Source organism: Rana temporaria, chromosome 2, assembly GCF_905171775.1.
Source record: "Rana temporaria chromosome 2, aRanTem1.1, whole genome shotgun sequence".
Lineage (NCBI taxonomy): Eukaryota > Metazoa > Chordata > Amphibia > Anura > Ranidae > Rana > Rana temporaria.
This window is the reverse complement of record NC_053490.1, coordinates 333,136,475-333,280,653: the sequence shown is the minus strand read 5'-3', so window position 1 is coordinate 333,280,653 and position 144,179 is coordinate 333,136,475. Positions and strand designations below refer to the sequence as shown.

The 144,179-nt window shown below is 44.2% G+C and overlaps 2 protein-coding genes and 1 long non-coding RNA gene across 3 annotated transcripts in view; 1 reads left to right on the top strand and 2 right to left on the bottom strand.

Moving 5' to 3' along the window:
• Nucleotides 1-42,318: 42,318 nt before the first annotated feature.
• On the bottom strand, nt 42,319-110,318 carry LOC120927071 (transmembrane protein C1orf162 homolog). Its single transcript, XM_040337499.1, has 6 exons — nt 109,377-110,318; nt 96,771-96,814; nt 76,333-76,426; nt 60,807-60,901; nt 50,085-50,152; nt 42,319-42,832 (listed from the first exon to the last, which is right to left on the bottom strand). The coding sequence occupies exons 2-6, from the start codon at nt 96,796-96,798 to the stop codon at nt 42,725-42,727; spliced, it is 393 nt and encodes a 130-aa protein (XP_040193433.1). The 5' UTR covers nt 96,799-96,814; nt 109,377-110,318; the 3' UTR covers nt 42,319-42,724.
• On the top strand, nt 50,070-95,136 carry LOC120927072. Its single transcript, XR_005747027.1, has 3 exons — nt 50,070-50,136; nt 83,053-83,115; nt 95,018-95,136. It is a non-coding gene; the product is annotated as an uncharacterized LOC120927072 (long non-coding RNA).
• Nucleotides 110,319-135,664: 25,346 nt separating the features above from the next.
• The window catches only part of ATP5PB (ATP synthase peripheral stalk-membrane subunit b), a 24,382-nt gene continuing 15,867 nt past the window's right edge, over nt 135,665-144,179 (bottom strand). The window contains exons 6-7 of the mRNA XM_040337498.1: nt 137,829-138,008; nt 135,665-135,833 (exon numbers count right to left, since the gene is read on the bottom strand). Coding sequence (XP_040193432.1) covers nt 135,762-135,833; nt 137,829-138,008 — 252 coding nt within the window. The 3' untranslated portion in view covers nt 135,665-135,761. The remainder of the gene's footprint in view (nt 135,834-137,828; nt 138,009-144,179) is intronic.

The window sequence follows — 144,179 nt, the reverse complement described above, 5'->3', positions numbered from 1 at the left end:
GATGAGTGGTCATGGCTTTTTTTTTTTTTTTTTTTCAATGCTGGGACTTGTAGTAGTGTTGTAAGAAGAAGAGGCTGTCGTCTGGAGGAGCGTGTCTGTCTGCCACCCTGTGCTGGTCTGAGGGGGGGGGGGGTGAGTGCTGTGTCCACCACCCCCCTGCCATGTGTATAGTGTAGCACTGTAGATGACCTGATTGGGGGGGTTGCAGAATGCAGATTTGTGCGATTTACAGGGTGCAGAATGCAGATATGTGCTATATACAAGTTGCAGATAAGTGTGATTTACAGGTTGCAGAATGCAGATATGTGCGATTTACAGGTTGCAGAATGCAGATATGTGCTATATACAGGTTGCAGATAAGTGTGATTTACAGGTTGCAGAATGCAGATATGTGCGATTTACAGGTTGCAGAATGCAGATATGTGCTATATACAGGTTGCAGATAAGTGTGATTTACAGGTTGCAGAATGCAGATATGTGCGATTTACAGGTTGCAGAATGCAGATATGTGCTATATACAGGTTGCAGATAAGTGTGATTTACAGGTTGCAGAATGCAGATATGTGCGATTTACAGGTTGCAGAATGCAGATATGTGCTATATACAGGTTGCAGATAAGTGTGATTTACAGGTTGCAGATTGCAGATATGTGCTATTTACAGGTTGTAGATATGTGCTATTTACAGGTTGCAGATATGTGAGATTTACAGGTTGCAGATATGTGCGATTTACATGGTGCAGATATAAGCGATTTATAGGTTGCAGATAAGTGCGATTTACAGGGTGTAGAATGCAGATATGTGCTATATACAGGTTGAAGAATACAGATATGTGCGATTTACAGGTTGAAGAATGCAGATATGTGCTATTTACAGGTTGCAGATATGTGCGATTTACAGGTTGTAGAATGCAGATATATGCGATTTACTAACAGTGTAATTTTTTTCTTTTTTTTGCGCCGATCTGTAAGGCTGCGATATATACCATGATCTGTGATGCTGGGGCTATATACTCTGTCTTGTGATGCTGGGGCTGTATACTCTGTCCTGTGATGCTGGGGCTTTATACGCCTGACACTGAGTGGAATAAGGGCAGGGCCGGCGCTAGGCATAGGCAAGTCAAGCGGCTGCCTAGAGCGCCAGGGTAGGGGGAGCGGCAAAATTCGGATCATTAAAATACTGTCACTGTTCCTGAACAAAAGTTATGCTGCCAGACAGTGCAGCCGCCCTCCGCTCTTATCTAACTCAGCAGCAGTACAGGCACAGAGCGCACCATGACAGGCAGCACAGCCCCCCCACACACACACACACACAATATGAATTCAGCCGCTGTTTCCACTCCCCCCTGTACCGCTGGCATCTCTTACTATACAGGGGAGGGGGGGGGGGCGATCAGCAGCTCTGTGATGTCCTCTACCCAGCAGTTCCGAGTGTCAGTGTGTGTAGAATGGACAGGGGAGGAGAGGCTTCTGACCCGAGCAGAGACCAGATTCAGTGCACAAGTTTGTCCCTCTGCTTGTACACTCTGCAAACTTGTCAATACATGCTGGGGTCAGAGGCTCCTCCCCTCTCCATTGTATACATGACACTCAGGAAGTGACCTGTGCTGGCTGGAGGGACATGCTGCAGACATCGCAAGGGAACACGTTCAAGGGCTGTTGCATTTATACTTCTCATGTAAGGTAAGCCTGACACTGACTGCCCCCCCCTACCTGTGACACTGCCCCCTCCACCTATGACACTGCCTGTGACACTGGACCCCCCCACCTGTGACACTGACTGCCCCCCCCACATGTGACACTGACTGCCCCCCCACCTGTGACACTGACTGCCCCCCCCCCCACCTGTGACACTGACTGCCCCCCCACCTGTGACACTGACTGCCCCCCCCACCTGTGACACTGACTGCCCCCCCCCCACCTGTGACACTGACTGCCCCCCCCACCTGTGACACTGCCCCCTCCACTTATGACACTGCCTGTGACACTGGACCCCCCCCACCTGTGACACTGACTGCCCCCCCACCTGTGACACTGACTGCCCCCCCCCCACCTGTGACACTGACTGCCCCCCCACCTGTGACACTGACTGCCCCCCCACCTGTGACACTGACTGCCCCCCCACCTGTGACACTGGACCCCCCCACCTGTGACACTGGACCCCCCCCCCACCTGTGACACTGGACCTCCCCCACCTGTGACACTGGACCCCCCCACCTGTGACACTGCCCATATTAGCGGCATGCTAGCAGTCTCCATGCCGGCTCTCAGCGGCCCCGATCCCGGCTCTCAGGGTCCCTGATCCAGTGTGCCAGCAGCCTCCATGCCGGCTCTCAGCGGCCCCGATCCCGGCTCTCAGCGGCCCTGATCCTGTGTGTCAGCAGCCTCCATGCCGGCTCTCAGCGTCCCCGATCCAGTGTGCCAGCAGCCTCCATGCCGGCTCTCAGCGTCCCCGATCCCGGCTCTCAGCGGCCCTGATCCTGTGTTCCAGCAGCCTCCATGCCGGCTCTCAACTGACCTGATCCTGCCTCTCAGCGTCTTGTGCAAGGTAAACGGAATCATGGTGTTGCTATGGGGCAGGGGGGTGCAGGTCACACCGGGTGACGCCAATCCGAGGTCCCGGAGGCAGGGCTTTTTTTTTCATCCAGCGCTAGCCCTGTGTCTTCCTCTCACTTGTAATACAGAAGCTCAGCTTTTGTATTTAGAAGTGACCGCGCAGTTCTCCGGGTAGTAAACATGCACTGAATTATCCTGGGTTTAGCAGCGCTCCTGTTATGTGAGGGGGGAAGGCCAGGGAGAGAAGGAGATCTGTGCTAGGAGAGGGGATTGGGGAGGATTTATGCAAGGAGGGGGGATTTGTGTGAGGAGGGGGGAATTTTGGGGATTTGTGCTAGGAGGGGGGATTTATGCAAGGAGGGGGGATTTATGCAAGGAGGGGGGATTTAGGCAAGGAGGGGGGATTTAGGCAAGGAGGGGAGATTGGGGGATTAATGTAAAGAGGGGGGATTTGTGCAAGAAGGGGGATTGTGCTAGAAGAGGGGATTGGGGGATTTGTGTGAGGAGGGGGATTTGGAGGGGAATTTGTGCTAGGAGCAGCGACAGGACAACATGGTGTCACCCCCATGGACGGTAGACACCATATTTTACCACACTGAGCGGAACTTCACACAGAAGCACTCCACCTGCTTCTGTGTGTTTGCACCAGGCACCCAGGGGGGACATGCCCACATTTGCTGGTGGGAATGCCGGAGGTGTCTTTCCCCACCTGTCAGGACTGTAGCATGGAGCTACAAGTTCTGTGAAACTCCTCCTAGGCTCCATGCTACAGTTCTGACACTCAAAGGTGTCAGCAGCACTGTGTTTAAAAAAAAAAAAAAAAAAGCACAGGGAGACATATCAGTCTGCGCATTGGTAAGAGAGGAGGAGGGAATTGGTGAGAGAGCTGGGGGGAAATTAGTAACAGAGGAGGGGGGACATGGTGAGAGAGACGGGGGCATTAGTAAGAGAGGAGGGTGGAATTGGTGGGAGAGCTGGGGGGCATTAGTAATAGAGGAGGGTGGAATTGGGGGGCATTAGTAAGAGAGGAGGGGTGGTTGGTGGGAAAGCTGGGGGGCATTAGTAAGAGAGGAGGGTGGAATTTGTGGGAGAACTGGGGGGGGATTAGTAACAGAGAGAGATTGGTGAGAGAGCTGGGGGGACATTAGTAATAGAGGAGGGTGGAATTGGGGGGCATTAGTAAGAGAGGAGGGAGGAATTGGGGGCATTAGTAAGAGAGGAGGGGGGGATTGGTGGGAGAGCTGTGGGGGGGCATTAGGGATTTGAGGTGTGAAGGTTCAAATCCAGTTTTGTAAAAAAAATAAAAATAAATGCAGATCCCTTTGCAGGTCAAAAAATTTGCATTTTTTATTGTTTTTACTAGGAGCGTAGCATTGTCAGTGTATCTGTCGCTCGTACAGACAGGCAGTTACACAGTTGGCCTCTCTGTATACTGCTTTAGCCTAGAAATAGGTGAAGAGGCACCACAAAAATCTCAGTGAGGGGCGGAGCGAATGGTGCGGGGGGGGGGGGGGGCGTCAAAATGAGGCTTCGCCTAGGGTGTCAAAAATCCTTGCACCAGCCCTGAATAAGGGGATGGGTGGATTTTAAAGGGGTGTGGCTTATGAGAAGTGGGAGGGACCAAATGTGGAGGGACGGGGTCTTGCGCCCCCTCATCATAAAACTTCACCACCTGCCACTGGTGCTAAATACAGGGATATTCTTGAGCAAAACCTGTACCACTCTGTGTGTGATTTGAGGCTAGGACAGAGGTTCACCTTCCAGCAGGACAATGACCCCAAACACACTGCTAAAGCAACATTTGAGTGGTTTAAGGGGAAACATAAATGTGATGGAATGGCCTAGTCAAAGCCCAGGCCTCAATCCAATAGAAAATCTTTGGTCAAACTTAAATATTGCTGTTCACAAGCGCAAACCATCCAACTTGAAGGAGCTGGAGCAGTTTTGTAAGGATGAATGGGCAAAAATCCCAGTGGTAAGATGTGGCAAGCTCATAGAGACTTATCCAAAGCGACTTGGAGCTGTGATAGCCACAAAAGGTGGCTCTACAAAGTATGGACTTTAGGCGGGTGGATAGTTATGCACATTTACTTTTTCTGTTATTTTGTCCTAGTTGTTGTTTGCTTCACAATAAAAAATAAAATAAAAAACATCTTCAAAGTTGTGGTCATGTTCTGTAAATTAAATTATGCAAATCCTCAAACAATCCATGTTAATTTTGTTTGGTTGTGAGGCAACAAAACACGAAAAATGCCAAGGGGGTGAATACTTTTGCAAGGCACTGTAGGTGACATTGAAGAAGTTCTTGTATTTTAAAAGTCATCGGTAATCACACCGGCTCAGTGTCAATCTTTAAAGTTGGCTATTAATTTTTTTAAAATAAATCCCATACCGTGTTTCTGATGATTCCTGGGAGCACAGCATTGTGTATGTCGTCACAATGGGGCATGACCTTTTCAGTACGCCGGCCGTTGTGATGGCAACTGTGCAGTGTTGACGGCGCCGCTCGCCGTCAACACTGCACATGCGCGGGATAGAGCGGTGAATGCTGGGACATCAGCATTCACCGTATGCCGGAAGGATTTGCTTGAGTGCCCACAAGCAAGATGGAACCGTTCAGCAAAGAATTTTATAACATTTTTACGGCAGAATGACAATGCGGAGGGCTATGAAAATAGGACACGTGAGTACACTATTAATGATATAAAGAGCGGCAGATGCACATAAAAAAACCCCGCTTTAAGCAGTATGGCACTCTTTTGATGGTCTTGCACAACTCCAGGCTGCATTGCACAGGATCGCAAATGAAACATCCCCCTACAGTCACTTCTCCACTGTGCAGCAGGATCAGGTACTCACTCAGTCTAAGAATAGTGGAGCTTCGTCACACCTGTTCTCCTGGCTTTATCCAGATGCTGACCCAGGCTCTTTGGTAGGCCCCCAGCTAAGCCTAGCTGGGACCTCAATGCCCTCATAGGACTACTCGGCTTTCTCTCTGTCTCTGCCCCAAGTGCAGAGCCCCCAGTACAGGGGTTTACTCTGCACTGGGGTGCCAAGCCTCAGAATATTTCAGAATATATCCCTCCACCTTCTGGGCACACCACCCCAGGGATTGGCTGTAGACCCATAAATATTTAGGCTGCCTGTCCTGCTCTCACTCCCACTATACTTCTAGAAATCTCTAGAAGACGGGGCGAAGTAGCAGAACATCAGCCTTTGAGACACTGAACAGCCCAAAGCAAACAAGCCTTGCTCCACTGTTTAGAGGAGCGAACTAAATTGACCTAGAATCCTACACTGAACTCGGAGAACCAGGAAAGAACAGAGTCATGTAGGCCAAGGGAGTGACATTTTTTGAGGAGGAGACTACTGTATAAAAGGCAGGAGAGAGGTCCAGTAGTATGTGCTGTTGTAGCTTAATGTAATGTGTTATAGTATCATGATATAATAAACCGTGGCGATACTGTAGCTTGGGTAGGCCTTTCACCATCAAACCATATCCTTAAAAACTGAAATATTTTCAATTTGCCCTTACAGTAATTCACACTCACTATTCTCTGTAAGGAGGTCATTTCCTTTGAAGGGCCCAGATACCCAATCCCTGACCAAGATTGTATACTAGAAAGCTTTCAAATCTCAGCGTTACCAGATTAACTAAACACCGCAAAGATAAAAATAAAACAATCGCAGACTGCTCTTTCTTGCAAACCCCTCTACAGTGGTCCCAGACACATAGAGGAGCCAGGTAATTGTCTGGACCAGATAGTGGGTTGATAATGAATTGGTAGTTTGCCAGCATATAGACATGATCTGGTGTTTTTACGACTGACTGAATCACTTCCACTACATAGTAAAAAAAACTGTCACAAACACCCATGCACTTCACAAATGAGCTTGTTTTCTGTTTGAGTGCCCCATTGTAATAGCTATGGTGGTGGCAGTAATACATTAGAAATGGTTGAATGTGTTTCCAAAAGCACAATTTCTTTCTATCACCTTATTTTCAATATTTTTTGTGAATATGTGATTGTGTGTTAGTCTGAAAAAAACAATCTAGTAAAGTGAGAAAGTACATGATTGCTATGAATGCAAACATTTTATTTACTTATTTAAAGTGATAGTAAACCCTTTTGTGCAACTTTTACCTACAGGTAAGCTTATAATAAAGGTAAAATTAATATATCCTAAGCGTGCACCATTTTGGGGATATTCCAGCGAGCAGCAGCCAGTGACCTCAGGAATGGCATACCCGTACCCTTTTTTTTTTTTTTTTAACTTTACTACATCTTTAACTCTACTGCTACATTCATAGGTAATTGGATACTTTGCAAACTGATTTTAAAAAAAATTGGTTAGTAAAAAGATTGATAAAATAAACTTTTTCCTGTAATTACATACTTATAAAATTGTGGTAAGCATAGGTGTTAGAAGACATAGAGATCAAATCGCTGATAAGGTTGTTGTCCTTCAGGAAACACAAACTTGAGAAATGTAAAAATTTTGTAATATTCTGGAGAACAAAGCAAGTTGAGAAAGAGTATAACATTTAAGCAAAAACTGTTTAATAAAAAAAAGAAAACATTTAGAACCGACTATCTACAAGAACTACCTTACGATCTTAGTTTATTGATAGTAAATTAATGTGTGTGTGTGTGTGTGTATATATGTATATGTGTGTGTGTGTGTGTGTGTGTGTGTATGTATGTGTATATATATATATATATATATATATATATATATACAGTATATTCCAATACATCAAAACATAAACATATCCACACATAACCTCACAGGAAATTACTACAAGCCCAGCATCCAATTTTACCCCAGGCTATCCCCCGGGGTTCGAGATGCCGTTTTCATCCTTAGGTCTTTATTACCAAAACTCGCTGGCCACCCTGTATTGGACAGTCTACACTGGTAGGCTTTGGCTACTTTTTATGGATATATCTCCTATTGTGGCTGTGGCCCTTTCCCTCTGCCCTGGATTTTTATGGTGCTCTGGTTACTAATTAGAATCATTCCCGATAAAGGACATGATGCAACCGTGATCTCACATAGATTAAATCTTTTTCTTCTGTTTGGCATTCCAACCCCTTTCTAAACTACGTATATAACCACTCAACGACTGATGTTGTATCTGGTATTCTAAGCAATCTGTGGTGCATTGGAAGGCTGACGACCATCTTGATAAATTAAATATTTAATGTTCTACTGCTAAAAAATTCTAACTCGTCCTAAGGAAGCCCAAAGGTGAAACGCGTAGACGAGAGGATAATTTCAACATTATTGCATATTCTATATGTTTTTTATATATCTTTTGTACTTTTTGTAATAAATACATATTTTTTTCTAATTCTGCGGTTCCCGCCTTGCCTTCAAAGTCCGCCCAATCACTGCCCTTTAGCAGTAATTTTTTTCTGTTCCTATATTTACGGATGTTGGCATATGTGAGTGCTTTTTTGTTCCCCTTTTCCCTTAGTTTGATTCGGGTTATCACCCATGTAAAATTTGTTTTGCTGTCTGTGCGCATCTGTTCAGAAGATTGCACCTCACTTTTTGTCCCAATGACAAATGTTTTTTTGAAAATTTGGGTTTTTTAGTGAAACAAGGATTGGTGATAAAGCATCAGTAGACAGGAGACACATCTTGCAGAAGAGAATTTCCCTTCCTAGGAGTAGATCTCCTCTCACTTCCTGTTGTCTCCTTTCGTTTGTAAGTTGGAAGTTTGAAAGTAGGGGCCTGCCATATGTACTCTGCAGAAATTAGGACAGGCCAGTAGCTCAATTGCATACTGTGCAAGATCTGGCCAGTGATCCATCCTGAAGACCCAGTAACCCAGAGGATTTTCAGTGGGAAAGGTGTCCAAGTCTGATCTTGCCCCTAGGTATTCCCGCACCATGTAAAACAGATGCTGGCGATGGTTGCTGGAACCGGTCATACCTTGGGGCTGCGGACTAAAAAATTGTCTGAACGCATCAGTCAGACGGCCACCTTCTCCACCGCTCCTTCTTTGACTGACCGAAGCCTCAGCAACACGTTGTCCAGGTCCAGGATTTTGCAACCTCTTAGTCTCTGGTAACGCGTTGCACAGACCTTTCTGCAAGGTCTCCCGAAGATGTTTTATCCTCTGCTCCCTCTGTGCTGGCAAGATAAGGTCCGCAACCTTACCCTTGTAACGTGGATCAAGGAGGGTTGCCAGCCAGTAATGATCCCTCTCCTTGATAGTACGAAAACGAGGATCCTTCCGCAGGCTTTGCAGGATCAGGTAGGCCATGCAGCGTAGGTTTGCTGAGGCATTCGGTCCAGAGTCCTCTGGGTCACTGAGGACGACATGATCCACAGCCACCTCCTCCCAGCCATGTACAAGTCCATGGGTTTCTTTGGACTGTAATTGATCCCTTGAAGACTGCTGCTGATGCTGGGTGCTAGGCTCCACCTCCATGCTGACACAATCCTCCTCCTCCTCTTCATCTTCTTCCTGTGTGATAGGCGGGCAAGCAGGAACACTGTCTGGATAAAGGGGGCCTTGAGAGATAAGGAAGTCCTCCTCTTCCTCCCTCTGTTCTGCCTCAAGTGCCCTGTCCATTATTCCACGCAGCGTGTACTGCAACAGGTGGATAAGAGAGACAGTGTCACTGATGCATGCACTGTCACTGCTTACCATCCTCGTGGCCTCCTCAAATGGTGACAGGATAGTGCATGCATCCCTGATCATGGCCCACTGGCGTGGAAAAAAAAAAGCGCCACTGACCCTGTCCTGGTGCCATATTGGCACAGATACTCATTGATGGCCCTCTGCTGCATCTGCAGCCACAGCAGCTTGGTCAACTTAGAGTTCCACCTGGTGGGCATGTCACAGATTAGGCAGTTCTTTGGCAGGCTGTATTCCCTTTGGAGGTCAGCCAGCCAAGCACTGGCATTATATGACCGTCGGAAATGCACACAGAGTCTCCTGGCCTGCTTCAGGACATCCTGTAAGCCCGGGCACCTGCCCAAGAACCGCTGCACCACCAAGTTAAAGACGTGAGCAAAACAGGGCACGTGGGTCAGTTGTCCCTGTCAGAGGGCGGAGAGGAGGTAGGTGCCATTGTCGCAAACCACCATTCCTGGCTTAAGCTGGGGTGGCGTCAACCACCTCTGAGCCTGCCCTTGCAGAGCTGACAGAACCTCTGCCCCAGTGTGGCTCCTGTCCCCCAAGCACACCAGCTCAAGCACCGCATGGCATCTAATTGCCTGCGAACCTGCGTAGCCCCTTGAACGCCTACGGAGCACCGCTGGTTCAGAGGAGAAATCAGCACAGGAAGAGGCCACAGAGGAAGAAAAGGGGGTGGAGGAGAGAGGTGTGTCACAATCACCAGTAGTAGCTGTGACGGTATTAGAATGATATCCCCGTCAAATATTCCCTTCTTCCATAAAGAGCATCACCCAATATTCCACGAGGAGGAACATTCCTGGAATCGCCCCAATAAGCCACACATGGGTCAGCGCTTACTGCTGGAACAAGACAAGACTTTAATGGTTTCTTCTCAGCTTTATATACAGTACCAGGCATTAAAGCAACAATGAGATCTCCACCCCCCCTAATCACACACTAAGGCTAATTACTACAACATTCTAGACAGGTCGGCACCGGCCTATAATTATCATGTCTAATCACTGCACATTCCTTAATTAATGGCATCAAACAAACCAGCTTCACACACTGAGTTTCCTAGGCAGACGTTTCGTCTCCGCATGCCGCTTGACACCTATTCACACCTCTGAGCATCAATAGGTTTTAGACAGTGTTATCACACAATTAAAGGCCTTTCAAAAGCTAGCCTTATTTAACATATTAACAGTCTTCACAGAGAGATGAGTCACACATGAAATCACATTTTCATCTAACACACAGCATTAAACTAGCAGGGAGAGAATTAGACTGAAGCATATTTGATATTTGCATAAAAGTCCGTCACAATGGCCCCCCTTTTTCTCCCTGCTCCGGCAACTCGGTTGGACCTTTCCTGGTCCAGTAGGGTTGACGGGTTCAGAGCTTTTAGTCCGAGGTTAACTCCGTTTGGCGTGACAATCCATCGGCATTCCTGTTTTGCTTGCCTGGGCGATAATGAATCGTAAAGTCATAGGGCTGTAAGGCCAAGCTCCAGCATAGCAACCGGGCGTTGTCCCCTGAAACCCGGTTAAGCCACACCAAGGGGTTGTGATCGGTGATGAGTGAAAGCCCGGCCATAAAGGTAAGGTGTGAGTTTTTTGAGTGCTCATACCAAGGCCAAACACTCTTTTTCAATGGTGGCGTAACTGACCTCCCTTGGCAACTGCTTCAGACTCAGGTATGCCACTGAGTCGTCAGATCACACGCCGGTTAGTCCCCAAGTCTTTGTGCGATCTGCAGAGTCACCAGCAGTCAGTGTGAAGACAGCGATTGGGTCTGTGCGCCGCCGTCTAGGTGTCCCGCTATGGGAGGGGGCAGGTTATGGCTCTGAAGTGACAATCCCAGGAGATTCATAAAAAAAAAAAAAGTTATATTTGTTGAAATGCTGTAGCACTGGTGCTCAGAGTTCGGGGGGGAGGGGATCAGTGCCCCATAGGGTCAGCCACCCTCTGCTCCCTCCGCAGCCGCCGGTTCTCCTCTTTGAGCTTCTCCAGGTCCATCTCCAGTTCATGGAGCCTGGGGGGTTCAGCCTGCTGTGACCTCAGGTGGTTGTTCTCCTCCTCCATGCGGCTTATGCACTCCTCCAGCTCCATGTACTCACGGATCAGCTACTGCTTGCTCATGTCCTGCAGGCTCTCCACGTGGTCCTTCATCATCAGGAACTGGGTGGTGGTGTAAGGGGCCACTGGTGGGCCCTTGGTGAACCTCTTGGCCCGCATCTGGGACGCCCGCTGTGACTCCCTCTCCTCCAGTCGCTTCTTCTCCTCCCAGGTCAGCTTGTTATACGGCTTTCAGGACCTCTTCTTCTTGGAGGGTGGCCGGCGGTGCCTCTTTCTGCCCAGCTCCCTCCAGGGCCCCTCCGGCTCATGGCTGTCGCCCATGACCAGCTGACAATGGTGTTCCCTGTTGTCCTTAATAACAGATTGTACCATGAGGGCTTCGTAAGGGGTGCCCAATGGTTCTTACCGCCCCAGCTCCTGGGGATCCCAAGCCGAGTCTACACAATGGGCTGCTGCTGGTGGGCGGTACCCAGGTTGAGACCAATTTGACCTGGTGTTGTCATTCAGGGGGCAATTCTGCTTAAAGTGACCCAGCTGTTTGCACCGGAAGCAGCGTTGTTCGTTGTCCTCCTGGCGTGGATAGCAAGGGCTAGATGTCACCGGTCTGTTAGGAGGTTGGTATCTAGCGGCTGGTGGGTGTGAGGGCACCGTTGGTCGTGGAGGTTGTACCTGTGGTGTGACCTGGTTCGTCTTGCGAGTATCCGCATATTCATCCGCCAATTTAGCAGCCTCTGGTAGAGTCATGGGCCTGCGATCTCTCACCCAGTCTTTGACGTCCGTCTGGATGTGATTGTAAAATTGCTCAAGGAGCATTAGTTGCAAAATGTCCTCTGCGGTGGTGGCCTGGCTGTTGTTAACCCAGTTAGAGGCCGACAGGGATAACTGGCATGCCCATTCCGCGTAAGAGTCTTTCGTGGTTTTGCGTGAGTCCCTGAACTTCTGTCGGTGGGACTCTGGGGTTACTGCATAACGAGCCAGGAGCACTTCTTCAACCCTGGCGTAGCTATGGATATCTTGATCTGGCACGGTCCGGAAAGCATCAGAAGCTTTGCCTGACAGTTTGCCTGACAATATTGCAACCCACTCTCCTCTAGCTATTCGGTGCAGGTTACATTGTCGCTCAAAGTCTGCCAGGTAGTTATCAATTTCACAGTCTTTTTCATCAAAAGCTTTAAAAGCGCTAAACGGAATCTTCCTTGTGTCCGCTGTGCTGTACTCACTGTTTGGAGAATGTGCCAGTTTTAACTGTAGTTCTGCGTCTCTTATTTGTTTATCCTTCTGTAGTTCTGCGTCTCTTATTTGTTTAGCCTCCTTCGCTAACAGGTCCATCACTTTCAGCACGACATCCACCGTTGGGTTTGGACCAAACCATGCTAGCTTCTCTCTCATTACTTTGTTGGCTGGCGATTCCTCCTCCTGAATCACTGGTGTCTCCATCTCTTGTACTGCTGGCGTTGCTGCAATCCCGTCCTCCTGGTATATCTCCATTAATTCTGCTATGATGACACGCTTGGTTTTGTTGCTAGCAATCCTTCCACGAACTTCCAGTAGTTCTTCCAGTGTCTGCTTGGAATCCGGGTGTAAAGGGGAATAGAAGGGAAAATCCCGCTGCTGCCAACCAGTTGTGACGGTATTAGAATGATATCCCCGTCAAATATTCCCTTCTTCCATAAAGAGCATCACCCAATATTCCACGAGGAGGAACATTCCTGGAATCGCCCCAATAAGCCACACATGGGTCAGCGCTTACTGCTGGAACAAGACAAGACTTTAATGGTTTCTTCTCAGCTTTATATACAGTACCAGGCATTAAAGCAACAATGAGATCTCCACCCCCCCTAATCACACACTAAGGCTAATTACTACAACATTCTAGACAGGTCGGCACCGGCCTATAATTATCATGTCTAATCACTGCACATTCCTTAATTAATGGCATCAAACAAACCAGCTTCACACACTGAGTTTCCTAGGCAGACGTTTCGTCTCCGCATGCCGCTTGACACCTATTCACACCTCTGAGCATCAATAGGTTTTAGACAGTGTTATCACACAATTAAAGGCCTTTCAAAAGCTAGCCTTATTTAACATATTAACAGTCTTCACAGAGAGATGAGTCACACATGAAATCACCTTTTCATCTAACACACAGCATTAAACTAGCAGGGAGAGAATTAGACTGAAGCATATTTGATATTTGCATAAAAGTCCGTCACAGTAGCATTTTGGAGGCGTGGTGGCGGAACAACCTCCAACACTACTGTACCTTTTCCTGCATCCTTCCCAGCTGCCAGCAGAGTCACTCAATGCACCGTGAAAGATAGGTTACGTCCCTGTCCATGCCTGCTGGACCATGAGTCAGCGGTAATATGCACCTTACCACTGACCACCCTGTCCAACGAGGCATGTACATTGCCTTCCACATGTCGGTAGAGAGCCGGAATCGCCTTCCGTGAGAAAAGTGGTGTTTGGGAACCTGCCACTGAGGTACCGCACATTCCACAAATTCACGGAAGGGGGCAGAGTCTACCAACTGAAAAGGCAGCAGTTGAAGTGCTAGCAATTTAGCTAAGCTAGCATTCAACCGCCGGGCATGTGGATGGCTGGGAGCGAACTTCTTTTGGCGATGCAGCAGCTGGTGCAGGGAAATTTGCCTGGTACAATCTGACGTCTGTGTACCGATAATAGATTGCCTGCAATTACTTGGCTGTGACACACCTAATTCTACACCTTCAGTCCTATCAGTGCAGGCTTCAGAGAGGACTGAAGGTATAGTGGGGTTAGAGATCCCAGCTGATGAGGAGTAAGGAGAGGTCCGCTTTGTTCTTTGGTGTGAGTCTTTGAGGTACGCTTGCCAACAAACTGCATGGCAGGTCGACATATGTCTGGTCAAGTATGTGGTGCCCAAGCGGGTGATGTTTTGGCCACACGCCATACGCTTCAGACATATGTTGCAAATGGCAGCTTTGCGATCTGATGCACTCATCTCAAAAAAGACCCGCACCAAAGAACGCGGAGAGACATCAGCGCCCTGCACATGCGAAGCTCTGCGGTGTGATGCAGTCACAAAACAAACAAAAACAAATTTCATTTAGTAACCCTTTGGTCACTAAAGGACTTTTTTTTTTTTTAAGTAACAAACATGTTATACTTACCTCCACTGTGCAGTTCGTTTTGCACAGAGTGCCCCCGATCCATTTCTTCTGGGGTCCCTCTGCGGCTGTCTCTGGTCCTCCCTGCAATTAGTCACCACAGTCATACGAGAGCTCGCATGGTGGTCACTAATTGCGGGCGCGCTACCATGATAGACTCGGCCCCGCCCCTCGGTGCGCCACATCAATGGATGTGACTGACAGCAGCGGCAGCCAATGGCTGCGCTGCTCTCAATCCATCTGCTCTAGCCAATCAGCGGCCAGGCTGAGCAGCGAAGAGGATATCGGGACCGCGCAGGACTTTCGAGGGGTCAGGTAAGTATAACGGGGGCTGGGGGGGGGTGGCAGCATCAGATGTTTTTTCACCTTAATGCATATATTGCATTAAGGTGAAAAAACATTTTCCTTTACAACTCCTTTAAGCTGGCCCCTGTAGGGCATCCTGCCTTGTTGGAGATGTGCCTCCTCCTCCTCTCTATCAGGCACCCATGTGGAGTCAGTGACCTCATCATCCCCTCCCTCCTCATTACTGTAGAAAACCTGGCAGTATACTGCAGCTGGTTTGAACATGACTGCCAGATTGCTGTCCTTCTTGGGCACCCCCTCTCTCTGGGCTCACGTTACTGCCTTCCTCTAGCTGAGTACCATCATTGGAGCATTCAAAACGCTGCGCATCCTCCTGCAGCATGTACCCAACACTGTGGTCAAACAGTTCGGGGGACTCCTCACGAGGACATGGTGGGGCTAGGGAAGGAGTGACTGATGCCATTGAGCAGAGGGAAGAGGTCGTGTTGGCAGCCGCTTTGCCAGACAAATTACCCTGAGCCTGGGTGAGAGGATGAGGAGGATGAGGACGGCTTGGTCATCCACTCTACCAAGTGTTCGGCATGTTGCGGCTCAACACGGCCAGCTGCTGAAAAAAAGGACGAGCGTGTCCCACGGCCATGTGCTGATGAGGATGCACTGAGGAGTCCCCCTCACTGTTTGACCACAGTGTTGAGTACATGCTGCAGGAGGATGCGCAGCGTTTTGAAGGCTCCGATGATGGTAGTAGTTTCAGACCCTACACGCCATTTACCCCTGTAGGGGTGTTGACATCTGGTGAGTGGGGACTCGGGGGGGGGGGGGAGCACGCAAGTCACTTGATTACCTGCTTCTACTACACCAAGTCACTTTTTCATGGAGAATGAACTTGTCATGAGGATTTTTTTATTCAACTAATTTAGCATTTTTGGGGTTTTCTCTGTTATATAATAACTTTGCTGGACAGTACTTTATACAATATTTATATACACTATTATTGGACTATTCACACAACTATATTTTTCTTATATGTATTTTTTCACTTTTTAACTTTTTCCACGGTAAACTGCATGGTCTATTGCTTATTGTAATCAACTTGTGTTCATACACTTTTTTTCCTTTTTGGCTTCTGGTCATTGCATATAGAGGCTTCACCGCACAGATTATTTATGCACAGCTTTATGGTATATTACTTACTATTCACTTATTGCTCTTAGAAGTTTTATATTGGAAGATCCCCTCAGGGACGGGTTTTATAATTTACAAGTATTTGTCACATTAATGGGTCTCCCCCACCCCAGGTAGCACCAACACCCCACCTGTGCTTTTCAAATTTTTTAAGTGTAGCTTCAGACAAAATCAATTTTTAAGCTTTTTGGAAAACATAGGGAAGGGTTATCACCCCTGTAACATTTGTTTTGCTGTCTGTGCACCTGTTCAGAAGATTTCACTCACTTTCTGTCCCAATGACAATTGGATTAAGAAAATTTGGGGTTTTTAGGGAAACGAGGATTGGTGATACAGCATCAGTGGAGAGGAGACACCTTTTTCCCATATTGACTCTTACAGGAGAGAATTTCCCTTCATATGGCTAGATTTCCTCTGACTTGCTGGTGTCTCCCTCCGTTTGTAAGTAGGAGTCATTTGTAAGTCGGATGTTTGAAAGTAGGGGCCTGCCCTATATGCTCTGCAGAAATTTGGGCCTTAGGTGTTGGTGTTGCCACAACACTGTAAGCCCTCAGTTACTCTTGGTGGGCGCAGGAATGGGCCCTGCTGTGCAATATTAGATCAAGAATAGGGTTGAGTGAACCCGAACTGTAAAGTTCGGGTTCGGTACGGACTTTGGTTTTTTCCCGAACCCGAATAATTGGAAAAAGTTCGGGTCCAGGATCGGAGTTCGGGGGGAAAAAAATGCGCGGAGGTCCCCGCAAATTCAATAACCAGACCCTTTAGGTCTGGTATGGATATTAAGGGGAACCCCGCCGTCAATTTAAAAAAAAAATTACGTGCGGTTCCCCCTAAATATCCAGAACCAGACCCGTTATCCGAGCACGTTGACCTGGCCGGCCGCAGAAAAGGGGGGGGGACATAGTGCGGCCCCCCTCTCCTGAACCGCACCAGGCCACATGCCCTCAACATGGGGAGGATGTCCCCATGTTGATGGGGACAAGGGTCTCATCCCCACAACCCTTGCCCGGTGGTTGTGGGGGTCTGCGGGCGGGAGGCTTATCAGAATCTGGAAGACCCCTTTAACAAAGGGGACCCCCAGATCCTGACCCCCCCCCCCCTGTGTGAAATGGTAATGGGGTACACTGTACCCCTGCCATTTCACGAAGGAGGTGTAAAGTCTTGTAAAAAAAAACACACACACACACACACACACCATAGAATAAAGTCCTTTATTAATAAAAAAGAAAAAAACTCCAGCGGTGATAATCCACTCGTTCCCGGCTTCCTGCTTCAACGTTGTCCTGATCCAGCGACGGCTGCGGGTGATCTCCAGCGATGAGAAGATCCAGCGATGGGTGATCTCCAGCGATTAGAAGATCCATTCATCCGGAGCGCAGCATCGCCGACCTCCTCTCACCGCTGGACACAGCCCAGCGAATGACGCGCTGAAGCTGTGACAAAACTTATATAGAGGAGGCAGGGCCACCCGTCACGTGACCCCGCACCCTCTGACGTACCCTCTGCTACGTCACTGGGTAAGCCCCGGCTTCCCTCTTCCTGGGCTTCCCCAGTGACGTAGCAGAGGGTACGTCAGAGGGTGCAGGGTCACGTGACGGGTGGCCCTGCCTCCTCTATATAAGTAATGTCACAGCTTCAGCGCATCATTCGCTGGCCTGTGTCCAGCGGTGAGAGGAGGTCGGCGATGCTGCGCTCCGGTTGAATGGATTTTCTCATCGCTGGAGCAGAGATCACCCGTCGCTGGATCTTCTCATCGCTGGAGATCACCCGCATCCGTCGCTGGATCAGGACAACGTTGAAGCAGGAAGCCGGGAACGAGTGGATTATCACCGCTGGAGTTTTATTTTTTTATTTTTTTATTAATAAAGGACTTTATTCTACGGTGTGTGTGTGTGTGTGTGTTTTTTTTACAAGACTTTACACTTCCTTCGTGAAATGGTAGGGGTACAGTGTACCCCATTACCATTTCACACGGGGGGGGTCAGGATCTGGGGGTCCCCTTTGTTAAAGGGGCCTTCCAGATTCTGATAAGCCTCCCGCCCGCATACCCCCACAACCACCGGGCAAGGGTTGTGGGGATGAGACCCTTGTCCCCATCAACATGGGGACATCCACCCCATGTTGAGGGCATGTGGCCTGGTGCGGTTCAGGAGTAGTGTTGAGCAGAATATGCCATATTCGATTTCGCGATATATCTCGAATATATATTTGAATATTCGAGATATATTCGCTAAATTCGAATATTCGTGATATTTTTTCGAAATTAAATGATTGCGATTTTTCGCTATTGCGAATGCGAAAATAATTGCAAATTTTTAATAACTGCGGTAGGAACACTCTGATTGGCTCATAATATTCTTGATATTTTGTTGAAATTTCGCAAAATGCGAATGCGATATTGATGGCGAAATTTCGACAACAGCGCTAGGAGCACTCTGATTGGCTCAGAATATTCTTGATATTTTATCGAAATTTCGCAAAATGCGAATGCGATATTTATTGCGCAATTTCGACAAATGCTGGAGGAGCGCTCTGATTGGCTCAGAATATTCGTGATATTTTATCGAAATTTCGCAAAATGCGAATGCGATATTTATTGCGCAATTTCGACAAATGCTGGAGGAGCGCTCTGATTGGCTCAGAATATTCGTGATATTTTATCGAAATTTCGCAATATTGCGAATGCGATGATTATTGCGGAATTTCCCCAAATGCTGTAGGAGCGCTCTGATTGGCTCATTCTGAAATCGAATATTCGAGATATTTTAGCGCAATTTCACAAAATGCGAATGCGAAATTGTTTGCAGATATTTCGAAAACTGCTGTAGGAGCACTCTGAAATCGAATATTTGTGATATTTTAGCAAAAAAATATTGCGATTGCGATTTTTCGATCGCGCATGCGCAATCGCGCGAACAACACGCGCCCAACACGCGACCATTTCCGGGACCCTTGCCAGTTTCCAACTTTATGATCGCATCGCAATCGCAGAGCAGAATGGTTGGAAGTAATTTCACTGTATCTGAGGAAAAGAGGCTGATTTGTGTAAGTATTTTGACCACTGTTATTTCATTATCTTCAACTGCATTTTAGTCTAGTTTAAAAGTTAGTATATATGATCAGATATTAGTATTTCACAAACAATGTGTCTCCTGTTGTTACAAAACTACAACTCCCAGCATGCCTGGACAGCTGCAGACACCCTGGTTGGTAAATGTGTATTTAGGCACTTTTCCTTGTTATTTAGCATAATGAATTTAATTTTTTTTTGGACATAGGACGTATGCGAACGTCCTGACTTCAGGGTCCTCAAGGCCCAAGGATGTTCGAATACATATTGCCCTTTAGATGTTGCAGAACTACAACTTCCAGCATGCCTGGGAATGCTGGCACTTCTAGTATTGTAAGTTCTGCAGGCCCACATTTTTCAGGCCTTTATGCACGGGTCTCTAAACTGTGGCACCCTAGATGCAGCAAAAGTAAAATTCTTAGCATGCACTGACAGACCGTGGCTGATGGGAGTAGTAGTTTTGCAACAGCTGGAGGTGGACTGGTCTTGAAACCCTGAGTTAGGTAACAAACCCGTAGTGTTTTGCAACCATTCTGCCTCCAGCTGTTTTTCTTCTGTTGAAAAGCCTGTGGCGTGCAAAACACAACCCAAAAACTCCACCCGGTGCAGGGAAAAATGTGCACACACCTAAAGAGTGACATCACAAAAAGACGGGTGCATACGTCAGTGGTCCTCCGAAAAGGTCCCGTCTCTGATCCCCCGGGGCGTTAGGCTCCTGACAGGGAAAAGAGTTACTGTGGTCCATACAGCCGAAGCCATATGGAACCATCTCGGTCCAAGCAGCCGAAGCCACAAGGACCCAACATCCTCGGAGGGACTGCCGAAACAGAACCCTCCTCGGTGAGGCTCCCCCGAAGGGAGACCCCATGAGAGCCGGTGAACCTAACCAGAAGGCCGAGTCTACCAACTCCCAAGACTTTCAGAGACCGGCCCGAGGACCAGCACCCTACTCGCCACACATAAAGTGCAAGCACCAAAACAAAAAGAGTGACAAACAAAACAGAACACGGGGAAAAATAATAAAAGAAAGTGGGGAAAAGGAAGATGGGAGAGTGAGGAAAGTGACCAATGTGAAATAATTCTGCCTCCAGCTGTTGCAAAACTAAAACTCCCTGCATGCAACTGGCTGCAATTACCCCCCCCCCCCCCTCTCACCCAATGTGAATGTACAGGGTACATTCACATGGGCTGTGGCTTACAGTGTGCTTCTAGCTGAAGCAAATTCGGCGCTGCAGCTCAAACCCTCAGCGGGAAACTACTGTGAACCCCATGCCCCTCTGACTGTACCTTAAAAACACTACACCACACTAAATATAAATGAAAAAACAAAACATATACACATACCCCTACATAACCACCCTCACCTCCACATTAAAGAAAACATCTTGTACGGCACTGTTTCCTAAACGGAGCCTACAGCTGTTGCAAAACAACTCCCCGTTATTACCGGACAGCCATTAACTGTCCAGGCATGCTGGGAGTTAAAGTATAATTGTTGTACAAAGTGACAAGTGCTTTTGCGCTAAAATGGATCCTAAATGAGTGAATCCACCAAAAATATATAGTGCAGCAAAACCTATTTATGTTTACATGACATAAAACAGGAATATAAATAAATGGTGATTCTGCGCAACATATCACACTAATGGAATAGTGATATCACATAAGCAAGATAAATGTAAGAGCTGACAAATAATCAGCATATAGTATTAAATGCAAAGAGAATAGTGAGTCCAAATATAAATATATATATACTCAAATAGTGAATAGTGAGTCCAAAATATATAATACTCATAAGGGGAATGTGCAAAAATATATAAAGAATATTGTGCAAAAAAAACGGAATGGAAGTTCAATCCCAATAGTAAACACAAATCAGCTGTCAGGGCAGATATTCTGAATGCACTGGATGAAGGTGAGCACCAGCTCTATGGTGTGAGTGCACGGCCGTGCGATAGAAGATAAACCAGATCCCTGGCTGAGCTCCCGGGACTCTTACCTCTCAGCCCTCCTAAATGGGCATTGATGTACAGGTCACTCGCAGCCTTCTATGGGTGGTCCCTGATGTTTCCTCTCTTGATCTGATGGATCCTTCCTTAATTGGGACAGATGCTCCTCGAAACCAGATGGATGATGTGGGTTATAAGAGAGAGAGAGAGGGGACTCCCATAGTGAGGTAACGTTTGGTGCAGGTAAAATATGTTTATTGAGGAAAAACCTGCACTTACATTAAAAGAAAAATAAAAGTGCAACGAGGAAACAAACAAGCGGCGTTTGAATCGCCAGCTTACGTCACTCCGGGTGTACGTCCTCCAATTCCTACGCGTTACGACACCACGTGTCTTCGTCTGGGGCACCATAGAGCTGGTGCTCACCTTCATCCAGTGCATTCAGAATATCTGCCCTGACAGCTGATTTGTGTTTACTATTGGGATTGAACTTCCATTCCGTTTTTTTTGCACAATATTCTTTATATATTTTTGCACATTCGTCTTATGAGTATTATATATTTTGGACTCACTATTCACTATTTGAGTATATATATATTTATATTTGGACTCACTATTCTCTTTGCATTTAATACTATATGCTGATTATTTGTCAGCTCTTACATTTATCTTGCTTATGTGATATCACTATTCCATTAGTGTGATATGTTGCGCAGAATCACCATTTATTTATATAATTGTTGTACAGCTGGTGACGGTGAGCTACATGGTGTATCAGAGCATGCTGGTAGTTGTAGTTGTTAAATAACATCAACTCCATTATTTATTCAAAATTAATTCATCAAAAAGTCAAAAGAAACAAACATATTATTGTTCCTATATAAAGATAGGGATGAAAAAAAATAATCTATTGTACAGGCCCATTATCAGTGTCCAAAAATAATTATAGCGGTCAGATGAATAGCAACGCATATCTCCCCTATACGTGTATCCTGTGTTGTTAATCATATATACATAATTATGCAAATGATAATGGCTGCTATATTTATGCAAAAAAGGTGGCGACCGAAATGGCAGGATATAAAATCTGTCATGTTACCCCTGTCATTGATTAATAAGGCGAGAATGCTTCCAATTGTTGAATACCATACATTTACATCATATATCCATAAGACTTTAAACAAAAGTATTACAATATACTTTGTTCTTCATCTTGCAGAAGTTCCTGGAAAAGGGGCATGATCAGCTCCACAGGCAGGCTGAGAAAAAGGCCGTTGTCAGCGCCCTAATGGAGGAATTAGGCAGCCAACATGATCGCCTGGCGATCGTGAAAAAATGGTCCGATATGAAGAGGCGCAACATGGACCGTGTTAGGCATATCCGTAATAAATATCATCCAGGTAAGTTATTGGTGACAGTTATGTGTTTTTTTTCCAAAGTGTATTTTGTGCGTGAACTCGAGAGAGGACCTGGACTGCAGGAGTTGGGAGTAGGCAGGCCTCCCCCAGAGGCAATCTGCCACCTTTCTCCATGCCCCGGGTGGCAATGGCGGGTGTGAGGGGGTCCTCCCACACAGACCGTCCTACCTGCTCCGCTTCGAAGCCCAACGGGGCAGAGGCACTCCCTATAAGGGAGTGAGAGGATTTGCCCGCTCAACCAGCCCCATTAGTCCTTCGCCTCTCTTTTTAGAGACCGCATGGTCAGAGTGCATGCATGTTAACCCAATTTCGAGTGCGTGTGTAAGTGTGGTGGTTTTTGTGGGAGGGAGGTGGGCGTACTAAGCGCAGGCTTACCTCGCATAGCACACCCACCGGGGGCCGGGCTGAGACCACCAAACTCAATTCACATGTAGCCGAGAGCGGGATCCGAACCCCTAGCTGCAGAGGTGAATCGCTTGTCAGCGCAGTGGCAATCGCGTTGAGCCACCGCAGCTCCTTTGGTGACAGTTATGTAAGGTCATATGTAATTCATGTAAGGTCAGATGTTGTTAACCAAGACGCCATGTTGTGGTAACATATATCACCACCAGCCAAGGTATTCATAGTACTGTTGAAAAAAGACATGGGACAGCAGACAGGAACACAGAAGTTATGTGGGAACATACTTTTCCCATTGCTTTGCATGGGACTTTAAACAAAAACCCAGACCCTCACCAATGGGGGTAGTTAAGGGATAAATTAACGATCCTATACTTTAAGTGGACGTATAGGTAACATGTGACCAAATGTTATCGAAATATCTACAGCTGTTATGAAGTAACATGTATTTCCCATAGAGTTGAATGGGACTTTAAAGAAAAACCCCGACCATGGCAAATGGGGGTGGGTAAGGGTTAAACCACCTATCCTATGTTTGTGGCTGTGTGCCAAGTTTCATGTAAATATCTTTAGCCGTTTGGACGTGATGCTGGAACATACATACATACATGCACACACACGTTGAGTTTTATATATATAGATTCCCACTAAATTCCTGTGTTAGGCGTGGGGTTGTTATAGTAATCCCGTGTACTCCATCAGGCCCTTTTTTTAACATGAGATCGTCTGAACAAAACAAAGTCGACAAAAACAGCTCATTTTACCATGGTGGCAGCCCAGCTCACGCTCAGTCCCCTGTAGTGCCCACAAGACCCTTTAATATAACATTGTCCCATTGGTTAACTGTCTATATAAATTAATTTGTATTCATATACAATACAGCAGAGTACACATAATTTGCATACGTCATTAGAAAACATTTTTATAATATATGAACATTGTGTTATTATAGGAGCTCCGCTACCAGTTGTGCGCGCCAAGCGCAGAAGGCGCCAGGCCGATGAGGAGGAGGAGGATGCGGCAGAGGAGGATGCGGCAGAGGAGGAGAGGGATGAGGAGGAGCAGCCAGGGCCCTCCAACTCGCCACCCAGAGCTCCTGTTGAGGAGCATCCCCCCCTCCAAGAAACTACTGGTGAGGAAGAGGATATCACGGGTCATGGAGAGGTCGAGGTCCAAGAAGAGCCCGTTGCGACGAGCCTCGCTCAGGAAGGTAAATATGTGCACAATGATTAATAACATTTCAACAATAAAATGTAGATATAAAAATGGACAACATATAAAGCGCACCCGTCAGATTGCAGAACCATAATATGGTATTTATGATAGAAGTATACAGGTAGTGCAGAATTATTAGGCAAGTTGTATTTTTGAGGATTCATTTTATTATTGAACAACAACCATGTTCTCAATGAACCCCAAAAACTCATTAATATCAAAGCTGAATATTTTTGGAAGTAGTTTTTAGTTTGTTTTTAGTGTTAGCTATTTTAGGGGGATATCTGTGTGTGCAGGTGACTACTATTACTGTGCAGAATTATTAGGCAACTTAACAAAAAAATAAATATATATACATTTCAATTATTTATTTTTAACAGTGAAACCAATATAACATCTCAACATTCACAAATATACATTTCTGACATTCAAAAACAAAACAAAAACAAATCAGTGACCAATATAGCCACCTTTCTTTGCAAGGACACTCAAAAGCCTGACATCCATGGATTCTGTCAGTGTTTTGATCTGTTCACCATCAACATTGCGTGCAGCAGCAACCACAGCCTCCCAGACACTGTTCAGAGAGGTGTACTGTTTTCCCTCCTTGTAAATCTCACATTTGATGATGGACCACAGGTTCTCAATGGGGTTCAGATCAGGTGAACAAGGAGGCCATGTCATTAGTTTTTTTTATTTAATACCCTTTCTTGCCAGCCACGCTGTGGAGTACTTTGACACGTGTGATGGAGCATTGTCCTGCATGAAAATCATGTTTTTCTTGAAGGATGCAGACTTCTTCCTGTACCACTGCTTGAAGAAGGTCTCCTCCATAATCTGGCAGTAGGACTGGGAGTTGAGCTTGACTCCATCCTCAATCCGAAAAGGCCCCACAAGCTCATCTTTGATGATACCAGCCCAAACCACTCCACCACCACCTTGCTGGCGTCTGATTCGGACTGGAGCTCTCTGCCCTTTACCAATCCAGCCACGGGCTCTTCCATCTGGCCCATCAAGACTCACTCTCATTTCAGCAGTCCATAAAACCTTAGAAAAATCTTTCTTGAGATATTTATTGGCACAGTCTTGACGTTGCAGCTTGTGTGTCTTGTTCAGTGGTCGTCGTCTTTCAGCCTTTCTTACCTTGGCCATGTCTCTGGGTATTGCACACCTTGTGCTTTTGGGCACCCCAGTGATGTTGCAGCTCTGAAATATGGCCAATCTGGTGGCAAGTGGCATCTTGGCAGCTGCACGCTTAACTTTTCTCAGTTCATGTGCAGTTATTTTGCGCCTTTGTTTTTCCACACGCTTCTTTTGTTCGATGATCACGCTTCAGAAGCTTTGCAATTTTAAGAGTGCTGCATCCCTCTGCTAGATATCTCTCTATTTTGGACTTTTCAGAGTCTGTCAAGTCCTTCTTTTGGCCCATTTTGCCAAAGGAAAGGAAATTGACTAATAATTTTGCACACCTGATATAGAGTGTTGATGTCATTAGACCACACACCTTCTCATTACAGAGATGTACATTACCTAATATGCCTAATCGTTAGTAGGCTTTCGAGCCTATACAGCTTGGAGTAAGACAACATGCATAAAGAGGATGATGTGGTCCAAATACTCATTTGCCTAATAATTCTGCACTCCCGGGATGTGTTAGACACATAACATGATAATGATTGATTAATAAGCAAAAAAAAATATTTTATTTATTTGGTAACGTTCTTTGAAATCCAAATGTTTTTTTATTATATCCTAACAGTATCAAGAAAGATGATGAGGCAGAACGCGCTCATAAAGAAAACCCACCAGAGGATCCTGGGAAATCAACGCCAAATCCGCTACCTGACTCAACAAAATGCGCTGCTAGAGCAGCAGCAATCAAAAAATATTGCTGAGATGGAACGGCTTCATAAGCTCAATCAGAGTTATATCTGAATTTATTTTTTTATTAAAAAATCTTATTTTTTGGAAATGTTTCATTTCTTTTTGAGATAGATTTGTAGGTTTTTCAACACATCTAACTTCACATCAAACAAATCAACATCAACACATCTAACTTCATAATAAGCAAAAACATTTTATACTATTATTTTATTTAACAGAAACCTAGGACAAACTAAAGCACACGACACAGACACGACGAACACAAAATAAACTGTTGAAAAATGAACATAACAAAAGCAACAATATATATATATATATACAGAGAGAGAGAGGGAGAGCAAGAAAGAGAGAGAGAATGCAGATTAGCTCTTGCAGACAGCCCAATGGTTGCAGTATAAAGGCTGCAAACCAGGGTTTAACATAAGGTTCATTGTTTTAGTTACACTTGCTGTTTAGATCTGGTCTGGTAGCTTGTAGCGGAGGCTGTTGGTGGATCCGCTGTGCCAGAGAGGTCATGAAGCTTTACTCAGCATGGAGGCAGCAGCAGTAGTATTAAAATATAATGTAACTAGACAATGCATTTCCTGAGGAAAATGTGAGTGGGAATGCTGATTAGCTTAATTGCTGAGCCCCTTGCCAAAGACATTCACCATAACCACTACACTATCTTTAGGACACACAGCTTCTTTCTCTATCTGCAAAGTATAGAGTATGCTGACTTCATGGTCGCCACTCCCCCCTCAAGAGGTTTCCCCTCCCCCCCAGGTCAGTGAGGAGGAATATTGCACTGAGGTAAGGAAAGATATTTATGGCAAGAAATAACATTACAAACGCTTTTAATTCACAGATCAAATACATGATTTAAGCCTCCAAACAAAGCTTAATAAATCCTCAACCGTACATGCGATCGATACAACGACTACACCGTTTGAAATACACGGCCCTTGTGAACGCATCGATATGAAATTTATGTTGATAAACTTAAAAATGTGGCCATGTCTGCGATTTAGAAAAGAGCGTCTTTGTGTGTTTTGCAGCAACATTTTTTAGATAATTTAACATGAGAGTCTATGAGACATAATTTCAGGCTGTTGTCCTTTAGAAGCTCCAAGAACTAAAACTAAAATACGTATCGCAGAACTGATCACATTGCCTGAAACCAGACAAGCATAGCTACGTTTTGATATATAAATTGTGTATGAAAAGTAGATCTTGTGGGCGTGAGAGCAATTTGTTTCCCCTTTTTTTAAAGATATTTTTAATTACAAAGATCTCCAATGTTAAGGTCGCATGACACACTCTAAATCCCCTCCATAGGATTACATTATAACCGATTGCATTTTCGTAAAAAATTCGCCAATCGTAAATTGCGTTTTCACCAAAAATTGTAAACGATAACGATCTGAAAAGTCATAGCCGGATAGCTAAATATTGTGTGACCGCTTTAAAGTTTGTTTAGTGTCTGTAAGTGAAAGTATGAAGTAGCTGAAACTTTTGGCAGGGCATGTGATTTCAAAGGGGAAAAGGATGTTCTCATTGACTTCAATGTTAAAAAAAGGGTCTAAAAGCTTAAAATTTATAAAAGTGTAAATAGTCCAAAAAAATTCGAAGAAGTCCCATCATTAGCTGAACGAGACGAACATTTTTACAGTTGAAGGGTCTCAATAGCTGAAAGTATGCCGAAGTTACGCAGAACCAAAAAACGTAAGGAATAATAAGAATAATACATTTACGGATATCAATACTGGAAATGTTTATTAAAGCATTCACACTAATTAAGATTAATACATTTACGGGTATCCATACTGGGAATGCTTATTAAAGCATTCCCACTAAGTATCACACAGGCAGGATTTACAAGCAGTAGTGGTAATAGTACTAGATAGCATCAAAACACTAGGGGAAGACTTTACAGCATCAGTAGTGGCCATAGTAGTCAATAGTGTACCAAAAAATCGGGACACAGGTGTCTTGACTGAGCAGCAATAGTAGTAGTAGACATTGACAATACAGTGTCAAATCACTCGGGCAAGAGGTGCCATGATGAACAGCAGCAGCAGCATCAGTAGTGGTAATAGTAGTATAGAGTGGCAAATAACTAGTGACATAGGTGTCTTGATTGAGCAGTAGTAGTAGTAGTAGACATTGACAATACAGAGTCATATCACTTGGGCAGGAGGTGCCATGATGAACAGCAGTGGTAATAGGAGTATATAGAGTGTGAAATAACTGCTGACATAGGTGTCTTGACTGAGCAGGAGCAGCAGCAGCAGTAGTAGTATTAGCAGTAGTAGTTGATACAGAGTCATATCACTTGGGCAGGAGGTGCCATGATGAACAGCAGTGGTAATAGGAGTATATAGAGTGTGAAATAACTGCTGACATAGGTGTCTTGACTGAGCAGCAGCAGCAGCAGCAGTAGTAGTATTAGCAGTAGTAGTTGATACAGAGTCATATCACTTGGGCAGGAGGTGCCATGATGAACAGCAGTGGTAATAGGAGTATATAGAGTGTGAAATAACTGCTGACATAGGTGTCTTGACTGAGCAGCAGCAGCAGTAGTAGTATTAGCAGTAGTAGTTGATACAGAGTCATATCACTTGGGCAGGAGGTGCCATGATGAACAGCAGTGGTAATAAGAGTATATAGAGTGTGAAATAACTGCTGACATAGGTGTCTTGACTGAGCAGCAGCAGTAGTAGTATTAGCAGTAGTAGTTGATACAGAGTCATATCACTTGGACAGGAGGTGCCATGATGAACAGCAGTGGTAATAGGAGTATATAGAGTGTGAAATAACTGCTGACATAGGTGTCTTGACTGAGCAGCAGCAGTAGTAGTATTAGCAGTAGTAGTTGATACAGAGTCATATCACTTGGGCAGGAGGTGCCATGATGAACAGCAGTGGTAATAGGAGTATATAGAGTGTGAAATAACTGCTGACATAGGTGTCTTGACTGAGCAGCAGCAGCAGCAGCAGTAGTAGTATTAGCAGTAGTAGTTGATACAGAGTCATATCACTTGGGCAGGAGGTGCCATGATGAACAGCAGTGGTAATAAGAGTATATAGAGTGTGAAATAACTGCTGACATAGGTGTCTTGACTGATCAGCAGCAGTATGTCAGGACCATTAAGGTAAGTACTCACCGAGGCCGAGATGCTGAGGGCGGCTCACCTTTGTGACCCTGTGCAGACCACTCCCTGGAGTTAGTTCCCGGCACTGGTGCCTCCTTGTGCCGCCCCTCCTCTGTTCTGGTAGGCAGACTTGGTGCAGCTGACGAAAACAGGGCAGGTGCAGAGGACTGGAGACAGTCGTTGATCAGGCAGGAACAGGCAGGTAAGTCCAGAAGGGACCAACAGGAAACAAAGGCAAATCCGGGTCACAGGCCGTGGGTCAGGAGTTGGAGAGATCAGAGGAAGTCCGTGAGAGCAAGCCAAGGTCAAGGGGCAGGAGACAACAGCAAATCCGATAAGCAGGCAGGGGTCAAGTGTAGGAGATGGCAGAGAATCGTCAAGGTCCAATCCGGGTCAAGCAGGTCTGGGTATACAGGTTTCCAAGGTTCTCTCACAGGGTAAAGCTGACAACGAACCAGCAATTAGCAGAGGGGAAGGGGCTGGCTTAAATAGGCCGCACTGGCCACTGATTGGTCCACAGAAAGTACAGGTTCAGCACCAGGCTCAAATGGATAGCAAGCAAAGTAATACTTGAGCAGTGGCTCAGAGGCAAAGAGCTGGACTCACAATGGACAGGTCCCAGGTTCAATTCCACCCAGAGCCAACTGGGGAAATGTGACCGTAAAGGGCAGTGCCCTGACAGTGCCCCCCCCCTAGGGGCGGACTCCGGACGCCCAAACTGTCCACTAGTTCCGGATGCTCCTGATGGATCAAACAGGGAGCATGTAGATCTTTACTTTTTCTTTTTTGGCTTTTTTGATCCTGAAGTTCTGGTAGGGGGCGCCCTCCTTGCTTGTAAGGCCTGTTCAAATATTACCAGATCCTGTCTACGGACCATAGTACCATCCGAGGCATACGTGCAGTCTGGAGGGAGAACTTCAACTGGGGACATAGGAACTGAAGACACCGGAACTGGAACTGGGGACACAGAAACTGAGGACATAAGAACTGGGACTGGGGACACTGGAACTGAAGACACTGGAACTGAAGACACTGGGACTGAAGACACTGGAACTGAAGACACTGGGACTGAAGACACTGGGACTGAAGACACTGGAACTGAAGACACTGGGACTGAAGACACTGGGACTGAAGACACTGGGACTGAAGACACTGGAACTGAAGACACAGGAACTGAAGACACAGGAACTGAAGACACTGGAACTGAAGACACAGGAACTGGGGACACTGGAAAGGTAGGTACAGATTCTGAGGCATAGAAAAAACTTCCAATAGTACCCACTTGAAGAAGCTTTGGCCGAGGTGGGCGAGTTGGGCAAAGCGATATAAGGTGCCCGCTAGCACCACAATAAAAGCAAAGTCCATGGGCTCTTCTCCGCTCTCTTTCTGCCATAGATAGGCTGGACCGGATGACCCCGATCTGCATAGGTTCTTCCTCCTCCAAGGTAGGCGTGTGAGCATCCACAGAGATATCAAGACCTTGTGATGGGGAAGCTTCCTGGCTGGGCACATACAGGGTTTCATAATCTGGCACACACTGGGCTGGCTGGGTGTCATAACCGCACTGGGGCTTCCTATCCCTGGGTACCCGTAGGCCCCGTGAATTAAGAGCAGACCTGGGAGCGCTGGTCTTCTTGGAAACAGAAACATATGAGTCCAGCGCAGACATGAACGTCTCCCAGCTGTCCAAGACTGGACTCTTTTCCTGCAACAGCAGATGAGCCCACGATTTGATCTGCCCTGTTAGCAAATTGATGGAGGCTCGAACCTTAATATAATCCGTGGCATAGGTCCTAGGTCTGAGGGTGAACAACAGCTCACAATCGGTTTGAAAGCACAGGAAGGATGCACGGTTCCCATCGAATTTTTCTGGCATAAGAACAAATGGCTCATAATATACAGGTTCCGGGGCTGGGCGTGTTGTCTCTTTAAATTTTTGGACCTCCTGTTGTAATTCCTGAATAGTATGGTTCAGGCTGGAGACTTGCAGAGCCAGTAGTAGTATTAGCAGTAGTAGTTGATACAGAGTCATATCACTTGGGCAGGAGGTGCCATGATGAACAGCAGTGGTAATAGGAGTATATAGAGTGGGAAATTACTTTTGACATAGTTGTCTTGACTGATCCAGAGGAGTCATGGGAGAAAGTCATGTGGTCAGATGAGACCATAATATAACTTTTTGGTCATAATTTCACTAACCGTGTTCGGAGGAAGAATAATGATGAGTACCATGCCAAGAACGCCATCCCTACTGTGAAGCATGGGGGTGGTAGCATCATGCTTTGGGGGTGTTTTTCTGCACATGGGACAGGGTGACTGCACTGTATTAAGGAGAGGATGACCGGGGCCATGTATTGCGAGATTTTGGGCAACAACCTCCTTCCCTGAGTTAGAGCTTTGAAGATGGGTCGAGGCTGGTTCTTGCAACATGACAATGACCCAAAGCACACAGCCAGGATAACCAAGGAGTGGCTCTGTAAGGAGCATATCAAGGTTCTGGCGTGGCCTAGCCAGTCTCCAGACCTAAACCCAATAGAGAATCTTTGGAGGGAGCTCAAACTCTGTGTTTCTCAGCGAGAGCCCAGAAACCTGACTGATGTAGAGAAGATCTGTGTGGAGGAGTGGGCCAAAATCCCTCCTCCAGTGTGTGCAAAGCTGGTGTAAAACTACAAGAAAGGTTTGACCGCTGTAATTGCAAAGAAAGCCTACTGTACCAAATATTAACATTGATTTTCTCAGGTGTTAAAATAGTTATATTCAGCACTGTAAATACATCAGGTCCGGGGCTCCATCAGGGAATGCATGACAAGGGACCCTTCAGCGCCCTGAACCGACGACGGGTGCCAGAAAGTCACCGCCGATCCAGGACTCATTCATCTTTATGAATGTGAGTCTGTCCACGGAGTCTGTGGACAGACGGGTCCTCTTGTCCGTGACCACCCCACCTGCCGCGCTGAATGTCCGCTCAGATAGTACGCTGGAGGGGGGGCAAGACAATAACTCCAGCGCATACTGAGCGAGCTCGTGGCAGGTGTCCAATCTGGCAACCCAGTACTCCATGGGGTCGTCGGTGCTCATACTGTCAGAAGCACCGACGGACGTCATGTAGTCTGCCACCATGTGGGCCAGACGCTGGTGGTGACTGCTGCTGCTGCTGGTGCTGGCACTGGGTCGCTCGGTTTGGAAGAACATCCTCATCTCATCCATTAGGTCCCCTGCTCGGCTGCTGCTGGGTGCAGCCACCTGCTGGGTGAGATGAGGGGGGACAACTGGAGGCCGGGGAGTTGCCTGCTCCAATCGGCTGACAATGCCTGCCTGCAGTTCCTCCACCCGGCACTGCCTCTGGCTGGCTGGGATGAACTGCTCCAGTTTCCCCTTGCACCTGGGATCCAAAAGGGTGGCCATCCAGAAATCATCCCTCGCCTTGATGGTCTTAACCCGGGGGTCCCTCCTGAGGCATCTCAGCATGTGGGCAGCCATGGGGAAGAGCACAGCCCGCTGTGACTCCTCACTGCTGCCCAGGTCAATGAGGTCCGACTCTTCATCCCTGAGGCGCTGCTGGTCACGCTCAGAGATGCCCAACCCCCGGACTATCGGTGCCCCCAACACCGGCTCTCCCTCCTGACCAGGCCCTGACTCCGGGATGACACCAGCAACCACCTCCTCCTCATCATCATCATCCTCCTCCTCCTCCTCCTCGTCCTGGCCCTGGTCTCGGTGGAGCATTGCTGACTCCTCCTGCTCCACCAAGGCACTCTCCCCAGCTTCAAGCAGGCGATCTAGTGTCCTCTCCAGCATGAACACTATTGGCAGCACGTTATTGAGGCCGACATGCTCACTGCTGACCATCTTGGTCGCCTGCTCGAAGGAGGACAACACTTGGCAGACCTGGTGTATCTGCCCCCACTCCGCACAGGCGATGAAAGGGAGTTGTGCTGAAGCCCTCTCAGTGCGTAGGTCCATCAGGTACTCCCTCACCGCCCTTCGCTGCTCCCACAACCTCTTCAGCATGTGGAGGGTGGAGTTCCACCGCGTCACACTGTCCACAATCAGCCTGTGAAGGGGTAGACTGTAGTTCCGCTGCAACTCGGACAGGGACGCGGTAGCGGTTGGGGAGCGCCTGAAGTGGCTGGCAATCCTACGCGCCTTTGCCACAATGTCACTCAACCCGGGATAAGTGCGCAGGAACTTCTGCACCACCAGGTTGAGGACATGTGCCAGACAGGGCACGTGGGTCAGACTGCCAGCACTGAGGGCGGCGAGTAGGTTGCTGCCGTTATCGCAGACAACCATACCTGCCTGGAGCCTTCGGGGTGTCAGCCACTTCTGGACCTGAGCCTGAAGTGCTTTCAGCACTTCTTCTCCAGTGTGTCTCCGGTCCCCTAAACTAACAAGCTGGAGCACGGCCTGACAGCGCACGTGCCCCACACTTGAGTAGCTACGGGGGCGCTTGCTGGGAGGCTCAGCAGCTGCGGAGACAGTGGCTTGAGGGAGACCAGCAGTTCTCCCCTGGACACCCCGGGGCGGCACCACAAGATCGGTTGCAGCCGATCCCTCACCGACGCCTCGGAGGGAAACCCAATGGGCCGTGAAGCTGATGTAGCGCCCCTGCCCATGCCTGCTGGTCCAGCCATTCATTGTCAGATGAACCCTGTCGCTGACGTGATCCAGCGACAGGGTTACATTCTGCACAATGTGCTGGTGTAGGGCAGGGACACCAGTCCGGGCAAAGAAATGGCGGCTGGGGACACGCCATCGGGGTTGGGCCTGCTCCAACATCTGCCTGAAGGGGTTGCTGTCAACTATGTTGAAGGGCAGCAGATGTTGGGCAATAACCCTTGCCAGGAGCCCATTGAGGGAACGCACACGTCGGTCTCCAGGGGGGAAGGGAGTGGTGCGGTCAAAGGCGTCTGAAATCGACGCCTGGCGCCGGACGGCAGTGCGGGACACAGACGCGGAGGGTGCTGTGGAAGTAGAGGTCTGGCTGCCGGTACCAGTACCTGTACTAGAGGGAGCGGGGGGGCATGACCTGCTGGAAAGAGATGAAGCTGTGGCAGGGGCTGCTGTACCCTGCTCACTTGTGGTGGTGGCGCTGCTACCACCACCACGCTTCATCTCGTCAAACACCCCCCAGTGGTTTATCCTCAGGTGCTGGTTCAGGGCTGTGGTACCTACCCGAGCCAAACACTTCCCTCTCTTCACCCTCACTTTACAGATCCGGCAGACGGCCACGGTAGGGTTGTCTGCCACCAGGGTGAAGTAGTTCCAGACAGGTGACTTCAGCACCGCCCTCCTGTCAGATGGGGTGACGCTTACTTGCACCTGCTGGGACTCGGTACGCACAGGTGGAGCTGCCTGCTGCTGCTGCTGCTGCTGCTGCTGCTGCTCCTCCTGACACCTCCTGCTGCCATCACCAGTGGAGACCCTGACGATGGTCTCCCTGGTGGTGACCTGGCGCACCGTTTCACCAGGGTGCCTACCTTCCCCGTCGTCACTGACGCAGTGAGCCGACGCGTCAGATGGCAACCATGATGGGTCACCCTCTTCGCCCCCAGAGATGTCAGACCAAGGGCTGAGATGTGTTGGTCTGAGGGAACCAACTGACATGGAGCCTCTAGCCTGGCTCCGCTGTCCCCTCACCCACGCCTGGGTCTGACTAGGTGCTGCTGTTTCCTGCACCAAAACAGCAGCACCAGTTTGAAGGGATGTCTCTGGGATACTGCCAGCAGGTATCCCATCCTCCTCATCCATCCCTTCAAAAAGGTCCTGACCATCAGGACAGAGCTGGAGGTCTGCCTGATGCATGGCCTCCCCCAAGAGATCCCTCTCACTGTCACTGTCGAACAGTAAGATGCTGGACTCTTGGGGGCTGGGGGGGGGTACTACAGGCACCGGTGTAATGGTGGTACTACTGTGAGTCGGGACCGACGACTCAGTGGCACTGCTGTGCCCCATGTAGTCCACCACTACTTCAGCCTGAGATGGCAATATCGGGCGGCTGCCCGATGGGAAGAACTCCCGGATCAGGCGGACTCCCCTTGCACCCGATCCTCTACCACTAGTAGGGGCACGAGAGGTACCCCGTGTTGGCAGCAACCCAGCACTGGGAGTAACTCCCCTACCCCTGCTGCCACGGCCACGGATGCCGCTCATGATTGCTGATGTGTGTGGGGGGGTAAACTTTATTGGGGGGGGGGAAATGTGAGGAAAATGTGTTTTTATGTGTTTTTTTTACAAGACAGGCACGCAGACAAAGACGTACACAGACAGCTACTAAACTATAATAAAAGTAGTACACCAAAGACAAGGACTACAAAATTTAAAAAAAAAAATGCACTGAACAAACACTAACTAAATTTTTTTTTTTTTTTTAACACAAAACACAGACACTAAACACACTAAGCTAAGCTAGATGAAATAAATGTACACTAACAGTGTGTACACTTACTACACAGAAATCTAACTAAACTGAACAACACAAAACTTAGCTTTTAGAAAAGCTCTTTAAGAAAAACTAAGCAAAATGTGCACTGAAATCACTAGCAAATATCACTGAACAGCGAAGCTGCAAGATCAAACAGTAACACAAGATGAACAAAACAGCACAAAACTTAGCTTTGAAAAAAGCTCTTTTAGAAAGCTCAGCAAAATGTGCACTGAAATCACTAGCAAATATCACTGAACAGCGAAGCTGCAAGATCAAACAGTAACACAAGATGAACAAAACAGCACAAAACTTAGCTTTAAAAAAAGCTCTTGGGTCTATTGCTTTGAAAAAAGCAGTTGATAAACTGGAAAAGATGCACTGGAATCACTAAATAACAATGCAGCACTATGCTGATGATGATAGATCAATCAATCAGGAACAAAGACACAAAGACACAGGAACACAGAAACAGCCTCCACACTCTCTAGCCAGCTTCTGAAACTGCAATGAAATGGTGCTGGGAGTGACCTTATATAATGTCCGTGCAGGCAGGTTCCTATTGGTTGCTAACCTCTGACGAGTGTGGAAGGAGAACTCTGATTGGCTCTGATGCAAAAGGGCGGAGAAAATAATCGCGCAATATTCCTATTGCCGAATATTCGCATTGCGAATATTCGGCAATATAAAATGATCGCTTCAGCTACTCGGCCCAAGGTCTCTAATCATACCAGCAATGCTTTTAGACGTCTATGGAGATCACTAGGATGTAATCTGTTTTAAAAATGAAACTGTAAAAATCGCTCTGATGCGGAAGATAGGGGCGAAGAAAATAATCGCGCGATATTGCGATTGCCGCATAATCGCATTGTGATTTTTCGGCAAAATTCAATGAACGCTTCAGCTACTCGGCCCAGGGTCTCTAATCATACCAGCAATGCTTTTAGACGTCGATGGAGATATCTAGGATGTGATCTGTTCTAAAAAAAAAATTGTAAAAAATCGAATATTCGGAATTGCGAATATTCACCGCGAAATTCGAAATATAGCGCGATTTCTCGAATATGCTATATTCGAGTCGAATATTCGCAATGCGAATATTCGTGAGCAACACTATTCAGGAGAGGGAGGGGCCGCACTCTGTCCCCCCCTCTTTTCTGCGGCCGGCCAGGTCAACGTGCTCGGATAACGGGTCTGGTTATGGATATTTAGGGGGAACCGCACGTAATATTTTTTTTAAATTGACGGCGGGGTTCCCCTTAATATCCATACCAGACCTGAAGGGTCTGGTTATGGATATTTAGGGGGAACCGCACGTAATATTTTTTTTAAATTGACGGCGGGGTTCCCCTTAATATCCATACCAGACCTAAAGGGTCTGGTTATTGAATTTGCAGGGACCTCCGTGCATTTTTTTTTATAAAAGTCCGTGTCCCATTGACTACAATGGGGTTCGGAGTTCGGGTTCCCGAACCCGAACTTTTTTTTTAAAGTTCGGGTTCGAACCCGAACATCCACCGCTCAACTCTAATCAAGAATTGTAATTACACGCCCCTGTTGAACAGGGGCAGAAAAATTGGGCCTTAGGCACTGGTGCTGGTGCCACAACACTGCAACCCCTCACAGATACTCTAGTTGGAGCGCAGGAATGAGCCCTGCTGCAAAGTTTTGCAGCAAAAATTTTAACTACACGCCCCTGTTAAACAGGGGCAGACAAATTGGGCCTTAGCCACTGGTGGCGGTGCCCAGAACAAAAAATGTTCTTATAAGCTATCAACATGAACATTGAGGAGGAAGAGGATAGTCACTCTGGGATGCTGGACAGCTCCCTGTCTGATCTGCTGGACAAACCTACCTGATCCATTGGAATACTCTGCCTTGTGTCTTGATTGTTGTTGAACCTTGAACCCCTTGCTCCTCCCATGAACTTCCTATAAAAGCCTTGTCTCAGCACTTCCCCATTGCCAGGTTATTGTGCCTTCCCAGCCAGTGCCTTGCTATCTGTCTGCTCTGCTGCCATTTGTACCTGCAACCACCCGTGTTTGACCCTTAGCCTGTTCCTGGACTACTCAACTGCCTGATCCCAATCTGCAACCACCCGTGTTTGACCATCAGCCTGTTCTTTGACTACTCTTCTGTTTGATCCCAACCTGCAGCCACTCGTGATTGATCCCTTGGCTTGTTTACTGACCACGCTGCTGTTTCATTCTTGTCTGCCTATCCGCTACTGGACTCCGACTTGCTCACCTCCTGATGATGACCTCAAGCCGATGGAATAGGCCGCTTTGGCACCTGCATTGGCAGCCAAGGTAGCCTGGTGACAGAAGATGAGGATGGCTTGGTCATCCACTCTACCAACTCTTCTCCATGTTGTGGCTCAACATGGCCAGCTGCCGAAACAAAAGGATAAGCATGCCCCACAGCCACGTGCTGATGAGGATGCACCATGTCCACGACCAGCACTTTTGCCTCTAGACACAGTGCCTGCTTGCCCTCTTTTATTGGCTTGTGAGTGTCTGCCCCTCCTTGTTGGCCTTCCAGACATACTGTATTTGATGTATTGGAATAGGTACACAATATATATATATATATATATATATATATATATATATATATATATATATATTTGTATTGATTATACTGCAGCTAGCTGAATCAACTGCCTGCCTGTAGTATATTAAGAAGAGAACAACATGAATTGTCTACAGTGAGGTATAGCTGCACACTGTGCCCAGTATAAAGTAAACTGACTTAATATACTGCAGCTAGCTGAATCAACTGCCTGCCTGTAGTATTATTAGGAAGAGAATAACAGGAACACTCTGCAGTGAGATCTAGCTAAAATAGATAGATAGATAGATAGATAGATAGATAGATAGATAGATAGATAGATAGATAGATAGATAGATAGATAGACAGTGTGTGTGTATATGTGTATATATACATATATTACACATTACACTAAATATACTGGATCTAAATAGCTGAAACACCTGCCTGCTTAATCTAGCTTACTGAAATAAAACGACAATCTCTCTCTCTCTCTCTCTCTCTCAATGCTGCCGGAACACACTACACAAGGCCAACGCGCAGGTGGCCTTATATAGTGTGGGGCGTGTACCTAACCCCGAGCCATGATTGGCCAATTATGGCTCTCTGTGCTGACGGCGCTGTGATTGGCCAAAGAATGTGGGTCATAGTGCATACTTGGCCAATCATCAGCCAGCAATGCACTGCGATGACGCAGTGCATTATGGGCCGTGACGCGCAACTCGAATTTAGCGCGAATGGCCCATAAAGTTCGATCTTCGTTGAACGATCAAACAGCCGAAGCTCATCCATAATATCTAGTAAGGGATTTCAAAAGATTGTATATCCACTGCATATCCACTGCATATAACAGAATAAAAAGCACCAATCTAAGCCAACTTAAGTTGCAAAAGCAAACAAAATCAACAAATAAGGGAGAAGAAAACATGATGCTAGTGTACATTTTTAACTGTTTATTCACATTAAAGCAGAATACGAGGATAAATTTCCCTGGTGAATTCATGAGCAGCAATAGAAGCCTCTGAGAAGTTTTTGCCCTTAATTTTTCTAATACACTTTTTAGTTAAAATTCTATTCTAATAAATAACGGATATGGTAGTCAAATTTCTTACTATACATATACTGTAAGATGGGAATAACCAGACAATCATTTGAAAGACATTTCAAAATCTACTTTCTAGTAATCATTTTGCAGAATAAATAGGCTACAATGAAAATGTATTTAATATACAGTTATGTGAATAAGTAAACTCTGTGACAGTGGTTGATATTTGAGCAGTCTAATATTCATCAAACAGTGCCTACAGATAAAAGGGGATATACTTGAACAAATAACACATGCAGTTGACATTAATTCTCGTAATCTAAAGCCCCATAAACACTATTAGATTTTCTGCAGATTTTTGTCCTTAGATTTACCAAAACCATATACTGTAATATGAGGTCAAACCTTGTGGCTGGGTTCACACCATTGCAAACTGAATGCAACTTTCCCCGCATCCATTTTGCATAGCAGGAGAATGTGACCGGCTCTCTATTAACATATCTCCGGGGTGGCAGCAGAGCACACTGCACAGAAATGCTGTGCGTCTTTGGCTCCCTTTCAGGGCCGATTTCAGGCAAAGATTTGTCCCTGAAATGGAGAACAGGGACGCACAGCGTTTCTGTGCGATTTGCGGCCGGTTTAGGTGTGAACCAAGCCTAAAGCCCCATACACACTATTAGATTATCTGCAGATTTTTGTCTTTATATTTACCAAAACCATATAATTTGAGGTCAAACCTTAAGAGTTTCAATTTGTATGCACTACATGGTTTGGTAAATCTGAAGACAAATATCTGCAGAAACTCTAAAGCCCTGTACACACGATCGGATATCTGATGGAATATAATCCGATGAAGCTGACTTTCATCAGTCTTGCCTACACACCATCGGTCAAAAATCCGACCGTGTCCAAATGCGGTGACGTAAAACACTACGACGTTCTGAGAAAAATTAAGTTCAATGCTTCCGAGCATACGTCGACTTGATTCTGAGCATGCGTGGATTTTTGACCTATGGACTTCCACACAGACGATCGTTTTTTTTTCCATCGGTTTTTTATCCATAGGAAAATTTTACAACATGTTCTATTTTTTTTTTTTTTACAGATGGAAAACAAACCGATGGGGCCCACACATGATCGGTTTGTCCGATGAAATCTGTCTGTTTTTATCAGACAAACCGATCGTGTGTACATGACTTTATAGTGTGTATGAGTCTAAATGACGAAAAAAGCACATTTGTCTAATGGAAAAGGTAGAGTACATGTCTAAATTCCCCCCTGAATCCTTGAAATTTAAATCAAATGTTCCAGATAAGGTGCCAATGATATAACCACTTTAGGGAGTATGCAGGTGGAACATGTCTTATTTAACATTTTTATTGCCAGGCCCTGATCTCCAACTTTTAGGCCTCGTGCACACTGAGCGTTAAAAATTCTGTCTGGCTCTTTTTTTTTTCTGCCTCTAAACGCCCCTTCATGTTGGCCTATGTGTCCATTCACACATTGCCAGCATGTCCAGGAACAGCAGCATTTTGGCAGAAAAAACTCTTAACGAATTTAAACATGCTAGGTGTGTCAGTCGCTTGACCAGAATAAACTATTGCATGCGCTTATATGCATAAAGCATTTTTATTTTTCTGCCAAAACGCTGCTGCCAGGAGGTGTTTAGGATAGCTGTGCATGAGGACTTAATCTCAGGTGGCCAGACCATTTGTGCTATTTTTCACCTACCGATTTGACATAAACACAAGCACACTCATGCACCACATGATGAACTAGATGGACTGGTGTCTTTTATACCAACTATGTAAGATTTGAAAGTCTGTAAAAAGCCCACCCAAATCATACATTTTCAAAAGCATAGCACCTGTAGAATAAAGATGTTGCGCAAGTGTTCATCAAAAAATATTATCTATAAAATTACTCTAAAGTATTAAAGAGTACAGAAACACATCATAACTTACAAAATGTTTACTAAATCTAAAACAATATTGAGTTAATAACAAATATTTGCCAATCTTAAATTGTGCCTTTCTACAAGATGATAAAAAATAAATAAGTATGCACAAACGTAAATGAGCAACTTGTGCTTGGAGGTCTGGTACACTCAAACATCTTGCAGCTGAAGGAATTCTTCATAGAGAAATGGTCAAAAAATTTGAATAAATGTCAGAGGCTGGTGGGCAGTTACACTAAATACCCACAAGAAGTTGTTTGTGATAATAGTTAGGCCTGGTACAGGCCGAGAATTCAGCCTGTGTGTATGGCACATGGTGGGATGAGAGGATGAGAAATGCATTTATGCACCCATATATGCGATTCTGGGGTCATTTACTCCCTATTTATTTATGTTTTCTTTTATTGTGTTTGGTTGGTTCCCTTGATCACCATGAAGGGGAGGTGCTCCAGGTTCTTAGGAAGTGCAATTAATGGCATTTGTACAAGTATTTATTGAGCTGAAGAAGCTTCTGTTAGGCTCTGAGGAAGAAGGTAAACCGTATTTATATCTACATGCTTGTGAGTAGTTTTTATCTTTTTTATACAAAATATATTCACTTAGGATAATGCACTAGGCTGGTGCGCCCTCTTTTCTTCTGTCTGTGTGTACGCCAGCCTCTTCAACAGAAGTCAGCTGAATGGTATCCGATCAGTGCTGGCAGCCAATGACAGTGAGCGCTGACCAGTATGTTCTGGTGGCGGGGACAGTCCTCCCGCCCCCCCTGTCAAAACACAATAGGTCCGTGGGGAGATCGCTGTACTAACCTCAAATAGTTGGCATACTGAGCTCCTCAAGAGCCAACGGGCTGAATGAAAAAAAACTGATAGTGCGTACTAGGCTTTATTTGAAAAAAAGCCATGTTCAACCAATAGAAGGAAAAAACCCAAAATGAATACAAACCTATATACACAATCCTATACCCACAGCTGATCTAGAGAAAGGCAAAAAAACCATAACACATGACCCAATTTGCTCCAGCAGGGGGAGAAAAATTCCTTCCTGATCCCCCAAGAGGAAATGGGATATTCCCTGGATCAACTTTACCTAAAATATTAGTATCCAGTTATATTATGTGTATCTAGGAAAGTATCCAGGTCTTTTTTAAAACCATCTACTAAGCTGGCCAGAACTAGCTCTTGAGGGAGTCTATTCCACATTTTCACAGCTCTTACTGAGAAGAAGCCTTTCCGTATTTGGAGGTTAAATCTCTTTTCATCCAGATATATAGTGTGCCCCCTTGTCCCCTGTGATGACCTTAAAGTGAATAACTAAACACCAAGTTTACTATATGGACCATTTATATATTTATACATGTTGATCATAACCCCCCCCAATTAATCTCCTCTTCTCAAGAGAGAATAAATTCAGTTCAGATCATCTTTCCTCATAGCTGAACTCCCCCACGCTTCTTACCAGTTTGGCTGCCCATCTTGGCGCATGATAATGGGGTTAATACCAGCTTCTGATGCCAAGGGTGTACTTACCTTTTCCACAGCACACCATTGCATCTATTTTTTATTTTTTTCCTTTAATACAGTAATCATTTTCCTTGCATTTTTATTCAAGTATATCCCCTATGTATCTGCTGGAATGTTTTGAATGGAGATCTAATACTTGTCTGTTCAAATATGTTAAATAAACGTTAACAAATTATCATTGTGGGCACATTTCTTATACATTGGTGTAGAATGGGATTAAAAATCATGCAGGAGATTGAGAAAATATTCATATGAAGGAAGACGTGGGTCTTGCTTGATTGTTGCCATGTACCATGGATTTTCTTTCATCAAAACTTAAGGTAGCATATGTGATGCCTTCATCTAATGCCTGGTGCTAAAGTGATAAAGGTATACTGGATTAATTGCATATACAAGCTTAACAAAAGTAATGATGCCTTGCAAAGTACTTTAATATAATACAGAATTAGACAAATCTTACCAAAATCTCAGAATTATCTACAAAATTTAAGACCCAGTGTTACATTAGGAAAAAGGGTATGATATTACAGATACAGTATATTCCTAATTAATCCGAATTGATAAATGCTCATAGTTTAGGAACTCAATAGGCTTGCAGACTTGAATTGACAACTAGCTGCCAATTAGTTTCTGACAGGTTTTGTGGGATAGGCAGATAATTAATCTACACAGACTATGCAACTACAATTGTCAGGGAACCACCTTTCATTTTCTCAATATCATATCTTCATCTCAAATAAAATCCAAAATATTAGGCACAGAGAGATGGAAATTATCCCTATTGATAGAATGCATTGTGGGCTTCATGTGAATTCAAAATGGTATGCCCTGGCCTTATAGAACACCCTAGGGACTGACAAGCAAGTCCCTAGGGGCCTGCATGGGGCCTGTAGATGATGGTCATGTGACATTTTGATTCATTGCGATTGGGATGATGGACTAAAGTTACAAATCTTAACCCTGATTAGGCTATCAGAGTTGGCTGGTCCATAACCCAGTGTTTCTCAACTCCAGTCCTCGGGGCGCACCAACAGGTCTTGTTTTCAGGCTTTCCATTATTGTGCACAGGTGATTTTATCAGTTTCACTGCCTTAGTAATTACCACAGCAGTTTGATCTGAGGGAAATCCTGAAAACATGACCTGTTGGTGCGCCCCGAGGACTGGAGTTGAGAAACACTGCCATAACCTATGACCACTTTAGGATTTGAGACCTCTCCTCACAGCTGGTGAGACAACACCTTCAAAGGTGATTCATCAAGGTTAGCAGCTGGTTAACTGTCACACTATATATGTAATACATGTGGTTACTTGTACCACATGCAACATACAATACGTAGGAAGGATGACCAGATGACTAAGTGACAGAATGATAGACCATTTTTCTGACATCAGAACTATCAAAAACACAAACTTGGTAAGGCATTTACAACTGATTTCACCATCAAAATGTACAATCCTTTACAGTTCAAATAGTTGAAAGGGTTAATTGCCCGGATCACGTGGTGATCGCTTCTCCCTTCTGTGCAAAAAGGAGGTCTATTGGATCTTTAGACTGGATACTCATATCCCAAAAGGCCTAAACCATGAGTGGGATATTATCCTGAATAATATATACTTATCTCTGTCTTCATTCCTACATCGACTCTCATTATATATATACCGTATTTATCGGCGTATATCGCGCACTTTTTTCCCCTTAAAATAAGGGGGAAATTGTGGGTGCGCGATATACGCCGATAGCCGCTTCCCGCGCTCAGTTTTAAATGCGCCGACATATACCGAGTGCAGTACATTCGGCTAGGCTCGGCTTCGCTCGTGCTCACGCATAAACGTCACAGAGCGTGAGCGAAGCCGAGCCTTGCCGAATGTACCCGAGTGTACTGCACTCGGTATATGTCGGCGGAGGCGTTCGAACTGAGAGCGGGAAGCGGGGACTCGACTTGAGGCGCGCGCTGGAGAAGCCGGGAGGACACCACCGAGGCCGCAGACGGACGCCGGACCGGACGATGGACGCTGGGAAGACACCAAAACTGTAAGTAATAAAATCATATAACATTTTTTTTTACAGGAATTTCGGGGGCAACTTTAGGGGTGCGCGGTATATGCGGGAGCGCGCTATACCGCGATAAATACGGTATACATATATATATATATATATATATATATAATTTCAGACCTGCTCTGCTCCTGATCATCTAATTCCATATTTGAGTGTTTTGTTCCTCTTTGGAGATTCCACATAATTTCCATTATTGTAACATTAATTTTATTTTTTCTTCATTAGTGGTTTAATATGATAAAATAATAAAATATACATTTTTATTGGGTTCAGGGAGGGAGAACTGTTTTTTTGCATCTTTGTATTTTTGTTTTATTTTCAGCTCAGGATCAGTATTTTTTACTTGATCATTATCATTTTTTGCATTTTCATTCTTTGAAATTCACAGTCTCAGGGGGTTTGATTATTCCACATCTTTTAATTACAATACAAAATTGTTGCCAGTATTTTTATATACTCTCTCACCATACACACCTGCTAAGCCTTTGCACATTTGAATGATGGCCAATGATGCATAAACACTCCCCCACATGCCTGGGATCTTCATCCCCATGAGTAAGCTCAGAGGGGTGGAGCGAAAAATGTTGGGTGTGGCCTGGCCAGTGTCCAGGCTGAGGTTGCCATGCATACACCCAGTATAGGAACAACACGGATGTGTAGCTTTAGGGAGTCTTTTCTTTACTGCCAGTGATTCATCAAGGGTTAGGTTCCATTCCACATCTATACCCCTAAAAATTATGTAACATTTTGAGTAGTTTATTCTGAATAAGGCAGCTCCTGGAACTTCTGGTGTACTCTCACCAGCAAGATAAAGCATACTGCCCCAAATGGTATAAGTTTATTTCAGATTTTCTTTTTTTTTATTCAATAGCATCTAGCCAAATTTATGTGTGCCATTTTCCTCACATAGGAGCATTGAAGTATAAAAATGAATAAATGGCCTCTATGTACTAAGATAAGAATTTACACTCCTAGAGAAATTGTTGCAATATTTTATTAATGCCAATATGCTTGGTTGTAAGTTTAGCTTCTGAATGCATATAGATTATTTTCAATGTGTGAAAGCCATTGGATCTTTCAAACAAGGATATGTTTATGTGTGTGTGTTTATGGTTGCCTACCTGAGAAACTGCTGGTGGTGGCAAGTTACCCTAAGTTGAATGTCTGGTGTGTATGGGCAGTGGGAACAATTATACACCAACACGTAGATCTGCGTAAAAATGGGTAATACCAAATGGTACCAAAAGCAGTCATAAAAACATGTAGCCAAGTATGATACTGGTATAAAAATGTGTACAACGATACCACTGCTGAATCCAGATGAGGAGAGGTTAATATCAGTCCGTCGGCATGTAGATGTCCCATGAAGGGAACTATCACAACTCCCAGTGGATGGTTGTAGAATCCCAGGTTGATAGAGGGAAGTGATAGAGGGAAGTGTAACAGCCCTTGCGTGTGGCAGATAGTAAGGTCCTGCCGGCATGCAGATATAAAGGCACAGCAAAGGAGCCCTTCAGATGGACACGGCAAGCCCCGCCGGTGTCCGTGACGTTACTGGATCTTCGACAGAACTCCCTGAAGGCCCAGAAGCCGGCGGAGAGGTGAGTACCAATCAAAAGAATTTTAATCGATCAAAAAGATTTTGATCGATCAAACAAATTAAAGATTAATCGATTAATTAAAACTTAATTTGCACAGCCCTAATATATATATATATATATATATATATATATATACACACACATGTACACATTATATATATATATATATATATGTATGTGTATATATATGTATACACATTAATATTACAGGGGGACATGGTTACAGTGTTGGGGGGTCAGAACGAGGTAGACGGAAGTTAAAAATCTTCCTCCTTCCTCCTCAGAAACCCCGGGATTCCCTCTTCACTCCCTGCTTCACCACCTCTGAGATGGTGAATCGGGGAGTGTGAATTCTGACACAGATCGCCAGTGAAGCTCTCAGATCACAGCTTCATAAACTGTCCGTTACTGTGTCAGTCTATGAGACTTCTCTGTGTGTAGAGATAATCGCCGGGAGAAAAAGTTCAAACATTTCTCCCCCCGATTATCTCTGTTTCATAAACTGTTTATGGGCTGTGATCAGTGGTGATCCTTGGAATCACCGCTCTTCACTGCTTCATAAACGGACACCTTAATGTGATGTCTTCTCTCCCCCTCTCCTTGCCTGCAGTCAGGAATCCCCAGTGTGAACATAGCAAAAGTGCTTTTAAAATCCTAGAATCCTTTCTATTACAGTAGTATATAATGTACAATGTATGTGTTTCTGTAATCTAATTATGCCAAATACCCTGTTATAGTGTCGCTCGGCGCTTCCATGACCCGCCGGAACTCTCTTTCCCGCTCTGAGCACTGTAGAGGAGGGGGGGTGAGATCCCCCGCTGACAGCTGGAAGAGGAGGAGAGCAGCGGGAGATCAGCTGAGCGTGGAGCAGTGCTGTACCGTACTTTGTATTTGGCACAATTAGATTACAGAAACACACACATTGTACATTATATACTACTGTAGTAGAGAGGATTCTAGGATTTTTCAAGCACTTTAAACTAGGGCTAATTTTCAGGGCAGGGCTTAAATTGCAATATATATAACACACTGTGCAGCACTAATATTCAACCCTTAAGTGTGTGTGTGTATATATATATATATATATATATATATATATATATATATATTAAATAAAGTGCTCGTGCTCCGTGATTCACACTCCGTCCTTAACTGCTTGCCGACCACCGCACGCACTTATACGTTGACAGAATGGGGAAAGGGACCTACCTGTACGTCCCCTTTAAGGAAGCGGAAGCGAGACTCATCTGCAGGGCTCCATGGTTCTCTCCCTAAAACGGGCACATATTGCGGGAGCTTACCATGCCAGCTATTCTTCCTACGCTAGGGGGGTCTCCACATTAGTCACCAATGCTATGCCCACTTCCATACATGCAGTTAAGACTGATGCTAAAGGGAGATATGTCATACTGGTGGTGCAGTTGATGAACAGGTTCATGACGTTTGTGAATTTATACATGCCTCCTCCCTTTTCACCATCTCATCTGGATGACATGATATGGGCCACATACGAGGTAGCGGAGGGGAGCATCTTCATTCTAGGTGATTTTAATACAGTGGCAGACCTGGCCTTGGATAGGTTGGGTGCGTCATCTGGAACTCCAGCAACCTTGATGGGATGGCTGTCTACACCTGGTTTAGGAATGTCTGGCGCTTTCACCATCTTGACACTAAGGAGTACTCCTGTTTTTCAGAAATGCATAAGACGCTCTCCAGAATAGATACTGTCTTGGCTGGGGGGGGGGGGGTATGGAGCTGGAGCCCATACCCTATCTGGAGCCCTATCTGACTGTTTGTCTAGTTGTCTCCAAGAGGAATATGTGAAGATTAAATGTACAGAGGCTATCAAGCATTTCTGGGCCGAAAACGGAGATGCTGGATCGCCTCTTCTCCAATGGGAGGCCTTTAAAGCCACTTTGAGAGGGGTGTTTATAGCGGAGGTGCATGGGTTTAAAAAACAGTTGGCCTCCACAGTACAGGATAAGGAAGCAGGAGTATCGCTAGGGGAGGCAGAATATGTTAGGGACCCCCACTAGTTAGAGACTGTTGACACTGCAGGCAAGAACCCGGGACTACCAGATTGTTCTGACTGACTGAACCACAAAGCTTAGTCTTGCACAGCGCAGACGCGTCTTTGAATTGGGTAACAAGAATGGCAGACTCTTGGCGTACTTGGCATGACCAGAATTTGTCCCGATGTATATTAAGACCGTATATGACAGGCAGAGAACTGAGGTTTGTGATTCAGCTGAAGTTTTAAGAATGTTTGTTAAATTTTATGAGGAACATTATGGGTCCTGTGCTGCTGCAGGGGGAGAGGCATTGGAGACTTGCTTGCCAGACATTGACCTACCTAGGCTCACAGATGACAGTATTGCTCTGGATGCAGATATTACTGTCGAGGAAGTGGAGGGGGCGATTGTCTCCTTTGCTCCTTGGAAGTCTCAGGCTCTGGATGGCCTCCCCTTGGAGTGGTACCGCACCGCTGGGTATGGTTTGGCATCTCACCTGTTAAGAGGGTTCAATGCAGCTAGGTTGAAGGGTAGATTGTCTCCCTCCATGGGGGAAGCGTTGGTCGTTCTGCTCCCTAAGGGGGGGGGGACCATCGGGAGTGAGACTTCTATCGTCCGATTTCGCTGATGAATGTTGATACCAAAATTTGAGCCAAAATACTCGCAGGGAGATTACAGACAGTTATCCTGAATTTGGTAGATGCGGATCAGACGGGATTCATACAGGGACGATGTGTATAGATGAACATTAGGAGACTTTTTGTGAACCTACAGACTATACATGACAACTCTTGGACTAGAATAGTGGCCCCCTTAGATACAAAAAAGGTGGAGTGGGCATACTTGTTTCGCCTCTTAGAATCCTATGGTTTTGGACCCATATTCATTTCCTGGAAAAAAGAAATGTTGCGCTAAAATGCTTTTTCCTTACTTGTTTTGTGTTTGTATGACACTGTCGTGTTGCAGCTAAGTTAGGTATTTTTTAGTGCCTTAGCGCGGTATTTCTTCTCTTTGTCATATTCATTTCCTGGGTGCAACTACTGTACACGGACCCACTGGTCAGGCTCATTGACTCCATTATTGTGGGATTTTTGTGGGGATCACGGGCCCCAGGGTCTCTCTAGTTCTAAAGTTGCCGGTTACAATGGGGGGCATGGCCGTTCTGTTTGGGCTCCAATTTTTTGGCTTCACAATTGTCCTTTTTACACTGGCAACTTTTTCCCCAGACACCCAATTACACTACTTTGCTCGAAGCAGCGGTTGCTACCTCGCAAGAAACCCTTCAAAATATGGTGTACTGGAAGGGGATCCTGGGGAAGGACGGTGGGATCAGTCATGGCTCTTCTGGGAAAAATATTCCATCTTTGTTCCCAACGGAGAGGGGATGGGCCCTTATGGCTACCCCCAAATAACCCTTATGGTGTAATAAATCGTTAGAGGAGTTTTTGAAATTACCACACGGATTGCTGACATGAGCAAAATATGGCATAAAATGTGTACATAACATTTGCCAGGATAAAGCTTTTACAATAGCAAATACTGTATATATAACCATCCCTCTATTATTCTTACCTCTTTTAGGCATAATTGGTGTTTCAAGATTACCGATTTGCCTTTCAACAGTTGTGTATAGCAGTAATCAATAAGCACAAGCATCCCCACACAAACCTATTAGCCATATAAACAACCTTCCTTTATATACTGTATAGTTCTTTGGTAAGACTTTTGTTGAAAGTAATGGTCTGGCAACACTTTAAATCAGAAAAGTAACATGCAGAAGAGCTTTTAAAAATAAAAGTAGAACCTAAACAGGCATGTACTTGGGAAATGAGGCATTTGATACTAGATAGATTATTAGTTATGCAGTGGCATTATTTATTCTTACAAAGACTAATTGTGATTTTTGGTTTATTAGATATCAAATGATTATTTACCATGTGGAGACCAGTGGGAGAGGAAACTTCTTTACTTCTGTCTGGTGACACGGTAGGATCATGTTTCACTTAAAAAAATAAAAATAAATTATTACTAGGTTATAAGATATATATAATCATTAATAATATATTTAACCCATTCACGACTAAGCCTATTTCTGACATTTGGTGTTTACAAGTTAAAATCCGTATTTTTTTGCTAGAAAATTACTTAGAACCCTTTATTGCTTTATTTCTAATTATTGAGTTGTTTACATTAGGATTTGTTGAGTCTTACATTAGGATCCCTACATTTTTATTTGAGTCTATCTAGCCTTTATTTGATTTTATTACAGCATACTGCTTAATTGAATTTTTAAAGTCCACTCCTCATTCTCTTTTTTACCTATTTAGGCAATTTACTGTCCTTGGATAATTGTTTGCTTATTATCAGTCATCATATCACTTTTAACCACTAGATGTCGCACTAGTTTGGATGTATTATTGATTTTATTCTTGCTCCATGTCTTGCAATTCCTGGTTTGTTCCACCAGATGGAGCCAGTTTTTATGTCTCATTTAAATAGTTCTATATTCAGTCCGTTTTTTTTTAAATATATATTACTCAATTTTAATACGGATGCAATTTTATTTAAGAATCCAGATGTGCTTATACATTATGAATGGTCATTAATTTTTTGGGCACGTCGCGCTGCTGGTCAACATAGCAACGCTGTGCTATTTAAGTCACCAGCACCTCCACGGCCTTCCATCCTTTTGAGAAAGTGACGTAGTCTTTCACAATATGCAATGGCGACCCTAGGGTGGGCCAGAGGGGGCCCTGACCCACCAACATTATGCTGTGCCCCACCATGTTCCCCCCCCCCCCCCACATTTTTTTGCATTTTTTGTATTTTGCTCGGGCCGCCGCTGGAGTAACAGTCTCTCCTGAGAGGGAGAGCGTCCCCAGTCAGCTCTGCGGGCATTTCTCCCCCTCCCTCTGCTCGCTGACACTGCATAATGCGAGCGCTCACACAACCACAGTCGCCCGATCTGCTCCTTCCCCTGCATCCTCATTGGCACGGAGAAGAGCGAGTTGTGGGGGGGGGGACAAGCCGTCATCTCAGTTACTGAAAAAACAGACTGATTTCTCCAGTCCTTAGGACAGGAGAACCAGCCTGTAAATTCTGAGAGTGGTGACTGGAAGCTGAGCCGAGTGTCAGTCTAGTCTTTTACAGCCCAGCGAGTCCAGCCACCTCCCCCCCCCTCTCTCCTCACATACGATCAGGGAGGAATACAGCTGCTCCTCCTCCTCCTTCCAGTCCCACCCACACTATCCCTGTGTGCTGTATCTGAAGATAGGGGATGTGTGTGTGGGGATTATGAAAATCAGCAGCATTCCTGGCAGTGTGTGAATGATGCCTGAGATTTTAGCCTGGACCGTGGGTAAGTGTGTGCACTGCAGACTGCAGTACACTGTAATCACTGAACTGCATTATCTCCATCCCTTCTCTCCCTCATCTGTCTCCCTCCCCCTCTCCTGTTCTTTCAAGACATTCACAATGTACTTCCACTTTCAGTTAGGCAGGTAATATACGGTGCAAATTTCTTTCCTGCAGCCACAGATTGCAGGAAAGAAACTTGCATGATTCCCCCATCAACACAGACAGTGCTGACAGGGGAATATCCCTTCTGCCCAGCAATTGTATTCTCCCGACAAACAGTGATTATCACTAGTGACTACAGCAACCACTAGTGATAATCATAAGAGAATCTTCTCAATAATGGTTCAAATCTCAGCCAGTTCCTGCTGAACCAGCTGAAATTTAAACTGTCTATGTCTTAGCTCTTAGGCAGCCCATACATTGATCACTTTTTTCATTCAACTATTAGGTTGAATGGAAATAAAATAAACTACCCAATTCCCCCATCTACACATTATAGGGGGATGGGGGAATCCTCCCAGTGTGGACCAGTGCTGGAACAACCAGAGTTGCTGTCCTGTCCCGGCTATTCACAGTGCTGGTTTCTGTCTCCATGGCAGCAGCGGCAGCACATTGGAACCCAGTGCTGGTTACTTTATGGGGCTGATGTACAGGAGGGCCAGCACAATTTGTTGTTAGAGATGGGCTGGGGGGCATGTTCAAAATTCCACATTCCAGAGCCTGCCAGGAAGCCCACACTGCACAGCACCAATCACAGGCAGCGAGACATTTCCCGGTCCGCAGCTGCACAGATCAGGAAATGTCTCACTGGCTGTGATTAGCACTGGGGAGTGTCGGCTTCCTGGCGGGAGATCGGGCATGTGGGATTTCAAACACACCCGAGCACATCTCTGTTGGTTGTAGACAGTCGAGGTGATGCTCCTAGTCAAATCCTAGTGTTAAATATCAGTGATTTTATTGATCAAAGCCCACACTTTACAGGCATAGAGCCCACATGGCTGCTGAGCATATGGGTGATTATATATATGTGGTTGTACTCTTGATGATAATAATAAATACTGTGTTCATTAGATCTGACTGGGAGCATCACCTGGATCACATCCCGATCAGCATGTCAACAGAGAAGGTTTTACAGCATTACTGCTGCTAGGTGACCAGCTGGGGGCTCGACTCTCTATAACCAATAGTGCCAGCCTTCCCCTGCATGCACCCATAATGTCACCAGCACTAGGTCCTAATAGACTGCCGCTGCCAAGGAGACAGACACCAGACCAGCGCTGTCAATAGCAGGGACATGACAGCTGGGGAACCCCACAGTGGCAGAACAACAGGGCCCGGTGGCAAGACAACCTTTGCAACCCTGATAGTTCTCCCACTGCTTTGGACCCTTATATTTTCTTGGTGTGTTGGTGACATATATCTCTTGTTTTCTGCCACCCTGGGGGGGAGGGGGGCAGTATAGTAGGAAGGGAGCTCACTGCAGAACATGTGAAAGGGTCCGTTGTGGGATTGTAGTAAAGGGCCCCAGTATATATATATATATATATATATATATATATATATATACACAGTACAGACCAAAAGTTTGGACACACCTTCTCATTCAAAGAGTTCTCTTTATTTTCATGACTATGAAAATTGTAGATTCACACTGAAGGAATCAAGACTATGAATCAACACATGTGGAATTATACATAACAAAAAAGTGTGAAACAACTGAAAATATATTTCATATTCTAGATTCCTCAATAATTTGGATCAAACTGTGGCCACTGTGTCTTACTCTAGGCGCTGTTCCTCGTTCTCGGGGGCTCCCCATCTCAACCCCAGGGGAGACATCGTGCCCGGACCCCCCTTTCTTCCTTGGGAAACTTACTATACCACCACAAGACCTGGTCCGGTATCTGCCAACTGTTTCCATCCTGTTGGACAGTCCCTGTACTTCCCCATTTTCAATGCATTATCATTTATTTTTGTTTATTTTCATTTCCAGTATACTGCTCTAAAAACACTTCTGATGATTGGCTGAAATGCCAGGAAACACGTAGAGTGCCCCTAGATGCCAACAATCACCTGTTCCATATATTCTCCAATTTATCTATTTTATTATATATATCTGCCATGTCTGTGTTTTTATTTCTGTATTGCATGCTATGTAGCAGCATATCTAGAGTAAGCCTTGTGACTACCTACCTATTTGATACGAAATATTTGCATGTATATAAGATTGTAAAAATAAATCATGTACTGTAACTTAGGGCCAGATTCACGTAGACTAGCGGCGGCGTAAGTTTTCATCGCAAGTGCCTGATTCACAAAGCACTTGCGATGAAAACTACGCCGGCGGCCTCCGGCGTAAGCCCGCGCAATTTAAATGGGCGTGTGCCATTTAAATTAGGCACGCTCCCGCGCCAGACCTACTGCTCATGCTCCGTTTCGTAACTCCCGCCGTGCTTTGCACGAAGTGACGTAATTTTTTCGAACGGCGACGCGCGTAGCGTACTTCCGTATTCCCGGACATGGTACGCAATCGACGTTATTTTTTACATTTCGACGCGGGAACGACGGCCATACTTTATACAGCAATACGATTGCTGTGTAAAGTTAGGGCAGGTCAAACGACGACTAAAATTGCGACGGGAAACTAGAGTAGCGGCGACGTAGCAAACGCGAAAAACCGTTGTGGATCGCCGTAACTGCTAATTTGCATACCCAACGCTGGTTTACGACGCAAACTCCCCCCATTGGCGGCCGCGGTATTGCATCCTAAGATCCGACAGTGTAAAACAATTACACCTGTCGGATCTTAGGGATATCTATGCGTAACTGATTCTATGAATCAGTCGCATAGATACTCTGAGAGATACGACGGAGTATCTGAGATACTCCGTCGTATCTCAGCTGTGAATCTGGCCCTTAATTTTTATGGTATTATTCCTTTTGACATGGCGCTCCCTCATTTAAAGTCCCACAAACTCCTCTCTTCTATAGCACATGATCGGTCTGTGGAACAGGAATTAAATGCACTCACTGGCCAAAGATTGTTATCTGATCTGTTGAAGTGCTCCTCAGGCCTGGTACACACGATAGGATTGATCCGCGGATATGGTCCGCCGGACCGTATCCGCAGATAAATCCTCTGAGGCCCCATACACACCATAGAATCTATCCGCAGATAAATCCCATCAAATGGGTTTCTGCGGATAGATCCTATGGTGTGTACACGCCAGCGGATCTTTATCCGCGGATAAATCTCCCCTGGGATGGATTTCCAGCAGATGGATATTTGCTGACATGCTCAACAAATCCATCTGCTGGAATCCATTCCAACGGATGGATCCGCTCGTCTGTACAGACTTACCGGATCCATCCGTCTAAAGGGATTCCCCGCACGCGTCGTAATGATTTGACGCATGCGTGGAATTCCTTATATGACAGCGTCGCGCCCGTCGCCGCGTCATAATAGCGGCGACGGCGCGACACGTCATCGGCAGAGGATTTCAGCGCGGATTTCAATGCGATGGTGTGTACACGCCATCGCATAGAAATCCTCTGAAATCCTCGAGAGGATTTATCCGCGGATACGGTCCGCTGGACCGTATCTGCGGATAAATCCTCTCGTGTGTATGGGGCCTGAGGATTTTGATCCGATGGAGTGTATACACCATCGGATCAAAATCCGCGCCAAATTCCCATCGCGGTGACGTGTCGCACTGTCGCCGCGATGATGACGCGGCGACCTGTGCGACGCTGTCATATAAGGATATCCACGCATGCGTCGAATCATTACGACGCATGCGAGGGATGTGTTCGGACGGATTGATCCGGTGAGTCTGTACGGCCTAGCGGACATTTCCCAGCGGATAAAAATCCAGCCGACGGATTCCCAGCGGATAAAAATTTCTTAGCATGCTAAGAAATCTATCCGCTGGAATCCAGTCCAGCGGACTGATCTGGTCATCTGTACAGACTCAACGGATCAGTCCGTCCGCTCCCATCCATCGCATGCGTCGTAATGATTCGACGCATGCGTGGAAGTATTTACCTTCCAGGGTCGCGCACGTCGCCGCGTCATCATCGCGGCCACGTCACCGCGGATGTATTCCGCTGGGATTTCGATCTGATGGTGTGTACAGCCATCAGATCCAAATCCGCCAGAGGATTTATCCGCTGGAAACGGTCCGCCGGACCGTTTCCAGCGGATATCCTCTCGTCGGTACGAGGCCTTAGAGAAATGCTCATCTGAGTTAGAAAAAGTCAAAGATCACTTGACCTCTGGTTGTTCTTGACACACTATGTAAAATATGTCACTTTAGTCCATGTATGTTTTTTTTGTTTTGTTTCGTTGATGTGTTAATTGTTTGCAGAAGTTTGCACAAAAGTTCAGCTATTTCTACTGTTGAGGACAAGCACTTTATTATTGTTTGTGACTCGTGCACATTTAAAAGTCAGGCCTGTCATGGAAAAACATTGTTGGAGCAAAGCTGTCCTTGAGGTTTGAGCAGTCAGTCACTTCTACTATACTTGTATTCTGACACAAGTCAATTATAGTTTTTTCTTGCACAGTCAATTTTCCAGATGATGACATGCACTTATAGTAGGGGTGACTGATATCACAAACCTCAAGGACAATCTCAAACCATGTTTATTCTTTAGGCCAAAAACAAAAGAATACTGATATTGTTTGACAAAAAATTAAGCTTTGAAAACCATGAGAGATAATTAAAAACCATTGTTTGATAGATGAATAATGTTTATTAGTAAAATGTAAAAATATAATTTTTTTCACAGTATTTTAAAAAACATAATGATGCTCTTGTGTAAAAAATATAAATAAAATTATGCTCTCTTTGTTAATTTAAAAAATATGCTCTCTTGTATAAAAAAAAAAGAAAAGAATTGGCAAAACAAAGATTGAACACTTTCTTTACTTTTAATATTGCATATTTTGTCTATTGTATTTTTTTAGAGATATAGGTATATCACGATTGAAGAGGTTGCAGGTTATATAGTTGGTGATGTGTATCATGACCTTTTGACATGAACGTTCTTTGATACAAATATTTACCTTCCGGGTTATATTTTTTCAACCATGCGCAGTAGCAAGCATTGTTTTTTTCTCGGACGAATAACGCATTAACCTTGCGATTTATCGTTCGGTCTGCAACATTTTTCCAAACTTGCCGTTCGTTTTTTTCCCCACAAAAACGTCACAAACTATTAATGATTTGTGCCCTTTAACTTGGCGAAAACTAACAAAGTGTCTACATGAGCGAATTTCACCCGATTTTTCGTCTAGTGTATGGCCAGCATTAGTCATGGGATGGGAATCCCATGACTAAGTCTTTTATGACGAAACATGTCGGGCGTGGCATATTTTGTTTACAGCGCTGCTTATAAAGAAAATAATGAATTGAAGCTGTACAGAAGAATCAACATGTCGGGGCGTGGCTGTGCGACAACCATCTGAAGTGAACATGTGACGTATCAAGGCCGATCAAGGAAGCAGAGATCCAGAAAGGAACAGCGGGGAGGTGGTGAGCAATCAGTGGACACCTTCATCTCTGAAAGAGTGTTTGCTGTGCAGTGTATTGCTCTATTTTTTAAGATTCATGTGAGTGCTATATTTGAAGATTTAAGTGTGTTATTAAACTGATTTTACGGTATCACGCTATTTTAAGCACTTCTTTTATTTACATGCGGAGCTTTCTGGCAGTGAATTGGTTGGAACTGGGATTATCTGCTATACCTACCAGTGAGGTCTTTTTGTACATGTTTACAAACTGAACACGAGAGTGTAAGGCAATTTGAGTTGGTGAGTTTTGCATCTGACGGGAGAGGATTCACTGGCACCGGGTGTGGTGGAAGATTGGAAGCTATTATCATTATTTTTTCACAAACCTACTTGATGTGATATATGGACTTATATTTAATATTTAAACACATTTATATATTTTTTGGAATTTGTGCACATATTCACTTGGTTGAATGGTGATGTTTATGGACATTAGCATTATTTTTGAATACCTGTGAAAACGGATATTTCATCTTACATTGTTTACAGCGCTGCTTATATTTTATTACACTAATTTTAAAGTTTTAGAATATGTTTTTGACAGTTTGATTTTTTTTTAAAGTAGCTGCTTCACTCGTTTGCAAATTTGATTATCACTATTTGTTCATAAGCACAGTGGTGGGAACACAAAAAGGGCGGATTCATCTTTTTTACCATTATTTGTATTACTTTAGCTCCAACTGATCCTTCTGCACAGACTAACAATTAATGTTAGATTTAGCAACAGCCCCTTAAAGGCTAGGATCTCTTTAGTAAGAAGTGCAATGTGGTGTGAATTGCATCTTGGAGCTCCTCCACTCCCTTGTAGACACTGGTCCCAGCTCTACCTCTTCAGAAAATGCTAGCCCACCTGGCTGCTTCTCTTCACCAGTCTACCCGACTGACTCTGTAGATTTACCAGGGCAAGGCTAGAGGATTTAAGCACACCTCTGTCTTCAAGAGAGACCTGCTACATGGGGCAGTCTCTCCACTTGTAGGTCCCTGCACTATGCTGTAGTACTCACTTCCCTTCCTGCTCCCACTGCCTCTCAGGAAAGCCTCCTTACAACGCCTCTTGTGGTAAGATCCTTCCGAGCCAGCACCCAAGCCCCGACCCGAGGCAGAGCCCCCCTCCCAGACTAGGAGGTTTGCCTCAAGGGCCACCCACAGCCTCCTCAGCAGTGCATCTCCATCTTCCACCTGACTCCCCTGCAAGCATGACTCATATCTATTTAGGGGCTCATTTAGTCCCCTGCCAGGCCCACTTCATAGGGATTGGCTAAGGGCCCCTGAATATGCAGGACAACCCTCCTAGTCTCTGCCCTCTAGAATCTAGAACATTCTCCAGCATTCCAGAACCGGGGGGGGGGGGGGCGGGGGTCACCAGAGAGCTGCCTGTACGAGTGATGCGGCCATGAACTCTAGTAACCCTGACCCAATTACAGACTCATAGGGTTTAAGCATGAGTCAGGCTATGATTTTACATACTCTGACACTAGTAGCACACTAGAGGGTGTTACACACGCAACAGGATATATTCAAAGACTATGGGTATGATACAAATGATGGTCAGAGACTACAGACGTGATACAAGAGCTATTCAGAAACTGCACACATGACACAGGAGATAACCAAAGTCTCTGGGCATGACACAAGTGGTGGTCAGAGACTGTGGACATGATATAAGAGATGGTTAGTGACTGTTGACATAATACAAGAGATGGTCAGAGACTGTGGGCATAATACAAGAGATGGTCAGAGAGTACAGCAAGATACAAGAGATGGTCAGAGAGTACAGAAAAATACAAGAGATGGTCAGTGACTGTGGACAAGCTGTGGAAGACTGTCAGAAACTGTGAATATGCTATAGGAGTTGTTGGAGACTGGGAGCATGCTTCAAGAGGGTAATAGACTGGAAACACATTGGAAACACATTATACTGATAGACATCACTGCTATACCAGGGCTATATGGAAAGACCGATTAGTGTCTGCAAGGGTCCAAAGAACCGCACAAAAAGTGCCAAAGGGCACCAGGGGTCTAAAAACAGTGTGTGTGTGTATATATATATATATATATATATATATATATATATATATATATATATATATATATATATATACAGTCCTGATCAAAAGTTTAATACCACTTGAAAAATGGCAAAAAATCATATTTTACATTGTTGGATCTTAACAAGGTTCCAAGTAGAGCTTCAACATGCAACAAGAAGAAATGAGAGTGAGACAAAACATTTTTTGAGCATTCAATTTAATGAAAACAACGAATAAACTAAAACATCAAAAGGTTAGGACCACACCTCCAAAAAAAAACTAAACCCCCCCCAAAACAGAAATCCAACTTCCAAACATGAACTCAGTAATGAGTAGCTCTGCCGTTATTGTTGATCACTTAAAAAATTTGTTTCAGGATGCTTGATGCAAGCGTTTCCATGAGGTGAGTGGGAACATTTCTCCAAGTGGTGAAGACAGCCGCACACAAAGGCCATCTACTGTCTGGAACTGTTGTCCATTTTTGTAAACTTCCCTTGCCATCCATCCCCAAAGGTTCTCAATTGGAGTTAGATCAGGGGAACATGCAGGATGGGCCAAAATAGTGATGTTATTCTCCTGGAAGAAGTCCCTTGTCCTGCGGGCATTGTGTACTGTAGCGTTGTCCTGTTGAAAAACCCAGTCGTTACCACACAGAAGAGGGCCCTCAGTCATGAGGAATGCTCTCTGCAACATCTGGACATAGCCAGCGGCCGTTTGATGCCCCTGCACTTCCTGAAGCTCCATGGTTCCACTGAAGGAAAAAGCACCCCAGACCATTATGGTGCCCCCTCCACTGTGGCGCGTAGAAAACATCTCAGGTGGGATCTGCTTGTCATGCCAGTAACGTTGGAAACCATCAGGACCATCTAGGTTACATTTTTTCTCATCAGAGAATAAAACTTTCTTCACCCTTTTAAATGTCCCATGTTTGGTGCTCTCTTGCAAAGTCCAAACAAGCAGTTCTGTGGCGTTCAAGGAGACAAGGTTTTTGAAGACGTTTGACTTCTGACTTTTTTGTTCCATAACCCTCAGGATCATTTAAGAAATTCCAAATGACTGTCTTACTGCGTCCCACCTCAGCAGCGATGGCGCGCTTTGAGAGACCCTGCTTATGTAGTTCAGCAACCCGACCACGTTCAAAAAGGGAGAGTTTTTTTTGCCTTTGCCATCACAACGTGTGACTACCTGACAGAGAATGACAATGAATCCACATCTTTGCACAGATTTGGCCTTTTAAAGGCATGTGGTCCTAAACTTTTGATCAGCTGAAAAACAGCCTGTTTCAGTTTAATCGTTATTTTCAAAAAATGTTTTGTCTCACTCTCATTTCTTCTTGTTGCATGTTGAAGCTCTACTTGGAACCCTGTTAAGATCCAACAATGTAAAATATGATTTTTTGCCATTTTTCAAGTGGTCTTAAACTTTTGATCAGGACTGTGTGTATATATATATATATATATATATATATATATATATATATATATATATATATATATATATACACACACACACACACATTTTTATTTATGTACCAAAAACATTAAAAATACCAATTAAAAACAGCTTTTTAGTCCCAAAAGTCCCTTTAGAGCCTAAAGAAATAATGAAAGAAAGCACATATAACATTACTATACATTAAAAGCAAAGCTTAAAAAATAAGAAAGAAGCAGACTTAAAAAAATTCTATTGTGTACCTTTTTGTTTGACCTTAATAGCACAGAAGATCAATGCAAAGATGAGCAGTGTCACCATTGCGCCTGAGAAAAATGCTAATATAATCGCATCAACGCTGCAAAGAAAAAATATGTGTTTTAGGTGCCTACAGTCTACAGTAGATTTTTATAGGTAACAGTAATACAATAAAGCCAATAATATCAAATGTGAACATAAATAAAGATTTCAATGACCCCTATTACAGTAGAACATTCAACTCCCAGGGGTCATTTTCATAGCCTGGAATGCACTTTAGGCATTCTTGACCCTGCCTCATATTGTCCAAGCCATATAGATTGTAAAACATAGAATCATGTCACCAAAGGCTCTGTAAAAATCTATCCAGCCAAATCTGAAAGCCTTCGGATTGCATAAGGCGCACTTTAGCAAATTAGTTAAATCCAGCCCGTCCAACACATTATATATATTTATATATATAGATATTGTGAAATGGGGGTGTTTAGCTCAAGTGGTAAATGTGTTTTTCCAGCAAGTCCACAGTAGTCAGTTATCAGGTTTGAGGGCATGGCAGCCCATTTTTATTAAAAGGAAACAAAACAAAAGTTCATACATTTGAGTTTCCCACACAGGGGTTCTTCTCCAGTAAAGTTCACATAAAAGAAAATGCCAAGCCTCCTGGCTCCTAGGCTTACTTTGCCTTGCAGTTACCTGCTAACCCGGCCCACTCCTGGCCTCAACAGGATTATCCAGCCCCTGCGCTAGCTCACTGTCTCTCAGACTTCAGGACTTCCTTCAGCCCCCCTTGGACTTGCTAGTCGCCTCATCTCTACCAGCCCCGCAGTCCGTCAGCCACAAAGTCCCTCCTCACCAGGGATGTAGTCTCACACAGGGCAGACAGCTTTCCACACACAGGACTGTCATCATACAGCAGCAGTGACAAGCTGCACACACTGCTCTCACCAGCCCCTCATTATATGGGCTGTGTGCACCTGGGAACACAACCTGCTGGCTATTCATAAGACCTGGACACAGGATTGGAGATCCCATCCCACCCAAGTCTCTGAGGGATCTCCAAACTACAGAGGCCCATTCTCAACTAGCAAAACCTGGAGAAAACTGACAGAGCAGTTTTCTCCATTTAAACTCTACACCTGTGCCCCTTTTACCTCCAATTTCATAGGGACAGAGCCTCATTCTGTCACAATATATATATTTATATATATATATATATATATATATATATATATATATATATTTATGATATACAGTATGTAGCGGCCTACTACTTTTTAGCCGGCGCTGCTTTTAATTTAGAGGGTAGTCTAAGAGTTGATTGACTCAGACCGTATGATTTTTCACCAAATTTGGGCCTCTGTTCCAGCCATGGCTGTACTGTGAGTGACCACTATTGTTGTCTGGGGTGCTGTTACCACCCCAGGCCAAGGGTGGCAGCAGTCAGGTCAAGGTGTTTTGGATGTTCCCCTTCGGCAGCCAATAAGTGGGGGTTGATCGCCCCGCTGTGCATGCTGGGGAGTACTACTTAAGGGATAGACGCCATTGGTCCGGGGTCATCGATCCTGGGTCTGTCGAGCCCACCCTCCCCCACCCCCGTGTGTGTGGCCCTCCTGGCCGGGGGTGCATGTTCAAGTGTTCCTGGCTACGGGACCACGTTGGTCCGGGGTTGTGATCTACTAAGTAGGCCCTGTAGTCAGACTGGGTCTACATTTGCAGAGTGGTCCTGTGCTGTCCGTCCTGAGGGAGGAAGCCACTCAATGAAGAACCTATCTTGGAGAGCATCGAGCATGAGGCTGGTATCTCAGGAGAGGCCTTGAACTTCATCGAAGGACGCACCATTACTGAAAGGCTGAATGATGGTCGCCTGTCAGTTCTAAGTTCACAAGAAGTTGATCGGGAGAGATCCGGGTGCTGAATCCTGTGTTGAGAGGATTTTGGACCGAACATATCTCCATTTTGAGAAGGTCTGTGGCAGAGACTTTACCAAAATTTCCATGCGCCATCCTGGCTGCTAGGCTAGTGAGAGAGGCCTATCCAGGTGCGCAATACCAACTCTGGCTATAGTGGCAACAAAAACTGTGTCGCTGGAAGCAGGAGTGTTTCCGGACAGAAGTTGTACACCTGAACCTGTTACCTGTTACCCTTCTACCTCTTCAACTATTACTTTATTCTTTTACCAAGTTCAGCAAATAAAGCAAAGAAAAAGAAGTCTAAAGTGTGGACATTGAACTTTTTCTCAACTCTCATCTGATACCCTAGACGGCGAGGAAATAGAGGTAACATGCCACCCAAAACAATCCAGCAGCTCCTCTGGGGGTAGTGCTACATATATATATCGTTATTTATATATATATACATATATATATATATATATATATATATATATATATATATATATATATATATATGTATATATATATTCCCAGTTAGGACTTTGTGATGGGTTGCACACTCTTAAAGTGTTACTAAACCCACATCAGTAGAATCAGTGTGTATATGCAGTAAAGCATGCTTGTTATACTCACTGTGGAACCTAAAGGGTTAATCCTCTGCATTGTGTAAAAAGGCTGTATGTACAGATCCTCCTTCTTCTACTGGCTCCGAAACAGGTCAGAATAAGACAGAGCTTATGGAGTCAGACTGCACATGCTCAGTTTGGTGTATATTGCTAGAGAGTTTTTCCATGGGAGAGTGCGTGTGATCAGCACAGGGCCAATCAGCATTGTCCAGACAGAGGGTCAGGGGTCCTGGATCCTAATAGGACAGCTCAGTGCAGTATGAAAACTCCTACAATCTTTAACCATGAACTGATAGAAGTCATAAGACTGATATATACTGCTGATGAGAAAAGGTATTTAGCAATTTATATTTACTAAAACAATAGCATTTTTATGTTCTGTATACTGTGGGAGACCAGATATAGTAAATGCAGGGTCCTGGGTTTAGTAACACTTTAAAGCGGGGATTCCGCGGGAAAACATTTTTTTTTTTTAAAGATTATTCTCCTGCTGTTTAGATAGAAAATCGTTTACTCACCAGTCCCGTTCTTGCAGTGGCCAGGATGTTAATTTCCCCGAAAAATATATTTTATAAAAATGTAAGAAGGACATTGCCATCTTAATTGTGGGCACTCTGAAGCCCTCCTGTATTTAGTTCCGGGATGCGGTGAATGCTGATTTCCCAGCTTGACGACGAGCCGCGCCGGCAACACTGCACAGTTGCCATAACAACGGGCGGCGGCGTCCTGAAAAGGACACGCCCCGCTGTGACCAGGACAACAGTTCTTTTTTATCAGCGAAAGCTCAGAACGCCCTGAGCAGCTGATGAAAAGGTAAGGGAATGACCATCACATGACCGGCTGCAGAGTCATGTGACGTGTCAAATCTCACGAGAGTTCGTCTCTTGCTGGTTATAAGAATATTATCCTTGTCAGCGTGACGAGACACTGGTCATCAATACCATGATTCAATGTGGCGATCGCGACACGCCCAGTCCCGCACGATTGAAATCAGGAAGTGCCTGGTTCAGGACACAGAAAGAAGGTATGTAATCGTTTTAAAAAAATTTAAACTGCGAACTTGGAATATACATGCAGAGCACTATTGTTTAAGGGGAACTTATACATTTGGGTGAACCTCCACTTTAAGGTACTCACCCATCCAGTGGATCCTGTGGTGTAATGCAGAATCTTCTCAAAATTTGCCTCTGTTAGTACCCGCACTGCCATCACTATCATGCGATGGTACTGGTACTTTTGCACTCTAAAATTAAGACTGAAAAAAGCCGTATGAAATAAAATCAAGAACTCCCAAAAGAAACAAACATTAACTTCCACCCCTGACACAAAAGCCTACTTTTTTTTTTCATCAAGGGAGCCTTGCAGCAACAAAAGGAAAAAAAAGGTTAACCTAAAAAAAGCACCTATAACCTGATGTAATAATCTTATCATCTACTGTATTTTTTTGTCATAATTCTCAATAATAATGATTCCTATACACTGTTTCTCTTGATTTAAAGGGGTTGTAAATAAAAAAAATGTGTTTTGCTGAAATTACTGTTTACAGGGTATAGAGACATAGGGGCAGATCCTCAAAGAAATTACGCCGGCGTATCTCTTGATACGCCACGTAATTTTAAATTTTGCACGTCGTATCTTTGTTTTGGTATCCACAAAACAAGATATGACGGCATCTGGGTTAGATCCGCCGTAGTACGCCGTCGGATCTAAGATGCAATTTTTCGCCGGCCGCTAGGTGGCGTTTCCGTCGTATTCCGCGTCGAGTATGCAAATTAGCTATTTCCGACGATCCACGAACGTACGAGCGGCCGTCGCATTTTTTTACGTCGTTTCCGTTCGGCTTTTTCCGGCGTATAGTTAAAGCTGCTATATGGTGGCGTACTCAATGTTAAGTATGGCCGTCGTTCCATGAATGGGGCTGGACGCCATTTACGTTCACGTCAAAACCAATGACGTCCTTGCGACGTCATTTAGTGCAATGCGCGGTGGGACATTTTAGGGACGGCGCATGCGCAGTTTGTTCGGCGCGGGGACATGCTTAATTTAAATGAAACACGCCCCCTACCCGCCGAATTTGAACTCCGCGCCCTTACACTGCGAGAGATACACTACGCCGCCGTAACTTATGGCGCGAATTCGTTGAGGATTCAAACCAAATCAAAGTAAGTTACAGCGGCGTAGCGTATCTTACATACGCTGCGCCCGGCGCAGATGTATGTGGATCTGCCCCATAATAGTTAATTAAAAACGATTAAAAATTGATAAAAATCAATCATATAATGTACCTGTAGTTTCTAGTTTCATTTTTGCATGTTGTTTCCTGCCTCTCTGCTTTACAGAGCATACAGAGCCATAGAGTAGTGATGGTTTGGAAAACGAAACTAGAAACTAGACACACAGTAATCACACCACATCACACATCACAGAGAGAAAGCTCCAGCACTGTGGTCATCAGGAAACAGACAACCAGGAAGTGTGGAGATCAGAGAAGAATTACAGCAACTTGAGAGCAAAAACGAACAATGAGGACATGAAAACAGCACTGCATTAAGGTAAAGGAAGCTATTAAAGGGGTGGTTCCCCCGAAATTCATTTTTTTAAAACAAATCCTTTTTCCCGCTGATTGAGTGTACAATAATGTACTCACCCGTCCCATTACTCTATGCGCCGTCACTCTGGAATCATCAAAAAGTAAACTTTGTGACATAGGGCGATGGACGTTTCCATCTTTACTCCTGGCAGTCTAAAGCCCTGGCAGTCTGAAGTCTGTGTCTTCCGGGATGCGACGAATGCTGTACTCCCAGCATTCACCGCTCTATCCCGCGCATGCGCAATGTTGACGGCGGGCGCGCCGTCAACACTGCACAGTTACTATGACAATGGCGCAGTGTCCTGTAAAGGACTCGCCCCCTTCCAAGTACACAGAAGAGCGATCTTTTCTATCAGCTGCTCAGAAGGCACCGAGCAGCTGATAGAAAAGGTAAGTCAATGCCTGCATTCAGACAAATTTCACCATTAGACTAACTTGTTACTACACATTTTCAAACAAAATGTATTATTAAAAATCTCATATAGACACGTTGCCAGTAGTTAAAATGGCGCTATTGTAGCCGCCCTAGTCACATGACTGGCTGCAATGGTCATGTGACATGAGGAAATAGCGCGAGATAGCAGAACATACTGCAGGAAGCATAGCGGCTATCCTGGAAGAAAATATACACGCCCACCGCCACTGAGACCGTAAGTGCAGGCTTCTCAGAGCCGAAAGAAAGGTAATGAAACCTTTAAAAAAATTGTCGATGGCGAAGTGTTTTTAGAAGAAATGTGCCCATATGTTTAAGTTTAGGTTGCTAGATAGGTGGAACCACCCCTTTAAGATAAAAAAAAATTGCCTTTACAAACCCTTTAAGATATGATTTGTACCACAATTTTGTACCTAATAAAAAAACAAAAAAACACCTATAAACATACAATAAAAACCAATGCATCCTCAAAATAAATGAGAAGCCCAAAATAATACCCCATGAAACAGGAGCCTAACGTTTTAAAGGAAAGCCTTACTGCAGAAAACATTTTACCCAAAACTTACAATATAAAATAAAAGCCAGCTTCCAATACAATAGCACCATGGCTTCTCTACCCCCACTCCTTTTTATAGTGAGGAGGCTGGCACATAACATAGCTCCCATTATTGGCCCTTCTAAGTCAGCTGGCCAAAATTCCAAGGGCTGGATTCAGATACATTGGCGTATCTGTCCGCCCGGCGTAACGTATCTGAAAAACGTTACGCCGCTCTAACTTTGGGCGCTAGCTCTTTATTCAGAAAGAACTTGCGCCCTTAGTTACGGCGGCGTAACGTATGTGTTGCGGCGTAAGGCCGCGTAATTCAAATGGGGATGTAGGGGGCGTGTTTTATTCAAATTTGTGTTGACCCCGCGTTTTTTACATTTTATTTGAATGGCGCATGCGCCGTCCGAAAAATATCCCAGTGTGCATTGCTCTAAATGACGTCACAAGGACGTCATTGCTTTCGACGTGAACGTAAATTACGTCCAGCCGTATTCGCGAACGACTTACGCAAACGACGTAAAATTTCAAAACTCGGCGGGGGAACGACGGCCATACTTCACATTAGCTACCCCTCATATAGCAGGGGTAACTATACACTGGAAAAAGCCGAACGCAAACGACGTAAAAAAAAAGCGGCGGGCGGTCGTTCGTTTCTGAATCGGCGTAAATCCTAATTTGCATATTCCTTGCGTAAAACATACGGAAGCGCCACCTAGCGGCCAGCCTGAAATTGCAGCCTGAGATCCAATGGTGTAAGACACTTACACCTGGCGGATCTTAGGGATATCTATGCGTAAGATCTGGTGTGGAATTTCTGATCAGAAGTGGAATTTTTGATTACAAGTGGAGAGTTAATAACCAGGATTTGCTTTTAGCTGCTTTTAACTGTTTCTGCTGCAAGTGTTCAATTGTTTGTCTTTTTTTCTCTGACACTTTTTAAACAGCTTTTTTTTTTCCTTTCTGCTAATTTAGGGGAGTGTTTAATTGTTAACAGGGGAGTGTCTAATTGTTAACAGGTGAGTATATAAGTGTCTGTAAAAACTCCATAAGAGCTGGCTCCTTGCTAAGATCTGGTGTGGAATTTCTGATCAGAAGTGGAATTTTTGATTACAAGTGGAGAGTTAATAACCAGGATTTGCTTTTAGCTGCTTTTAACTGTTTCTGCTGCAAGTGTTCAATTGTTTGTCTTTTTTTCTCTGACACTTTTTAAACAGCTTTTTTTTTCCTTTCTGCTAATTTAGGGGAGTGTTTAATTGTTAACAGGGGAGTGTCTAATTGTTAACAGGTGAGTATATAAGTGTCTGTAAAAACTCCATAAGAGCTGGCTCCTTGCTAAGATCTGGTGTGGAATTTCTGATCAGAAGTGGAGAGTTAATAACCAGGAGTTTAAAACAAGAGTTAAGACACGAGTCTTCTAAAACTGTAAGTATTATCTTAATCTTCATACAAGTAATTATATTGTAACTGGGAAATGAGTGCTAGCAGGGTTGAAGGTTTTGCTCAGTGCACAGTGTGTCACATGTATGCAAAATTGGTGCAACAGCTCCAAGATGGATACCGCTGTGACAGATGTGAGCAGGTTGCCCTTCTGGAAGCTCGTATTAGAGATCTGGAGGAGCAAGTTGCAACACTGGGTAGAAATGACAACCTTGAAAGGGGTCCTCTGCTCGCTGAGCAAGTGGTCAGTAAGGTTGATGTGGAGGGTGGAGGGGAAAGTCAGGATTATCAGATAGGGAGATGGGTTAATGCAGTTAGAGGGAGTGGAAGGGGCGTGAAGAAAGGGAAGGCCAGTCCTGTATTTGTGCATCAAAACAAATTTGCCAAGTTGGGTGATGATGTGGAGGTGGCAAACACAGAGGTGGCAGCCCTAGATGTTACTGCTACCCCTAACAGCCGGGAGAGCAACCCATCTAGTAGAGGTGGGGAGGGGAGTGCAGGTAGGCCTAGACAGTTGGTGGTAATAGGGGATTCTATAATCAGAAGGACTGATAGAATAATTTGTCGCCAGGATCGCTTCAACCGAATGGTTTGCTGTCTCCCTGGTGCCAGGGTTCGGCATGTGGTGGACCGGGTGGATAAATTACTGGGAGGGGCTGGGCATGACCCAGCTGTCTTGGTCCACGTTGGAACCAATGACAGTATACATGGAAGGTGGAGGCTCCTTAAGAATCAATTTAAAGAACTAGGCTGCAAGATGAAGGGAAGGACCTCCAAGGTGATATTCTCTGAAATATTGCCTGTGCCATGCGCAACACAGGAAAGGCAGGGGGAGATTAGAGAGCTGAATGCATGGCTAAAGACCTGGTGTAGGAAGGAGGGATTTGGGTTTCTAGAGCACTGGGCTGACTTTTCATTGGGGTGCAGCCTATATGCTAAAGACGGTTTGCACTTGAATGGAAGGGGGTCTGCTGTGCTGGGGGAGAGGTTTATGGGAATGCTGGAGGAGTATTTAAACTAGGATTGAGGGGGAGGGTGAATTAGAATTACATGGAGCAGACAGGTCAGTTAGTGGTCAGACATTAATGGAGAGTGGAATGGGGATAGATGGGGGGAGGGTTATGGCAGGTGACAAGAAAGTTCCCATGTTGCAAACAGCCATTGGAAATAATAGTGCCATTTGTACTACTATAAATTATATGAAAAACACCAGAGAAAAATGTAACAATACATTTAAGTGTTTGTTCACCAATGCCAGAAGTCTGCCAAGCAAAACAGGTGAGCTGGAAGCTCTGATGCATGAGGAGAGCTATGATGTAATCGGTATTGCTGAAACTTGGCTTCAATCCTCACATGACTGGGCTATTAATATTCCTGGCTATGCTCTCTTTCGGAAAGACAGGGTAAAAAGGAAAGGTGGAGGGGTCTGTCTCTATGTGAGAAGTGACCTCAAAGCAAGCGTGAAAGAGAACCTGGTTGATGGAGCGTGTGATGAGGCTGAAGCATTATGGGTGGAACTGCATACAGATGTGCGTAGTTCAAAATTAATCATTGGAGTTTGTTATAAACCACCCAATGTTAATGAGGAGGTGGAGACTCAGCTCCTTGCACAGATGGAAAGGGCTGCAAGGTCTGGGACGGTGATAATAATGGGGGATTTTAACTACCCAGAAATTGACTGGATTAATGGCACTTCTGGGACAGTTAAAGGACAAAAATTTAAAAACCTATTGCAGGACAATTTTATGGTGCAGTTTATTGAGGCCCCAACTAGGAATGATGCCCTGTTGGACCTGATAATTTCAAACCATGCAGAGCTTATTACTAATGTTCAGATAAAGGAACACCTGGGTAGCAGTGATCATAACATGATTTCATTTAATGTTAACTATAAGCAAGAAATACATACAGGAAATATTAAAACACTAAATTTTAAGAGAGCAAATTTTCCAAGGATGAGGGCTGCTCTCCAGGACTTGGACCGGGAGGGACTATTGGCACATATGAACACAGAACAGAAATGGGAATTCTTCAAAAAGACTGTGTGGAACCTCACTGCAAAGTATGTTCCCATGGGCAATAAGTTTAAAAGGCTAAAAATAAAACCTATGTGGCTCACGGTCAAAGTTAAAAAAGCTATAAACAATAAGAAAGTAGCTTTTAAAAAATATAAAAATGAAGGAACACTAGTGTTGTTTAAATGTTACAAAGAATATAACAGGATATGCAAAAAGGAAATCAAGGATGCAAAAATTCAAAACGAACGACAGATTGCAAAAGATAGTAGGACAAACCCCAAAAAATTCTTTAAATATATTAATAGTAAAAAGGTGAAGTCTGAGCATGTAGGCCCCTTACAAAATAATCTAGAGTGGGTGACTGGGGACAAAGAGAAGGCAAATGTATTAAATGTTTTCTTCAGCTCTGTGTATACAATGGAGCATGGGGGAGCTCATGTCCAAAATGGGGGTGGGAGTGACACAGCCCCAAATCCACAATGGCTCAAAAGTGATATGGTCCAGAAATATTTAGACAGAATAAAGGTGGATAAAGCACCTGGACCTGATGGCATCCATCCACGGATCCTAGGTGAGTTGAGCTCTGTCATTTCAAAGCCACTGTATCTAATATTTAGGGACTCATTAAAGACAGGAATAGTACCACTGGATTGGCGCAGGGCCAATGTGGTGCCCATATTTAAAAAGGGAACAAAGTCTTTACCAAGTAACTATAGACCTGTTAGTTTAACTTCTATAGTTGGGAAGATACTGGAACGTTTAATAAAAGACCACATGGATGAGTTCTTGCTGGAAAAAAACTATTTAAGCAGCAGTCAACATGGATTCATGAAAGACAGAAGTTGTCAGACAAACCTGATTTCCTTTTATGAAGAGGTAAGTAAAACCCTGGACAGAGGCGTGGCTGTGGACGTGATATATTTGGATTTTGCAAAAGCGTTCGATACAGTTCCGCACACACAGCTCATGTGTAAGGTAAGGTCTACAGGATTGGATATATCAGTTTGTAAATGGATAGAAAACTGGCTGAAAGCCAGAATTCAGAGAGTCGTGGTTAATGATTCTTACTCTGAATGGTCCAATGTTATCAGTGGTGTACCCCAAGGTTCAGTGCTGGGACCCTTACTTTTCAATATATTTATAAATGATATTGGGTCTGAGATCAAAAGTAACATTTCTGTCTTTGCAGATGACACCAAGCTATGCAGTGGAATAACGTCCTTACAGGATGTCTCCAATTTACAAGCCGACCTCAATGCTCTGTCTGATTGGGCGACTAAGTGGCAGATGAGGTTTAATGTAGATAAATGTAAAGTTATGCACTTGGGGGCTAAGAATATGCATGCATCATACATACTAGGGGGAGTACAACTGGGGGGGTCTGTAGTGGAGAAAGATCTGGGGGTTTTAGTTGATCATAAGCTCAATAATGGCATGCAATGCCAAGCTGCGGTTTCCAAAGCGAGCAAAGTCCTTTCTTGTATTAAGAGAGGTATGGACTCCAGAGACAGAGATATAATTTTGCCCCTGTACAAATCATTAGTAAGACCTCATCTGGAATATGCAGTTCAGTTTTGGGCACCAGTTCTCAAAAAGGATATAGGAGAACTGGAGAAAGTGCAGAGAAGAGCAACCAAATTGATAAGAGGCATGGAGGAGCTCAGCTATGAGGAAAGATTAGAGGAACTAGATTTATTCACTCTTGAGAAGAGGAGAATAAGGGGGGATATGATCAACATGTACAAATATATAAGAGGTCCATACAGTGAACTTGGTGTTGAGTTATTCACTTTACGGTCATCACTGAGGACAAGGGGGCACTCTTTACGTCTAGAGGAAAAGAGATTTCACCTCCAAATACGGAAAGGTTTTTTCACAGTAAGAGCTGTGAAAATGTGGAACAGACTCCCTCCAGAGGTGGTTCTGGCCAGATCAGTAGATTGCTTTAAGAAAGGTCTGGATTCTTTCCTAAATGTACAGAATATAACTGAGTACTAAGATTTGTAGGTAAAGTTGATCCAGGGTAAATCCGATTGCCTCTCGGGGGATCAGGAAGGAATTTTTTCCCCTGCTGTAGCAAATTGGATCATGCTCCGCTGGGGTTTTTTGCCTTCCTCTGGATCAACTGTGGGTATGAAGTTGGGTGTATAGGATTTTACTGTGTTTTTTTATTTTGTTTTTTGTGGTTGAACTGGATGGACTTGTGTCTTTTTTCAACCTGACTAACTATGTAACTATGTAACTATGTAACTGATTCTCTGATTCAGTCGCATTGATACGACCGGCCGAACTCAGAGATACAACGGCGTATCAGGAGATACGCCGTTGTATCTCATTCTGAATCCGGCCCCAAGATCTTTGCAGAATATTATTAGGTGAGTAAATTGCCGCATTAGTTCTGCAGGTCAGAAAACTTTGAACAGGCAGGGTTTGCCCCAGGGCTGGACTGGGACAAAAATGTGGCCCTGGACTTTATCCAGACCGGCCCAGGGCACAGCACATCAGGGCACAGCACATCAGGGTACAGTGCACATCAGGATACAGCACATCAGTGTACAGAGACCGGCACATCAGGGCATTGCACAAATCAGGGCACAGCGCACATCAGGGTACAGAACCCAGCACATCAGGGCATAGCGCACATTAAGGTACAGGGCACAGCACATCAGGGCACAGCACATTAGGGAACAGGGCACAGCACATCAGGGTCAAGAGCCCAGCACATCAGGGTACAGCACAACAGGCCACATCAGGGTACAGGGCACAGCACATCGGGGCACAGGACACAGCACATCAGTGTACAGAGCCCAGCACATCAGGGTACAGTGCACATCAGGGAACAGCACATCAGGGTACAGAGCCTAGCACATCAGGGCAGGGCACATGAGGGTACATGGGGTACATGGGGCACATCAGAGTCCATGGGCACATCAGGGTACATGGGGCACATCAAAGCACATGGGGCACATCAAGGCACATCAGGGTACATGGGGTACATCAGGGTACATGGGGCACATTAGGGTACACGGGGCACATTAGGGTACACGGGGCACATCAGGGTGAATGGGGCACATCAAAGCACATGGGGCACATGGGGGACATCAGGGCACATTCAGGGAACATCAGGGCACATGTGGCACATCAGAGCACAATCAGGGCACATTGGGGCACATCGGGGCACATAAGAGCACATGGGGCACATCAGGGTACATGGGGCACATCAGAGCACATGGGGCACATCAGGGTACATGGGGCACATCAGGGTACATGGGGCACATCAGGGCACATGGGGCACATTCAGGGCCCTAGCGTTTACTTGTAGTTTTCTTCAAATGCAGAGTAGCGCAGGAAGCGTCTGTTATAGTTTCTCTCTCATGTGACGCAGCACTGCTCCCCGGTGGCCCCTCCTCTCTTCTCAAAAAAACAAGAAAAAAAAACCATTGGAATCCATGCGTCTGGCACACTGCATGTAGATTAGGGGCCGGACGTATGGATTAGTGGGGCCCCCCATGCCCCATATGGACGGCCACCACTGCAGGGTGCCCTACCCACTGTATTTCTGCTTGTCTGATATTGGCACTCCCAAATATCAGTTTTTAATTTCAACTTCCAGGGGTGTTCAGACGGGAATTTTGCAAGAAGCCACCTTCATCATCTCTGGCTCCTCATACTGGCACATAATAAAAAAAAACATTTTAGTTATTGATGTATTTATGAGCCAATCACCCAACTACTTTTTGTAACAAAAATTCATTAGAATACAATATGTATTACCAGCATTATTGAAAGTAGAATGCAACTAAGTGTTATTATTATATAAAAAATATATACCGTATTTATCGGCGTATAACGCGCACCGGCGTATAACGCGCACCCTAATTTTAGGAGGGAAGTTTTAGGAAAAAAACTTTCAACAGCCCCTTTTATATTCCAAAGCCCCCTGCACATTACATACAGATCCCAGCACATTACACATAGATCACATCCCAGCACATTACATATAGATCACATCCCAGCACTTAGATCACATCCCAGCACATTACATATAGCCCCCAATCCTGTGGGAAAAAAAAGATTTTTTGTTGTTTTGTACTTACAGTTTTGATGTCTTGTGCGGCGTCCATCTGCGGCCTCGTCGGGTCCGGCGTCCATCTGCGGCCTCGTCGGGTCCGGCGTCCTTCTGCGGCCTCGTCGGGTGTCCTCTTCGGCGGGTCCGGCGTCCGTCTTCGGCGGGTCGGGCGTCCATCTTCGGCGGGTCCGGTGTCCATCTTCGGCGGGTCCGGTGTCCATCTTCGGCGGGTCCGGCGTCCTTCGGCGGCGTCCTCCCGCTTGTTTCCCGCCACGACTTTGAATACTGCGCCCGCATATAGCGAGCGCAGTACACTTGTGAATCTTCGGGCAGGCTCGGGCGCCTCTCGCACTGACGTCCTGTACGCTCAGGACGTCAGGACGTCAGTACGAGAGGCGCCGAGACTGGCCGAAGATTCACGAGTGTACTGCGCTCGCTATATGCGGGCGCAGTATTCAAACTCATGGCGGGAAAGCGGGTATCGGCGTATACTGCGCACCCACGATTTTGCCCTGATTTTCAGGGCAAAATAGTGCGCGGTATACGCCGATAAATACGGTATATATATATATATATATATATATATATATATATATATATATATATATATATATATATAATATATAATGAATTCTGTTACTGTCACATTCTCAAGTTACCAAGTTTTTTTCTGATTACCATAGTTTTATTACATGGAGATCCTGCCAGTAGATTCATTATGTTTCCTCTTCCTTTAACAGGGTGACAACATTGTGGTAGTTTAATCCTAAATTTTTTTTTTTTTTTTTTTTAAATGGAATAAAAGTGACATACGAATTAGAGCCAACTCCAATTAAAGCCAACTTTCAATTAAAACACTATTTTTGGCTGTTAATTTTAGGCGGCCAATATATTAGTGCATCCCTATTTGAAACATTAATTTATAGTGAATACAATCTATTGGCATTGGACAATGACATACAGCAGACCCAGGGATAAGACAAAATGAGCTTTGCCTAGCTTCGATAATACTCCAAGTCCTTATGGGAACAGCTGAAACACTGTATAGATTGGAGCAAACTTTAGAAACAATAAAACCTCAAAAAACAGAGGGGTAGATTCAGGAAAGAATTACGCCGGCGTATCCATAGATACGCCGCGTAATTACAAAGCTGCGCCGGCGTAGATATTACGCCGACATTAGCCTAAGATACGACTGGGATAAGTCTCTTACGCCGTCAAATCTTAGGGTGCATTCTGACGCCGGCCGCTAGGTGGCGCTCCCGTAGTTGTCAGCGTAGAGTATGCAAATTGCATACTTACGCGGATTCACAAACGTACGTGCGCCCGGCGGTAGTTTTTTACGTAGTTTGCGTAAGTCGGTTTCGTCGTAAGGCTGCTCCTGCTTTTAGGAGGCACAGCCAATTGTAAGTATGGACGTCGTTCCCGCGTCGCGATTTTAAAATTTTACGTCGTTTGCGTAAGTCGTCCGTGAATGGACGCCATTTACGTTCACGTCGAAGCCAATGACGTCCTTGCGACGTCATTTACCACAATGCACGTCGGGAAATTTTAGGGACGGCGCATGCGCAGTACGTTCGGCGCGGGAACGCGCCTAATTTAAATGATCCACGCCCCCTACGGGATCATTTGAATTATGCGCGCTTACGCCGGCCCCTTTTACGCTACGCCGCCGCAAATTACAGAGCAAGTGCTTCGTGAATACAGTGCGCGCCCCTACCTGAATCTGGGCCAGAGTTTCTATGATTAATGATTATTGAAAATGTACAGTATACAAGTTATATATTGCCATGTACTGTACAATGTTTTATTCTTCTCTGCTTTTAATAAAGATTTGATTATGGAAAAAATATATATAAAAAATGTGTTTTGTGCATTTGCTTTATTAACTTAGCCTGTTCTTCCAGTGCTACATGTACCTGCAGTTTTCCAGAAGGTGTTCAGTGGAACCAGGTTTGATTGCTGTAGATTGAGTGGTTGTATAAGCAACAGTAGTAGTAGTAGTACTTGATTCTAGAATAAAGAAATATAGCTTTACGTATTAAATCCAAAGGATACTATAACATTACAATATCTAGATAACTATAAAAGTAAATTGTTGGTATTTTAATACATTAACAGATGTATAAAATCATATACAGTGATACCTTGGTTCACGAGCGCTTCTGTTGACAAACAACTTGGTTTGCGAACAGAAGAGTTCACAAAAATTAGCTTTGGTTCAAGAACACAAGCCACGGCCATCTTCTCTGCTCTGCTCCGGTGACACAGCCAAGGACGTGGATCTGTATGTGTAAACACACAGATCCACGTCCTGTCAGAGGAGAGGAGACCGATGGTGTGTTCCCAGTACAGAGGAACACCGATCGGTCTCCTCCCCTACAGTTAGAATCACTCCCTAGGACACACATTTAACCCCTTGATCGCTCCCTAGTGTTAACCCCTTCCTTCCCTGACAGTCACATTTACACAGTAATCAATTCATTCTTATAGCACTGATCGGATCGCTGTATAATTGAGAATGGTCCCAAAATAGTGTCAAAAGTGTCCGATATGCCTGCCGCAGTATCGCAGTCTTAATAAAAATAGCAGATCGCCGCGATTACTAGTAAAAAATAATAATAAAAATGCCATAATTCTATCACCTATTTTGTAGACGCTATAACTTTTCGCAAACCAATCAATATACGCTTATTACGATTAACACAAATATGTAGAAGAATACATATCGGCTTAAACTGAGGAAAAAAAATATATAGATATATATATATATATATATATATATATATATATATATATATATATATATATATATATATATATATATATATATATATATATATATATATATATATATATATATATATATTTTTTTTTTTTTTTTTTCAAATGGGATATTTATTATAGTAAAAATAATTGTGTTTTTTTTTTTCAAACTTGTCACTCTTCTTTTGATCATAGCGCAATAAATAAAAACCGCAGAGGTGATCAAATACCACCAAAAGAATGCTCTATTTGTGGGGGAAAAAAACTAAAAATTTCATTTGGGTACAGTGTTGCATGGCCGCGTAATTGTCATTCAAATTGCGACAGTGCCGAAAGCTGAAAAATGGCTTGGGCAAGAAGGGGGTTTAAGTGCCCTGTATTAAGGTGGTTAAAGTGGAGCTACAGTTTTTTTTTGTTTTGTTTTTTTAGATGTACACATGAAAGAGGTCAGCCTAATGTAATATATGATTAAAATCCTTTTATTTTTTTTGTACATACATTTCATAATTTTACTGTGTATACATAATCAAAAATTAAAGTTCAGAACAGATTTACCCAATTTACATTGAACCCTATGGGAAAATTTCACAAATTAAGTTTGTGAACCGAGGTACCATTTTATATACATGCAGCATAGACTATGTCTAAAGGGTTGACTAGCTGTATGTGCCACTGTTCTTGGATAGGGTTGTTTTTACAGGTTTTTTTTTTCCCACCTAGAAATTTTCCATTTCTTCCTTATATTAACTGCTTCCAGTCATTTTAGACATTTTTGCTGTACTTTATTTAAATATACCACATTTATTAGTTCAGATTTAGAATAATTTATTCAGATTCAAAATGTTTTATTAATCCCAAAGGGAAATTATTAAGTAGAAGTGAGCAATGCCCTGCATGCTTGGCATGACACTCTGTTGAGGTTGAATATAATGACTGTAATTCAGTCTCTTCTTCTTCTAAGTGGGCTAATGTATTCTTTTTCAATGGGTATGTAAAAATACTGCACTTTTTCCTCCAATATACAGAACTTTTTTTTTTCAATGTACAAAACTTTTCTTTGAAAAATGTTGACTAGTTAACCATTTTTTTAGTATGCCAGTTAGCCATGCATGCCAGATTAAAAGTAGTTTACAGACTCTCTAAAGTGGCACACAAGAAAATACTGTAGTGTACAAATTTTAACGCGGCTTCTTTATAAAAAAAGGCCTGTATATACAGTACAGTTTATCTGTCTCTGACAAAAAGTTAATGAAGCATGACAAAGCAAAACTTGCAAAATATATAGTAGCAATTTTTATTTATTTACCTAGACATAAGAAGGAAATATTTGTGGCACATACTACTGCAACACATATCGTTGTTTCATCATTCTTGAAATTGTTCCCAGTATAGAGACTTTCTGTTTTTCATAGGACAACATTTTAGACAGGATGTAAAATGTGAAGTAACTAGAAATTAACTACCGGTAATTATAAATTTTGTAAAAATTAAACCACAAATAAAAACTAGCTTACAGAGTGCAAACTGGAAGTATGGGCCAGATTCTCGTACCTCCGCGCAATTTTGGGCGGGCGTAACGTATCTGATTTACGTTACGCCGCCGCAAGTTTTTCAGGCAAGTGCTTTATTCACAAAGCACTTGCCTGTAAAGTTGCGGCGGCGTAGCGTAAATCACGCGGCGTAATTCAAATTCGGCGGGTAGGGGGCTTGTATAATTTAAATGAAGCGCGTCCCGCGACAAACGAACTGCGCATGCGTCGTCCGTAAAATATCCCAGTGTGTATTGCTCTAAATGACGTCGCAAGGACGTCATTGGTTTCGACGTGAACGTAAATGACGTCCAGCCCCATTCACGGACGACTTGCGCAAACAACGTAACTTTTTAAAATTTTGACGCGGGAACGACGGCCATACTTAACATTGTTGCGCCGCACTTAGGCCACCATATAGCAGAGGCAACATTACGCCGTGAAAAGCCTAACGTAAACATCGTAACTTTACTGCGTCGGCCGCGCGTACGTTCGGGAATTTGCGTATCTAGCTAATTTGCATACTCAACGCGGAAATCGACGGAAGCGCCACCTAGCGGGCAAAAAAGAAATTGCAGTTACGATCCGACGGCGTAAGAGACTTACGCCTGTCGGATCTAATGGATATCTATGCGTAACTGATTCTAAGAATCAGTCACATAGATAAGACGGGCCAGATTAGGACTTACGACGGCGTACATGGCGCTGCGCCGTCGTAATGCCTTTGAGAATCTGGGCCTATGTTCTTAAAGAAGCAAAGAATAAAAAAAAAAAATCTGATAGTTTTAGCCATGACAATCTGGTGAGAATCGTTCTTGAATGAGGTTTCTGTACCCTTCTTAGGCCCCATACACACGAGAGGACCGTTTCCGCGGATAAATCCTCTCGAGGATTTCAGCGGATTTCCATGCGATGGAGTGTACTCACCATCGCATTGAAATCCGCGCCAAAATCCTCTGGCGATGACGTGTCGCGCCGTCCCCGCGATTATGACGCGGCGACGTGCGCGACGCTGTCATATAAGGAATTCCAAGCATGCGTCGAATCATTACGACGCATGCGGGGGATCCCTTCGGACGGATGGATCCGGTGAGTCTATACAGACCAGCGGATCCATCCGTTGGGATGGATTCCAGCGGATAGATTTGTTTAGCATGTCAGCAAATATTTATCTGCTGGAATCCATCCCAGGGGATAAATATCCGCGGAAACAGATCCGCTGGAGTGTACACACCATAGGATCTATCCGCTGAAACCCATTCGCTGGGATTTTTCAGCGGATGGATTCTATCGTGTGTATGGGGCCTTAGACAGTTTTCAACAGGAATGTGAAAGTGGTCGGGTTGCTCCAAGTTGGGTTTGCAGAATCAAGTGGCATGTATGTGAACCCCAAACTTAGTGCTGAACCCTATTCAAGTCTATAGCATAGAAACTAGTTATTTTTGGCCTTTTTCAAAGCCAATAGGCAATATATTTTTTTAAAAACAAGGGCGTGTGTAGCTGAGAACCACAATGGGGGACCTGTGCCAATACAAAAAAATATATACTGTTTAGCAGAAAAGAGTCTTTTCATGTGGTCTAAAGGGCAACGTTGAAACAACACAAATCCTTTAGATAACACGTTTCTAGGATGCGTCTAATATGCTGTTATGGAATGGCACAATGTAGTGCTGAAAAGTAAAAAGATTACAGCCAGGTATGCAGCTATAGGTTGATAGGAAAGGGAGGCAGTACCCACCCTGTACCCACACCAGGCAACAACATGTTTTTTTTAACATTGTGAGGGAACCTTGCAAGGACGGGGAGGGGGGGGTGGCAAAGCATTCTCTCCTTGCAAGGCACTCTGTCTCTATGTTGAGGGACCTTGTCTTGAACATCATGCCATCAAGAAGATCATGCCAGATGCATACATGTACAAGCATTGGAATACCATACCAGTGCTCCCAAATTCCAGTCTTCAGTTTCAGCCCCCTGGTACTTTCATCGCCCTTGCAGGCTCGGTCTCAACCTCCCTGGGTGCTTACATGGGAATTGTGCAAAAGGCCACTCTTGTATCTTGTGCTCCTCATATAGGTTTGTGACAGACCTCTTCCCTACATCTTGCCCCCCAAAAAGATGCTGGCGACCCTTAAGAATCTGGAAAACCCCCTTAATAATAAGTGCCTCTCCCCCAGATATTGTCCCTTACCAGTGGAGTAATGCAGGCATAAGTAATTAAGCATTATTACTCACTCCCAAAAAATTGAAATGCAAATAAAACACTTATACCTTAAAAATGTTTATAACTGTAAATCTATGAATCATGACTACCCACTGCCTGATGATGTTTCCACACCACCATAAAGACCCACTGCCTGACAATGTTTTCCCGGCTGCACTCCATCTGCTAAATGACAGATCTCTAGGTGCTGCATTAAAATAAACAACAGTCCCAGGGATCCTGAGTGACATCATTGACCAAATATAGTCATGACATATTTGGCCAATGATGTCTTCCAGGATCCTTAAAGCGGAGGTTCACCCTAAAAACATGTATATACTATTCCATCCAGCATACTGCCGACATGTACAGTATGCTGGGTTTTTTTTTCGCTGTACATACCGCCATAAAGCTATCCCCCCCCCCCCCGACTTCCAGGTAGTGGATCCCGCGGGAGTGGGCGTTCCTATTCAGAGACTAAGTGATTGACGTGATGACAAAAGCTTCCACCCTGCTGAAAGTAAATGCCCTTACTATGCTTAGTATGCTAAATGTAATGTTAACATTTTTTTTTTTGGGTGAACCCCCGCTTTAATGGAGCACAGATATAATGTATGTGTGTGTGTGCGTGCGCGCTAGGGGGGGGGGGCTCGGCAAAATGCACCTTCTCCTGAGTTGGCAAAAATCCTTGCACCAGCCCTTTAAAAAGCCAGAAATAAGTCTGTGACAAAACCAAAACGTTCCAAGGTGCAGTCAAACCACAGTTCATAAATCCACATAGATGGTCTTATTCAAAAGTGACTTGTGCTAGATCAAATCGTATCACTGGTGACGGTTGAGTGAAATTACACACGTGCTCCCCCCTCAGATCCACGCTCACCGGAACGATGTACCCCTGCAGGGGTGCAAAGCATCACACTAGGATCAACTCTTTATCCAGTGTCTCCTCCTCCACAGTGGATCCAGTCAAAGTGTACATTCAGATAAGGATGGGTGGAAAGAAAGGCATCTCAGAGTCCGTGAGCCAAGTTTATTAAAGTAAAAAAATGCACTCTCAATAGTGCTGCGGGGTCAATACAAATGAATAGCAGTGTGTCTGGGACGCCTCAATGTCCACAGATGAGAATCTTCAAAACCAAACGTGACATAATGACGCTACAAGCTCATTATGGGGGTCAATACAAATGAATAGCAGTTTGTCTGGGATACTTCGCATTCCACAGATAAGAATCTTTAAAACCGGACGTGACATAATGACGCTACAAGCTCCGTCCTACACGTTTCGTCATGCAGACATCATCAGTAGCTGCGCCATGTTAGTACACCTCGCGTCCTTTATACTATGCAATTGCCTAGCATCAGTATACCCTGGCGGCCATATTTGATTGAGAATTGAATGCAGCCCACACATCCGAGCATTGCAGTCGCCCGGCAACAGTGCTCGCTGGTAACTGGATCTAATTAACATAGTCTTGGGTACAGCTTGTCCAAGCAGAACGTTCTTATCGCACAGCAATCCATATGATTAATCCCCTAGTGGTTAGGCAAGGCCGAGACATTCTCGGACAGCCCACACGAGGCAGAGCCTCATGTGTAAATGGTGCATATTGGAATGGACATACACAACTGGTTAAATCAACCCAGATATTACCATGTAAAACTTCACAATAAATAAAAATATAATTTTTAAGAAGAAAAGTGGATAAGGATATGGATATGTATCTTGGGTTATTTAAAGCAAACCAAATACAGTGAAAGGTAAGTTTCTATGTTACCAATCCTAGCTAAACCAATATGAAACAGACAGTGAATGTAAGCAGATACAACCCAGATTTTATCATGTACAACTTCACAATATGTGAAAATAAGAAAAAAAAGTGGATTTGGATATGTATCTAAGATAATCTAAATACACCTTCAACAAACCAAATTAAGACAGAACATGTTATATGTTATACCTTTTTTATTTTATTTTAATTTTAAATTTCAAATTGTGTTTCAACCATGAATCAAGGGGTCACAATGTAATGTTCTTCTTTTCTGTTTCCAGTCAATTTACTCGTTCTGGCATCATTTCCTTGAAAGGGAACTAAAAGTGTTTTGTAACTGCAACCAATAACATATGCCTTTTATCTTTTATATAGGTTTACACCGTCCACACACTAAGTAGATGATATGGCGACAAATTTCAGGAAGTAGACAGTGAGGTAACTGGAAGACCTTTCTTTCGTTTTCATAACAGACCTGAGCTGTAATAACTATTTTGAAAAGAGGATATTTTGCAGAAGTCAGATCTCTAGTATGCTTCATGCAGGGCATTGTAAGCCTATCTGCAGTAATATAGGGCCAGATTCAGATACATTTACGTTGCTCCACGGCAGCGTAACGTATCCCATTTACGTTACACCGCCGCAGGTTTACAGCGTAAGTGCCTGAGTCACAAAGCTCTTACCTGTAAACTTGCGGCGGTGTAACGTAAATCCACTCGGCGCAAGCCCGCCTAATTCAAATGGGGCGGGCACCATTTAAATTAGGCACGTTCCGGCGCCGAACGTACTGCGCATGCTCCGTCGGGAAAATTACCAGACGTGCATTTCGCTAAATGACGTTGCACTGACGTCATTTGTTTAGACGTTAATGTAAATGGCGTCCAGCGCCATTCACGGACGACTTACGCAAACGACGTGATTTTTTTAATTTTGACGCGGGAACGACGGCCATACTTAACATTGCTTAGAACACCTAGGGCTCAGCCCTAATTTTACGACGCGTATCTCGACGGAAACTACGTAAAGTTAGAGCGACGGGTAACGCGGACGTTCGTGGATCACCGTAACTAGTCATTTGCATATTCTACGCCGACTGTAATGGCCTCGCCACCTAGCGGCCGGCATAGAATTGCATCCTAAGATCCGACAGTGTAAGTCAATTACACCTGTCGGATCTTAGGGCTAGCTATGCGGAACTGATTCTATGAATCAGCCGCATAGTTAGGACGGGCGGATCACAGAGATACGACGGCATATCAGGAGATACGCCATCGTATCTCTTTTGTGAATCTGGCCCATAGTGTAAACAGACATATTGAATTGCAGAAAAAAATAATCTTCAATAGGGCTTTCATTTTTCCAATGAATGAAAGCCACACTCTGGTTAGTTACCCTGCCAATTTTCTTCAGTTTTAGTGATGTTATATCTGCGCTGTAATTTTATTTCTCCTCATTCCTGCCATTCCATCACCTAAGCTGCTACAAAAATGTGTTTTATACTTTATACACACATGCTAATATCTCCAGCCTACTAATGGTTCAACTACAAAATACACAAAAATGGCAGCTCTCAGATAGCAAAATCGGTGTTCAGACCATTTGTTGACTACTTAGCCATTATCTATTATACGTATTTTCCGGCGTATAAGACGACCTTTTGGATGCAAAAAAATGCATCCAAAGTCGGGGTCGTCTTATACGCCGATGACAGTCTCCGTCAGGCTGTGGGCATCCATGATTTAAAAGCCGCGCCTCCTCCTCAGACTGTTCCGTGATAGGCGGAACACAAATTTTCCCAGCAGGGCCTCTGTTCAGTGTTCCGCCTATCATGGATGGCTTCTCATCCTCGGACCAGTGAGGCATGTAATGTAATGTAATGGCACAGTGAGATTTGAAAAAAGCCTGTTTCTGTCAGCAGTTGTACTTGTCAGTGGTTGTTCCGGCTCCCCCTCAGCTTCCAGAAAGACTAGTAGGAAGGGGGTAGTCTTATATGGCGAGTATATCCCAAAACCAACATTTTTCCTGGAAAAATAGGGGGTCGTCTTATACGGCCAGTCGTCTTATACGCCGGCAAATATGGTATATATACACAGTATATGTGTGGCCTGTCATAATAAAAGAAACTGGAAAATGTTGACAGGTAGCAAAGTAGCGGTTTAGGAGCGTTGCATACACCGTTCCTAAAGCACCCCTTCCCATTGGGGCACTTTTTTTAATGCCAAAATGCCTGAAAAACGCCCCAGTGTAAAAGGGGTCTTGCATATTATATCTTCTTCTTTTTTTTTTGCCAGATAGAGCTTTAATTTTGTAGCATATTTGGATACAGTATATGTTTTCTTTGGAAATAAATAGTAAAAATTAAAAAAATAAATACATTTCTTGTCATTTTTCACACATCACTTACATAATTTGCATACCCCCATATTTTAACCCCAAAATATAATCATCAAAGTCTTCTAATTAAAATGATATCACATTAGTGCAATTTTTATGTAACCTAGCAGAACTGTACCGTTCAACGTGAAATGCCTTTTACTTTAGGAGAGCTTTATTCTCTTTTCAACACCACATTGCAGCACCCCACAAACTCCAACATCCTCTTGGTAACTGGTTTTGAGGATGATGCCCCATTTTGAGGGTACAGTGGCCTCATACCAAATACCAAATAACTGACCATCGACCTATCATTTAGCAACAGCAGCACTTTTGTCACCAAATGACAAATCCTTAGCCAGCTGGGAGACGAGGTGCAATACAAGCTATAGTTGATGAGGAAGGGGATGCACATTCTCTGGCCTCCCTTTTCTGACCACCCACATTGCATGCCTTGACACCAGCCTGCTATTAATTGTAATTTATTTTTTTAAGTATACTTTTTTGAAAAAATTGTGTAAAGGGTGTGGGGTTCCATGTAATATTCATATCAGACCTTATTCAGGCATGGGTGGTCAGGAAAGTAAGGGCAGTATGCATGTCCCCCCACACACCATATCAAAGCCTCCATCCCTTTCAAGGCACCTTGTTGGACCTCATCCACCCATATTCTCCCCCAAAAGGAATGTGAAGGCGGGCTTATCAGAATCTGAAAGCTCCCTATTTAAATAAACATATGCAAACAAACCATAATGTCCAAACCCAAATTTGCAACTTTGACGTGTGTTAGTATAACTGTACATATCATTGCAACCACTAGTGTATCCAGGTGAATTATACTTAATTTTTTTTCAGGACAGATTTGGCTTTCATTTGGTGGTAAAAGTTAATGGATATCATCTTATTTTGCTTTATTATAAAAAGAAAAGCTGGGCCAAAATTGTAAAAAAAATGTAAGTTTTTGAAATTTAGCTGTACATTTTTTTGCCAATAACATGATCCGCCCACCAAAACAAAACTACTAAATATAGTCGCCTACTTCAGACAATCACAGTGATACTACATTAATGTGCATTATTTGTAGTAGGGCCAAGAAAATGTTTTATTTTTGTCCTACCTTAACACACTGACATTAACCACTTCAGCCTCAGAAGGATTTGCCCCCTTAATGACCAGGCCATTTTTTGCAATTATGAAAAAGGGGGGGGAACTAATGCGCAAATCAACCTAACCAAGGTGATAATAAACTAAAATACAATAGATAACATAAATAACAGCTAATAAGCAGCAGCCACTACTAAAAATGCTCACGCACTCAAAGTAAATGAATAACAGGTTGGGTGTAGTAGCGCTTGCCCAATTAATAGAATATAAATATAATAAATAAGGTGACAATCCAAAATAAAGGTAAAAAACGTCAATCCACCACCGACTGTGGGTCTAAAAGTGTTCCACTCAAATTAGTGTCCAAAGAATGACCACCCAACATTTAGAAATCAAATGTGGTAAGTCATGATGAGTGGTAAATAATAATGGATAAAGAAACAACAATTATGCCAATCTCAGCACAATGTAAATCATTAAGAACAGTGATCACAATAAAGATAGTGACATCCAAAAAGTGCTTCAATCAAAAAAGTGCATGGTGCAACATGATGCAATAAAAAATATAACCACAAAATAGTCCACAAAATAATCCAAAAAAGTAGCATGCATAAGTGGGCATGAACAAAAATAATTAAAATAAATAATGTGCCAAAAAAAAGAAAAAGGAAATCAGATGATGATCAATACTGACAGTGCAGTGTTAAAAAAGTGTCCAGTGCACAATCCGTGCAGAAAATAAATATTGTTCTTTAAGAAATCTTTCAATCAATAAAATTAAATAAAAAAAGTGAAAATCTATATATAAAATATAAAGTGCAAATAGTGCTCCAATGAATCCATTAAAGAAACTTGAGTGGTTGATGCTGAACGTGCAATCGTGCTTGTATAGAATCCTTCAGGCTCCCCACAGTGTCTGGAGAATAGTGTGTTCCAGCCCCTTACCTTTGGAGGGCTTTACATAAAGCCTCTATGTAAATAATCCCAAATACGGCGGCTTGCTGCTCCACTCCCATATAACACGGCTCATGGGTTAAAGATGACTCTGGATCCCGGCTCTGTTCCTTAGCTTCAGCCAGTTCACTTTATTGATTATTTTGTGGACTATTTTGTGGTTATATTTTTTATTGCATCATGTTGCACCATGCACTTTTTTGATTGAAGCACTTTTTGGATGTCACTATCTTTATTGTGATCACTGTTCTTAATGATTTACATTGTGCTGAGATTGGCATAATTGTTGTTTCTTTATCCATTATTATTTACCACTCATCATGACTTACCACATTTGATTTCTAAATGTTGGGTGGTCATTCTTTGGACACTAATTTGAGTGGAACACTTTTAGACCCACAGTCGGTGGTGGATTGACGTTTTTTACCTTTATTTTGGATTGTCACCTTATTTATTATATTTATATTCTATTAATTGGGCAAGCGCTACTACACCCAACCTGTTATTCATTTTTTGCAATACAGCACAGCATCACTGACAATTGCTCTGTCGTGTGACATTGTACCCAAACAAAATTTACATATTTTTTTCCCCCACAAATAGAGCTTTCTTTTGGTGGTATTTTATCACCTCTGTGGTTTTTTCTTTATACTTTTTGCTATTGTTTTTACTGGTAATGGCGGCGATCTGCGATTTTTTGCGGGACTGCGACATTGTGGCGGACAAAGCTGACCCCCAAATTATACTTTTTGGGGACCAATGACAATATTACATTGATCAGTGCTATAAAAATGCACTGGTCAATGCAAAATGACATTGGCAAAGAAGATGTTAACACTAGGGGACAATCAAGCTGTTAACTGTGTTCCCAAGGTGTGCTCTAACTGTAGGGGGGATGGGATGAAAGGGACATGACAGAGATCACTGTTCCTGATCACTGGGAACTGTAGATCTCTAACATGTCCCCTGTCAGAACAGGGAATCGCCTTGTTTACAAAGGCACCACCCGCGACTGCGCGAGCCACCTTGTAGCTACGGCAACCTGCTGCCGTATAACAGCGACTGGTTGGCAAGCGGTTAAAGTGTTACTAAACCCAGACCCTGCATTCACTATATCTGATTTCCCACAGTACACATAACATGGAAATGCATTTATTTCAGTAAATATAAAAACTGCTAAATACCTTTTCTCATCAGCAGTAAATGACAGTCTTATAACTTCTATCAGTGTTCAGCCAAGCACTGGTTAAAGCTTATAGGAGGAGTTTTCTGACTGTGAGACTGGAAGACCCATGACCCTCTGACTGGACAGTGCTGATTGGCCCTGTGCTGATCACATGCACCCTCCCAAGATAAAAAAAACCTCTCTAGCAATGCACACCAAACTGAGCATGTGTAGCCTGACTCTATAGAATCTGCTTTATCAGGAAATAGGGGACAGTGGAAGGAGGGGGATGATCAGAGAAGACAGGTTTAAACAGCCTTTTTACACACTGAGGAGGATTAACCCTTAGGTTCCACAGTGAGTATAAAGCATGCTTTACTGCATATACAGAGCACTGATTTTACTGTTGTGGGTTTAGTTACACTTTAAACCTAGTACACAGGATATCGCACAAATGATCGTTTATTTTTTATAACTTTTTGTTGCATGCTAGTCTCATATATGTTATATAATGTTGTGGGTTTAGTAACACTTTAATGCCCTGTACACACAATCGGTTCATCCAATGAAAACGGTCTGATGGATTTTTTCATCAGATATCCGATGAAGCTGACTTTCATCAGTCTTGCCTACACACTATCAGTAAAAAACGATCGTGTCAGAACGCGGTGACGTAAAACACAACGACGTGCTGAGAAAAATAAAGTTCAATGCTTCCGAGCATGCGTCGACTTGATTCTGAGCATGCATGGATTTTTAACCGATGGTCGTGCCCACAGACGATCGTTTTTTTCTATCGGTTTTTTAACCATCAGATAATTTTAAAACAAGTTCGTCGTTTTTTCACCGATGGATAAAAAAACGATGTGGCCCACGCACGATCGGTTCATCAGACGAACCGATCGTGTGTCCGCGGCATTACACTCACACTGACACTAAATATAAAGCCTTTTTTTCTTAAAACACACTGAGAATACACTGCCACTAACTGATCATAACACTGCCACTAATACTGACATCAGCACACATTTACACTGCCACTGACTAACCATAACACTGATACGTCTGACACTAATTACCACTTTCACTGAAAGTAACACTCAGTAAACTAGATCAAGCCCTAATCATTTTTTTTTAACAGACCTTTTTTGTATAGACTTCCCTAATGAGGCGAAAGATACAATGTATCTTTTCCTCTTCACAGAGGAGGAAAAACACAGGGGTGAGCTATAGAGAGAATGATCACTGTGATAGCCAATCACAGACTATCACCATGATCATGTGATTGAGAGTCGGTTCTTTTGGTTCCCAATCATCACCAGCTGCTTGTTTTCAGTGCTGGGAGCAAGCAATTGAGCATGCTCCCAGCACAAACACAGAAAACTATATATCCCAGGAATAAAGTCTACTTCCTGGACTCTCCACATGCATGTGTTTTGTGGTCGTTAAGGGGTTTATTAAAAATTTTTATTAAGAAAAGCTGTAAGCAATGTCCCCCAATGAAGATTCATCTTCAATCATGTTGTCCAATTATGCAGATCCAGCATCAATCATGATGATCTACTGCCACAACAAATTTCCATCTGGCTATCACATCTTGTTGCATAATGACAGATCCCTGGCCGACTGGTGTTTGTAATGCTGGGTGATGCCATTGACCAAACATACTCATGACTACATTTAGGCAAAGACATCACCCAGGATCCCAAGGCAGTTTGTTTACAAACACTAGCTGGCCTATGAAATCTAATTTTTCAAAGATCGCGCTTTTCTTTTCATGTTTAAAGGGTCAACATGTTCACTTGTAGCATCAAGGCATCCCCTAAACACAGCGGGGTAGATCCACGTACATCGGCGCATATATAGACCGGAGTAGCGCATCTCATTTACGTTACGCCGGCTCAACTTAGAGAGGCAAGTACCGTATCCTCGTAGTATTTGCGCCCAACTTTGCGCCGGCACAATGTAAATTCGGAGGCGTAAGCCGGCGTAATTAAAAGTGGGAAGGAAGTGGGCGTGTTCCATTGAAATGAGCCGTGACTCCATGCAAATGAAGGGCCGAACGGACGGCGCATGCGCAATGACGCTGACTATGTTCAGCGCCTCTCTGCGCATGCTCAGAACTCGGCCCGGCGTAATCAGTGAGATAGGAACTAGGCCCAGCGTAATTAGTGAGATACGCCCAGGGCATAAATACGCCCAAACATGCGCCCGTCCAGTGCAAAAGTACATCCTATTGTTTCCCCCCCTGAAGCAAGGTGCTTTTGTTCTGTTGTTTGTATGTGTTTGTAGGTGTTTGTCGGTGTGTGTTTTTTGAAGCCATGTCAGCAGCTCGTAAAAAGAGGAAGCTGAATTACTCCCCACAGGAGAGGGCTATTATTGTCAGGGCCATTACCCAATATGATAGATACCTCCATGGGCCAGAGAGTGCCAACACCACCGTGGCCAGGAGGAGGGAGATCCTGCAACTGATAGCAGACAATGTCAATGCATTGGGGAGTGAGGCCAGGACCCCCAATGAGATCTTAAAGAAGATAAATGATCTCAGGCGCGTCGTCCGAGGTAAGCTGGCCAAGATGACCACTCATGCCAGGGGCACTGGAGGGGACCATCAACCACTCTCAGGCTCAGTGCTGAGGAGCGGGTGGTTGCCCAGTGCCTCCACAGGCATCAAGTGGAGGAAGTTCCTGGATTTGACTCCATTGAGGAGGCCTTGAGGACAGGTAAGTGTGTTTTATTTCCTATCTGGTGTGTAGCATGTGTGGGGGGGAAGGGAACATGTGACAAGTGTGTGGATCCTCCAACATGTGAATTTTTTGTGTCATCCACAGATGTACCGGAGGGTGCTGGGCCATCTGTCCAGTCCACAGCCTCCCCTGGACATGAGTCTGAGGCAGACCCCCAGGCAAGTCAGGAGTCATCTGTGGAGGGGAGTGGCCACAGCTCTCCTCAGGAGGAGGAGGAGGTGCTGAGTGCCAATGAGGTCCTTCTCCATTTGGAGGAGGCTTTCCCTATGCCTGGCACCAGTCAGGCCTCCATCAGGGGTAGCCCCCCCCGCTCCTCCCCCAACAGGGCTTCCCCCCCAAGGGTCTCCCCTACTCCTAGGCCCCAAGCCACATCAGGAGCCAGGAAGGCGTCCAGGAAGACAAGTTCTGCCTGAAAACCTGCGGAGGGACCAGGCCCGCCAGACCCGCCATCTGGGTCAGGTTGCCCAGTGTATGGAGCGCATGTCAGACAGCATGGTCTCCATAAAGGAGTCTGTGCAGGATGTGGCATGCAACTCCTCGGCTGTGATAACCTGCATGACTGACCTGCAGACCACCACAGCAGGCGTGGGTCAGGAGGTGCGCGCCCTGACCAAGGCTATCCGGGCCAACATGGCAGCCATCCAGGCGGGGGTGAGGCTGCAGGAGGACACCAATGTGGTCCTCACCCGCGTCGCCCTGGCGTTGGAGGGCATGTGGGCAGAGACCAGGGGATGCTCCTCCTTCTCCTGATTTCCCCCCCATGAGTCTCCCCTGAGTAGCCGGGGCCGCCGCAGGCGTGGGGCACGGCAGCGCCGGTAGTTTTTTTTTTATGTTTCTTTGTTATTTTACTCATGTTATGAGTTCTTATAATTTTTTGTAGCCCAGGCAGGCTACAGTGTGACTGATGTATGAATGTGGGGGTGACATTCCTGCCGGAAAAGGGGTGTCACCCTCGGTTGTGGTGGAGAAGGGATCCCCAGGACCAGGGAGAAGTGATCCCCAGGTCCGTGTGAATGGTGTATGAATGTCCAGCAACAAAATTGGAGCCTTGGCGCGGCGTTGCTGCTCACAAGTCCTGAATGGTGGACTTGGGCTAATCCAATTTGATGTGGATGTGGGGTGTGTGCTAGGGACCACAGTGGTGTGCATGCGTGCATTCTCCTTGTGCCATGAATAATGTGTGTGTTTACACACACTACTGCGAGGCATCTCCTGACTGCTGTTCCCTCAGCAGACGGGGTAGCCTCGGTTAGGGGGGGATTGTCTGGTTCGGGGGTCAGGTCATCACGTATGTCAATCTCCAGGCTCTTTCTCACGGCGAAGTTGTGCAGCATGCAACATGCACCGATGATCTGGCACACAAAGTTTGGGGAATACAACAGGGTACCCCTAGACTTATCCAGGCATCGGAAACGGAACTCCAGGAGGTCGAAGGTGCGTTCCACCACTCCAGGGGTATGTGCGTGTGCATCATTGTATCTTTGCTCTCCTGGGGTTTGGGGATCCCGGAATGGAGTCATGAGATGGGGCCCAAGTGCATATGCTGAGTCACCTGGAAGGGAAATGACAGGAGGATGTTAGTCATGCATGTGCCCCTCGTGATGTCTGCATCATGGGGGGGGACAGACATGCCTGACACCCATGTCCCTCACCAACCAGCCAGCTGTCCCCATAAACGTTCTGTTCAAATTCTGTTGGGATGGAGCTTTGACGGTATATGTGGCTGGACCCTGGGTGTTTGGCAAGGACGTGCCATATGAGGCATTGGCTATCACCTGTACGTTGATGGAATGCCAGTGCTTCCGATTGCGGTATATGTGCTCTGTGTCATGGGGGGGCCGTAGTGCCACATGTGTGCAATCAATGGCCCCCACGGTGCGTGGGAATCTGGCAATTCTGTAGAAATCCCGCATTGCCTTCACCCGCAGATGCTCCTGGGTGGGTCTGATGATTTGGTTGGCCATGCATCTGAGGATTGCGGGGACAACCTGGTGCACACATCTGCTAATGGAGGATTGTGCCATCCCAGTCACAACTCCACTTGTACACTGAAACGAGCCACTGGCAAGGAAATGCAGTGTTGCCAGGACCTTGACCAGTGGCTCCACTGCATGTGAGCGATGTGTCTGGCTTGTGATGTCATCTTTCAGGGTTGTGGTTAATTCCAGGATGGCAGTAGGGCTGAATCTGAAGATGTGATACACCTCCAAATCACCCATGCCAAAGACGTTTATGCGCGGTTGGTAGATCCTCTCTCGTGCCCTCCTCCTCCATGCCCTCCTCCTTCTGCGCGCATCTAAAGCCAGTAGGATAGCTATGACCATGGATGCCCCTGGCATGTTGGTATACAGATTGTTGTCCTGCAAGTGTTGCTGCTCAGCTCGTCCCTAACGGTGCTGCTGAAGCTGACCTGCACACTTCTGGTGCAAAGTTAAAGCTACTTTTGAGGGGTAACTTTAGACCGGACGTACAGCTTACGCGCATAGCGCGTAGCCTGTGCCGGACAAACGTCATTTCGTGGATCGCCGTATCTCCCTCATTTGCATATTTGCATAGCAAAACAATGGTGCGTACAGCGTATTTTTGCGCCTACGATGCGCCGGTGTAGAAAAATTACGTCGGTCGTAAAAACCTATTTTTCCGGCATATCTCGTTTTGTGGATACGGCGCATAGTTACACTGGCGCATAGTTACACTTACGCCGCGCATCTCGAGATACGCCGGCGTAAGTGCTTTGTGGATCTGCCCCAGCATCTTTTGTAGTGTTTACTCCTGCAGGAGCTGCCTCTGTTCTGCCAGTCCTCTCAAAACTGCTCGATCCCCACTAACACACTTGGTTCTATACTAAAGACCGTTTACACCTGATGAGTTAAGGATTAGCAGGCTATCACTCAAAGAATGCACAGGTATAAAAGGTAACACACAGCTTGACAGTAAATCAATTGAATTTATAAAGGCAATTCAGTGCAATATGGTACAAGGGGTCCTGTACTGGGCATGTGTGCGTGGCTCCACATTGCACATGCGCGGACTGGCAATGTCGATTGGTTCGCACCGTGTGGATGTTGATTGGTCATCTATGGCACCGATGGGTGGACCAGTGTGCGCCCTCCCATGTCTGCCGGCCTGCAGCATTACATATTGGATGTTGCATCTATTAGGCATACAATATACTTGTATTGGACACAGCATTGTTATATGGTGTGGACACATGACATCACAAACTTTTGGCAACAAACAAACAGTTATAAATTAGGCTAGTCCACTCTATGTACTTGATGATGGTGGGACTTAAGTGGTAGATATTTGTTTGGTAAGTATGTTTTAGGCTTGATTATTATTAGTGAATACCGCCCCCCACCCTTTTTTTGTTGGGACTGTTATACTAGGTATTCTCCATGTGATTTTTAGGTGGCTGGTCATATGGTTTCTCCATGCATTGGATAAATATATCGTTTCATGAATATACAGTGGGATTTATGGCTGTGGTCCTTTAAGGAATTCCTCAATGACACTTTACAAATGCAGTTAATGGTGTTTTAACCATGAGCTAGCCACCCATATATATTTATATTTGGCACATAAATCTATACAAATTACATTGCAAACTGTTGGGTCCTTGTGGAGGCGTGGAGGCAAGAACTTTGGAACATGATATAACATCTCTTTATACCTGACTTGTTCTCCCAGTTGGCTCACAACTAAGTACGTTTTATGATCAGAGCGGTATCCTAATGATGTTTAAAAGGGTTGAGTATCTGGCGATTAGTTGTTTATTTATCCCTGTTCTTATATAGGATTGTATGTGTATTGTCATACACTTAACTTTGCCATATCATCCAATATATTCAGTTTGCACCGCACACCATACCACCATCCTAATGTCACGCTCATAGAGCGATATGTAATTTGATGCAGAAAGCACCGTGTGTTATTTCGATTATGACTCTCTGCCACATGCAAATGTATTGAATACTTTATTTTCTCTCTTGGATAGGCCAACTTTCTTTGTTGCCAAAACAATGAGGTCCTGAGGAAGTGGTTAGATGTGAAACATGTCAACCTCCTGGAACATTTAACAAAGACTAATTTCTGTGTTCTATTATATGGCTAATGTGATCCAATTTGAGCATATGTTCATAATTTTGTAAATATTTGTTAACAATATACAGCATTCTTTGTTATAAACATTGTGATTTTAATTACTAATTTAGTAACTAAATGTGTGGCTGTTCCTCTCTGGTGCCAGTAAAGTCCAATACAATAAGGTCTCTTTTTTTCCGCTAACATGGTACAAATAACGGATGAATGCATATACATAAGAGTACTATAATAGCCAAATGAACAAAGAATCACTAGCTTGCACTTACAGAAACCACAGTAGTGTTAACCTGAATCTTAAACTGCATTACCAAAGTCACTAAACAAAATCAACAAGTTCAAAGCAATAGAAAGGGTCCTGTTGCGAACCTTGAGCATACAACCCCAGTAACAAGTGGGGGTAATCATTCCTAATATGGAGTGCCCCTGGAGGTGATAGAAGCACCTGGCGCCTAGTAAGTAATGTTGGTCGGCTTTTGGTGAGGCCCTTAAGAATTTTGGTGGATAACAGAGGCTACATTGCTCAGAAGGAGCAATCTCCATTTGGGCTAGCAAACTGTGGAGGGTGTTTAGGACATGTAGTTCAGTTCACCGATTCCTGGCAGGCTGCCAAATCAATCCCAATGGCTTGATGATCAGCGGCTCCCAACAGTCAGGTCCAGGATTGTCAAACAGGCCGCAGTCTCTCTGCCCAAACCCTGAAGCTGCAGTGATTCTCTCTCTCAACTCAGTCTCTGATGGTAGCTCCATGGTAGTCTTAGACGCAAATCCATCCCCTCTACCTGACGTGGGTGAACAGGTACAGAACCAGGCCCGTTAGCTGCCTTTAATGGCTCCAGTCCATAGGCTTTGGGACACAAACTCTGGCTGTAGATCTGTCTCCATTGCTCTCTCTCCCCGGACTACTCTGATCTTGATCAGTTTATTCAAGAAAGGCTGTGTAACGCTCCTCCTCTAGCAGCAAGGGTTTGTGGGAACTGAAGTGCATTTGCCATAAGTCTCTAGAAACAAGGATTATTCGGTGCTTCTTTAAGAAAATAAATTCTCATGAGGCTCTGCATCCCAGCAAGTTTTCTTTCTCATGCTCAATTGGCTCAGACTCTCTTGCTCCTTGATTGGCTGAAGCTCCACTGATCACTAATTGTCTCAAGCTCTTTGCCAGGATGGGGGGGGGAGCAAGGGGGATTTCACACAGATCCCTCCTATCAGCTGCAGGGGAAAACTGGCTGCAGCACTCAGCTACACTTGAAAAAAAATTGCATTAGTACATTTCCTGCATACCAGTTCCCAACTACCCTAGTCTTTTTTTTTTTTACAAAAGCTTGCAAATTTGTTTTGAGAAAAGGCCACAAAAAGCAAGATTTGGGGATACGGGTTCACAGAACCTCCTTGAACTTTGCCTGGTTCGCATACCCTTTTTAGCCTTCTAAATTGACATACAACTTATGTATACAACTGGGACACACCAATTGCCACCTCATAACAGAATATTCCTAACCAAAAATCCTCATGGTTAGATCAAAAGTTATTATTTTAATTTAAGATGAAGATTTAAAAAGAAATCAAACAATTGAAATTGCATAAATACTGTATGTATAGGTTATTTGAGAATCTAGCGATTGATTTTTAGATCCACTTTTGGTACTTACGTGTAGATTTGGAAGATCCTCCGCCCATTGTTCTTGCTAAGTATCTATGGGTAAATAAATTAAATTGTGTTAACTGCCACATAACTGACAAAATAGGTAAATCTACTGTATACAGTGCATCTGGAAAGTATTCACAGCGCCTCACTTTTTGCACATTTTGTTATGTTACAGCCTTATTCCAAAATGGATTAAATTCTTTTTTTCCCTCAAAATTCTACAAACAATACTCCATTCAGAATGACAACGTGAAAGACGTTTGCTTGAATTTTTGCAAATTTATAAAAAATTTCAAATGGAAAAAAATCATTCATAGCCTTTGTCATGACATTTTCGGGAAAATAATTTAATGTATTTTGGAAAAAGGCTGCAATATAACAAAATGTGGAAAAAGTGAAGCGCTGGGAATACTTTCTGGATGCACTGTATACCTAAAAGTTATTGTTTTTTTTTTGTAAATTGTGTATTACTCAGCTTAGAGCATTTTGCAAGTCTTTATTTCCAATTTTATACTGTATTTATCAGACTTTTCATTTGACAGTAAAGATGGCAGTAAAAGGAGTGAGACTTCATGGTAGTTACAGTAAAAGGTGATAACTTGGAAGGAAAATTATGTGGCTGGAATCTTGAGTATAGGTTGTAATAGAGTATAGGTCAGCCCAGTATTAGTCAGTATAGGTCAGCCCAGAAGTTCAACCTGTAGATAGAGAACTGTGGATTGACCATTTAAGAGTCCACAAAAAATTACATTGATTTTAACTTTTTATTACTGGTGGGAAGGGTGAAAAATAGGAGGCTTTATGATTGTCCTTTAATTGTCCTCTAATAAACGTTTAATTTTTAACCAGGGCAAAAATACATGCTTCCTTGTTCGGTCAGAGTATAGCTTCTGCTTCCCTGTTTAGCTAGGTGACAGCTACACGCTTCCTTGTTCCAAATACACACAGAGACAACAGCTGTTTAACTATATACAATAATAGTGTGCTTATTCATCACTAAAACCTTTGCATAAAATGAATCAAACATATAAACCGCGATCAGTGCATCGCCACACCTAAACAATGAAGAATCAAGTGCAATAGTGAAAAAAGTCTAATGCCGCGTACACACGACCGTTTTTTGGGTTCTAAAAAGTGACGTTTTTAATGGTCTAGAAATTTTTTTTTTCAACCCAATCATTAAAACGGACTTGCCTACACACGATCGTGAAAAAAAAATGCTCTAGCAAAGCGCGATGACGTACAACACGTACGATGGCACTATAAAGGGAAAGTTCCATTCGAATGACGCCACCCTTTGGGCTGCTTTTGCTGATTTCGTGTTAGTAAAAGACGATTCACGCTTTTCAGTCTGTTACAGCGTAATGAATGTGCTATCTCCATTACGAACGCTAGTTTTATTTTTAATGCCCATTTTTTACATCGTGAAAAATGCTCTTGAGCCCACACACAATCGTTTTGAATGACATAAAAAACGTAATTTTTTAGAACCCGAAAAACGGTCGTGTGTATGCGGCATAAGGCTCCATGCACACAGAAGCTGATAAACTGCAGTTTCCTGACTGACTCCATGGCAGCCTACGTGTGGGTTAATCCCGCCTCCTCTCCATTGATAGGACCCCATACCCATAAAGGTTTACTCACCGCCCAGTACTGGTGTTCCTTTTTTGTCCTCCTCCATGGACCTAGGAAATACAGATTTGTGCAAACAAGGACATACTTGAAATGGATAGCACACTTTAAGCGGTGCAGCTCGGATCCCAGCCATGGGCGGGTGGAGAGCTTTGCAGCAACTTCCCCTCCGCTGTGCGGTCGTTGCTGCGTGTGCTGAAGATCCGGACTTCCTGGCTGGCAAGGTCTTATTTCTATTCCATGGCAGTCACCTATGTGTTGTGTGTTTCCCATGTATTGTTTTTCCTGCCTGTATGGCGGCTGGAGCGCTCCTGCGTTCCAGCGCCGTTTGTTCTCTTCCTGGTGCGAGCACCAGAGCCCTTCGCGCATGCGCAGTACCCAATCTCAGAGCGAGGCTTGGTTCGCGCATGCGCAGTCGGACGGGACTCGCGGCGGCCGTGCAGGCGCCGTTGAGCCATTCACCACTGCGCAGGCGCGTACGTGGGCAGCGTCTGACGTCACCGGCGGGGGATTTAAAAATCAGCTGCTCGCCTGTGTACATTGGGGTTCTTCCTGACAGGCGAGCAGCTGATCCTGTGATACTCTGCCAGGTCAGTGAGGGATCTGCCTATGCTATAGGCATAGATCCTCTCTTTCATTCTTCTTGCTTAATGCATTGTTGGTATTTTTTGCTGCATAACAAATTAATTTTTAAATGTATTTTCTTTTCTTGCCTAGCATTTTGAAAATTTTTAACTTTTCTATATGGTTTTTAAAAAAAAAAAAAAATTTTCTCTTCTTAAAGGGGCAGTATTCTTATATTGTTGTTTTTTATCTGGCATCTTAGGATCTCTTCAGTTGTTTGGATATATATATCACAGTACTATGCAGGTCCAAGAAACCATGGACCAGTCACCGTCTACAGGTGGCCAGCCCTCACGCACAAGGTATGTGCGGGTGAGGGGGGGCATAGGGGTGGAAGTCACACTTTGTATGTTTTCTGTCTGACTTATTCCCCCTATACATATGTCTAATTTTTTCCTTAGCCCTTCCGGTCCTGATCCTTATGCCGCTATCCAGTCCGCAGACCTTGCCAGGCCGCATCAACGTTCCTCTTCTAAATCTAAATCAAAGAGTAAACGAAGATCTCCGTCTACATCTTCCCATCAGAGGAGAAGTTCCCATTCCTCCTCCAGACACCGCTCCCACCGCCACGAAAGCCGCTCTGATCACAGAGCTTGCTGGGGATGTGATACTTATGTCCCGGAGGGCAAATCATTATGTGACCGATGCTACGCCCTGGCGGTTGGGGAAAAGGAGACTGAAGATCGTCGTATCGAGTCTCTTGTGGAACGTGTGGTACAAAAATCTTTGAGAGAGAATGTCTCCCACACACAAAGTCAAACCGGTACCGTCAGGTCTGGTTCTCCGGCCATTGAGGTCCTTGAGGATCCCGGTCCTTCCCAGCCTCGCGCTGCTTCTCCAGATTCCCAGGAGGGTGAACTGGAAAGCGATGAGGAGAGTCTAGAGTTCGACTTCTCCCAAGTGACACCACTTATCAAAGCAATCAAGGAGGCTCTCTTGTGGGAAGAGCAATCTACTTCTCCAGCTAAGCAAAAGAAATATTTCAAACGCCTGGGGAAGGAACGCCCAAGTTTTCCGTTGTTAACCGAATTAAAGGGCATCTTTGAAGAAGAATGGAGTAGAGTGGACAAGAGGTCCTCTATGGCCAACAAGGCCTCCAGACTGTATCCCTTCAAAGCAGATGACGTTAAACACCTGGAGAATATTCCTGTGGTAGACGCAGCAGTGACACGACTGGCCAAACATGTTACACTGACACTGGCTGATTCAGTGTCCTTCAAGGACGGTCTTGATAGGAGGATGGATCAAGACCTCAAAAGAATCTACGGTCTGGCTGGTACAGCCTGCAAACCTGCTTTGGCCTTGGCAGCTTTATCCAAAGCAATGGAGGCCTGGACGGAAAATGTGGACTCCTTCCTTAAGGGTGTCTCTGAAGAGCTGGCCAGAAGTTCTGCTACTTCAGAACTTAAACTAGCAGTTGCCTTTCTGGGGGAGGCATCCGTTGATTTAATTCGCCTATTGGCAAGAATTATGCTGTCCTCTGTTACAGCCAAAAGGGCCTTGTGGTTGCGCCCCTGGGTCGCTGACCCATCGTCCAAACAAAATTGGTGTAAGATTCCCTTTGAGGGATCATCCTTGTTTGGCAACAAGCTGGATGACGCCATTGCTAAAGCTACAGGTGGTAAATCGGGTTTTCTCCCCCAGGACAGGCGTCAGTCCGGTAAGAAGAAACCGCAATTCAGAAGGTATAGCCCGGACCGCACCAGAGAAGCTCAAGCCTACAGACCTGGCGGAAACTTCAGAAGAAACTGGGGTAGAGGCCGTGCATCTTTTCGCCAACCAGCGTTTTCTAACCAAGCGTCGAGTGGACGCGATCAGGCTAAGTCCTTTTGAAACAACGCCCGCCCAGGCGGATCGGGTGGGAGCTCAACTGCTCCTCTTTCGGCACGTTTGGGCGGCCTCGATCACGGACTTTTGGGTCATCAAGACAATAACATCAGGCCACGCATGGTCGTTCTCCAGCATTCCTCTTCCAAGGTTTATTTCCACCCTTCTCCCAAGGTCAGCGGAACAGAGACAGGTTCTTCTAACTTATGTGGATCTACTCTCAAATCCCAAGGAGCAGTAGTATGCGTCCCAAAGGACGAACAGTTTCATGGAGTATACTCCCCCCTCTTCTTGGTGCAGAAGAAAAGCGGTGCTTGGCGTCCAGTCATAGATTTGACCTATCTAAACAAATTTATAAAACACAGAAGGTTCAAGATGGAAACTCTGTCGACAATCCAGCAAGCCATACAGCCAGGCGATTGGATGATCTCGATAGATCTGAAGGACGCTTATTTCCACGTTCCGGTGGCAATCGAGCTACAGAAATATCTCAGGTTACACGTTGGGCAAGAACACCTTCAATTCGTGTGCCTACCCTTTGGGCTGACAACCTCACCACGAGTCTTCACCAAAACCCTGTTGGCAGTGGTGGCCTTTATCAGACTGAAAAAGATAAGACTTTATCATTATCTAGACGACCTCCTTGTCCTAGCCCAGGACAAGACACAGCTCTTAGAGCAAAGAGATCAGGTAATCTCGATCCTGTCCGAACTCGGTTGGCTCCTGAACTTAACGAAAACCCATTTGGAACCAACTCAATACCTAGTATATCTGGGGGCCCAGTTCGACACAGTGAAGAAAACCATCTCTCTTCCGATGGAAAAGATCCCTGTGGTTCAAGAGAGGATTTCTCGAGCGTTAGACACCCACCACCTGAAGGCATTCCAATGTCTAAAAATCATCGGAACAATGGTTTCCACAACCCCCATGGTGAAATGGGCATTATGGAGACTACGTCCCTTCCAGTCCGGCTTCCTCAAGCAGTGGAAGTCAGGCAACAAGAATCAGCAGATTCGCATCTCAACTTCCATGAGGAACAGCCTCTTTTGGTGGCTTCAGCCAAAAAATCTACGGAATTGTCATTCCATTGCCCCGGTCTCCTGGGTCACAGTGACGACCGATGCCAGTGGCTACGGCTGGGGGGCCCTGTGTGGTACAAACATGGCACAGGGCAGATGGGATGCTCGCCTCCGCAATCCGGGCTCGAACATCCTAGAGCTTCGAGCAGCCTGGTGTGCCCTCCAGTCCTTCTCCCAACTCCTGAAGGGAGAGTCGGTACTGTTGAGGATGGACAATACCACAGCAGTGTCCTATGTCAAGAGGCAAGGAGGGACACGGAGTTCGTCTCTTCTACGGGAAGTCGAACCCATCATGAAGTGGGCACAGGAAAACCTGGTCAACCTGACAGCAGTCTTTATTCCCGGAATACAGAACTCCCAGGCAGACTTTCTTTCTCGCACTCAGGTGGACATCAACGAGTGGTCTCTCCACATCCAAACATTCCAATGGATCTTGTCTCTGGGAGTCAGTCCCCAAGTAGATCTTTTTGCTTCACAGCACAATACCAAGATGGAGAAGTTCTACTCGAGAGGTCATTGCAGTCAGGCGATCGGGACGGATGCCTTGACGGATCGGTGGAGTTTTCAGAGAGCATATGCTTTTCCCCCGATCCCAGTAATTCTGAGATTTCTACAGAGACTTCAAGCAGAAGAGGTCGAGGTGACACTAGTGGCCCCCTACTGGCCGAACAGACCATGGTTCCCTCTCCTGGTCCAACTGAGCTATCGGGACCCAGTACCTCTACCAGTCAGACCGGACCTTCTCTCTCAGGGTTCACTCCTACACCCCTGTCCGGCTCTGATGAAACTGACGGTCTGGTTCTTGAGAGGGAGAGGCTGGAATCCCTTGGTTGCGCCTCTGGAGTGATCTCCACGCTGATGAGCTCGAGAAGGGCAAGCACGAATAAAGTCTACGGAAGAATTTGGGCTAAATTTGTAGAATTCTCTACGGTCTCAGGCAGGTCCTTCAGGAATCCAGAAATCCAAGATGTATTGAGTTTTCTCCAAACAGGGTTAGATCTTCCCCTATCCGTAAGTTCATTGAGAGTTCAAATCTCGGCTCTGTCAGCCTTCTCTGGAATTTCGTGGGCAGTACACCCACTAGTCAAACAATTCTTTCGAGGGGCATCAAGATTGAGACCTCAAAGGAAGCCAAGATTTCCCAAGTGGGATCTCCCACTAGTCCTGGATTTTCTGAGTGGGCTCAGTACGTCGGGGCCTTCCCCGTCCTCTATAAAGGACTTTTCAGCTAAAGTGGCATTCTTGGTCGCTATCACCTCGGCCAAAAGAGTGTCGGAGATCGGGTCTCTTGGTCACAAAGAGCCATTCCTGACCTTCTTCCCGGATCGGGTGGTTTTGATACCCATGCTGGGTTCAAATCCGAAAGTTTCTTCTGTCTTTCATGAGAATCAAGAAGTTGTCCTTCCTACCTTCAGGTCTTCGGATTCCAATGAGACTCACCCTCTAGACATGGGCAAAATCCTTTCTGAATACATCCAGATGACGTCCCCCTTTAGACGTTCAGATCATTTGTTTATCCTGCACTCAGGCAGTAACAAGGGGAAAAAGGCTTCTGCCAGAACAATCGCGGCCTGGATCGTTCAGACAATTCAGCAGGCTTACAGGGCGAAGGGCTTGGCTCCTCCGCAAGCTGTGACAGCTCACTCTACCAGAGGGATGGCAGCTTCCTGGGCGGCAGCTCGTCACGTGGCTCCAGATGTCATCTGCAGAGCGGCCTCTTGGTCTTCTATACATACCTTTATGTCCCATTACTGTGTTGAGCCTGCATCTCTTTCCTCTGTGAATTTTGGTTTATCAGTTTTGTCAGTTGACGGGACAAATTAAAATGTATTTTTGTTCAGCATACCCACCCGTGTGGTCTGGCTAGTTATTTCCCACACGTAGGCTGCCATGGAGTCAGTCAGGAAAAAGGAAAATTTATTATCATACTTACCGTAATTTTCCTTTCCTGATGGACTCCATGGCAGACGGAGTTCCCACCCTGAAATTATGGAGTCGGGATAGTTACGGAACACCAGTACTGGGCGGTGAGTAAACCTTTATGGGTATGGGGTCCTATCAATGGAGAGGAGGCGGGATTAACCCACACGTAGGCTGCCATGGAGTCCATCAGGAAAGGAAAATTACGGTAAGTATGATAATAAATTTTCCTTTTTATTGGCGTTTTGGCTTTTTTTTTTAAAAGCCCATAAACTGCACTCTATGTTAGCCTATGTGTCCATGCACACATGGAAGTTTTTTAGTGTTAATGAGCAGTGGAGTTTATGGGCTTTTTTCTGAACGCCAGAAATTTGCGTTCAAAGTGGCGTTTTTCGGTGGGAAAAATGCTAAAAGACAGAAGATGCTCAAACGCAGCTCACCAGCGGTTTTTATTGTTTTTTTATCCATTGAAAAAAAAAAGCTACACTAAAAAACGCTAATAAAAGCTATTGCAAAAACTTTGAAAAGCTCCCTGCAAAGCTACTGGTGTTTATCGTTTTTTAGCTTCCAGTGTGCATGGAGCCTTATGGTCATTTGAAAGTCCAAATCTCTCTGGTGCTATAATGTAATACCGAGCTTGCTGAAGAAACATCACACAATTGGCCCAATGTTACGAATTGCGGCTAAGGTCTGCCAAAATCCAAAGTTTTCAACTGGCCAATCACCCCTGTTTCCCATAATGGGGAATCCAGGCTTTATACCAGGAATGGAGGGTGGAGCATTTAATAAACTTAAAGAGAAGGGTATTGTCCAGGTGTCACATTTTTTACAATCAGAAACCTGGCCAACTATTGATTTACTAATGAAACCTGGGGGGACTCTTGAATTAAATCTTTGGCAGGTGTTCCAAGTAAACCATTTTTTGAGATCTTTGGGGCCACCATTAAATTTCCGGCGACAATTAACAACATTAGAAGCCTATTGTGAAGATGAGGAACCACTATCTCGAGTGGTTTCTAAGATGTACGGCTGCTGAATACCCCTCAGGGGGACTTTGATGCCAGGAATTAGTAAGTGGGAAAGAAACCTGGGGAGGATTTTTATGCCAACTCAGCATAAACACATCATCTTTTTGTCATTGAATTCCTCGGTTTGTACACAAACCCAGGAATCCAATTATAAACTTCTAACTCAATGGTATTACACCCCAGTAAGGCTGCATACATTTTATTTAGAAACCCCAGAATGCTGTTGGAGATGTGGAGTGGAGCGAGGAACGTTGCTGCATATATTCTGGTCTTGTGAAAAAGTTCAACAATACTGGTTGGAGGTCCAGAGAATTTCCCCAAAATTTACAGAATTTCCCATACCAGATGATCCTGCTTTTTTCCTGCTCCATTGTTCACAGATCCCGGTGCTGACTTATAAAAAATCGGTGTTGTGCCATCTGATTAATGCTGCTAAAAGCGGAGTAACCTTACAGTGGAGAGATACCAGAACACCCTCCATCGTGAGATGGCTCAACAGAGTACGAGAGATAGGAGCTATAGAAGATTTGGTCCTTTCAACTCAAAATAAAAGAGAACAGTATGTTGAAACATGGACAGGATGGAATCTATTTATGTACTCTGAGGAGGGGAAGAGAATGCTAGGGGAGAAAAGTATGGAGTGAGGAATCCTCGGCATGGGGCTCGTACCTGTACATGAGATACAATAAGAAGAAGACAGTCACTCCATCTCTTGAGAGGGTTTTTTTTTGGGGGGGGGGGTTGTGGGGGAAATTATTATTATTAATTTTTTGGGAAAGGGAGGGGTATGTAAGGAAGGGGAAATAAAGAGGTAAGGGTGAATGACGGTACTAAATTTAGAGATGTGGGTAAGGTGGATTTAGATGTTATTTTTTATTTTTTTGCATATACTATAGGGAAAGAGAGATATAGATATGTTTCTTGGGTTGTAATATGATTATGTATAATCTTTTTATCTTCATATCCCGGTGGTCCGTCCAGGCCCCCCTGGACCGCCAGCCTCCCAATGGCGCTCCCCAGACTGCCTCCCCACCGAACAGCAGCACAGCCTGGGATCCCCAAAGGTGGGAACACAGTCACTCACCGGGTTCCCATCGCCGTTCAGACACTACGGGCCAGCATGGCTCTGGAGCCAGGAACATCGCATGGCACGCACGCCCCGGCCAGGTAGGCCACAATGCTGGGGTGCCGCGATGTGGCCACCCTAAAGGTGGGTGCCACACTGGACGAAGAAGAACCCAGAACTAATGGTGTCTGTCTCATAAATACCCCTCCCCAGCATACACAGCGAGGTCAAACCCCCCTGATTGGCTGCTGAGAAAGAGCACCCAAACCTTGACTCCACTGCTGCCACCTGCAGCACCAGGGCTGGAAGAACACCCCAACGCAACAGAATATCCTACAGCACAGCCAAGCTGAGACAGAGACCCTGTTTTGCACTTAACAATCTGGATCAGAGTCTAACTACAGTCTGATCTAACCTTAAATTTAACTAGCACCGGTACTATAAAGTACACAGGCGCTACATAGATATAGGAAGATCTTTAAATATCAGGAAGAACCACCTACAGTAGTTAGGAACATACACCTGGTATGAAGATCGATTCTTGCTAATGCTCAGGATATATAGAGAAATATAATTGCACAATACCATTTAAAATAAATTGAAGAGTGCACATTTTCCACATCTTGTAATTATTGCAAGTACAATCTCCAAATTACGAGCTCCTCGCCTTCTCACCGCTAACTCAGAGTGTACGAGGCACTGGAAGTAACATCATCGGCTCCACCTGACGTGTTGTGTCACTTGTCATGTGACATCTTCAAGGGATCCCTTGAAGTCACGTGACAAGTGACGCAACGAGTCTGGCAGAGTCGGCGAGGATCCCGGGCCTGTATAAAGTATTGTAATGCTGTTTCTCCTGAGCTCCTTCCCAACTGTGACCTGTCAAGATGAGGAGGAGACTGGAAGGCAACCTGCAAGATGAAGAGGCCAGAAGGCAGCCTTCAAGCTGAGGAGGAGCCTGGGAGGCAGACCTGCATCTGAGGTCTATGTGTTGAAGGAAGGAGAGGATTGTACTGTGGACCCAGGGAATGAGTAAACAAACATTTATTTCTGGGGATGAGAGTGTGCTAGTAGGGGGTAAGAAGAAAAGGATTTGTTCTAGGTGGGTGGGAATTGTCCTGAAAGAGGGAAATCTGGGGGGTTTAGGGAGAGAGCATTTGACCTGGGAGGGGGGATGGGACTGGCAAAGATTTGTGCCAGGAGAGGGGATTTCAGCAGTGGGAGGAGGGGGGTATTTTTGTTTGGGGAATATTTTGGCCTGCAAAGGGAATTTGTGTTTAGGGGTAAACATAGAGAGTACTGCTTAATTTCTTTTTTTTTTTAGGGGGGTGGGTTTGCTGACACATAATGCTCATACATTTTGGGGACAAGGGGGCACAGTTTGGCATCTTCGCCCTGGGCACTAGATCATCCTGTCCCGGCACTGCCCATGGCATACATTTGTTTGCTGTAAAGATTGAACATTGAAATAGTGCTGATTTGTGCTTTTTTTAAAGTGCTCTAGGTATCCTTCAGCACAAAAAATAAAAATCAGCTTACTGAGCAATGAAGTGCTTGTGCTCAAGCAAAGCAGCAGTGTTCAAGAAGCCCCTTACACCATGTTGTTGGGGCACAGAGACAGCATATGCCTCTTTGAACAAAATCTTCTCATACGACTTGCAGGGAGGGAGGGGGTATGCTAGAGAATTGACTCTCCGGTCATTCAAATTCGAATGCACATTGCAATGTGCTTTTACTAGTAATTTTTTCAGTTGGTGACAGGGTCCCTTTAAATTCTGCACATGCATATTTAGGCATGCACACTGAGATACACGCAATGCAATGTGTATACAGTATCAGTATGCACTTCACTGATAGGTTGAATCATAAAACTTGGATTTTATATTTATGTGCACCTTTTGGCACTTGAGAAGTAAGATAATTTATATAGGGATAGGGATTGGGATTTATATCCATTTGTATGCACTATTTGGCATTGTATAGCAGAGCTTTTTTTCTCAGAAAATAGATGCAGGAACTCAACCACGACCCCATTCAGATTTCACAAACAGCAGAAGGGTCTTAAAGGGGCATTAAATACCAGGATTGCATTACATACATAGTGCAGAATTCAGGTGATTACACACAGAGTGCAGAGCTGTCACTTGAAAAAAAAGAAACCGGACTTCTGTGTTTACAAGTGATTGTGGTGAGCGGGCACCAAAGGGTCTGAGCCAGAGGTGGTGGAACTGAGTTCCCCCAAGTTCCCCCTGAAAAAAAGCCCCGATTAAGGGAATGTTATATATATATATATATATATATATATATGAGAAAGGGGAGCACTGTATGTATTTTGAGCATATGATTATTATATCTTTGTGATATTCTTGCAACATATCTCCCAACTTTCTGAGATGAGAAAGCAGGACACCTTTTACTGCAAGGTATGAAGGCAAATGACATGCCTCCAGTTACACATAGTTATATACTGTATTTAGGTTGAAAAATTACACTAGTCCATCTACTTTAACCAGAAAAAAAGGCAATAGCGAACACCACTACTGTATATACAATCCTATACTCAAAGTTGATCCAAAGGAAGGCAAAAAAAAACATGATCCAATATGCTTCAGTGGGGGAAAAAATGTATTTCTGAACGCCCAGGAGGCAATCGAATATTCCCAGGATCAACTACCCCTTGTGTTATTACCTCTATATATTAGTATCTACTTATATTGTGTGCATTTCAGAATGCATCCAGCTCTTTTTTTAAACAATTTACTGAGCTGAAAAAACTAGTTCTTGAGTCTATTCCACATTTTCACAGCTCTTTCTGTGACAAAGCCTTTCCTTATGTGAAGGTTACATTTATTTTCCTCCAGACATAAAGATTTTTTCCTTGTCCTCTGTAATGACCTGAAAAGAGCTATTTTATCTAAGAGAAGATCCCAAAACATGGCCCCTTGGGAGTACTTGAGAATTAAGGTTGAGAACCACCACTCTAATCTATCCTCATAGCTGAGCTCCTCCATGCCTCTTATCATTTTGGTTGCCCTTTTCTGCACGTTCTCCAGTTCTCTGATATCCTTTACGCTGGAGGGGGTGATACTGCTACCTAGACATGTTTTACCTTAATGCAGGGAATGCATTAAGGTTAAAACTGCCATGCCTTTTAGAAGCCCTTTAAGCTGTTCCTGATTACAGATATTTTATTGTATATCTAAAAAAAATACCTCCACACAAATCACTTTGCCAAGCATAAAACAATACATAAAAACATCACTTATGGACTAGTGAAAGATTGCAGTTTCAATGTTATCTAATATCCATTTAACAGCATTCAAGAACTGCGCATGTTAGGTTTAGTATAATTATTAATTCCTAAATTTCCTTTAACAATACAATTTGTAGTATGTAAATTTGCATAACTAAATGTTAGGAAAGCAATTTCATACCATTAAGTCCTCTGTTGGTGTTTCAGACTGTTCCTGGAGATGACCCCAATGGTTTGAAAAGAGCAGATGGAAATTTCATAGAGGATATGTCACATGAAGCCACTGTCTATCTGTAAACAGCACACATCGTGGTTACAGCTCTTTCACTGTCTGGTCACTTCTCTTTTTTTTTCATTTGCATCTATTACAAATACATTTCAAAATGTAGGTGAATTTATTTTGGACACATTTTCTCATGCAGCAGAAAATATGAAAACTTCCAGCTATTGGGACTGTACACAGTCTGTTGGCATTTCCAAATTGTTTTATATGAGAGAAGTTGTTAAAAAGCAGCCTACTAATCTAAGGAGAGAATATTAGAGGTGGAGTCAATTCCTCGAATATATTTTAAAATTAATTGTTTGAAAATATTTTATGTTACCGAAATATTCTTTCCCTAGATCGAAAGTATAAGTATAACATAGTTTTGGTTTATTTTTTCATTCTTATTTTTCTTCATTTTTTCCCATCTAATTCGCCAAGAGAGATTGTTTTGGAATTGGGGGGAAAATGGATGGAGGAGATGCTATGCATCTCTGGAAACGACTTGACCCAGATATGGTATAGGGAAAGTTGGAGGGTTATTTAGGAATTTACCGTATTCATAGAATTGAAAGATATGACTTTTGGTGTGATTCATAATGTTAGTTACTGTGAATTTGAACATGAGTTAGGGGATGACTGGGGATGGGAAAGTACGAGTAATTCCTCGATTTCAGTTAGGTTGGTTTACAGAAATTTGTGATTTTTGTTGTATTCTTTATCTCAGGCTAATGAATGATTCTTTGATTTGGACCAAGGTATTATTAGAAAGAGTATACTACTAAATATGTCATTGTGTAATGCAATATAATGACTTTTTGTTGTATTATATGGAATTTACCGTCTATATTTTTAAAATAAACTTAAACTTGAATGAAAAAAAAAAAAAGCAGCCTACTTTATTAAACAAATAATTATCCAATATAAGTGCTCATGATGAGCAAAAATTATATATATACATCCATTTATAAATCAAAGCAAAAAGTCCATATACTGAATGTACCAATGAAATATTCAACCATCAAAGGTAATAGAAGTGTCACTTATGCCTCCACCACCAGAAGACAAATGGCGCTTACCTTTTATGATTTGACCTCTGAGTGAACAGTAAGTCAAACTGCGCCTGTCCCCTTCAGGGGTTAATCCTCACTGGATGCTCATCTCACATAAACACTCCATATGGAAATATATGAACATAGAAGCCAAGCGAGAAAACCAATAGTGTTCTCCATTTCTTAAAATGTAATGCTACGAATGAGTAACATGCCACTCACAAAATCCTGCACTGACACAGTGCTAAATGAAAGAGCTCACACAGCTGTGAACATTCGTAAATTAGAAAAAAATCACAATTTGAAATTTCGAAGTTAGGAAATTCGAAAATCGAAATTAGAAAAGTGGAAATTCGAAAATTCTAATTTCGGAATATAGAAATGTAAGAAATTTTGAAATTCAAAAATTCAAAATTTGGAAATCCGAGAATTCAAAATGTGGAAATTTGAAGAATTCAAAATTTGGAAATTTGAAGAATTCAAAATTTGGAAATTTGAAGAATTCAAAATTTGAAAATTAGAAATTTAAAAAGTAAAAATGAAAATCTGAAAATTTGAAAGAATGAAAATCCGAAAATCTGAAATAATAACTAATAATAACTTATCTATTGCTAACTATAAAATTATAGGTATTGAAATTTCCTTTCAAATTTGGCTGTTAGTGAATGTAACGAATGCAAATTTATCCGAAGTTACGAATTATCCAAAATAACAAATGTCGCATCTAAACGAATGGAACGTAACAATCTAATAATAATAACTAATAATAATAATAAAAACTTTTTATTATTATTTATTATTAATTTGTTTCATTTCATTTGTTTGGATGTGGATATTATTTTGGATAATTCGTAACTTTAGATAAATTTGTATTCGTTACATTTACATTTTAAAGGAAATTCCAATACCTATAATTTAAAAGGTATTATTAGTTTGTTATTATTTCGAATTTTATTGATTTTCTTTCTTCTTTCAGATTTTCAAATTTTTGAATTTTCAAAAATTCAAAATTTGAAAATTTTAAATTTGAAAATTCTAAAGTTAAAAATCTGAAATTCGAAAATCAGAAATTTGAAAATTCGAAAATGAAAATAATTCATAAAGCGGAAATTTGTTAGGAAAGTCGAACATTTAAAGTTAGGAAATGCGAATATTCAAATCTCGAAAAATTCTATAATTGGAAATTTTCTGAAATTCGATAATTTGACATTTCCATAATTCAAGATTTCAGAATATCGAAATTACGGAAAATTTGGAAAATTGAAATATATCAGTATTGGAAATTCAAAAATTCTAAATTAGAAAATTCAAAAATCGGAAATTCGAGAATTCGAAAATCGGAAAAATTAGAAAATTAGAAATTCGAAAAGCGGAAATTCGATAATTCCTAACTTCTTAATTTCTGAAAAAAGCAAAAACCTACAGCGTACAACGTAACAGACAAAAGACAGCAGTTTCCGGGAGGCCTCCTATGGAAGCAGAGTTTTTTTGTTTTTCGTGTGACATTTTTTTGGTGAATGGGTAGGGGTACTATGAACTTAATACCCATTCACATAAGGGGGGCGGGATCTCGGGCCCCCCACCTGCAGAGCCAGGTTTGTGGGACTGAGGCCCTTGACCCCTGTGACGAGATCCTTTCTCGCCCAGGTCCTGCTCTCCCGACACTCCTCTGCTACCAGTGAGTCAGCTTGCAGATTGCAACGTCTGATGGTCCAGTCATCCAAGGTTCCGGGATCCGAATTACAGCTATGTGCCATTCGGACCCATTGAGAACAAACACCAGGCAGGCTGTATGTAAGTTCCAACAGGACTCTTTATTTTCAAATACACAGCACACTTTTATACAGAATTTGGAACATCCCACTCCCAACAACCGCTTTCCTATTGGTCAATTGTAAAGTATATCCAGTCTTCACTCAAGTCCTCCTTGACCATGCAAATGAGGACTTGAAATTGTCAACAGGGATTGGTCCAATAGCTTGGATAGAAAGACTTGTGTATTGAGACAGAAGCCCCAGGGGGTAATCAATGTACACAATAACCCGGTCTACTTAATTACTACCTCTGAGAGGTTACATTGCTTTAGACAATAGAATGCTAATTCAATACAGCTGACAGGAGGCTTCTGACCTTTAGAACAATAAACACATACATCTAGATTCAATTAACCTTCAATCCATAGTTTTTAGCCAGACGGAGCGTCTCCGACACCCGCTCTTAACCTGCAGAACACAATAAAAGGTATTTCTCTAGCTGGTTCCACTTAGCATTTCAATAACCGGTGTCCTTGCATTGAATGTCCCTCTCCTGTGTAACAGATGTCAAGTAGAAACACTTTAATATCTCAAGATCCATGACATTACTTCCCCTGGGAAACAGTCCAACAGCCGCAGTGGGACCCAAACGGGTCAACTCGAGGATGTTGGAAAAATAGTCTTAAAGTTCCAGGACTGTCTGCTGGGATGACCCATCTGCCTTCCTGTTTTGAGGTCCTGGCCCATAATCGGACGGCAAGAGGCTTGCATTCAGTCCTCTCCAAAAGCCCCTGTCCCGGCTAGGTCTGTCACACATCTCCCCCTTTGACAGGAGACTAACACTGGGAGAGACCCCAATTCCGGTACCCACCCAGTACCCCAGATAACTTGTCCCAAACAGAGCATTACTCACCCAGCCAATCTCTGCCTCTCTCAGAGAACACGCCTGCCGCTGGGGAGAGGCCTGGACTGGCCCTTCTCCCTGGAGTCCTTTCAGCCGCTGGAGAGAAGACAGGGTGGCTGGGCTCAGTTCATCATGCCGTTGGGAATCTGGGCCAACTGGCCACCATTCCTGGGGTATACCAGTGGAGACTGCAGTCCCATCCACTGATGCTAGGTAAAAATCCCCCGGTGCTTGCAAAGCAAAGCCGACATCCTCCTGTCTCAGTGCCGCACCATGTTCTGGGGTTGTGTCCGTGGAGATCGCAGTCCCATCCACTACCACAGGAACCCCCTCTCCTGTTAGTTGAGAGCAGAGGCCTGGGGCACTCTGCTCTGTTGCCAGCTCTTCCGCTGGGTTGCTGTGAGTGGAGACCACAGTCCCATCCACCGATATCCGCTCAAGCTGTAGTGGGGTGCAGCCGCCAGTAGCATCCTGTCCTGCTGCCAGTGATTCAGCTGGGAGTACGAGCTTTACCACCTCAGCTTGTTGCTGGGGAGGGGGGCCAACCGCCCCGGCTCCCTGGAACTCCACAGTTGGTCCCAGTGCTGGGCAGAGATGGCTAGCATTCTGCCCTGTTGCCAGCACTTCTGCTGGGGGTGCATAATCCATAACATCCTCTGAACAGTCCATACACTCTGTAATCTGTGGCTGGGGAGTGATCGCCATCTTCTCACCCTGAGCCTCCGGAACTGCCACAGGGGTGGGGCAGAGGTCTTGATCCCTCTGTCCGGTGACCAGCGCTTCAGCTGGGGAAGTTCCTTGTAACTCCACAAATACTGTCCTTGGTGCTGGGCAGAGCACAGTGAAGTTTGGCCCTGATACCAGCTCTTCTGTTGGAGGCTCCCCAGGTTGTTCTTCCTCAGCAGAAAAGTCTATCAAATCCCCTGTCTCTACAACTGGTGTCTGGGGATAGAGGTTCACCATCTCCTGTCCATGGAACCCAGAAGATGCTATGGGTACTGAGCAGAGGTTAGCAGAGCTCGGCCCTGCGGTCAGCACTTCAGCTTTGGGAATGGCAAGCTCCCGATTTTCCACTGCTGATTCATCAGCCAGGATTTCATCACTGTCAGCTGATATTTCCTCATAGTCCCAGGTAAAGGGAACCTCACCCTGCTGCTGAGCGGAGTCTAGCAGCTGTTTGTAGGCGATTTCCAGTTCCCATTCCTGAGCGGCCAGGAATTCCAAATCTTCCTGTAACCAGTGCACTTCCGGAACATTCAGTCTTCGCTCTCTGTGCTCCATTATTTCCTCCCAACGCCACTCCCGATCGCTCCCAAAGTTGGGATCCCTGGACATCCTCCAATACAACAATCCCAGGCCATCATAGTCAAAGCCTTCCGTGGGGCTGTCATCCGCTGACCACGGGCACTCTTGGACTACATACCACCGGAGGGCTCTGTAGCTCTCGTCCAACCGCATCTCTTCCCGGATCAGCCTGCTTAACTCTGCTGTCCACTCCTGCTTTGGTTGTTCCCCCAATAACAGCATCCGTACTTCATACTGTGACCAGTACCTTACATGGATGGAGGGGAGAGCTTTTCCCTGGTGTCGCTGCTCGCGGGCTAGCGCTTCTTTCCAGAGTTCGCAGCGGATCGAATCAGACCATCCAAGCAGGACCTCCTCTGATACTGGTCCTCTGCGCTGTATCTGCTTCTCTCGCAACCTCCTTCTGAATTCCTCTTCCATGGTTACTGATATCTGTACCTCTCCTCTTCTTTCATTTGGTGCTGCTTCTTTAGGCGTTGTTACCGATCGCCGTATTTCTGCAATTCTCAGCTCCTGTTGCCGCTCTCGTTCTCTCTGTTGTCGCTCTCGTTCTCTCTCATCCTGCCACTGGAGGTCTCTAATGGTATTCTGTATGGCGGTCTCTGATGGGTTCGCACCATATAATGCCAACCGCTGTTGAACTCGCTGCTGGAACAAGTCTTCAACTGACCGGGGTCCTGCATCACCATCCCTCTGATCCATCTCGGCTGGCGCAATGATCAGGGTGGCCTTGTTCTTCCCACCGGTCCCTCCACGGCTCTCAAGCAAGTCTTTTAGCATGGTTCTCCTCCAGGCTGCATAGCTGGTCATTCATGGTGGTGGTTTGGAGTTGTCCCAGTAACTGGAGAGCAAATCCCACCGCTGCCAACCAATGTGACGAGATCCTTTCTCGCCCAGGTCCTGCTCTCCCGACACTCCTCTGCTACCAGTGAGTCAGCTTGCAGATTGCAACGTCTGATGGTCCAGTCATCCAAGGTTCCGGGATCCGAATTACAGCTATGTGCCATTCGGACCCATTGAGAACAAACACCAGGCAGGCTGTATGTAAGTTCCAACAGGACTCTTTATTTTCAAATACACAGCACACTTTTATACAGAATTTGGAACATCCCACTCCCAACAACCGCTTTCCTATTGGTCAATTGTAAAGTATATCCAGTCTTCACTCAAGTCCTCCTTGACCATGCAAATGAGGACTTGAAATTGTCAACAGGGATTGGTCCAATAGCTTGGATAGAAAGACTTGTGTATTGAGACAGAAGCCCCAGGGGGTAATCAATGTACACAATAACCCGGTCTACTTAATTACTACCTCTGAGAGGTTACATTGCTTTAGACAATAGAATGCTAATTCAATACAGCTGACAGGAGGCTTCTGACCTTTAGAACAATAAACACATACATCTAGATTCAATTAACCTTCAATCCATAGTTTTTAGCCAGACGGAGCGTCTCCGACACCCGCTCTTAACCTGCAGAACACAATAAAAGGTATTTCTCTAGCTGGTTCCACTTAGCATTTCAATAACCGGTGTCCTTGCATTGAATGTCCCTCTCCTGTGTAACAGATGTCAAGTAGAAACACTTTAATATCTCAAGATCCATGACAACCCCAAAGCACCCTCCCCATGTTGAGTGCAAGTGGCCTGGTGCTGTTCAGGGGGGCGCTCGCTTAGCCCCCCTTTCATGGCCTGCCAGGCTGCTGGCTTGGATAAGGGTCTGGTATGGATTTTGGGGGGACCCCATGACAAATTTATTTTACATTTTGATGTGGAGCTCCCCTTAAAATCTATGCCAGACCCAAAGGACCTGGTATGGATTTTGGGGGGACCCCACCCTGTTTTTTTTTCTTTTTAATTCTGGCATGGAGTTCCAATCTAATAATAATAAATATGTTTTATTATTATTATTATTAATTTGTTCCATTCCATTTGTTTAGATGCGGCATTCGTTATGTCAGATAATTCTTAACTTCAGATAATTTTGTACTTGCTACATTTACTAACTGCCAAATTTGAAATTAAATTCCAATACCTATAATTTAATAGTTATTATTATTTAGTTATTTAGAATTTTTTCAGATTCTCAGATTTTTGAATTTTACGATTTTCGAAATCTCCATATTTCCAATTTTTTTTCTGAATTTCCGAAAAAAGCAAAAAAAACTACAGTGTACAACGTAACAGCCAAAAGAGCAGTCGTTGGGGAGGCCTCCTATGGAAGCAGAGTTTTTTTTGTTTTTCGTGTGACACTTTTTTTTTTTTAACCACTTCAGCCCCGGACCATTTGGGTGGCCAAAGACCAGGCCACTTTTACGATTCTGCACTGCGTCGCTTTAACTGACAATTGCGCGGTCATGCGACGTGGCTCCCAAACAAAATTGGCGTCCTTTTTTTTCCACAAATAGAGATTTCTTTTGGTGGTATTTGATCACCTCTGCGGTTTTTATTTTTTGCGCTATAAACAAAAATAGAGAGACAATTTCTAAAAAAAATTCAATATTTTTTACTTTTTGCTATAATAAATATCCCCAAAAAAATATATAAAAAAATATTTTTTTCCTCAGTTTAGGCCGATACGTATTCTTCTATATATTTTTGGTAAAAAAATTGCAATAAGCGTTTGAATGGTTTGCGCAAACGTTATAGCGTTTACAAAATAGGGGGTAGTTTTATGGCATTTTTATTAATTATTTATTTTTTACTAGTAATGGCGGCGATCAGTGATTTTTTCATGACTGAGACATTATGGCGGACACATCGGACACTTTTGACACATTTTTGGGACCATTGTCATTTTCACAGCTATCAGTGCTATAAAAATGCACTGGTTACTGTGAAAATGACACTGGCAGTGAAGGGGTTAACCATTAGGTGGAACTGTAGGGGTTAAGTTTTCCCTGCATAGTGTTTCTTACTGTAGGGGGTGTGTGAAAATTCCTGCCAAAACTTCACTTTCGACGTATGCTGTCGTTTACTGTGCATCGTATATGCCTTATGGATGCTTCCGCTGAGGACCATATGTCATACACAAATCTGTTTTTCTGCTAAACATGCATTCCTCGTCTTCGTCCTGAAGAAGCCCCACGGCGAAACGTGCGTTGGCGACTTCTGAGGAATATACAGTGGCTAATAATAATAATTTTTTGTATTATTTCTGTATTTGTTTTTGTATTTATATGCTATCAAATTAAACTTTTTTAACCTACTTCCTTGGCCTTAAAGTCTGACCATCAATGTCCACTAGTTAGATATTGTTTCCTCTCTTTAATACTTTACAGATGTGGCCCATGTGAGTGCTATCCTTACGTTTCCTTCCAATTTTTTCATTTTCTTCCTCCCTTCTCCCTTAATATCTATCTAATTCCTCTTTTCCCTCTTTTTTCTTGCAATTCTATCTCTCCTCCCTTCTTTTGCCCCTCATCTATTCCCCCTCCTACTCTGAATCAATTACTGTAGGGGGGATGTCACATGGCACTGATGTCCACTTCGAATACTTTCACTTTAAGCATTATTAAAATTACCGCTCCTGAAAAAAAACAGTTGTTTTTTTTAAAAAAAATTGCATTAATACATGTCCTCTGTGGCAGGACCCGGGTTCCTATACACTTTTCATGGCAATAACTTGCCTATTAGCCTTTAAAATGAGCACTTTTGATTTTTTATGTTCGTGTCCCATAGACTTTAAGGTCTGATGTCCACGGACGTTTTAAAAAATGGGCTGTAAAGCTAGTACAGACGCCAGGAAAAAAGCGGCGTTTTTAACGGGATTTTTTCCGCGTTTTGCATTGAATTCAATGCACGTTTTGCCATGCTAGTTTTCAGCCGCGTTTTTCTGTCTCTATTCAAAATCAATGGTTCCCTATGGGAGCCCATTGATTTGAATAGAGGTTGCACCAGAAGTCGGATCAAGATGATCCGACTTGCGGGGCGACTGGTGTGCGGAGAATCTTGAAGGGGAACCCCGCACAAATTTTAAAAAAAATTGCATGAGGTTCCCCCACAGGATGATACCAGACCCCTCGGTCTGGTATGGATTTTAAGGGGAACACCTACGTCGAAAAACTGCGTGGGGTTCCCCCAAAATCCATACCACAACCTTTATCTGAGCACGCCGCCTGGCCGGTCAGGAATGGGGGTGGGGACGAGCATCGCCTTCTGACCACCCGGAGCATGCTGGGACTGTGACGTCATAAGAGGCCCATATAAATCATCGCGGACCGCACACCCGGAATTACAGCGGGAGGGAGCGTCGTGGCAACATCGGAAGAAGAAGGCAGAAGGCGTCGAGGAAGACCGGACCGGGCTGGCAGCTGCTAGTAAAAAAGCTGCAAGAAGATAGCGACAGCCAGCCCCGAAGAAGGCACCTGAGAGTGGGAGAAGAACCGGGGAGAGCGGAGAAGACCCCCGAAGTCAGAAGAAGACCCCCGGAGAGCGGAGAAGACCCCCAGAGCTGGCTAATGAATTGTTTTAAAAACCTGTGTTGTGTATTTATTTTATTGACACTTTTTCCTCCCTGTGAATGGGTAGGGGTACGATGTACCCCATACTCATTCACGTAGGGTGGGGGCCCCCTTATTAAAGGGGGCTCCCAGATTCCGATAAGCCCCCCGCCCGCAGACCTAGACAACCAACGGCCAGGGCTGTTGGGAAGAGACCCTTGTCCCCATCAACATGGGGACAAGGTGCTGTGGGGTGGGGGGGCGCAGTGCCCCCTGCCCCAAAGCACCCCCCCCCATGTTGAGGGCATGTGGCCTGGTACGGCCCAGGAGGGGGGGCGCTCACTCGATCTTGATCCGATTTCTTGATCCGACTTGATCTTATATGATCTTGATCCGACTTCTGGTGCGACCTCTATTCAAATCAATGGGCTCCCATAGGGAACCATTGATTTTGAATAGATAAAGAAACGCAGAATGAGGCTTACAGCTCTAACGCTGGAGCTTCAGAACGCACTGGTCCTGGGTTTCTTTTGCAGCTTAAAAATGGCTCAGCCATTTACAGGTCAAAAACTTCATGGTGAGCATGAGACCGCAAGCTAACATGAAGAGCCGTTTTTAAGCTGCAAAAAACGCTCAGAAAAGTGGCTGTAAAAACGTCCGTGGACATGAGGCCTAATAAGGTTTCAAACTTTTTGCCTGTTCGCATGTTTCAAACTGTTTTGGTGAAGGAATAAGATTGCACTTTCTGGATAACAAGTCTACTGCAGAAATAATTCTGTTGGTGTTGGCTGTTTTTTGGAATTTAAACACCTGTGTTTTGTTTTTTCTGCTTCCACGTTATTGGGACCTTATTTAATCATTGACTTCATCAGTTAGTGATAATTGGACATATAATTCGAGATTTTCCTAGCTTGTGACGGAAAATATTAATTATATGAAGACAGGAGGCGAGTATCTTATGCATTATCTTTCTTTAATAATGCCCATAGCAGAAATACAGTAAACATTTATTGTAACTTAAAAAATTCAAAGAACTACCCTTCCCAGCAGTCCCTGGGCCAGTGTAGCCCCTCCCAGACCGTAGCCTATATAAGGGACTGTCTGAGGTAACCTATTCCTCTTTCTTCATGCGAATTCGTGTAAACAGGAACCGAAAGTCCAATTAGACATCTCCGCAGCTGCCGGGAACCTTCCGACCGGAACACAACATCTGAATCTGGAGGAAACGAAAGGACAAGGCCAACACGGACCAACTTCATCCAGACCAACTTCATCCCAACGGGGACTATAGGAAACCCAAACCATTCGGAGCCGACCGGTCAGTTGTCCTCAGGAACATGGACCAACGGATTCAGTCAACGGCATCCCGACTCCGGATCCGGAACGCAGTAGGAACCTCCATCTGCGGTGAACTAAACCCATGGATCGAAACGGACAGCAATCCCAACGGGGATAGTGAAAACGAACTCCCGGGGCGTACCAGCCTCCGACTTGCAGGGTGCGTGGTTCATCAGTCTAGAACGAGAGAGAGACAACCTCGTGACAGGGTTGGGTTTGGGAGGGAAGATACTCGCCTCCTGTCTTCATATAATTAATATTTTCCGTCACAAGCTAGGAAAATCTCGAATTATACATCAGACAGGAGGCTCATATCTTATGCAAGTTCAAAGCTATAACAATGCATATGACCAATAACAATCAAAATAATCCACAACACTGACATAGATATGTGTACCTCCTGTTCAAAGCGGGATTGGCGGAAAAGCGGTCGCTGACAACAGTCCGCCGCTATAGTAAGTCACAGAGGAAACCGGGAAGAGGATTAACGTAGGAAACGGGGAGTTGAAAGACTTGCGAAGATCGCAGCGAGGCTGTCAAGGACATATAAGTCTGTAGACAGCGGACCACATACAGTTGTGGATGTGCGGGGAAGAACGGGTAGAAAACCGATCGAAGTACCGTCTGGTCCAACGCACGACGGAAAAGGACTTGAGTCTCTGAGGCGAGGAATGACGCCTGGATATGTCCAAAGCCTTGACGTCTGACCCACGATGATGGAAATCAGACACAAGAAGACAGTAAGCTCGAAAGACAGTAACCTCAAAACAGAGTGTCAACGTCCCCCAGCCCGAGAACATGATCATGACCTTGGAAAAATCCCAAGTGTGCTGGTACATTGGCGATTCAAACTTAACGCCTTCAAAATTGACACACCAACGGATCCAAAGAGTCCGCCAGATAATTGGCTATTACAGACCCTGGCGCTTGAACGGGGTCGACCCGTCGTTGATCACACCAAGTAACCCAGAGTCCCCAGGTAGATCGAGATGCCGATCTAGTCCTGGGCCCAGTCCAAGGCAGGGAATCCCTAGCTGTTCCCGAAAGGTCGTAGTCTGCGACCGGAACCCCGATACTAACCATGTGAGGAGAGGTAGGATGTGCTTCGTGAGTAGAGGGTGCAGATCCCCGTTCGGACCAGCGAGGAGGTGGGGGGAATGAGGAAACAAACTGGGGAGTTCCACCGTCATCCTCAGAAGGAGGGGAAACCATGGCTGCGTCGGCCACCACGGAGTGAACCGCACGACTGATGCCCTCCGGCTCGCTAAGTGAAGGAGGACCCTGAGGGTCACCGGGAACAGGGGAATGCGTAATGTGTCCCCTGTGACCTCCGGATCCGGCCTCCGGTTGTAAGAGCGCGGAAACTGGTGGTTGATACGGGGAACGAACAGGTCCATAGAGAAGGATCCGCAAAGTGAGCGAGGATCAGGGACCCTGACCGGTGCGGTCGCCAATCGTTGGAATCGGTCAGGTAACGAGAATCCAATCTGCCACCCTATAGGGATAGTCTGTGGCATATCCCGCAATCGGGACGATGTTGCATTCCAGGCAGAAGTGCCTGAAGTCTTACTAGATCCGCTAGGATTCTGGATCAGGCGCCCACCAAGCGATCGACGTACCGGACTGCGGGTACGTTGTCCGAACGCAATAGCACACAGCAGATGGACGTGCGTGGCAACAGACTTCCGATGGCAAAAAAAAGGCCGTCAGGGGTGTACGTGTTGATGTGCAGCCGAGGGTTCTCTGCGGACCACGTCCTACCGGAGGACGAGGGACTGCACCGAGCACCCCAGCCGAGGCGGCTGGTATCCGACCCTATGACGAAATCCGGTGAGGAGTTGAAAATGTCTCGCCGTTCCGTTTGACGGCATGACGTAACCACTACCGTAGGTCCACCATGGCTTCACTTGTATAGCGAAGATGTAGAGTCTCGAGTCTCTGGAGGGTTCGACAGTGAAGAGGGGCTGGAGAGTGGCCTGGATTGACACCGGGAACAGGCCGACTAACCGAGTCAGTCCGCGTAAGGACACCCGCTGCTGCCCAGCATGATACTGATGTCTTTGCGGATGGCGGCTAATTGGGTATGGGTAGCCGAAGGATCGCTCGGTTGGTGTCCACCAAGAACCCCAAAAACTCTATCTCCTGAAATGGGGAGATAATAGGTGTTCGTGATCTATGAGGAGTCCCAGATCGCGAAGCGATCCGACCATCCAGGAGGCGTGTTCGCTCGCTAGGCGAGGGGAACCAGCCATTAGAAGTAGGTCGTTCAAGTAGATGTTCAACCTCACCCTTGTTCCACAGGGCAGTAAGTTGGTGAGATTTCTCAAGCTCCTACCGGACGAAAAACCGCCTTTCTTCTTCCTGATCGGGAAGATGTTGTTGAGGAAGTTCAAAGAGAGCGGGTCCATCTCTACTATCGGCTGTTTGGTCCAAGGTCTAGCAACCTGTTGTCCATTAGGACAGTGTTTAGGTTTGAAAAACCGAATGGGATAGTGAACCAGGTATACGCCTGGTAATATAACTCCATTTGTCCTACCGTCGTAAAGATATCATCAATTAGCGTGATCCCATTGTGCTAGGTCAACCGGCTTACAGAGGCGGTAGCCTGCTCACTAAGGCGTAGGGTTAGGTGATAGGTCCAGAGATCTAAGACCCAGTACTGTGAGGTCCCAAAGGCCCTCTCTATTCCCTTCCTGGAATACTGAATGATTATGGGATCCACCTCTGGAGTGAGCACCACCGTATTTGGTAATGGAAGGGTGAGTATTCCACCCTCAACTTGTCCGGTTAGCGTACCGATCGATCTCCGGGTCCAGCATTCGATCTATTGGATCACCTCAGGTAGAGGTGCCCAGTCACCGGAGTGTGGATGGCCAATCACCTCCTGATCGAAAAATGGTACTCCACAAGAGTCCAATAAGGTTTTACCCTGGGACCTAGGGTTGGCGTCGTCATGGAGCGCCATGTGCCCACTGCTCACATAATCATCATCATTATCATCATCATTTTCATCCTCAGACTCAAAGGTGTTAGCCGCCTCGTACTCCGCGGACGACTCTGGAAGAGTCCACGAGGAGTCTGGCTCAGTCCGTCTAGCGGATCGCTGCCTCTGCATGTGCATCTCCCCGAGGCTCGGGGGTCGATTGGAGTCTGGGAAGGCAGTGGGTCGGCAGGCCCGGGAGGGTACTGCCTGGGGCATGTTATTTACTTCCCCTGCCGGGGAGTCCGTGGGTCGGCAGTCCTGGAAAGGTATTGCCTGGGGCATGTTATGTACTTCCCCTGCCGGGGAGTCAGAGGGTCGGCAGTCCTGGGAGGGTACTGCCTGGGGCATGTTATTTACTTCCCCTGTCGGGGAGTCAATGGGTCGGCAGTCCTGGGAGGGTACTGCCTGGGGCATGTTAATTACTTCCCCTGCCGGGGAGACGGAGGCCACATTAATGTGACGGTGCATACGGGACGCCATGCCCTACTCAGGGGCGTTATATCCTTGCCGGGAGATCCGGACATAGGGGTGCATGTGGGTTGGAACAACCGATGCCCTGGTAGTCTGGACGGACCTACCGACCAGCTCAGGAACCAGTGCAGCACTGAGGTAGGTAGGGCCTTCCAGGGCTGCGTCCACCACTTCAGTGGCACCAGTAGGGAGTAAAGGATCTGTTGCCAGCCACAGGAGAGGAGTCAGCTGTCTGCGGACAGCACGGCCGTGCAGCACAGGAAGATACGGAAGTTATGTACTATAACTTGTATAGTAATTTCTATAATTCATTCAATTATTGTTATAATTTGTTTATTTATATATATATATATATATATATATATATATATATATATTTATTTATTCAATTATATATAAAGTATAGTTTAATAGTTTATATTTTAAAATTTGTTTATTATATATATTTATATATTTATTTATTTATTCAATCAATCATATAGATTGTATAAATTATTTATTTATAGACATTTATGTTCATTGATTTATTTATATTTATTTAATAAGTCAATAATTTATTCATTCGTATAATTATTTAAATTTATTATTTATTTACATGTATTAATATATTCATTATATGTAGAATAGACTATAGGGGAATAAATTCCCAGAACAAGAACTGATGTTTAATGTAACTGAAGGTGAAGGAGTGACAGAAGCAGGGAAGGGGAGGAATTCCCCACCAGCTAGGTGTGAGTGACAGAAGTTAGATGAGGGGAGATATTCCCCACCACAAGGGGAGCTAGACGTGAGGCTCGGGGCCGTAGTCTCGCGAGACTACGGCCTAACGTGATTCGCATAGATCAGTGAGATCTACACAGAGTTCCAACCATACAGCCGCCCGCACCCTGGCGTGGCGGCGATGGGGAGAGACGGCCTAGCACACGGAGGATGGGGTCCCCAGGACAGGTCCGCAGCAATGGCGCCGTCGATTCGCGACAATAGCGCGATTGGTGCAGGGAGATCCTCACCGCCACGCCCCCCTCAGAGATGAGACGCTCTGAGGAGAAGGAGAAGAAAGGAGGTAGGAAAAAAGGCGTCGAGATGTTAAAATGGCGCCGTCCTACCTCCAGTCAGAAAACGAGCAGTGTGAAGAGCGCACCGGGGGGAAACAAAAGAAGCAAAGCAGCGGTATATTGTAAAATAAACAAATAAAGAAGCCCAATGACTGTAAGATGTACACATCAGAGGAAACCGCGTTCTCTACAAAACGGGTGGCACAGATAGCAAAGTGGGAAAAGCATACAGCAAAAACTAAACGTTTATCATTTTTAGAAATATCAGTTGTGCTTCATAAGACAAAAGGTTGATAGAACAACACACAGATGAAGGTCTGAGGGGATCAGAGGGTATATACAGATACAGGTGGAAGTTGAAGGGAATAGCGGAGGAGGGAAAAACCTCCGTAGCTGTAATAAAAGCCAGGGTGGGAGGGGGGGGGGGGGGATCCCCAGCACCCTGTGGAAAGACGATGTGACATTAGGATCTACACAAATTAAAAAAGGCTGCTGATAACCAAATAACAAGCAAGCCTACATAAAAATTATAAACATAGAGTAATGTACTTATCTGAGTTCTGGCTATGAGCAGAAAGAAAGAGGAATAGGTTACCTCAGACAGTCCCTTATATAGGCTACGGTCTGGGAGGGGCTACACTGGCCCAGGGACTGCTGGGAAGGGTAGTTCTTTGAATTTTTTAAGTTACAATAAATGTTTACTGTATTTCTGCTATGGGCATTATTAAAGAAAGATAATGCATAAGATATGAGCCTCCTGTCTGATGTATAATTGGTTGACCATCACGATTTTCTCTATCGTTTATACACATTTGTTTTACAGGGGTTCATCATTTGTCGTTTTATTATAATTATATTCATTCTTATTTTATTGTGTTGTTTTATTTTTCACAATATTATTATAGCGCCCCCTATCACCTATCACTTCTTAGGCCTTGTACACACGACCGGACAGTCTGCTGAAAACGGTCCGCCGGACCGTTTTCATCGGACATGTCCGGTCGGAGATTTCTGTCTGATGGTTGTACACACCATCAGACAGAAATGAGACAATCCACGCTGACAGACAACGCGGTGACGTGTCCGCGCTATCGCCGCGACGACGTGCGCGACGCAGGAAGGTCAATGCTTCCACGCATGCGTCAAAGTCATTCGACGCATGCGAGGGATGGCGGCCGCTCGGACATGTACGGTAGGTCTGTACAGACGACCGAACATGTCCGACGGACAGGATTCCAGCGGGCTGTTTCTAAACAAGTTTGGAAATATTTGCCCGCTGGAAAAAAGGCCCGGCGGGCAAATGTACGCTGGAATCCTGTCCGCTCGGGTGTACAGACGACCGAACATGTCTGCTGAAACTGGTCCGAGGACCAGTTTCAGCAGACATGTTCGGTCGTGTGTACGGGGCCTTAGATAGAAGATATATTCTTCATCACCAGGGGAGCAGCTTAGCAATCATAGTGATTCACATATAGTAATTACAATTTTTTGGCACAGAATTATATTTTAATAATACGTGTGTTATATGCATGATAGTAAGCATTTGCATCTGCTGGGTCCTTCGCATTTTGTACGTGTCTGTTATGTGTGTTTTTTTGTGTGGGAGGAATGTTTAAATCTAGATATGCTGTGCTAATGCATGCCCAGTGATTTGCATTTTTATGCACATTAAGCGCTTAGTGACCGCCCATTTTACAAATAAATATGTGAAAAGTGTGGCGTGCATTTGTATTCAGCACCCTTTACACTGATACCCCTAACTAAAGTCTAGTGGAACCAATTGCCTTCAGAGGTCTACTAATTAGTAAATAGAGTCCACCTGCGTATAATTTAATTTTCAGTATACATAAAGCTGTTCTGTGAAGCTCTCAGCGTTTTGTTAGAGAAACTTAGTGTACAAACAGCATCATGAAGGCCACAGAACACTCCAGACAGGTCAGGGATAAAATTTTTGAGAAGTTTAAAGCAGGGTTAGGTTATAAAAAAAAATATCCCCAGTTTTGAACATCTCACAGAGCACTGTTTAATCCATCATCCGAAAATGTTAAGAGTATGGCACAACTGCAAACCTACCAAGACATGGCTGTCCACCTAAACTGACAGGCCGGGCAAGGAGAGCATTAATCAGAGAAGCAGCCAAGAGGTCCATGGTAACTCTGAATGAGCTGCAAAGATCCGCAGCTCAGGGGGGAGAATCTGTCCAAAGGACAACTATTCGTGCACTCTACAAATCTGGCCTTTATGGAAGAGTGGCAAAAAGAAAGCCATTGTTCAAAGAAAGTCATAAGTCCCATTTGCAGTTTGCAAGAAGCCATGTGGAGGACACAGCAAACATGTGGAAGAAGGTGCTCTGGTCAGATGAGACCAAAATTGAACCAGACTAACCCGCTGATCAACAGGTTAGTCTGTTTGCTGATGTTGTGGATTCAGAACAGAAGCAATAAACTATTCATAATTTAGAAGTCTTCGCCATCTGCTGGTCCTAGTTCAGTACTGCGATGCATAGATCACTAAAGATAGGGGAATCAAAAGCTCCTTCCTCCGGCTAATGACCCCTTGAGGCTGGGTTCACACTACTACACTACTTTCATCCAACTTTGCTCTGTGTTCAATGTTTCCCTATGAGAGAGTCTTGTAGCGTCCTACACAAGTCGGTCCGACTTTGAAAATGCTCCCTGTACTACTTTTGGTCCTACATTGATCCTACTTCAGGCCCATTGAATATCATTGAAGTCGGACCAAAGTAGTATCCTGTTCATGAAAGTAGGATGGATGTAGGACCAATGTAGGATAAATGTAGGACCAATGTAGCAGAGCAAAGTAGGATGAAAGTAGTGTAGTAGTGTGAACCCAGCCTTAGTGATGCATCCTAGTACTCTATTCGCTTGCTGCCCTTCTGCCTGGTCACACTGTTTGCTCATTTTGCAATTCTCCTGTAGTGCTGTCTAAGGCCCCATCAACACTATTTGATTATCTGCAGATTTTGGTTTTTAAATTTACCAAAGCCATGTAGTGCAAGGGCCTGCCTGATTGCATACAAATTGAAAGTCTAAGGCCGGGTTCACACCTATGCAAATTGAGTACGGCTTAAACCGCATGCAATTCGCATAACATTACAAAATACATTCATTTTAATGAGGCTGGTTCACATATGTGCGATGCATTCGCACTGCCCAAAAAAATTAAAAATGTGTGTGTTTTCTAGGCATTGCTCAGGTGCAAATTCAGGCCCATTATCTTATATGGGCACGCATCTGATTCGCAGATGTGTTCATTTCTCATCAGGATTTCTCTCATTCTCCTCAATACACTCCCCCCCCCTCCCGTCTCCAAATTTGCAGATAAAACTGAGATGATCTGCTAAACAGCTCTCTTATATCTTTGCAGAGATAACAGAGCTGGAATTCGCACCACACAAGTGTGAATCCAGTCTTAAAGCGAAGGTTCACCCTAAATATAAACTAGGGCTTATCCAGAACAGCTTATTATTTACATAAACATTTGGCTATCGAAATTTTTTTAATGCCTTGAAATACTGTATTTATTGGCGTATAACACTCACTTTTTTACCCTGAAAATAGAGGGTAAACTGTGCCTGCGTGTTATATGCAGGGGGCTGTTGGAAGTTTTTTTTCCTGAAACTTCCCTCTTAAAGTCAGGGTGCATGTTATACACCGATAAATACGGTACCCTTAATCTGGTGTTATTTGCAGACACTTCCTGGTCTGTCTCCCGCGGGAGTGGGCGTGTCTATTCCCTTTCTCAGTGCCCCAGTGTTTTCTGGGAGTAGTTTGCAATGTCTCCTGGGAGCACAGCTTCATGCTTTCCAGGAGACTATTCATAACGGCAAAAGAAGAAATCTCGCAGGATTTTACTTGTCACGTGACTCAAGAAGCAGGTCACGTGACGAGGGCGGATCTAATTCCGCCATTTTAATTAAACAAGTAAATTATGCCATTAAACACCGGGATAGACCGCTTCCCGGAAGTATTTGCTTGTGGGCTTCACAATGCCCACAAGCAAGATGGAACATTCCAGGAGCAAATTTTATAAAATATTATTTACGGCCGATTGACAGTGCGGAGGAATAGAAACTTCAGACATGTGAGTACAAGGTTGACAAACCTACAACCCGTAGATGCACAGCTAAAAAAATAAATAAAAAAAAAGCGATGTCCCGCAGAACTCCCGCTTTAAGGTTTGACCTTATATTCTATGGTTTTGGCAAATCTGAAGACAAAAATCTGCAGAAAATCTAATACTGTGTATGGGGTCTAACACTGTACCCCCAATGTTGTACTCTCCCATGGGATTATTTTTCCCTAGGTACATTATTTTATATTTAGAAATATTGAACCTAAGTCTCCACTGCTTTGACCAATCTTCCAGCAATACCAAATCATGTTCCATGTTACAGGCACCTCCAGGAATATCAACCCTATTACACACCTTTGTGTCAACAGCAGAAATACAGTGGGGAGAACAAGTATTTGGTACACTGCCGATTTTACAGGTTTTCCTACTTACAAAGCATGTAGAGGTCTGTAATTATGATAGGTACCCTTCAACTGTGAGAGACGTATTCTAAAACAAAAATCCAGAAAATCACATTGTATGATTTTTAAATAATTAATTAGCATTTTTATTGCATAACTAAAGTATTTGATACATCAAAAAAGCAGAACTTAATATTTTTTACAGAAACCTTTGTTTACAATTACAAAGACCATATGTTTCCTGTAGTTCTTGACCAGGCTTGCACACACTGCAGCAGGGCTTTTGGCCCACTCCTCCATACAGAGCTTCTCCAGACCCTTAAGGTTTTGGGGCTGTCACTGGGCAATACGGACCTTTAGCTCCCTCCAAAGATTTTCTATTGGGTTCAGGTCTGGAGACTGGCTAGGGCCACTCCAGGACCTTGAGATGCTTCATACGGAGCCACTCCTTAGTTGCCCTGGCTGTGTGTTTCGGGTCGTTGTCATGCTGGAAAACCCAGCCATGACCCATCTTCAATGCTCTTACTGAGGGAAGGAGGTTGTTGGCCAAGATCTCAAGATACATGGCCCCATCCATCCTCCGCTCAATATGGTGCAGTCGTCCTGTCCCCTTTGCAGAAAAGCATCCCCAAAGAATGATTTTTTCCACCTCCATGCTTCACTGTTGGGATAGTGTTCTTGGGGTTGTACTCCTCCTTCTTCCACCAAACACAGCGAGTGGAGTTTAGGACCAAAAAGCTCTATTTTTGCCTCATCAGACCACATGACCTTCTCCAATTCCTCCTCTGGATCATCTAGATGGTCATTGGCAAACTTCAGACGGGCCTGGACATGCGCTGGCTTGAGCAGGGGGACCTTGCGTGCGCTGCAGGATTTTAATCCATGACGGCGTAATGTGTTACGAATGGTTTTCTTTGAGACTGTGGTCCCAGCGCTCTTCAGGTCATTGACCAGGTCCTGCCGTGTAGTTCAGGGCTGATCCCTCACCTTCCTCATGATCACTGATGCCGCACAAGGTGAGATCTTGCATGGAGCGCCACACAGAGGGAGATTGACCGTCATCTTGAACTTCTTCCATTTTATAATAATAGCGCCAACAGTTGTTGCCTTCTCACCAAGTTGCTTGCCTATTGTCCTGTAGCCCATCCCAGCCTTGTGCAGGTCTACAATTGTATCCCTGATGTCCTTACACAGCTTTCTGGTCTTGGCCATTGTGGAGAGATTGGAGTCTGATTGAGTGTGTGGACAGGTGTATTTTATACAGGTAAAGAGTTCAAACAGGTACAGTTAATACAGGTAATGAGTGGAGAACAGGAGGGTTTCTTAAAGAAAAAGCCAGAATTCTTACTGGTTGGTAGGTGATCAAATACTTATGTCATGCAATAAAATGCAAATTAATTATTTAAAAATCATACAATGACATTTCCTGGATTTTTTATTTTTTTAGATTTCGTCTCTCATAGTTGAGTGCCTATGATAAAAAATTAAAGACCTCTACATGCTTTGTATGTAGAAAAACCTGCAAAATCAGCAGTGTATCAAATACCTGTTATCCCCACTGTGTGTATGTGTTTATATATATATATATATATATATATATATAAATAAATAAATAAATAAATATATTTATTTATTATTACCCCCAAAACACATTAGCTAATCAAACGGATCCTAACTCAAAGAAAGATATCTATATTGCTGCTCAACTCGTGAATATGGTTTTAAAATGAGTTTTTTAACATATGCAATATCCCATTTTTTTTTCTATATTTTTACATACCGTGTTCAATTTTAAGAAAGGTACCTTCCAGGGGTTTGACTACATTTAGACACTCCATCCCCACACACCAAATTTTGCAGTGGGTAAAACAAGCATCAACAAGTCACCATCTTTTAGGTTAATATGTTTATAAAGGTACTATTGACATGACATTTTCATCACATGTCAGAAACAACCCATACATACAAAGAAACCAAGACAAATACGTTCAGAAATTAAGTTATGTGTAATAAAAGGGAATGACAGGGGAAAAAGTACTGAACATGCTAAATTAAATTTATTTAATACTTCATACAAAATCCTTTGTTGGTAATGACTGCTTCAAGATGCTTCCTGTATGAAGAAACTAGTAGCATACATTGCTCCAGTGCGATTTTGGCCCATGCTTCCATACAGTCTTCAAATCTTGAAGGGTTCATGGGCTTCTTCTATGAACTCTGATCTTTAGTTCTTTGCATAGATTTTCAATTGGATTAAGTCAGGCGATTGGCTGGGCCACTCTAGCAGCTTAATTTTCTTTCTTTGAAACCAATTGAGTAGTTTCCTTAGCTTTGTGTTTGGGATCATTGTCTTGCTGAAATGTCCACCTTCATCCTGGTAGACAGCAGCAGATTTTTATCAAGAATGTTTTGTTATATTTTTCCATTCATCCTTCTTTCAATGATACGAAGTTTGCCAGTACTGTATACTGAAGAAAAAACCTCACACCATGATGTTCCCACCGCCAAGCTTTACTGTTGGTATGGAGTTTTTCGGGGTAATGTGCAGTGCCACTTGGCCTCCAAACATGCTTTGTAATATGGCATCCAAAGAGTTAAATTTTGGTCTCATCTGACCAGACTATATTCTCCCAGTATTTCACAGGCTTGCCTAAATGTTGTGCAGCAAACTTTAAATGTGCTTCAACATGCTTTTTCTTCAGCAATGGAGCCTTGCATGGTGAGCATGCATACAGGCAATGGTGGTTGAGTGCATTACTTAGTTTTCTTTGAAACAATTGTACCTGCCAATTCCAGGTCTTTCTAAAGCTGGTGCCTGGCTCTTGGACAACTGATAATTTTTACTCCTCTGTCAGAGATCTTGCGAGGAGCACTTGGTCGTGGCAGGTTTATGATGAAATTATGTTCTTTCCACTACCAGATTAGGTCCCAACAGTGCTCACTGTAACACTCAGAAGTTTCGAAATCCTTCTGTAACCAATGTTATCAGTATGTTTTGCAACATTAAGGTTGTGAAGGTCTCAAAACAGCCCTTTTCTTTTACCCATAATGAGATGTTTCTTGAGTGACACCTTGGTAATGAGACACCTTTTTATAGGTCATTCGTTGAGACTGAACCAGCAAGTATTAATTTGCACTAACAATGGGCAGGATTGCTTTCCAATTACTGATAGCTTTCAGCTCTTGGCTTTCCATGTGTTTAATACTTTTTTCCCTGTGTCATTACATTTTATTACACATAACTTAATCTGTATGGATTGTCAGGGTTGTTACCAATGGAGTGACCATTGCATTTCAATAGCAGCTTTACAAAACAGAAAACTGTATACTTACCTTTCTGTAATTTTCCTTTTCTGGTGCATCTGCATGACAGCATACAAAGGGTTGTGGCTCCATCCCCCACAACCTGATAGGACCAAGTTAACTATAATTCAAAGACAGACTGGGCTCGCAGAATTCTCTAACTTTCACCATTTGGGTGAGAATCTGTACAAGACATTTATGCAGAGTGTCTCCTGAGGCTATTTGCAAGTCTGCAATATGGTCCTCGCAGGACACCTTTAATTAGGTGAATCCAGCTCACAACAGTAAAATGTGGAAAATTCATTGTGCATACTTATGCTTTTTTTCCACCCTCCCGTATGGCGAGTTAGTTCCAATTGCATGCTGCACCAGGAAAACAAAAAATGTATGCTTACCTTTCCATAATTTTCCTTTCCACATTTTACGGTCGTGAGCCGGATTCACCTAATTAAAGGTGTCCTGGGAGGACCATATGGCGGACTTGCAAATAGACTCAGGAGACACTCTGCACTTTTCTGTCTACAGAGATGGCATAGCCCTAGTTGAATGTGCTCTTAAGTCCTCCAGAACATAAATGTTTTGTGAAGACTAGACTCTTATTTTGTCTCAACAATCTAGGAGGTGACTGTACATGTTGATGCTGACTGACCATGCCTTAAGCCATGCTGAACCAAGCACAGATTTCAGCTTTCCTGAATGAACAAGTAACTGCCAAGCATGCCAGAGTTAGATCAACATCCAGGGTAAGTGGTTTTCCGACTTCACCAAGAAAGATGGTAAATTGACTTCCTGGTTAAAGTGGAAGGAGAAAGACACCCCATGGCTAATTACTATTTTGTCTGGGTAGAGCATTAGGTGAGGCTTCTTGAATACAAAGCCTGCAGCTCTTACACCCTGTTCAAAGAGTTGTAGCAACCCAAAATACAGTCTTTAGTGTTAGACTGCAGAGTGTAGCCAACTCTGTAGAATAGAAATTAAGCCTTGTTATAGCCAAGGATCATAGACCCCTGTTCAGCTCCATTTGTAAGAACTACAGAACCTTGGTTGGTTTAGGTGATTTATTACTCCAGGCTTTTGCTCCTTGAGATCTGCATAATTTACCCATATTCTCTGGTAAGTCTTATTCATGGAGACCTCTCTGGCTTGACACAAGGTAGTAACTACCTGCTCCGAGCACCCTTGACTTGTTAGCCCCCAACATCTATGCCCTCAAAAGTAGTCTCTTGGAGCTGGATGGCAAAAACGGGTGATGAGAGAGCAGATCCATCATCACTGTCAGAGGCAGTGGTGACTCAATGCTCAACTGTAGGAGAGACAGATACTAGAGCCGCTTAGGCCTAAATGGTATAATTGCAATTATCAATACAGGAATTTACAACACAGCATGCCTCTTATAATAGGAGTGAATGATAGGTCTCCCCTGCAAGGAGATGGGCTGGTAATTGCTGGTCTGCAGGCATCTGCATGTGCTACAGTACGTAGGAACTCTTCAGATCTAGATCTACATTTTCAGACTAGAGCCTCCTTAAACATAACCGCAAGGTGATGTGTATTGCCAGCTGCAATAAAATGATGCATCCACCATTGGAGGAGACCACAGCAGGTTGACCTTTAGCTTTTTCAGGGTATACAGTTTCCACAACTTGTTTATGCAGACCTTTTTCTCTGACCCCTTCCATTCTTTCTGGATTAGCTCCTAAAGTTCAGTGAAGGGAAAGGAGTACCTTCTAACCTTGTGGAGAGAGTTTCCTCCACCTTACCCCAGGCAATTGCATCCTTAATTGCCCATGCAAAAGGCTCTGTTGGGCAATCCTCGAAGCCTGTTACCCCTTTAAATGTCTTCTTCCTCCAACAAGCTTTCCAATTTGGACACCACCTACTGGATCTGGTTGGAAGTGCTAGGCAATTCAGCCCCCGTCTGGCGAGTACAGGCTTCATGCATCAACTCCTTTTCTTTAATCAAAGCTGCTACTTTCCAGACATCCCCTTCTTTGTCAGATGTTGCTTTCTCCAAGCGAACTTGACATACTTGCTTGTCAGGCAGATTTTCCACCACAAATGCAGCACCCATTAGGGCTTGTAACCTGTGCGGTTTGTAAACGGGGAGCCATAATATTGAGAGGTGAGATGAGGACCTTGATCAACATTACCTGGATGTCTGCTCTTAGCAACTTGTCTTGGCCTTTAGAGGGCTCCCTCCATCTCAATGTCCTTACAATATGTAATAACCGATTAGGGATTCTTTGAAAATCCCGGCGTTCTGCTTTAAAGCTTTCTTTGACACGTCTGCAGCACCAGAATAGGGCTCCAACCAGATAGCTCATATAGAGGCTGTAAAGGAAGGACTTCCACCCAGAAAAGGCTGAACCTGGCAATTCCAGTCCTAAATCAGGTGAGGACAAAAATGAGAATGCTGCTAGCTGGGTCTGCCTTTGATTTACAGCATAGTTAACCAGTCCTATCAGGTTTTGGGGGCGGAGCCACAAGCCATTGTATGCGGCCATGATGTGCCAGGAAATATATTTACCTTGAAAAATAGTGACGTGTTCAATACTTATTTTACCCGCTGTATGTTATGTGCAGTGGCAAAGGGGTTAGCTTTAACACCTACACACACCACTAATATATGTCATCAATGTTTGTGTGGTGGGCATGCCAAGTTTGGGTAGCACGCTCTGCCTACATTATTCACGAATCTATGTGTATGAAAATTGTGAAGGTGTGATTGGAGCATATAGGTTGGGAGGGGTCAAGATTAGCATATTTCTCCCACTCCTGTATACTGTTATTTTTCTTCCAGTGTAAAAGTTGTTAAAGAAACAGGGTGTGCATGCTGCATCCTCAGCAACCAGTCTGTCCGCTCTGTGGAAACTAGAGCAGACAGTAATGCATCATCTCGCGCTCTGTGAGCCGATCCCCTTCTGATCAGAACGCAATCCACCTCATGTAAAAGGGGCCCAAGTAAAATGCATCACCAACCCTTTTCAAACGGCTTTTATCAATGGCGAATATATTATAAACACTTAGCTTCTGCTAAATTAAACTAATATTAAAGAAAAAAAAAGAAAAAAACTACAAATCAAAATTTACACAAAGGGACACAACTTAGGTAGAAATATTTATTTAGGCGTTACAAGGTATGGTACAGGGCAGGTCTGAACAGCTGGAAGCTCTGCTGTACAAATCTTCTGCTTTAAAAAACTCAAGCTATTGCTTGCGCTCTCTTGGATAGAAGTTTCAAGTCACTGATGCATTTAGCAATACTTTCTTTTTGCTGAAAAACACAACAGATTTGTTTAGTTAACAAATAGATGCCCAGACAAAATAGATGTAATAGAAGCTGCTACCGTATGAGTTCTGTTTAACTTTACTTGCATTTGAATACATCAGGCTCAAATCTTTAAACTATAACAATTATCCATTGCAGCGATCAGAACATAATTACATGATTTTACACGTGTCCCACTGCTCGTTGCTCTGATCTTTGGCATTTTGTAGTTCTTTTCACCGTCACGCTATGCGACTACAGGACAAGGTAGTGACATAGGGATACATGAAAGGAACTACAATGGTGGATGCGGTCATCTGACACTTTCGTGACAAAAAAGAGATCATTCAGGCTGCCATAACTTAACAGAGCAATGATCAAAGCAACTGGCTGGTGTATCATTTGAGCCTTTTCTTTTTTACATATTTTTACCAAACGGCAGAGTTGCTTTACAGAATTCACTTCACAAAACTAGTTCACATTCTATTCTCTTCTTTCTTAGGAGTCCTGGTGAGTCAACCGTCTTACAATGCTCACCTTTACCATCCCCAAGGGGGTAAAATACTTGTTGCTTTAACCATTATCATATGCAGATAAAAGTTCACCCCTCTGGTCTTCATTAAAGTGGTTCTAAACCCTTACAGACCACTTTAACATACAGGCAAGCCTAGATTAAGGCTTACCTGTAGGTTAAACAAATCTCTTAAACCTACACAGTTTAGGAGATATTTGCAAAAGAAAGGCTCCGAGTTCTACTGAGCGTGCCACTTCTAACAGAAATCATGCCGTTAGTGACAGCGCGGGAGTGACGTTATCGTGGCTTCGGCCAGTCACAACGCTGCGATATGCGGAAGTCACTCCTGGAGAAATGGCGCAGACGGAGGAGGGCAACAAGCACCGCTGCGGGGGCTTCAATCTCAGGTAAGTACTTCATAATGAGCCAATATGCTATGCATACTAGCTCATTATGCCTTTGTCTTGCAGGGCGTTTTTGAAAAAATTAAATAAAAAAAAAAAAAATGTTTACTTCCTCTTTAACATTGTTACTTTGTATTACTGAACGGCTTCTGAACACAGACAGCAGGAAGTGTCATGTGTAGAGGGAATACAATTTTCCTTTTTTTAGGTTACGTGCATGCCTAAGGTTTGCAAGGTGGTAAGGAAAAAGAAAACATCAAAAACACACTTCAAAAACAAAAATAATTTTTTTTTTTTTTTTTTACATTATAAATAATTCTGGCTTTTTGCCAATACAGGTATTAAATATGTTTTTGGTTACAACCATTTGTCAGAGCCCTTTGATACGACTACTAAACTACAGTTTAAAGATAGGCAAAAAAAACACCAATTAATGACCTACAACATCTTCAGGGTTATTCAATAAAGCAGATCAGGTAAGGAAAAGACAGCAGTCCTTCAGGAAGAATTGATTGCACTATTGAAGACCTGGCATACCGCTCCATATTTCTGGTTTAAATAAAATTTCAAGACTGGTGCTCATACATGTTTCATATATAGAGAGACATCCATCTATTCTGGGAGATGCTACCTCTATGGGCCAGCAATCACCATGCGTCTGACTTATTTGAATGGGCCGAAATCGCAGTGGATTGCACAAATAGTGCATGCTCTACTTTTCAAAAACATACTGCACCAAGTCATAAGGCACTGCTGTACCATGCGATGCAGTGCAGACAAATTCAAGGTATTTGCAATCTGCGTTTAGGGTGTTAGAAATATAAAAATCGACAGCTGCAGCAGATTGCACAACCCAGCGATTTTTTTAATGTGTGAGAAACCTGCACGGAGCGTGGCTTTCCCGCTCCGTGTACTGGTGCTAATGAGCATTAAATCAAGAAAAGCCTAACCCAAATCACAGGAGGGTAAGCACACAGTGCAACACACTGTGGCTAAAAAGGCTTAATTCTACTCCAATAAAAACAGAAAAAAAATGCATATTAATACAACAGACTGCGCAGCTATGGCAAGTCATAATTTTACCTGCTGTGGAGTAATGCTTTTCACCACATTATTTTCCACCCAGTTAATCATGTGTTCCTGTTCCTTGCGGCGCAGAAGATGTTGTAGAGCCACCTGGTAGTCCAGACGTTTCTTCACCTCATTGTAGACATTCAATAGTCTCTCCTTGTAGTTAGTTTCCAAAATCATTGCCACATTGTTCTGTGGGTTTCAGAGGAGTTGACAAAAAAAAAAAAAGAAGAAACCAACAATTAGTGGACATAGAAGCTCCATTTCCTTTTCTGGATTATGCAAAAATAGAATTTCTGTGCTCACAGTACAATTATTTCCACGGAGTCCATTAAAGGGACAAAGGATTCTTGATGGGAGCACAAGCTAAAATCAACCTTAGCAGCCCTAAAGTGTAAAGTTATAAATTATGTACACTTCACCTCAAGGATAAAAGAAATGAATTATAAATGGTTGACTAGGTGGCATTGGGTTTCTCCAAAACTACACAAGATCAATCATCGGAGTTGTTAGAGAGTGTGGAGGTGAAGGAATAAATGCCCATATTTGGTGGCATTGCCCAATCATCCAGTTATACTAGGAGAAAGTCTTAAATACAACCAACGATGGTCTGAGAACCAACAGGCTGACCCCCCACCCCACCTGGTCAACCTCTGCAGCAATTATACATCCATTTCACAAAGACAACCTCTGGCTATGACGCCAAGCATGTATACCCAAACAAAATGTATGTCCCTTTCCCCACACCCCCAAAATTAGAGCTTTCTTTTGGTGGTATTTGATCACCTCTGCAGTTTTTGTTTTGCCACACGAAACATTGACACTTTGGGCCCAATTTGGACATTTTCATTTAGGGGTGTACTCACTTTTGTTGCCAGCAGTTTAGACATTAATGGCTGTGTGTTGAGTTATTTTGAGGGGACAGCTGTACACTCACTACTTTACATTGTAGTAAAGTGCAATTTCTTCAGTGTTGTCACATGAAAAGATATATATTATACATACACACACACACACACACACACACACACACACACACACACACACTTGTGCTCACAAGTTCACATACCCTGGCAGAATTTATGATTTCTTGGCCATTTTTCACAGAATATGAATGATAAAACACAAAAACTTTTCACTCATGGTTAGCGTTTGGCTGAAGCCATTTATTACCAATCAACTGTGTTTACTCTTTAAATAATGACAACAGAAACTAGCCAAATGACCCTGGCCGGATTCACACTGTGCGGTGCGAATTATAGCCCTCTTATCTCTGCAGAGAGTTAAGACAACTGTTTAGCAGATCAGCTCAGTTTTAGATGCGAATTTGGAGACCTGGGAGAGGGGAGGGGGAGGGGGGGAAGTGTATTGAGCTAAAAGAGAAATCCTGAAGAGAAATGTGCAAATCAGATGCGTACCCATAGAAGATAATGGGCCTGAATTCGCACCGCAATGCCTAGAAAACGCACACTTTTTTCGGCTATGCGCAGTGCGAATGCATCGCACATATGTGAACCAGCCTCATTGAAAACAATGTATTTTAAAATGTTATGTAAATGGAATGCGGTTTAAGGCGCAACCAATTTGCATAGGTGTGAACCCGGCCTGAGAGTGGGAGTGTATCTTTCATCCAGTGCTGCACTGACATTTCTGGATTCCAAGTCATGGGGAAAGCAAAAGAATTGTCAAAAGTATCTGAGGGAAAAGGTAGTTGAACTGTATAAAACAAGAAAAAGGGATATAAAAAGATATCCAAGGAATTGAGAATGTTAATCAGCAGTGTTCAAAATCTAATCAAGAAGTGGAAAATGAGGGGTTCTGTTGAAATCAAACCACAGTCAGGTAAACCAACTAAAATTTCAGCCACAACTGCCAGGAAAATAGTTTCGGGTGCAAAAGAAAAACCCACAAATAACTTCAGGTGAAATACAGGACTCTCTGAAAACATGTGGTGTGGCTGTTTCAAGATGCACAATAAAGAGGCACTTGAAGAAAGATGGGCTGCATGGTCGAGTCGCCAGAAGAAAGCCATTACTATGCAAATGCCACAAAGTATCCCGATTACAATATGCTAAACAGCACAGAGACAAGCATCAAACCTTCTGGCACAAAGTCATTTGGAGAGATGAGACCAAAACTGAGCTTTTTGGCCACAACCATAAAAACGCTACATTTGGAGAGTAGTCAACAAGGCCTATGATGAAAGGTACACCATTTCTACTAGGAAACATGAAGGTGGATCACTGATGTTTTGGGGATGTGCGAGCTACAAGGGTACAGGAAATTTGGTCAAAATTGATGGCAAGATGAATGCGGTATGATATCAAAAAAATACTGGAGGAACATTTGCATTCATCAGCCAGGAAGCTGTGCATGGGAAGTACTTGGACATTCCAACATGACAATGATCTAAAACACAAGGCCAACCTGTCATTGGCTACAGCAGAATAAAGTGAAGGTTCTGGAGTGGTCATCTCACTACGATTTAAAAAGAGTAAACACAGTTGATTAATAAATGGCTTCAGCCAAACACTAACCATGAGTGAAGGAAAAGTTTGTTTTATCATTCATATTCTGTGAAAAATGGCCAAGAAATCATAAATTCTGTATATGGTTGAAATAAGGTCATAGGATTTACCACACACACACACACACACACTTACTTCAGTATAAGCCAAGTTTTTCAGCCCTTTTTTTAGGCTGAAAATGCCCCCCCTCGGCTTATAGTCGAGTCGGTGCCCCACCTTCTGTTCTCTGGTGTCTCCGGGCCACTCCGGTGTGCGCGGGTTTTCTCGGGACCAATCCAAGCGACACCTCTCCTCTCCCTCCGCTTTTTTTAATCACACACACACACACACACACACACACACACACACACACACACACACACACAGCAGTATACAGCTGCCAAACAGTTAAATTCACACTCCAGCTCCGTGACACAGCGCGAGATATATACTGCTGTGTGTGTGTGTGTGTGTGTGTGTGATAAAAAAAGTGGAGGGAGAGGAGAGGCAGCACTTGGATCGGCCCAGAACACCCGCACACACCGGCTGGCGAACAGTTCAGACTCCAGCTCCGTGACACAGCGCGAGATATACCGGTATACTGCTGTGTGTGATTAAAAAAGCGGAGGGAGGGAAGAGGAGTGTATAAAAAAAATAAAAAATAAAGGGTTTATAGGGTCTGAACTTGCCTGATGAAAGAATAACATGCCCTCACTATGGGTACTTTTTGTGATATATGCAGATGAAGGTTCAGAGTTTGACAATTTGTATCCATCATCATCATCATCTATTGCTGCTGTTGGACTCTAACACTCAGCATGCTTTGCCTGTCACGTAAAACTATATTTCTGTATAGACTAAAACAATTTTTTTTTGCCTTACTTACCTTTTATTCTGAAATTTACCGTAACAATAGCTGCTCTATTTCCCACCCTAGGCTTATACTCGAGTCAATACGTTTTCCCATTTTTTTTGTGGTAAAATTAGGTGCCTCGGCTTATACTTGCTGCCACAACCCGAGAGATCCATCTTTAACGTGGCCGGTCCTGTAAACGATAATGGTGGTCTCCGCAGCGGATTTGCCGCAAGATCACTGTTACAGGTGGCAGGAGAGTGGGCCCCCCCCTCCTGCGCCCTCCGCCCCTTACCGGAGCCGTCGGCAGCAGCGGAGGCGATCGGGTCCTTCACGCTGCTTGCCATTGATACAAGTGAGGGCAAGATGGTCCCCACCCGTCTCCATAGCAGGGCGGAAGAGACGTCAAAACGTCACTTCCGCCCATGCGTCTTAAAGGCAAATTTTTATTTATTTTTTCAAATGACTTTATTTTTTAATTGAATTTTAGTCTACATATGAGATCTGAGGTCTTTTTTGACCCCAGATCTCATATTTAAGGAGGACCTGTCATGCTTTTTTTTTATTACAAGGGATATTTACATTCCTTGTAATAGGAATAAAAGTGACCCATTTATTTTTTTAAACAGTGTAAAAATAAATAAAATCAATTAAAATAAAATTAGAAAACGAAAGAAAAAAAAAAAACACACTTTAAAGCACCCCGTCCTGATGAGCTCACGCACAGAAGCGAACGCATACGTGAGTAGCGCCCCCATATGAAAACAGTGCTCAAAACGCACAAGTGAGGTATCGCCGCAATCATTAGAGCAATAATTCTAGCCCTAGACCTCCTCTAACTCAAAAGATGCAACCTATAACATTTTTCACCTATGGAGATTAAGGGTAAAAGTTTGACGCCATTCCACGAGCGGATGCAATTTTGAAGCGCGACACATTTTACTCGGCGTAACATCTTTCACAAAAAAATGGGCCAACTTTACTGTTGTCTTATTTTTAAATTAAAAAAAGTGATTTTTTTCCCCCCCAAAAAAATGCGCTTGTAAGACCGCTGCGCAAATACGGTGTGACAAAAAGTATTGCAATGACCGCCATTTTATTCTCTAGGGTGTTAGAAAAAAACAAATATATAATATTTGGGGATTCCAAGTTATTTTCTAGCAAAAAAAACTGTTTTGAATTTGTAAACACAGAGTCTGAAAAACAGGCTAGGTCCTTAGGTGGTTAAATACCAGTATTGGTTCTTCATTTACAATTCTTTCTGTAATTTATATTTTGTACTGGTGAGGACTCTGCCAGTAGCCATTGATATGAAAATTACACCGTTTGCTGGTTAGAGCAGGACTAAAAACTGTATCCGAGCACTATAAACGAAAAATGCTATTTGATTAATGTTTTATGTGAGAAACGTGAAATTGGACTTTTAGGGTGCTCAGTCAATACACAGCGGTCAAAAACAACAAGTCTTGTTTGTTAAAAGCTTATTAAAACCAAGATTCATATTTTGTTTCATTCAACAGTACATAACTGAATCTACGTTTTTAATGCTACAAGAGGTTACATGTTTCTCCAAATTTGCGTCCTCTTCAGGAGTTATTGTAGCAAAGTAACATCAATTAAGATAATACTTTCACAAAGAGTGAAAAGGGCCATCTGTTTCAATACTGGACATTAGAGCCCATCAAGCTAGATGACAGATGTGCATCCTACAGGTGGCCATAGAAGAGACAAAGGGTCCTAGATAAAGACCATGGGCTAGATTCAGCATACTATTAGGACGGCGTATCTCCAGATATGCCGCCGCAATTTCAAATCTGCGTCGGTGTATCGTTACGCCGATTCTCAAAGGCAGATACGTCTAAAAAATAGGCTTCCTCCGCCGACGTAACTTGAATGCGGCGCTGTATAATTGTGTGCAATATTACGTTGGCCGCTAGGGGCGCTTCCGTTGTTTTTGGCGTAGAATATGCAAATTACCTAGTTACGTCGATTCACGAACGTACGTGCGCCCGGCGGTAGTTTTTTACGTCGTTTGCGTAAGGCTTTTTCGGCGTAGCGTTGCTCCTGCCATTAGGTGGCGCAGCCAATGTCAAGTATGGACGTCGTTCCCGCTTCAAAATTTATTACGTCGTTTGCGCAAGTCGTTCGCGAATAGGGCTGGACGTAATTTACGTTCACATCGAAAGCAATGACGATTTGCGTCGGAATTTCGAGCATGCGCACTGGGATTTTTTCACGAACGGCGCATGCACACGCGGGGTCAACCTAATTTAAATAAAACACGCCCCCTCAACATCATTTGAATGACGCGCGCTTACACCGGCCCCATTTATGCTACGCCGCCGTAAGTTAGGAGGCAAGTGCTTTGTGAATACAGCACTTGCCTCTCAAACTTACGGCGGCGCAGCATAAATATGATACGCTGCGCCGCCGTAAGAAGGGGCGCAGCTACCTGAATCTAGCCCCATGTGTATATTAAACTACTTAAGGACCGGAAGTGTTTGCCCCCCTTAAGGGGCAGGCAATTTTTTGCGAAACAGCACAGTGTCGCTTTAACTGACAATTCCCAAACAAAATTGCTGCCCTTCCCGCCCTCACAAATAGAGCTTGCTCTTGGTGGTATTTGATCACCCCTGGTTTTTATATTTGCGCTATAAAACGAAAAAATAAATAAATAAATAAATAAATAAATGAAAAAAAAGGCAATATTTTTACTTTTTGCTATAACAAATATCCCCCCCCCCCAACAAAAAAAAAAGGTCTTCCTCAGTTTAGGCCGATATATACTCTTCTACATCATTTTTGGTATACACATTTTTTTAAAAATAAAACTGCAATAAGTGTATGTTGATTGGTTGGCGCAAAAGTTATAGCGTCTACATAATAGAAAAAAAAGATTTATGGCAATTTCCTGCCCCCCCCAGTAACTATATCAGATCGGACACTTTTGGGGACCACTGACATTTATACAGCGATCAGTGCTATAAAAATGCACCGATTACT

Coding starts and splice junctions, on each gene's coding strand:
- LOC120927071 (XM_040337499.1), bottom strand. CDS start 96,798: ATGGGCGGAGGATCTTCCAAATCTACAC. Junction 60,902..76,332: donor CACCTTCTGGAAAACTGCAG/GTACATGTAGCA, acceptor TTTTCTTTGCAG/CGTTGATGCGATTATATTAG. Junction 42,833..50,084: donor CTCCCACTGGTCTCCACATG/GTAAATAATCAT, acceptor TTATCACTTTAG/CACCAGGCATTAGATGAAGG.